Source organism: Aphidius gifuensis, linkage group LG5 (assembly GCF_014905175.1).
Source record: "Aphidius gifuensis isolate YNYX2018 linkage group LG5, ASM1490517v1, whole genome shotgun sequence".
NCBI classification, from domain to species: Eukaryota; Metazoa; Arthropoda; class Insecta; order Hymenoptera; family Braconidae; genus Aphidius; species Aphidius gifuensis.
This window is the reverse complement of record NC_057792.1, coordinates 1,067,015-1,176,536: the sequence shown is the minus strand read 5'-3', so window position 1 is coordinate 1,176,536 and position 109,522 is coordinate 1,067,015. Positions and strand designations below refer to the sequence as shown.

Genomic DNA, 109,522 nt, shown 5'->3' with positions numbered 1-109,522 from the left:
AATTAATACTTTTAATTTATAAATTGAAAATAATTTAAATAACATTTTTTTGCTCTGTTTTTTTTTGTCTTTTGCTTTTTTTTCTATTAGAATATCTCTGTCTGGAATTTAGTTAACAGCATAGTGTTGTCTCATATCGGTCTCGTATTATCCCCACCTTATGCCGAGAGAGACCTTGCTACCAGAGAGAGAACAAGAGTCAGTTGTCGTGTGTTGTTGCAGGCAGCAAGATCTGGGTCATGTATATCTACGATACTGCTGCGCGTTGTATATACAAAAACCGGCGCGTTTTACGTTTAATACAAACCCATATATACACCTACCCCTTGATAAACGTAGTTCGACGCCATTGTTACTGAACTTGACGCCGACTTTATATTTAAAATACAACTGTCAGTGAGATTGTTTACATTTAAAAATTAAAAAATAAACAAAAAAAAAATTCATCCATATTTTAATAATTATTTTTATGACATATAGTAAACGTTTTTTTGTCAATAACAATAGTGAGTTTTTGGAAATAATAATTGATTAAATATTTATCAATTTTTTTAACGTGACATTTAATTTTTTATCATCGTTTTTTTTTGGCTCTTTTTTATAATTTATTTTTCTGTTGGTTTTTTAAGTGGCTTTGCGCTATTTATTGTGAATTAATTTGTGATAAATTTACAAGTAGATTTTTGTGTTTATTTAAAACAAGTGTATATTAAAAAAGAAATATTTTTTTTTTTTTTAAAGCTGGATACTAGAGGTTGAGGTACATTGTCCTTTAGGATTTTCATGCGCACCAGAGATCAAGCAACTCCTCCTGTGGTTATGTCCAGGATAAATGTTGTCGAAAAAATAATAACACAGTGAGATTGACATTATTATATTTTTGAAAAATATTATAATTGTTTATAAAAAAAGCTGGGTTATATTTACTGAGAGAGATAATATACAAGTGGGAAATTTTTTGGAGTAAATATTGGAATTTGCCACGAGTTTTTGACAGAAGATATTCTTGTTGAGATTTTTATTTAAAATCATAAAAATAATAACGACGTCTAGCCTTGATTTATTATTATTTATTTGAGTTATTATTATTTTTTTTCTTTCGTTTATTATTGTTGATTGGAGGTAGTTTTTTAAATTCAAGTTTTTGTTTTTTGAATTAATTTGTTTTTTTTTTTTTTTTGATTATTGAAGTATTAATTGTGGCAAACTTTGTTTGCAAGTGTCAAGTGGTGATTCAGTGCATTATTATGTGATTTGTGATATAGGATTATCATTTCGTTATTATTGATTCAATTAATAATTATTATTTTATTATTAAACCGAGAACCAACTCGGATACTACTTAAAGGTTAGTTGTGATTTTTTTAAAAATTCTTTTATATTTTGTTGGATATTTAATTTATATTCGAAATATTTTTAGACTTTTCTAATGTTCATACCTTTTTTCATTTAACTTTAAGTTATATTTTTTTTCTTTTTAAACATTTTTCAACGAGCTTGGAAATAGGGAGGTTTGATCGATCGTGAGATTGTTTTTTTTTTTTTCTTTTCGTCTCTTTTTTTTTTTTCTGCTACCACCGTCGGACTTCCTGAACGATTTTTGCCCGGAATTTTTGTCGGCACTCTCGTGCATTTACGAAAAAATAAAATACATGTATATATCATCGTCTTATAGGTGAATGAGCCTAAGTGCCATCATAAGAATTTATTCAAAGCAAAAAAAAGAATAATTTTTTCACAAATTTCCATTGGACATAGGCCCTATTAAAAAATAACGAAAATTAAAAATAATCAAATACAAATCTCTTGAATTACATCTATTTAAAATTATCCATATTATTATTTAACTAAAAACCTTCCATTTGTTGTTAAAAAAAAAAAAAACTTGAAAAATAAAAAAGATAAAATTTCAACAGCCAAAAAATTTCATCCACTTTTTTTTAACTTTTTCAACAAGCTTTTTGATTTTTTTTCTTTTGAAAACATTTTTTAATATTAAAAAATTCAAAACAGCATTTAAAATTTATTTTTACATAAAGTATTTTTTAAATGATGATACATTTTTACATTTTTTTAAATAAATAACGTTATTTATTTTTTTAAATCTTTAAATAAATATATTAAATACTATATTATTCGTCTGCGTTGAATAATAAAAAATAAAAATATTTATCTGCATTTTAATACAACATACTGACTGTACATCCATATGCGAGGGTTTTATGCTAAAACGATGTGCAATGTAGCGTGATTAGAATCTCTTGTCGGGTTAATGATCTCTCACACCCGTGCCCAGGTTTACTATGCCAGCAAATACACATACAAAACTACATAGAGGGTTTTTTTTAGGCAAGTCTGATTGCTATCTCGAGAACTGGTGTATGCCATAACCAGCTGCTGTTGCTGTCGAAGATTCCCCAATCCAAAAAAACAGCAACAATATCAATTCTTTTTTAGTCGCTTAAATTAAATATTATTTATAAAAAAAAATAATAGTAACAATATATTGCACGTATATTTCAATATAAACCCGATTCAAAATTATACGTATAGATAAAAAAAATGGAAAAAAAAAAATCATATATATAATGTCGAATGAATCGTGAAGAAAGAGCGAATATAAAACTGGACATTTTATCGTAACGCTAATATTAGTGTGAGCCAACATTGGATAGGTATGCGCATAGCAAGAATGGCACGTTCGTGTTCTCTTTGCAGTTTTCTTATCAGCTCTGTAAATGTACGGCAGGTGTATATATATATTTTTTATATATATATGTATGGGCTAAGCAATTCGTGTCTTGGATTTTTTTTTATTTAATCATTTTTTTTATTTTTGCTGCTTCTTCTTCAATGCTTTAGACTTAAATATATTTCCACAGTTTTGTCCGGTTTTTTTTATGTGTTCAATATGATTATAATAATGATGATGATAATGGTGTGTGAATATATTTTTTTCAAGATTTTAAAAACTTGATATAGTAGAAAAAATAGATCCGGATATTCAAGTTTGTTTTTTAAATAATACCAGTGTGATTTTCTTTGTTCTTCTTAATTTTTTATATTCAAAAAAATATATATATAAATTGTCGGGAGAGATTTTAATCAGTTGAGGTCAATGTCTGCAGACATGTAAAATAAAAAATTTTATCCAAAGTGATTTGAATTATTTATTCAAATATATACTCTACATTTTTTCTATTGTATTTTTATATTTGTTTATTTTATTTTTTTATTTATCAAGATTCACTCGATAAGGTCGACATGTATTTTACTTTGATAGGGTTTATTAAACTCCGTATGTCTATATATAAATTTAAAAAATAAAAAAAGAGTTGTGACAACGGGTGGGTACAAATTTAATACGATTATTCATTGTTAAGTTTAACGAGAAGAATCCTTGAATAAATAACACTGGGCTATATTCGTTAAGAGCATTACGATGAACATTAATTTTTCGTATGTGTATTAATGGTTGTACTGGTGTATCATTCACATATATGTCTTGGGCTTATCTTGTAAACACAGAACCATGTCAAGATAAATATTTTAACTGCCGAGTGTGAGGCAATCGTTTGCAATGACTCGATGATTATATAAAATTATTTATTTACATTTTTAAAATTTTTTTTTCTCATTCTTTTTATATGTTTATTAATTATTTTTATTTAGATTCTTATCAGCTCTTTATTTGTTGATAATATTCTGAGAATTTTGGGTTTTTTTTTTAAGTAAAATTTAATGCTGGGAATTGTTGGACTATTTTTGGATTTGTGCAATTTTAAAATACTGAAATTGTATTGTATTTTGGAGATTTTTATATTTTTTCTATTTGGGTATACCAGTTGCTCCGATTTTTCTACCTGCGTGTGGGGTGTTTTCTATTTTTTCCCCTCAAGATTTACCTTTAAGTCGCTGCTTTTCAAACAACATGTGTTGGCATTTTTTTTTATTTAAAATACACGAAATCGTTTTGTAGAAATTTTGACCACTCAAGAGTATTGAGTAGTTATAAAAAAAAAAAAAAAAAAACATCTGGCTCTTATTTGGTGTATTTATTCAGTGATGTTAACGTTCATTTTACGATTTAAAAACTACCTTTCTTGAAAAAAAAAAAAATCTATATTTTACCTTGACAAATTTTGTGTGTGATTTATTTTTTTTTTGTATGGAATTTTTTATTTAATTGAAATAATATTTGTCAGGGCATTTGATGGATTACAAAAATCATAAAAATAGAAATATATTTTTGATTTATCAATAATTATCCTTCAAAAAAAAAATTACAAAAATATTTGAATACAATTTAATTTAGATTATAAAATAATAATAATTAATTAAATTTGTCATCACACACAAGAGTTTCAATTGATTTGAAAATTTTATAAATTCATTGAATATATTTTGTTGTTGTTGTTGTTGTTGTTACTGAACTAGAAGCAATAGTTTTCGACTGGTCGTTGATTCAAGTGGGCCCCGAGGCAAAATATAATATAGTGGTGTATTGCATGTGTGCATCGACCAGTCGACAATTGAAAGAGGAAAAGAGAGAGAAAGAAAGTGAGAGGGAAAGAGGGAATAGGTAAATACATGTACAGAGGGATGGAATTGAGTCAGGTTAGGGAGGTAAAAGGGGGTGAAAACACTAGTGAACGAAGAACCGAGGCCAATGAAACCGTTGATAGGAATTTCCGTAATTCCGTGGGAACATAATCGAATATTACCGCAACGTTGTGCATTAGCGCGAAATCGCCAGAGCACCGGATTGAAACTGAGTGGGATGTTCAAATTATTAACGTTGCGATGGTAGATAATTACAGCTACTCACCCCTTATATTTATATAAATTATTTTTTTTATTTTATCATTTTTAATCCCCTTCAATTTTTACATCCCTTTAACATATTTTCTACCAAAAAAAAAAAAAAAAAACACAAAGAGAAGAAATATTTTTTAAATTAATTTATCAGATTATAAATTTTTCAAATATTATTGAGGTCAAGTATTCGTTTTTTTTTTTAAGGGGATGTTTTTTTGGGAGAAGTTGAAGTTTTAATTTTAAAATAAATTTATTGCATTTAAAGAGTTCATTTTAATAATTTGATAAAGTTAAATAACAATATAGAAATATATAAATAATATAAAAGGCTTTTTATTATTTTTTTTTCCGGAAGATATAACTGAAAATTGCGGCAATTGTAGAAGCCCAATGTTTTGTCCACGCTGCGCACTTTGCCAAGGAGGGTGAGACACGTGTACTCTGATAAATAATGCACTGGGGTTGCCTACTCATGTTTTTTTATATATATTTTTTTTTTCTTTTTTTTATTTTTCCCTTACATATATAGACTGTAGTTACGCTTACGTGGATGTGGTCTTTGCACTTCTGTCTTTTGCTGACGGCGTTCTTTACATTCTCATACCCTCGTTTTCATTATATATATATATTTTTTTTTTTTTTCATTTTTATTCTAAATTTTTTTGCACCCTTTTTCACCTTCTGTCGTCCCATCATCAAATGCAATGGAATTTCTTATACTAAAAAAAAATATTGTAGTAAAAAAATCTCGGTTAAAAAAAAGAAAAATAAATATTGGTGTAAAATTCAAATAAAAAAAAAATAAACGTTCGTTTTATTATTCTTTAAAAAATAAAATTGTCGAGATGAGGTAGAGATTTTTTTGTGTTAGGGTATGGAAAAATTTAATTTAAAAAAATTTCTTTTATTATTTTTAAAATGACTGGTTTTACCTGAAGGGATGAAAATGAATGTTCATATATATAAATGAGGAAAAGTTCATCGACGTCTATAACATTGGTCACGTGTACTTTTCTTGATGCATATACGTGTCCCGACCCACTTCCAGCACTCGATCAAAGCTTATAATATATTTTATTCTTATATTTCTTTATACAAAGCTTTATAAATTGATTTCACCCAGAATATGTTGCAACATCATATAAAAGTAAAATAATAACCAAAGTGCCAAAAAAAAGGCTCGAAGATATTTTGAAAAAAAAATATATATAATCGTGATATGTTGGAGTATTTTGACATCGACCTGTCATGCTTTTCTATATATATTATCAAATATATATTTATTATAAATTTTTCACGCTGAATTGTCTGAGTGTTATTGGGAAATGTTTATTTTTTTTTTTATTTTTTTTATTTTCAATAACATTGCGTGTCGAAATTAATTTAATTTCAAAATGTTGAATTTTTTTTATAATAATAATAATGAAGGTTAAACTGAGATGCGGGTTTAAAAGATTTTTCATCAAGTTAATTTTCAAATAATATATTAAAATCATTGTGTTGAAGGTAAAAAAGTTCAAGTGCAAAAAAAAAAAAAAAAATCGAAAAAAAGATTGTTTAAAAAAGTAAAAAAAATGTATGTTTAAATTTTATTTTGTCATTAATTAATTTTAGGCATTTAAAAAAATTGCAGATGGGTAAATGCAACATTTGCAAAAAAATATTTATACTTGCATTTTTTGAGCTTTCAAAAAAAAAAATAACCGAATATGGTATTTTTTTGACCTTTTTTTACTTTTAATTTGACAATTTAAATTTTTTTATAATTTCCTTTCTTCAAATTACTACTTGGAGTTAAGCCGAATAGCCCTTCTTTACTTCCATTAAATACAAAGTCTCAAAAAGTTTTTTAAAACCTTTTTTTTTCACCTTTTGGTAAAAAAGTAAATAATTGAATACAAAAAAAATTCCAAAAATAGGACTTTCACTTGTTTGCTTTTAATGCGAGGTTACATAGTAGTCTACAAATAATATGAAAAATAAAAAAAAAAAAAGTAAATGACATGGTTGAAGAATTGAGATGTGTATCCAGCGTATTATTGGCCGGATGATATCATACAGATATCAAGATTGGTTATCTTGGCTAGTCTCCAAAGGCATCCTCAAGGGGTCGGTCGCGGACCTTTCACCGTTTTATTATTTTTATTTTATTAATTTATATATATTTTTTTATATATATACACAAACAGATTGTACATGATCTTCCATCTACCTTCGGCATTTTGACTTTGCAACAAGAAGCAAAACCAGTCCAGCAGGTTTTTCATAAGTCACGCCAAGAGCTCCCTCTTTTTTCTTCATATACAAATCTACCATTCATTATTTTTTTTTTGCTTTTAAATTAATTTCTATACATGATCAGTAATTATCCCACCAACAATTTATGAACTCACTAATAAAAAAATTAACAAAGATAAAATAAAAATAATTATATTTATAGATTATTATCGATTGGAATGTAAATTTTAATTTTATAATTATAAATGAATTTTGCGACACACACTTGAGACTTGGTAAAAGAGTCTACTCAAATTAATTATTGCATTAAGTTCACAAGGTTAATTTAATGATCATTTAATCCTCTTCTACTTCTTCATCATCTTCTTCTTCTTTTTCATCATCAATATCAACGCCTATCTTTTGCCACTCGAGTAAGATATTTTAGATGCCCACTTGAATGTCTCTCAGCTATTTTTTTATTTTATTTTTTCCTCATCCACAATACTGCTTAGGTATCACGTACCTGCAATATATATTATTATTTTTTTTTTATTTTTTTCATTACACGAGTACCTGTGGTTTAATTTTTTTTCTCTATTAAATTAATTTATATTTTTTTTTATTATTTATATTTATTTATCTATTTTATTGTGAAAATAACACGTATATATATTATAGTCAAATGGAATATATATATATTTACAGCCCTCAGGCAGTTTTCTTCTTTATTTTTTTCATTTTCTTTTGGTATAGTCACAATGACAGATATTAAGCTTCCTATTTACGTCCTAAGTCAACGAAACATGGACTTTTCTCGCTTTATTGCGTTTCATAGCCACAAGATTTTACGATTTTTTTTTTTTTTCCAATTTTCACATGTGAATTTTTATTTTTATTTACTTTTATATATACGTTTATTTTATTTATTTTTTTTTTTTTGTCAATTTCACTACATCTTGCCTTTTGGCTTTTGCCCTGGAAAAATAAAAAATATATACATCAATTGCCAAAATATTGCTGCAACCACCACCAAGACGACAACCATGATTTATTTATTTTTTTTCTTTTTGTTGCTGCTGTTGTTGTTGGTGGTGATGGTGTATTTTCACCCTTATTGATGGTAGTATGATGAAACCCTGTGGCACTATACTATACTTTATATATTGGCCCAAGAAAAGAGCACATGAATTGGATGGTAAGTTGGTTTTCATCTCTTTTACTATTCAATAGTAACCCAAGATGAAAAACATGATCAAGTACGTCCAAGCACGTAGATATCGACAACACAAACACCACACATCAAATTACCACCAATGTCCTCGTATAGTACTAGTACTATCCAACTTTGATATATATATATTTTTTTTTATTGAGTCGAGTTGAGCTTATTTTCTCTCTTTCTCTGTGAACGAAACGCTCTTGTTGGGTGGGGCCAACACACTTCATCGATTTTCTCTCTAATGCTCAGACACTCGTATACCCAGTAAATTATCTTCAATAAATAAATATAAATTTCATTATTATTATTATTTTTCTTTTGTCGAACTTGATTGATACTGACTTGAATATAAAATTTGTAGTGTATTATGTATATTTTTATTTATATATTAAATTGATATTTTGTTTTGCTTTGGTAAAGACAATATAATTATTTGTTTTTTATTTTTCATAATTATTGGAATTATATTGTTGGGTTAATTTTAAGCGTATTTATTCGCCTGTAATTTGGATAATGAGATTGGAAAACAATGATTGAATAATAATAATATTCGATATTGAATTAACTTTGACGGATTTATAGATATTTATTGAAAAAATTTAATTTTATATTTCAATTGATAGATATTTTTTTTTCGAGTATTTTCATTCATTTTAATTTCAATTTATACTTGTGTTATTATTTTTTCTATATACAAATTTGTGAAAAATTTGCTTAAATGAATTTTTAAAAATATCTTTGGGTCAATATTTTCTCAATTTAAAAATTATCTATCTGAAAAATAACAAGGAAAATAATTTCGTGTATGCGTGAATGTTCTTCTGCATTCTCGTGACTCACCAGCATATAAGATCCGGGATGTTTCGAGGCCAACAATGAGCCTACATGTGCCTTGAATAAAATATAATAAACAAATAAATAATAATAAAAGGTCAAAAAAAAAAAAATTTCTTATATTCTGTATATATATTTTATTTTTTTCAATTGAATTTTGTTATTTCTTCAGTCTCTTCCTGCCCTGTTGAATTGCCCTCGAAATTGTTAGTAATTACTCGTTTCTTCATGGACGTTGCACCAGCAGCTGGCACATTGGAATTTTTTAATTCATAAATATATCAAAATGAAAATAAACCAACGTTTTTAAATTTATTCGTTTAAATATTCAATCTTGATTCTATCTAACCCCAGTCATAAAAACTCAAATTCCCAAAACAAAAACAAAAACAAATAAAAATTATAATTAATTAATAATCCGGTATTAACAGTAGGTATTAATTATTAAACACTTGTAAAACATTTGTTGAGAATTTACTGTATTAAAATAACACTATAATATTATTCTTGTATGTTTTTCATATTTTTATTTTTAAATGAAAATGTACATTTGAAATCCGATACATGAGGTTTGTCGAGTCATCAAGACGTCCATTGTTTTAAGCAGGTATCATGATATAATTTTATAATATATATACACTAAAACTCAACATGTTTAATGTACATATATATCATAAATTTTTCATATACATATGTAATAAATATATACTAACAATACATGCAACAATGTACTACTATTTACTCGCGGCCTCGTTGCATTCTCAATTGTAATGCGTCTCATGATGGCCTTTAAGCTCATCTTTAATTTTTATTTTTTTTTTATTTTTATTCTCTCTTTTTCTCTCTTTATATTTATCTTTCATTCCAATGGCAATGTCATTTTTATTTCTCTATATATACTCGTTTCCCTACTCACTATATTTCTTGAATTATATTTTTTTTTTTTTACATATTTATTTCATCATTATAAATATATTTTTATTAACTGTTATTATATTATGCACTCATGTTATCACAATGAAATCAAACAGTCACCTTTATACACAATGATAATATGAATTTTATTTATAATTTGCTTTTTTTTTTATTGATAAATTTAATAATTTTTTCAACTTGAAATATTTTTTTGCAATTGAAAAATTGCTAATAATATTAGTTTGATGTTTTTTTTATTTTTTCATTTGCATTTTGTTGTTTATTAATTTTAAAATATGCAACCGACTGAGATAAATAAACTCGGTCGTTTTAAATGTCTCATTGCACAGTGAAAAATAATAGAATAAAAAATTTTCAAGTAAAAACAAACGGAAGGAGAGAATATATTAATAAAATAAAAATAAAAAAAATGTTAATGGATCGACTTTGCCCTGACGGGATGTTTGATGACAGTCGACAAATATACACATGTCTATATCTTTGGTTTTTTATTTATTTTTTATTCGGTGATATCATTAAAATGCGATCAATCGAATAACTAAAATTTTCCAATGATAATATGATGAAAAAAAATAAATATAAATTCTTATTTTTTGTTTTATGAATAAAATAAAATAAAAATTCTTTTGATGTTGCTAAAAATCCTTTGGGTATGTGTCTTTTAAGTTGAAAAAAAATATAATAATAAAAAACTGGTGTATCGTGTCCGAGAGACACGTAATAAAAGTGTAAAAAAAGGATAAAAAAAAATTTTTTTCGAAGGAGGAGAAAACCGTGTATGCGAGTGACCGGGGAAAAAAGCCCAACATCGAGATATGAGATTCGATGGAATTTTAACGCGTTCGTGTCCAGTGCAATGCTTCGTCGATATTACGTCCACGTGCTTTTGATGATCGATTGATGCTTTTTTTATTTATTTTTTTTTTATATTCGTTTTATCGGATAGTCTCTTGAGAATCTTGCCAATCTTTATGCTGAACGAATTTCCGGTTTATACTTTATTTCTTGAAAAATAAAAGAAATATAATATATGAAATTTTGAAGGATAAAAAATAAATTAAAAATAATTATTTATATATTGTTTAAAATGTAAAAGTAGTTTTGATTAAAAAAAGTCAATTTTAATTTAATATTTATCCCGGAGGGTAATTTAAAACTAGGTGATAAGTTCAAATTTATTTTTAGATATTTCTCTCTGACATTTTTCAGACAGTGTAATTTATTCATAAAAAAATTTAAAATTATATTATAACAATTTTAGCGAAATATAATATTAGTTTTTCATTTTTTTTTTAAATTCAAATTACAGTAATGTTTGATTGGTTAACCATGCATACTGATAAATCCATAATATTATATATAGTTTATTCGAATGGCACGTAGACAATCTCAATGCTCTGATCTTCCTGCGGTCGAAACACCTTGAATACCCTCATTCTCTACCAACAGTTGATCCATTCCGTTATGATGTACATGGAATTATCAATAATGTTTGATATCTGACACCCCATCGGCCCATCAACAGTATTATCCAACAAAATATATTTCAACATCATAAAAATAATGTAAACAAATTGCTTTTTAAAAATAAATCAAATAAATAATTTTAAATTGTCAAATTTACAGTAAAAAAAGGTCAAAAAAATACCATATTCGGTTATTTTTTTTTTGAAAGTTCAAAAATCGCAAATATAAATATTTTTTTGCAAATGTTGCATTTACCCATCTGCAATTTTTTTAAATGCCCAAAATTAATTAATGACAAAAAATATTTAAACATACATTTTTTTTACTTTTTTAAACAATCTTTTTTTCGATTTTTTTTTTTTTTTTTGCACTTGAACTTTTTTACCTTCAACACAATGATTTTAATATATTATTTAAAAATTAACTTGATGAAAAATCTTTTAAACCCGCATCTCAGTTTAACCTTCATTATTATTATTATAAAAAAAATTCAACATTTTGAAATTAAATTAATTTCGACACGCAATGTTATTGAAAATAAAAAAAATAAAAAAAAAAATAAACATTTCCCAATAACACTCAGACAATTCAGCGTGAAAAATTTATAATAAATATATATTTGATAATATATATAGAAAAGCATGACAGGTCGATGTCAAAATACTCTAACATATCACGATTATATTTTATTTTTTCAATTTTCATGTATATATACAGCAATTTCAGTGTGAATTATATTTATTATTTTGTGAGCATATTTATTCTCTTTCCCTTGATACAGCTTTCATACAAATATACAGACAAATATATATAGGAACATAGGAACCCCCTCAATAATATGCCCACCATTTTGTACGGTTGTATGAGCTTCCAGTTGAATATTGATATTAATGTATTGTATGTATATATATGTGTTTCAGGATGCAGGAACTGGCGTGTCGAGAAGGAACCCTGGTGCTCCTGTTCTTGGCTATTTTATCCCTCGCAAACGGTGAGTCATTTTTTTTATTTTCATGTATATATATTTTCTTTTTTTCTCTTTTGCCATTTTAAATATAGAAAGAGAATAAAAGTTTTACTTGACATACACAATATTATACCATCAGGGTCATTGTTTCTCCTCTTTGTTTCACATAACTTTTTTATTATTCACATGAATTTTTAGCAATAGTCTAATGGCACTTTACTCTTCTACATATTTGTCAATTTTTATATTTTTTTTATTTTTTATTTTTACATATTATTTAAATAACCAAAAAAACATAATAATCAAGCATTAGTCAAATTTACATAATTTATTTTCAATTCAAATATAAAAAATTATAAAATTTGATTTTATAAAAATTTCCTTCAATTTATATATTTTTTTTCACTCTAAATTTTCTAAAGTATATATATATATTTTTTTTTTTCATCTGTTAAAACGTCGTTTCGATTCAACAACCCCTGCACTCAATTTTTTTTTCCTCAATACGTGACGTAGTTTTTTTTTACCTTCGTTCTTTAATTTTATTTTATACATATATGTGTATTTTTTTTTTTCTTTTCATTCGTTTTACTTTGCGGTGAATCTTGCTAAAGAAAAGTGGAAAATTGAATGATAAAAACATGAACACATTGAAGAAAAGTAAATAAAAAAAAATGAGTACCAGTTAGAAAAGACTAGAAAAGTTGGTGGACATGTACACATCACACAAACATTCTTATCTTCCGTCATGAAGTTTTTCTTAATTTTCGTTATTATTATTATTTAGAGAAAATACATTCACGTGTTTATATATAGTTATATACCTGTGGAAGCAGCATCACTTTTATGTCCAACTGCCCCAAAGATCTCATTCATTTCTCAACCATTCACACGCCCATTCATTTTGGACACTACTCACTGTCTCACGTTTCTATATACTATACTGTTTCTTTTGGCTGGCTACGTTGGTGGCACACTTATTTTTCTTTATTATTATTTTTTTTTTTTTCTACCTGTTTTGTTCAAAAACATGACAGTTCATTCACTCAGTATCATCATCATTATCATCATCATATTTTTTTTATTAAACCTGAATATTATTTTAATATTTTTTCTTTTGAAATAAACAGGTACTTAATATCATTAGTGGTCAAATCTTTTGTCAATAAAATTTTCTCATAAATAATTTTCAAATGAAAAAAACAAACACTAATTTATTTTTCAACTGGAAATTTATCACTAGTAAAATTATAATTATTTAATAATTTTTTAAATTTATTTTTCACTTAGTAGCTATTATTTTTATTGTGGCATTTATTTTTCAACCTTTCAAGATTATTTTTACGCAGATATTTTTATTCTTAATATTGAGTCATGTAATCAATATAACCAAGAGATTTTTTTTCATCTTTTTTTTATCGCCAATATGATTTATTTTTTATTTTTTTTTTATCAGCTATTTTTAAGTGTTAAAAAAAAAAAAAAAAAAAAATAGGCCTCATGTGGTTTACATTACAAGAGCATATATGTAGCCATTACAAAGATTTACGTTATTGGATTTACAGAGTTTTTGTTCTGTCGTTTAAACTTATCTTCTTCTTTCACGTATAAAGATAAGTAGATATTGTGTGCGGTGTGGTGAATTCAAGGTGGATATTTCATTTTGTATGTTTGTATGTTAGGGGTTGTTTTATATTTTTTTCCTAAAGATATATATATAGAATGAAGAAAAGAAAATATAAAAAAGGATGAGTTTACGATACAGTTAAACCCATAGGCACAAAGTTTTTTTCAAAAGCTCTTATATTTTGAGGGGGTGGTTAAGGGGTGGTTAAGGAAAAAAAGAGAGGGTTGAAGAATCGATTTTTGGGGATATATAACCTCAGCATAATCGTCAACTAAATGGCACCTTGAATTTTCTCACAAACATTGGCCACTAGATTTTTTTTATTTTTATTTTTAGGGTACCGCCCTTATTTGCTTAAAAAAAAATTTAGATATATACCGCGCAGTATTAGGGGTTAACTTGCTTAGCTCACTGAAGCCTTTAAAGTATATTTAAAAAATAAAAATGCTAGGGAAGAAAAGGAAAAACGTATACGAATAAAAGTAGAACATTAAAAAAAAAATAAAAATGTGTGTGGTGTGTAGATAGGCGAACATAATCTTACAACCCCAAAAAAAAAAAAAAAACGATTTGCGTCCGACGTCAAGCATAACGTTGTCGATTTGTTTCTAGCTTAAAAAAAAAAAATAATATATTTATAAAAAATAACAAATTCACTAGTCCGATAAAAAACACGAGTTTGCAAATTACCATTCAATATATCTTTTTTGTTCCTCTCAATAAAATTCACGAGTTCAATTTTTTAACCCCCATAAATAATAGAAAAAAAAATTCATTTTTATTTTTTATAACCATTAGCTATTTTTTCTCTTTTCTTTTTATTAATCATTTTTTTTTTTTCGGGCAATACACACCTTTAAATTTTGTAGAGAAAAAAAAAAAATAAAAAAAATATTGATGAGAACTGAGTGCGCGAAAAAAGTCTCACGGGAAATTTCAGATACTCGAATTTCCACTACCGGAAACTGCAGAGAATTGAAATGAAAAAAATTTGAAAAAAAAAAAACAAAATAAATAAATAAAAGACAAATAGCATTGAGATACATATATGAAAACAATATTTTTCAATTTAAATTAAATGATTTGTTGTTTTTATATTTTCTTTAATTTAAAAAATAAAAAATGAATATGGTAAATGGCCAGACAGAATATGTATAGAGAGATGGAAAGATATAGTAAAATGGAAAGGGGATGAAGAACAAGAGACTCGTGTGTATGCATTTATCATCAAGGGAATGGTTTATTATTAATTGCCGTCGGTGCCTGATGGCAATTCATACCAGGACATTGGCTTGAAATATACTGGGGAAAACACGACGTGTATAAACTGAGCTAGTATGACGAGAAATGTTGAAAATGATGATAACGACGACAACGACGACTACGAGAAAGAGGACGATGACGATGACGATCATGATGATGACGATGAGCTTCATCCTATTTATATCATGGGCCTTAATGACACTCGACTAACAATGCCCTGACCATTTTCTTCCTCTAATGATCTTGCACCTTTTTAAACCCTTTTTTTTCCTCTCCATAAATTTTTTTATATATACTCTTATTTTCTTTAAAAATAAATATCTCTTTTCATTTTTATATTCATCCTTTAAATGTCCAAGATATTTTTTTATTCATTTTGTAGTTTCAATGATGATATTTTTCATCTCATCATTCAAATTTTTTATTCAAAAATGTTTTATCTCTTTGTCGTTGTCTATCAATTTCTTTCATTGTATATGACGTGATCAAATGACTTTTACGGGACCTCATAAAAATCCGGAAGATAATAATAATAAAAATAAAAAAAAATACATATAATAATAATGGTCTCCCTCTTGGGAATAAATTAGACATTTGAGTCACGAATAAATCTCTGAAGATGCGTTTCGTACTTTTTGATTCTCTGTATACTTTATGATTCATTTTAATATATTTTTTTTTTTGTCTGAATGTCTCAGAGTGAGTTGAGCTTTAAAAAATACTTTTAAAAAATTCTCTTGGTTTTTCTTTTGGGGTAATAAATTAATTAAAAATATGAAAAAAAAGGCAAATGATTGGTATTTTTAATGATATTTTTGTGATAGCTATAGTTTTATTATAATAAAAAAAAAATAAAAAAAAGTGTAAAGTGTGTTGAGAAATGACGTTGAGAAAAGTAAAGGTATAAAGAGAAAACAGAAAATACAGATGAGAGTTTTTTAGTGAGGGTTGTTGTAATAGTACAAGCAAGGGATAGTATAGAAGGGATGATGATGTTGGTACACTGTTGGAATCGCTAATATCGTCCTGCCATTTCTCAACTCATTTTATCTTTTGGTATTCTCTCTCAATAGTTTGCACGTCTAGTACACTCATGCGGCACACCAAAAACTCATTCTCTCTTTGTCTCTATATATATTTTATCTCTCGTTCCTTTAACACCCTCAACCCACAACTCACTTGTGATAGAGGTACGACTAGAAGAGGAAGATGAAGAGTTGATGGATAAATGTGGAATGAGAATAAAAGGGCGTTGTTATACATGCAACCCAGAACTATATTTAAACCTTGAAATTTCTCTCTGGACAAACCATGTGGAAATTAGACTATCCTAGAGACAAGACAACTATCCTAGATTTCATGATGGACAAGACAACGAAATATGCTAATTTCAATTGTTTGTATCTTCAATACAATGCTATTGAATTTATACATTAATTTATTCACTATAATATATCAAATTATTAATTGAATCATCATTTATACATTCAGCTATATGCGCATGTATTGTTTTTATAAATTATGTTCAAGCCAGTGCTCCAAAATAATTTATATATTTTTTTTTATGTCCAATTTGGATTAGGCAATTTAGTAATAATTATTAGAAATTATTCTTCTGATTTTAGCATTGATATTTGATTGCCATTTGCCAGACTGGTATAGAAAAAGTTGAGTCATTTTTTTATCAAGTCAAGACTATTTTCAACAAATATGAGTCATAAAAAAATGACGCAAATTGGTTGTATTGATTAAAAAGTGCATTGGCTGTAGTCACTTTTGATTCTTAAATAATTTAAAAATTTTTTAAAAGCTCCAAGTATTTAAAAAACAATAGAATTTTTATTTTAATTTTTAATCAACATTAAGCAGTATAAATAGAACCATAAAATTTCAATAGATCAAGTGTATATTTTTTTTTTTTTTTTTATTATTAACAAGGAGGGTTAAAAGTGGCGAAACGAAATGCGATCGACAGTTTTGACGTTCCATTATATTTCCCTTAAATATAAATGTACAGAGAATGAAAAAAAAAAAAGTTTTAAAATTTTTTATGAAGGGTGAATTATCTATCGGCAAATCGACCATATTTCCCTTTGAAAAAAAAAAAAATATTAATAATTAGTTATTCTCGTTATTGAAGCACACAAGTACATGATCTATTTAATTTTTTTTTTTTTTAATTTTATATTAATTTTAGGTTTATAATGTATTTTCAAGTAAATTATATATACCCTCATTTTGCGGTTATAATGACCTCTATATACATCAAACCAAACTACCAATTATTGTTAATAAATTATTTTTTTTATAATTTATAAAACAATAAATTTAAAAAAAAAACTTTAAATAAATTTCTCAAGTTTATTTTATATTTTTATTAGTTTTCATGGAAATATATTGATTTTTATTTTTATTTATATTTTTTAAAAATGATATTGAGAAAAATATTATATAATATGATAGAGAGAATGAGATTAAGTGTCACAATGAGGCCATGGTATTTAAATAGCCTCGATTCTTCAGCTTTAATGTGCCACGCGTCGACCCTGAAGCGCACATGCTCTTTCTCTCTGTGTGTCGTGATATTGTCACAAGCGCAACTGGCGCATCTGTACATATCAAAAAAATTACGTGCTATTTCGTACCAAACACCTCGATACATCAAACATACATACATTCACACCAATAATCCCAATAACCCTCCGAAAAAAAATGACCGTTAATTTTTTTTCTTTCAAAAATTTTATCACCTTTAATTTTCCATAATAAAAATAATCATGACAGTCAAAATTCTACTTGTAAAAGCTGTGCTTTTATTTCCATTTTATCGTTTTAGATAAGAGAAATAAATATATGTATATAAATAATAAATAATATTTATTTTTAAATGTGAAAAATAAATTTAAATAATTCCATCAAGATATGAGAAAGTAAAAATTTTTAAAAAACCAATTTTTTTAAAGGGTAAAAAAAAATTGTTTGAATATAATAAAAAATAATTAATAATAATAATAAATTAAAGTTTAAAAATAATAATAATAACTTTACCAGTTGCTTTATAATTACTATGAAAAAAAGAGGAAAAAAAAAAAAGAAAAAAATCAAATTTCAAGAATTAACAAGAAAAGTAATTATATAATTACGGGTAATTTGTTAAAAGACAAAAGGTGTATATATAGAACAACTCAGGTGGTCTAAAAACACAAAAGGAAAATAGTTTTGTGAAAAGTTTTAAAATCCAAGTTGTCATTTAATTGGTTGTAGTTTGTAATAGTAGATGGTACTTGGTGTATAGTTAACATATAGACCCAGTGAAACATCAAACCAACTTGGTTACACGCCTATCAGACTAATCTACATAATTTATCTTTGTCTTATTATATTTTGAATCATATATTTAACTCTTTTTAATTTTAAATTGTTATATATATTATGTATTTAATCATGAAAGAGAGTACAGCAACAACAACATACTCTATATTTTTTTAATTTATTTTTTACGATTTTTGTTTTGTCTGTGAAACTGAAGCCTGTCAATGTGTGTCAATCGACAAGATTTATGGCAAATGTATTTAAGCTGTGAAATGAGACTCTTTTATTATTATTCTTCTTCTTTGTTTCATTATATTTTTTTTTTTATTTTTTTATTTTCTCTCTCGCTCGCTTCGATGTAATTCATCTACGTGCAAACAAAACCATCCGAGTTTTACGACTCTCAAAAGCCGTGGGAAAATCACTTTTCCTCGCTTGGGTAATGTTCATATATAAATGAAAATAAAAAGGGGGGATATATCATCCAGACTTCATTAAACTCACGTAATCCCGAGTAAACACATTCGCATGATTAATCTTGAATCAGTCGATATAAAAATAAAATTATGAGAAAACTTTTAATAATTGTTTGCTGAATTATTATTACATTTTTTTATTAGTCGATTAAATTTATATATAATATTTTTTTTTTAATAATAATAATATCATTTCTATTGTTTAAATAATAAACAAAAAATAATTAACAATAATTATATTAAATTGAAATTATTAAATAACTTTTTTTATAATTTTTCTTAAAATATATTTTAAAATTTAATATTGCTAAAATTAAATTAATTAATAATTTTTATTTATAATAATACTATCATTTGAGTATTTAATGATAATTTTTATAAAATTAAAATTCACCTAAAATATATTTCTAAATTTTATTTTTAAAAAAATTTTAATATTAATTTTTTTTGAAAAAAAATGAGAGTAATTTAATGGTACAAAAAAAAAAATATTTTTAATAATTCAATTTACAATTTGTTCTTCAGACAATCATCTAATTTGTAAATGTAATTTAAAGAAAAAAAAAAATATACAAAACATCAAATGAATTTTTGCTTTTATCTTGGCAAACAAAGTATATTTTTTTCTAAAAAAAAAAAAAAAAACATGCAATTTTCATTTTACCAGGGATAAAAAGTATCCTGATTTTTTGTATTTTTATTTTTTTTTTATTACAGGGATGAATGTAATATATATGTGAAAAATTTTTACGATTTTTATCATTTACGTCTGGATTTTGCGAACCGATTCAATTACTCGTGGTGCCGTTTTATCGATTAGGTTGTAAAAGTAACCAGGTGCACAAATGACAACGACCCTTTATACTTGCTATTTTTTTTTTTTATTTATTTTATTTTCTATAAAGTACACACTTACATGCTTTTATTATCTAATATATGTATATTGTATATTGGCATGTCAACGTAATACATATATAAAAAATAAAAATACATAAATGTTATGATAAAATACTCGAATTTTATCACCACGTATGTATATAAATTCTTTTTCAGCCAATCGATTGTCTATTTACAAACTTGGATAAATTTTATTATTACTTTTTTTGTTATATATTTTATACTTGATACTGTGAAGATAGTGTGGACATTTTACCACTTGTCTTTCTTGAGAATATACATTTTTTTTCATTTTATTTTTTCGTATTTGGACATGCCCGTGGGCGGAAACTTACTGCGGATATAACAGAATTGAGAGACAAAATAAAAAAAATTTTAAAAATACTTTCAATCGATTATCTCTCAGTGTTTCTTCATACCACGATTTATTTTATCTCATTCTTCAATTCTTAAAAATAACGAAAAAAAAAAACCCACAATCTATCATAATGATGATAAAGAAAAAATGATTTTAATTTAAACAAAAAAAAATAAAAAAGTATTTAAAATTTATTATTTATGTTGAAAAATATATGCTAAATTTATTTAAAAAAATTTTTTTATTATTTTTATCTCGTCTGGTTTGTTGTTTGGTTGATGAGATTTGGCTTGATGCTCGACTTGACCATATTGAGAAATACAAACTGTATATATTTTAGTATTCCTCGGACCAGCGACGTTTAAAACTAATGGGACCCATAAATATTGGATCCAATCTTACTTTTATATATATTTTTTTTGATCTTGAATGATGCCTTGGTTCACTTGATTATATACATAAAAAATAAAATGAGTCTAGAATGGTAAAAAAAGAAACTATATTTGAAATATGTAAGAAATAATAAAAAATATATTTAAAGAGAAATCAAAGAATTAAATTTTTTATACTGTCATGCTTCGTTGAATCATCTGATTCTATATAAGCGAAATATATTATAATTTATAATGAAAAAAAAAAAAGGTTAATAGGGATAAATAGCTGAAGAGTTGAATCGGAAATTGAATGCATACCATTCGGCTTATTGTCTAACCTGATTTTAGATGAAAAAAAAAATTGATTGCTCAGTCAAAAACTCGTTGACTAGAATAGCAAAGAACTTGTCAATTTTTTTTTTTATTTTTTTTTGTCTTTTTCATCAACTTGGTGGATCCAAGATCTGTTTGAAATCTCAGCGGCTTCTGACGAATGAACAAAAATAAATTATCATTTTTTTTATTATTTATTCTTCTTTATATATATTTTTTTTTTCATTTTTTTTTTCCTTCTATTCTCTCATTTATGTCTACTATATAACCTCGAGTTGTTTTCGAGGGGTTTTTTTCGAGTGGTCTCTCTAGCCTATCTTCTCACAATCGGCGATCTCTTTTTTTTTTTTTTTTTCATCTCGTAGTATATAGATAAAAAATAGAAAAGATTTTTGCTTTATTTTGTTTTTTTTTTTAGATATTCACTCACTTGAAAAAGTTGGATGTTAATTTCCGCTCTTCAACCATCATTTCCCGTTTCGATATATTTTATATATTGAAGTTTTAAAATTCTTTAATACATTACATGTGAAGATTTTTTTTATATCAAAAAATTGAAATCTTTTTCTTTGGCGAAATGATATTAAAAATCTTGTTCTCTAGGAAAAATTGAAAATTTTGAAAGAAAATAAATGAAGCTTCTTTTTTTTTTTAATGACGATAAGAGATTATTTGTCGAAAAAAAATATTTCTAAGCGGAAATTTCATGAAATTATGCTTTTAATATTCAGATGGCACCTTAACACTATTATCCTTTAAGTTTTAACATTTAATTTCAACTATTTTTTATATTTTTTGAATTTTATATTTTGGCACTTGCAGAAAAAATTTGAATTTTTTCGTTGCAGTTTTTGTTGATTAAAAAAATATTTCTAAATAAAATTCCCATAAGATTATACTTTTATAATTTAAAAAATACTAAAATATAATTACCCTGTAATTTTTATGAATAAATTTCAATTATTTTTATTTTTTTAAAAATACTTTGTGGATCAACTAAACTCAGTCAGTAAAATCAAGTCAAATGAATATTTTTGTAAACCCTTCTTCACATTTCTGATATACATTTAATTAAAATTCTTTAAAATATTTATTTATCAAATTTTATTATCTTATTATAAAATTTATTTTTAACGAGCTATAATTGCGTGTGTATCCAGGTATAATTTTTGTATATGAAAACGAAGATTGTCCAAGCAACTTGTGTATATATGCGAGCATAAACTATCAGTAGTTTGAATTTTCTCGTTCTTGAATTTCTCCCTTGGGTATGTAATTAATTGCTTGGGGAACATATACAGCCACTGTTGCTGAGACAGATCGCTCTCGGCAATAAATGCTTTTAAGACAACCGGTTTGTCTGTGTGTAAAATCCTCGCGTGATCCAAAAGTCACATCCATATATTTCATGATTTTTTTTTCGCCAAATAAAAATCATTTTTCATTTACCCCCATCTTGTGTAAATTTTTCAAGGACCAAGTGTCAGAAAAAAAAACAAAATAAAACTACTTGTGATAAAATTATATAAAAATATATAATAACATTAAAAAATATCATGTTTCCATTTTACAGTCGTGGCATATCATATCAAAAAAAAAAAAAATGAAAAATAAAATTCTATAATCACACGAAGGTCTCTCTTGGATATTTTTTCTTCTCTCAACTTTATCCATTATTTTTTAACATTTTTTTTTTTCATATTTTTCAAGACCCTTTGCCATTCTTGCTTTCAGAATACAAATGGCTTCCGTAAATCAGAACGTTTCGGTTTATCCGGTGATTTTCGTGCGTTGTTATCCACCAATTTTTTTTTTATTTTTTTTTTATTTTTCTACCCTAGTACCAACTACTACCGCTCTTATTCTTTTATTTATTTTTTTGTTAACTATTTTTTTTTTCTTTGCAAAAGCACCCCAAAGAAATACATCGGCCGTGAACAATGCACACGGGGTCGTAATCGTTAATCCGTCGAGTTACTTGCGGCAACTTGGCTTCGTGTAAACAGGGGATGACCGGAAGTAGCCAAAATAGTTTTACTTTATTTATATACAATATATGTTTATTTGTATATTTGTTTTTTTTTTCCATTGTTATTATTATTATTAAGGTTGAGATTTATTTTTTCAAGCAACATTTTAATTACTAATTTGAAGATAATAATTTTTTAAATTAAAAAAAATATATTTACAATGAAAATTATTTGTTATTTTTATCGCTTGTATAATTTATTTTGTTTTCCTTCATTTTTTTTTCTAAAATTTGGCAATTTTTGAGTTGCAAAAATATTGAATAATTAATTAAAATAATAGCACTTAATTTGATTGAAATTTTTGATATATTTTTGAGTAAAAAATACAAGTGTTATATTTTTTTTTTGTTTTTGACAATAAGTATATAAAAAAAATCCAGTAAATGGTTGGGTTTTAAGATACGTCTATGGGGAGCAAAAAAAAAAAAATAAAAAAAAATGTTCTTTTATTTTCTTTAAGCAGAGCTTTTTTTTAAGTCTTCCCCTTGTCTAATGTTATTTTTTTATTTAACCCCGATGGACCAATTCTATGTAGAACAAAGCTCCAATTTTGTCGCCGTGAGAAAAAGGGGAGTTTTATATTGCCGACCGAAAATTCCATCACCCGTTGCTTCTTAGCACATGCATCGTAATGTTATAGCATATATTACCTTCTTTAGTCTCTCATTATACACATAGTTTTTTTCACTGCAGCCCCTTTGAGACTGATCTCATATCTCGATACCCTTTCGACCCCCTTTTTTTTTTTTTTGTCATTGACTTCTTCATATTTTTTTTCTCGCTTTATTTCATATTCATTCATCTTTTCTTTTATTTTTAACTTGAAATCAACCCCTCGACTTTAAAACACGTTTCCCCCATTATTCCAAACGTATTTAGAGAATCGACAGGAACCCTTGGAGAAAAGTGGAAGTTGACTGATAGATAAACTGTGAAAATTGGAAACAGAATTTTCCTCTTTTTTATCTTACGCTCTTTTGCTGATGTAATGATGCTTACCTACTCAAATCTTTTTTATTTTTAATTCTTTTTTTTTTTTTTAACTCTTTATACCCTCATTTTTTTATCTGATCTCTTACTCATCTCACTTTTTAATACCTCTCTTATCTTCTTATTGCTCTTATACGGTATTTCAATGAAATATAATGATAAAACAAAAAAAAAAAATAAATATCTTTAAACATCTTTGAAATCTATTTAATCATTTTTATTGTATTTTTTTTTTCCTTTATTCCAGAAGGCCTTGATACACGACTTTTAGTTGACCTCTTGCTTGTCTCTCCGGTTTCATTTCCTTTTATAACTTGCCGCACATTTTACCGCCTGACCCTCTTTTTGATTCTTATCTTTAATGTTTACCTCACACTAATCTCTCTTCTGTGTTTCTCAGAAGTTCAAGTTGAGACTAAAAATAAATTTATAAATATAAAAAAAATAAAATAAACAGTTAAATAAATAAATAAGTGATTCAATAAATAAATAAGCATTGAAATTGTTTATAAAAATTAAAATACTCGGAATTATTTTATAAACGAGAGAGAGGGAGAGAAAGGGAGAGGAAGGGAGAGAAAGAGAGAGAGAGAGAGAGAGAGAGAGAGTACAAGTTACAAGGAAAACTAGGATATATATCTGTATATGCAAGGGTGTGGTGTGGTTTGTCTGTAGAGGTTTTGACGTGGTGTAAGGGTAGTTAAGAGGTATTCGGAGAGCATAAGGGCAAGTTGGGTCATTTGGCCTGGTCTTTTCCTCATATTTACTCGTTCTGTCTCTCTCGATACAGTACAACCCTACACTAGAGCAAGAGAGAGAGCAAATGGCGCCACCGGTCGATATGAAAATACAACGCGTATTACAGACTACACGCAGTGGTGGTTAAAAATAAAGGGGTAGTTGTAACTTGTAAGGGAAGTTTTCAAAGAAATATTGCATGGCTTAATAATAAAATTATAAAAATATTATACATTTTTCTATCATTCTTCAACTTTAATAAATAAATAATTTTTATTTTCATTTTTATTTGATAAAATACCATCTTATTTCGTATACAATTATTTTATCTTCAATTTATCATGTCCATTTTTATCATCATCGATTTAAAAAAAAGAAAAAAAACACAAATTTTATATTTATCAGTAAGCTGACAATTTTTTTATATATATTTTTTTTTTTGCTTTATTCTCCTATCAAGTTAAATATAAAAAATGATGTTCGAAAGAAAAAAATAAAATAAAATAACCATATATCTATTTTTTATTTTATTTTATTTGAAAAAAAAAACATGGCAAATTACCACGACATTTGACAAATGCTGACTTTTGAATTTACATTCGGTCCGGCAATTTTTTTCCCGGTGGAGTATCGTTTTTTTTTTTTTTTAATACTGGTATTTGAAAGTTTAATTCCCCCTTTGGTGTTATTTCTCCCAAGTAGTTTTCAACTCGTCGTCAAATATATCGTTTCCGTCAGGCTATCGAAAAGCAACCCCCCTTCTCATGCCACCCCTTGGTCTTTTGGGAATATAGCCGAGATGATGGCAACTCGCGAGGCAAAAGCAAGACAACTTTATATATAGCTATATATAAAATAATACTGCTAGATGGATGATAGAAAGAGAGGGTGAAAAAGGGGTCTTGGGGCATCTTGAGAATGCCAGTGTCGATTGCAAAGAAAAAAGGGGAGAGTAAGAGGATCTCGTTCAACATCATGGCTGACAGATGTCTCCTCATCGTCTCGATTGCAAAATGTACACACACATCACTGAGGCCTTTTTTTTTTTTTTTTTTCTTTTTACTCTTTTTTTTTTTCTTTTCTTTTCTTCCCTCACTGCATACTTTATTCCCTTCTTCAAATATATATGTATTTAAACATCGAAGAAAAATTCACGACCACCAAAAGACGATACTTTTATTTTTATTTTTTTTATTTTTAACATTTAATTTTATTTGTTTTTTCTTCGACCCCCATTATCATCTTCATCATCATTTTTCTTTCATTTTCTTAAATAGTTAAATGGCAACTATATATATTTATTATTTCAACAAGTTTGAACACAGTTATATATGTGAAAAAAGAGAGCTTAAAAAAAATAAATAAATAAAGAAAAAAAAAAATAGTTTGATGGTGTGGAAAGAGGGTGGTCAAACTGACTGAAAACTTTATACTTCAATTTATTTAAGTTAACTGGACTGTCAGATGAATGACGCTTTACGATTCCCCAGCTGTTTGAGCTTTTCTTAATATGTGTGTATATATATAAACAAGTCCGAGTGGGTAATCGTATAGATATGCCCTTGTAAAATATCGTGAATAAACAGTCAACGTATCTCCCGCATTAACAGCCATCACCACAAGGGTTGAATTAAATGATTGAAAGGGATTAAAATATTTTAAAGCTTTTGCAAAACAAGCCATGTATTATTTTCATTTACAAATTTCATTTTATCTTTATCAATTAATTTTATTATAACAAAAATTTCAATAGAAATTTTTCATAATATTTTTAATGAAATAAATTTTTTTCCGGCAAATGATTTTATTTATACCTTCACAATTGTTCCTCGTAAATTAAAATAGCTAATAGTAAAAAATTAAAAAGCCTTTGTCCAATAGATATACAAAATTCTTTTCATTTTTTTTTTTGTCACAAAAGTAGGTACGTTTTTTTACTTCTAAAACAGACTTTTTGCATGTTTTTTTTTTTTTTTTTTTTTGTTCAATGATAGATAGATGGGAAAAAAAATTTTTAAAAATGCGTAAGATGTAGGGTAACATGTGAGGAATGTATAAACGAATAGAGACTATAGTACATGATCGAAATCGAATCGAGTTTGTTTATGCAAATTGATCTTTGCTCGTCTGTGAGTATATATGCAAGTTTAGACTTAACAATATCACTTGGAAAACGTCTGTCTGTTTGAGGTGGTATAAATGAATGAAATATGTATGTGTGTGTGGTGTAGATATGTCGTCATGACGCTTTAAACTTGCGCAAGTTTTCAGTAAAACTAGAAAATGTACTCTACAGTCTCAGGGGCGCCGCGCGTTCATGTTCTCTCACTCGTTCTCTGTGATATCGATTGTGTCCTCGCGAGAGAGCTCTCAAGGATGCGGCTGAAAACGAGCCCCTCTACTACATTCACAACATATACCATTTAACATTTTATACATATATATATTCAAATGACAAAGACAGACGAAAACATTGCTTCGTTGAATTATTTTATATTGCGCAAACTCAAAACACTTTTCACATCCACATTCACCCTCATTTTGCTACTCGGTTTTTCTTTTTGTTTGTTTTTTTTTATACTAGAATCGAAGGCAAAACTATTCTCATCATTCTTTGCTTATTCATCCAACATACATTTACCTATCAACAATAAATTCATTTAGTTATTTGTGAAAATGAAAAATTTATTTTACTATTTTTTTTTTTTTTTGGCAAAGTTATTTTTTATTTAAATAATTTTTAAGTTGACTATTATTTAGAATGTTTAGATAACATTTTGCAAAATTTATTTATTCTTTTTTTTGAAAAAAAAAAATAGAGAAGAATTTTGTTTCGTTTAATTTTTATGAGTTTTTTTTGGTTGATTTTTTTAGTTACGTAAAAAATCGATTGGTAAAATTTATTTTCTGTATTGGTAATACAACTTGGTATTTATTTATAAATATATATTTTTTTTTGAAAATAAAATATCTACGTCAAGTCATATTGGTCACGGTTCACCTCGGTGGTCCAAAGCTATTGCATTTTTTCTACCAACGCGTCCGTTTTGAGTTCGAGTTTCGCATTCGTAATGAGGAGACTCGAGTTGCCTCGGTCTTTTTTAAAATATAAAATAAATATATATATATAAATGAGGGGATGATGGGGTATATATACACACAAGTGTACATGTCCATTGTGTGAAAGTTTTTCAAAATTGTCTCAAGACATTTTTTCATTCTCACTCCATTTAAATATAAATAAATTTCATCTAAAAAAAAAAATATTATCGAATTTTATCAGTATAATAGTTTAAATTTACATGCACGTTTTACTACTCTGCTTGATTTTTTTATTTTCTAGTCCAATCCTCGTTTGGTTTACCGCATATCTACAATTTTATATCTGCACAATTTTTTCCAATCGAAATCCCTATGAAAAAAAAAATAAATATCATACATAAAAATGTAAAACACGTTTAAAATTTTCAACTAAAGAATAGGATAATTCAGTTTCCAAAATATTTGTAAGCATTAATTATTGTCACGAGTCAGTTGTCGGTGGAATCTCAACGCTCTTCTAAAAAATAAATAATAAATAAAATAAAAATTCACAGTGTGATGAGAGACTGACTGTTTTATATATTTTTAATATTTTAAAGATGAAAAAAAATATATTCTCTTGTACTTTTTTTGCAAGATGAAGAAGAGAACTCATGTAAGAAATATACCGTCACACATTTTCACGCTAATACTGTGCCTCGTAAATAATGTTGCTGTCGTCGTTGTCATTGTAGTTGTTGTCGTTGTTGCAAGTACACATCATACCACAATCAAACAAGCAACACATATTCAACCACGGTATACTTGGAATATACGTGTGGATTTTCTAAAACACACCTACAACTACTTATACGACTTTGTAAAATATCACGCTTTGAAATCTCAACGTTACTACCTAACTTCATACTCACATGTTAAATATATGTACATTGCTATTTTTTTACATATATATATAGACATGCTGATACTGTACTTGCTATTTCAATGGTGCATGTTTTTTACTTTTTCATTTAAAGCAAAAACTTATATATCCAAATGGCTCTCTGGCTTTTTACCAAACCTCAAAAATCTTTCTATTTTTTCTTGCAAATAATACTCTATTTTTTTTCTTATTTTTATCAACAAGTTTTCTTTTTATTTTTATTTGTTTTTTATTTATTAAAATTTTGATAAATTTGTACATGAACGGTGGAAGTTGTTGATGAATTATAAAAATATTTATTGATCTGTTTATAATAAAAAAATACTTGAAAATAGCTGGCTTATTTTTTTTTTTGAAAAAAGTAATGCCTGAATCATGATGGGAATATTTTGGAAATAGTTGAAGCCTTCTTCTATTTGCCGGAAAAATTTTAAAAATATCTATCAATGCGTTTTAAGAGAAATTATTTAAAAAAAAAAAATTCTATTTTTCGCTATTAAATTACGATGAAAATGTAATAAATGCATGGTTCTTTGTTTTCTGACTCTTAAAACAGAACTCGCAATTTTAGCAATTTGGTTTCTAAATTAAGACTCATCTGGGGCGTTAATTTGCCATAAAAAAAATAAACAAAAAATACATTAAATTTAAAATAAAATAAATAAAAAATATATTTAGGAAATTAGAAAATTAAATGAAAAAAAAAAAAAAATTTAAATACATGTACAGTGTTTTTTTTAAAAATGAAAAAAATAAAAAAGAAAAGAAAGATGTTTGAAATGGACGGTGAATAATTAGGGTGAACAAGTTTAATTAATGTTTTGAAAATATGAAGACACAGTGATTCATTATTCACATGTGTTTGAATGCATATTACAAATAATTATTTGTAATTAATATTTATTTATTCTAAAGAAAAAAAATAGCTGCTAAGTGGAAAAAAATATTTTAAATATGTGTGACCTTTTATTTCCTGGCATTTAAAATTTTAATTATCAAATTTTGTTTAATTATTCACGTATTTATTAATAAACTAATCGATAAATTAACTTTTTTTCAACTTCACACTTTCATTGATTTAATTATTAATATAATTAAAAAATTACGAAAACGAGTTGATTTTTTTTTTCGCTTCGAAAGATCAATATAAAGAAAAAGACGTTATACTTTGACTCAATTAAATTTTACTTTAATCAATTCAAGTAAATCACTTAAAACAAGAAAAAAGTTTTCACAAGTTTTTCACTTTTAATTTCTCTAATTTTTTATGGTACAAAATGCATTTAATAATTTTTTATTTTAAATTTTTTTTCACAAATAAAATGACTAATAATCTGCCAATTGGAAAAATAAAAATACCAGAGATCTAATTGACAGATTGACCCAACAAGTCAACTCAGTAATTAACGAAAAATAAAAAATAAATTTTAATTTTTAAAAATATAATTTCAACTTTTTATAATTATATTATTTATATTTTTATAAATTTAATTAAAATATCTTATTATTTATTCTCATCACAAAATATAATTCCATAAATTATTTTTTTTTTTTACAGCTAATAACATTTCACATTTTATTAATGTTTCGTATATAAACTTTAAACTGAAACGGCATTAACAATTTTTATTTTTTTGTTTGTATTTATAGTTTAATATGTTTTATGTATTCTTTGGCAGTCGTTGGATCTTTCCACAGTAATAATTAGGTTAAAGAAACTATACTCCACAACAAGTATTACTCTCGGGGTTTTAAACAGGCTAATGCAAAAATATATATATAAAAACAAAAGTAAATTTACTTCAGACTTTTCTCATATCTCGGTTGCAACTTTACTTATCATCATCCAGCCTCAAGAGAATACTTGTATTTTTTATTTCAAAATTTCGCACAATTTAAAAACCAAAAATTTATCATTTAAAAAATATCCAAAGTCATTCAAAAAATTCTCATATAAATGAGCTCTTTAAAAATGCGAAATAAAAAAATCCTAAAAATTTTTACAAAACAAGTGTTTAATAGAATTAAAGTTTTAAAATTATTTCTTCAATATTTAACAATTAGACTTAATTATTTTTCATCCCTTAAATGTATTTTGAATATTTTGAATATTTTTAAGTCTCTCCCCTCAACTGTCAAATGAAACTATTATAATAATGTCATTAAAAACGTGTTGAAATGTCAATTTTTTAAACTTTTTTTATTTATTAAAAAAAAATTTTTAAAAAATGACAATTTATTTGAAATACATCTGTGACAGTTGCCAGAAAATCTACACGAGACAACTTTGAGAATTCGAGGAAGCAAGCCATTTCCGGTCGGGCGTGAATATTTTCAAGTCATTTGGGCGTAGATTGGCTTGTTAACAAGTTTTTCAACGTCTACAGTCAACAGTCGCGCACAAACGAATACATATTTATAAAAAAAAAAATGAAAAAACGATGAGGAATAGGGCAAGAGGATTCAAAAGGGCCAAAAAAAAAGTACAACCGTCTTTCGCGTCGGCGTACATCATTTTTATTTTTCTTATAATTTTTATTTAACTGTTTTTTTGTCTTTTTTATCTAAAGCACAAAACACGTGACGGCTGTCAAGGCGTCACTATGTACCGGCTGTAAAAAACAACGTGATAAATGACGTTGGTTGTCTCAACTTCTAAAATTACCGTTAACCATCCCCTTCTTTGGTTTTTTATATATATTTTTTTTCTTAATAATCTACCACCTGCGCAATATCTTATGAACCTTCAATAATGTCGCCATTTCAATTCGCATTATTTACGCCCCAGTGATCATTTTTTTTCTTATTTTTTTTTCCTCATTTTCGTGATGCTAAAAATGCTAAATAATATCCTGTGGTATAAATTAAAAAAGTTACCAACATTATGACGTTTTTTTTTTTTAAAACAATGTGGTAATAATGAAAAATATTTAAAAACTTTTCTCACTGAGTTTTGTCGATATATTTATTATTTCCAATGTGATTTTATAAACAAGTTTTTTTAAAAAATAAATAAATTAATGAAGCTCTTGATACTTATCCTTTAAATTTATTTTCATCATGAAAAATAAAAAAAAAAAAATAAATTTTATATCAGATAAGTTTCTAAATGAGAAGAAGAAGAAGTTTAAAATGAAAAAAAAAATAAAAATAAATATACATAAGATTACAGCGTTTGATTGCTGTAAAATCAGCACAAATGAAAAATAAAAATCAAGAGTGAGTGTGTATATGTGTGTAGAATAAAAAATAAAATATAAAAAATAATAATTAAAGAGTAGATTAGTACCCCCTGTTGAGGAGGAGGACATTTATATTATTATTATTATTATTTTGTATCGTGGCTTTACATTGCATTTGTGGTCTTGGCACAGTGAAAATGCAAGCCCGCCAGTTTGTGGCCTCATACCGTTAGTCGAGGCGACGTTAGTTAGGCTGATTGTTTATTTACTAATTAGTCGGTTCATCCTGTATACAACTCGTACAATTCAATGACCATACCTCTGTACTTTAGCCTTAACATCGACACGACCATTCGCCAAATGATATCACCACCTGTGTTCATCTCTCACTCTTTCTCACTCTCTCTCTCTCTCTTCTCTTTTTATGCTTTCGCCCAAGAGACACATTATCATCAAACCCAATATAGATATATATATTTTGCACTTTTAATTTAAAAGCCATATAGTAGTCGCAGAGTAACAAAATAGTCCAGTCGCTAAAAAAACCTCGAAATTTAAATGGGGAGGTCTCGAAACTTTATGGGAAAAAAAAATAATATTAATAGGAAAAATAAATAAGAGTGAGAACAGAGTAATTTCATGGATTAATCACTTTTTTTTATTTTATTGTTTTTTTTATTTCTCAATAGTAAAAGAGGCCTTACTTTCATGGATTTTTAAATATTTTAAATATTATTTTTATAATTATTTTTTTTTAAATAATAAAAAATGATATTACCCATGGAGATAAGTCCTTTTTATATTGATTTTAAAAAATAAAAAAAACCCTAACAAAAGACCCTTTTGTCATATAATTTTTTCCCCGCAAAAAAAACTTCAAGAAATTGAAAAAAAAATAAAAAAAAAAAAGAATACTCGAGCTTTTTTATTTCTAACAAAATAAAAATTAGAAAAAATGACAGTTGGGTCTTTTTATCACCAAGGCAACAATATTCTAGAATTGAAAAAAAAAATAAAATAAAATAAAATAGTTGAAACTGTTGTTGAATTTTTAAGTTAACCAAACAATGCAAATTTTAAATAAAAAATTGAATTAAACTAAAGTAAAAAATATAAAAAAAAGTATAATTAAAATGAATGATTGTTTTGAAAAAAAAAAAAAAAAGAGACGACAACATATTGGTCTCAATCACAATGGATACCTACTAATGACACTGTACATACTCGTATTCGATGAAGCTGACACACTCGTGACTACTCGAAAGCACGTTGCAGATAGAAAGCCATTAGTGAGTCCGCAATTAAGTGAACACGAGTCATATATACTTTTTATATTTTTTTTTTATTTATTTCTTTGTATTTACTGTATAAAACTTTTCACTGCTACGATCCAATACATATATATTCTCTCAATAATTCTAAATTTATTTTTATTATTATTTTGCACTTAAAAAAGTAAATTAAAAAAATATATGACCTACATTGTTGAAGAATGAAAAATTTATTTAAATAAATTATTGATATTTTTTAAAAACCATGTAGTGTTAAAAATATATAAAAATACATTGATATATTTTATATTTCACAGATATTTATTGTTTAAAAAGCAGTAAATATATATATTTTTTTTTCACTGATAAATATAGGTCAATAGTTGAAAAATATATATGCTTCGATGATTTTCGCACTCCAGAAAAAATAAAAAATAAAAATAATCCTCAGGGTATTTCTTTTGAGGTTGCACACACCATATCGTTCTACTTAGTGTATCATCTGTGTGTTTGATATAAAAATAAATAAATAGACCAAAAATAGATAAAAAAAAAAAAAGGAAAAAAAAAAATGATTCGATAGTTTTGAAAGGAAAAAATCGATGGAGAAAAAAATATTGAGTATAAAAAAAAAAATCAGAGTAAATTGAGGAACCATTGGAGTTGGCCCTCGGGGGGTGGTCACTGGGATATTTTACCAAAGGGCAATAGGGTCGGTTGTCTCATATAAATGTGTATATATTTATCTTCTTATATTATTTTTCGATACGAGAAATGAAGATCTTTCCCTTGGGTCGTGTAATTTTTGCTCCTTTTTTTTTTTTAGATATACGTGACCTCGACAATAATAAAAATATATTTTCTCATAATTATAATATAATGAAAATAATTATTTACAAATTGATATTATATGTATGATTATTTTATTTATTATACAGCTACTTTTTAATGAGATTTGATATATCTTTATCTTTATTTTATTTTATTTTTTTTCTATTTTCTTTTTGTTGTATACAGCTGAATTATAATCTTAATGGAATCACGATTTTAATCAGTTAAAATTTAATCAATCCACACACATCGTTATCCATGGTTACTATTTTTTTTTTTTTTTTTAAATTTTTCTATTTTCTTTTCTTTTAATTTGAGTCACTGGGAGTAGTATATACACGCCCTCATCGTTGGCACTCGGCTTGTTTTAATGAAGAAAAACCTACGGGATCATTCAGCCAAGAGAACCTAAAATTCATATATGAAAAATCATGATAATTATAATTCTTGAATTTACAGAAAAAAGAGATGTTGAAGGAAATAATAATATTAGCTTCATCATCATTAGAATTTTTTGATTAATGACTTTATCAACTTAAATTTTATTTTTATTTTTTTTACAGACCATTATCGTATTAAATATCTAGAAAAAATTTTTTTTTTTTTATTCTAATGATGTCTCTAGTGTAAAATACATAAGCATATTTTTTTTTCGCTCGTTGATTATAAATTAAAAAAAAATATTTTAACATACATTTGATGAAAAAATTCATTTTGCAAAAAAAAAAAAAATAAAAAACTTTTTCTCTAGTTTATTTAATTTTAACTTCAAAAATATTTACAACTTTTAAAACAAAAGAATAATAAAATATATATAATTTTTTCATTTCGTTGAGGAAAAATAAAAATGAAAAAAAAAAAACCAGTAGTTTGAGTTTAAAGAAATCTGACATTTTCCCATTAAAGTGTGTCATTTAATGCCTTGCAGGTTGGTTTGATACTTGAAGATATATCTCAAGAAAGAAAATAAGAAGAATTTTTATTTATTTTTTCTTAAAAATGGTTGAAAAAAAAAATGGAAAGGGAATATATAGTTTTCGTTAGAGCTGTCTGTTCGTCTCTGACAACTAAATTAACTTCACAGTCTTGTCTTTTTCATTCTCATTATTCAATTTTACTTTTTTTTTTTTTCATTTAAATTTATAATTATAATAATAGTTTATTTTTTTTATAAATTACATAAAAGTATTTTTAATTTATTTATAACTCGTTGACACTTTTAACAACTTGAATATATTTTAATTAATTTTATTAGTATATATATAATTTTAACTATATTTTTACATTATCAATAAATTATTTTAATTAGTGACAGTAATTTGACTTTATGTACTTTTAATTATTGATTAATATGCTAATTTTGATAATGTTATTTTCAATATTATCGAAGACAAGTTGACAATTCAATGTAAATTTGTAATAGGCAGTTAATGTGGCTGTGTGTCTAACTTTAAAATATCTCAAGTGAATAATCGATTAAATGTCTTTGAAAACTCCTCGACCAATTTCATATATACATACAAATTTTGCATTGACTAAGACATATTTCTGATAAAGATTCAAGTATTATTTTCGTTGTGTTACTTTAACATGTTTCCTTCCTTCCTTCCTTCCTCTTTATGTTTCCTTTATTTTGATTTAATATCATTCATATAACACAACTACTGCCATTTAGATATTGTCATCTCATTATTTTATTTTTTATTTTTCTTGATATGTAACATGTCATTTTGAATTTTGAAATAATTTATTACTTGAAGTCGTCCGAGTAACTTGTGTGTCAATTAATTATTCAAATAATTCTAAAAGTTTGTAGTTATTAATATTTAAATCTTGATTGATTTTATATTATTAATTTATTAAAAAAAAATTATATTAGTTTTTGGATCAGGTTGATGAACATCTATTTTAAAATTAAAATAAATTGGGAATTTTTTGGACGATCAAAAAAAGCTCATTTTGCAGATTATTTTTAAAAATAAATTACTCAATTGTTTATCAAGTTGGAAAATTGATATTATGCTTAAAATTTTCTCTAAAAATTTTCCAACATTTCTCATTTAAAAAAAAGTAAAATTTTCATTGTTTTGTAGAAGCTTGATGTTTATTTTTAGCCAACACATTATTTGCCATATGAAAATTTTATCTAATAATTTCTTCAAAAATTGAATTAAGTTATTTTAAAATTCTGTAAATTTATAATTGAACATGAAAAACACTGTGTCTTGAATTATCCCCTTGGCAAATTTTTTTTCCAGCCTCTTCAATTATTTGCTTGATGCTTTTTTTTTGTTCTGTCTAAATATACAGATCCCGATCCCAACTGTTTTATTTTTTTTCCATGAAAAAAAGCGACCACTTGGAAATAGTAGATGCTTGGAGTTCAATCTCGTGGTTTGTTCATTCTTTTCATCTTTTTTTTTGAGTACATAAAGTGTATTGCGTAAAATCTCTTGGGTATCGAGAGGAGGCGCATCTCAATGTCCTCAGGGCGTTACCATCAGAATCTTTTTCGATTCGAGCACAGTCATGGATCGTTTTCCACAATTTTTTTTTCTTCTATTTTTCTGTATAATAAATAAAACAAATTTCTTTGTTTACTAAAGTACTGTTGATTCACTAGACAGGTTATTTATTTATACTATTTTTTCCAGTTATTTTTTTCGGTGCGAGTTCATCATTGTCGAAGAAATAACATGATAGTAAATTTATTATTTGACAACATTTATCTATGTAGCTTTTTGGAGAGTGGATCAGACACATGTTACATATATTTTATGTAGGTGTATTTTGAGAGTTTGGCTTTGCTGATGGTGTGTTACAATGTTACAACTCATTTTGAAGTGCCAGATAACCTGGCTTGTTCATGACCGTGTCTCCAACAGTAACTTCTCAGCATAAACTAAAATTTCAAATCTATTTATCAACAAAATTCACCAGCCAACTTATTCAATATTTAATTTACATTTTATTCAATTTACCATCAAATTTTCCAAGCATATAATTAGCTTTTTTTATCCCTAAAATCTATCAATCTTTTGCTGATTTATCATTTCAAATTTTCACAATTAAATTTATATCTTTATTAATTTTTTTTTTTTTGTTAACTTGAATAACACCCTTGTAATTTTTTTGTACATTTTTCTTTTATAATTTTCAACAAGTTTCCAATAGCCTTTGACGTATTTTCCATTGTCCCAAACTTTATGAATTTTTTTTTTTTTTGTTAAAAACTTGATAACAATGAAAATTGTACATGTATATTTTTCTTGATAGTAATAAAAAATGATTCTAAAAATAGCTCAAGTTAATAAACTCAAAATTATTTTTCAACTTAAATCTAAAAAATAACTGAGATTGGTAAAATTCGTTGTTATATATGCGCACGCGAATTAAATGTGTGTTCTACTTTTATACACCAACAAACACATCTACCATTTGTCTATAAATAAAGTCGTAAAATGTTTTCTCAACATGCATGTATCTGTGTATTTATATGAAAAAAAAAGGAATGAAAACGAGCCATTGCTCTCAAAAAGTTTGATGTGCGGGTATTGTTTAAAACTAGGTAGACCGTCTGGCTTCGATCCTACAGCTTCATGGACTTATTAATGGAACATGATTTTAATCCTTCAATTTTCAAAATACCCTCTTTATTTATACCTCTATATTCTCTCACTCTCTCCCCCTTCATCGATATTGTTCTTTGTACATAATCATCATTCAATAAAATGGATTATTCCTTCACCATCAGACAGAAAAAAAAATAATATTAAATTTAAAAAATAATTATATTATAATAAAAACTGTCTGCATGAAAACATAGAAAAAAAAAAAAAAAAGATTTCTTTTTACTACCATCAAAGAGGAGAAAAAAAATGTTGTATCATCCATTCATAAAATACAACATTTTAATTTTTTTTAATCTTTATGATTTTTGTTTTCTTTGGATACCTTTTTGTCGGTTATTATTATTTTTTTTTTGATCGAAAAATTCCTATATATATGATCTTGGTTCGTCGTTGTGAAATTATTATGAAGGCGTTTTGGGAGGAACTTTAAAGTCCTCCTCGATTCTATATTACACTGAATATATTTTTCAAGTTTATTTTGAATCTGACTTAACAGCAATGGCTGCTGTTGTTTACTGAAAATTCCTGCGGGCACCAAGATTTCTCGGTTAGATTTTACAGATAAATGTCACGTAATTAACCTGCGGCTTTTTGCTATTATTAATTTCACACTGATGATAATGAAAACTGGAATGTATGTTGTTTTTTTTTTTCTTTATTACTCATACCTAATCTTTTATTATCATCAGCTTTTTTTTCTCTTCATTATATCCAGCTGGAAAAAAAAGGAAAAATCTAACTTTATGATAAAGTAGAACCTTTTTTTTTTTCTTTATTTCTTCGATCGATTGATGTCCGGGCGGCACAGCCGTCTCCATATCGTTGAAATGAAAAAAAACAAGCAACATTACAAGAAAGGTAGAAGAAAAAAAAAATTATTATTTATATATAAATGTACTTTTGTAAAAAATAAACGAGAAAAATATACTTTCAAGTACTTAAATATATATATTTTTTTCTTCTATATTATTTTAGTTTTATTACAATTTTTTTATTTATTTATTTTATCTGTGTCGTCGTCGTCGTCGTCGTTAGACATATATAGAAATTTTTATTCTATATTTTTTTTGGTTGATTTTGGTTGGTTTTAGTTGTCGTTTCTTTAGCCTCTTTGGATGTCGTAAATGCGGGGTGGAATTTTGTGACTTGACTCTCGTAAAGTATTATCGTTGAAAAAGTAGTAGATGGTACGAAGGAAGACACGATGAAATCGGGTCGGAAGATAGAAGGTCGTGACTACTCCCTTGAGAAGAGACGAGTAGAGCAAGGAGACTTTTTAAAAATAAAATAAAAAGAGTTGAGCAAAAGGGGCAAAGACGATGTTAAAAAAAAAACGAAAAAGAATAATAAAAGTTCAAGACGAACGAGGGATGAAGAGAGCTAAAAATAAAATAAAAAAAAACGTCTACTGCACTTCGGCAAATCGTGGCATATATATATAAGCTCGAGTTTTTTTTTTAAGTAAAAAAATAAAATTGGCAAATGTGTGTTTGCCTTGTCGATCAATTTTTCAATCATCCTCAAGTCAAAGAAATTATACCATTTTCTTTTAAAAAAAAAAAAACTTTCATTCTTCAACTCGATAAAATAATAATAATCATTTTAGAATAATATTTACATTTTTTAAAATACATTCGCCAAATAAATTTATCTTTCGTTTGATGTAAAATTTTATCGTCTAAAACAATTAGTCGTGTGCAATTAGCATTGTCAAAGTGACCTCAAAATTAAACCACATTTGAATAGAAATGATATTGTTTATATGAAGCGACAAAACAACTGATAAATATTAACGAGGTTTGTAAATTTACGTGATGATTGAGTCTTGTGCACAACCCTCTATTTTACTTTTGTAAATTTGCAGTATAAATATTTAAAGTTTGTCTGTTATTTGCATCACATTTTGCTCGTTTATAAAATTATAATATATATGCTTGATGATGTAGAGCTTTATAATATCTCAGTCAATTTTAGACCTCGATCAATTTGAGATGAGAATTCTCTGTACTTTTTTTTATATTTTTTTTTTTTTTTGGATTATTTTTATCTATCGGCCAAACGAAAGAGTTGAGTAGGTATACCCGTCCACTTTACCTTTAGAGTTGTCGAGGATCGGTTGGTTATCTATGCCCTGTCACTGATTGCCTCGGATTGGCAGTTGGAATTTTCAACGTTGTGGCCTGTCGGTTAACATCCCTTGGTGCTTCGTCGCGTTCTCGACGCGCTCCATTCGATTATCTACTCTCAGTCAGAGAATGTTTGAGAGCACATGCTTCATCAAAATTTAAATTTATATATCATCAATAATAAATATTATATTTAATAAAATATTAATTAAAAATTGCTTTTTCTATCTGTTTCAGGTATGTACTTTTAAATTGCTGTTTTTTCAATATCATTTCATCCCTTGCCTCAACTATGTGAGTAAAAAAAATTAATATATGTTTAAAGAATAAAAAAAAAAATATATCAATAGAATATATTTTGCAATTTTTAATTGATTAAAATTTTAAAACTTCATATATACGATTGAGAAAAATATCATGAATTATTAAAGCTCTATTTACTAAAAATAAAATTTACATTTACTATTTTTTTTTTTTCATCAAGTTTAATTCAACGTTGAATCTCCTTCATCTTTTATTTCATTTAAAATACTTTTTTTTTATTTTTATATTTAATTTTCTCATATTTTATTAAACTACCAGGCATTTGCCGAATGACAAAAACAAAAAATTCCCTTTGTGAATAAATAGAAAAAAATTTAAATCAATGATTTTATTTTTATTCAACATTGATCGACTCAAAGCTAAATGCTAAATAAAAAAATATAAATTTAAAAATTTAATATAATCAAAGTGGATTTATAAATATTAAAATAAATATCTTTTTGACCACACAGAGAGTAGTGACTTTATATTGAATTATTTTGAAAATAATCCAAGTCAAAGTCACATGAATTAGTTGACCAAACTGAAAGTCGGTCAAGCGTGTTGTTCAATTCCCTTTGGAGGCATGGAATAATAATTAGTCATCGTCGTCAATGTTGTTACTATTTCCTCTCTTACTGATAAAATAATTTATACAAATAATATCAATCTATTTACTTGCAAAGTACACTTGCGTGGATAATAAATATACAATATTGTGACAAGTCCCAGTTGCATTAACGGAAGAAGCTTTGCCATTTATACTCGCACAAGAAGCCACCAGTGTCATTTAATGCGTGTGTATTATTATTATCATATAGATTTTAAATCCTTTGAAAGATACAACATACTAATGAACAATTCTATTGCATATTTGTTTCTCAAAATTACCCCTATGTTTTATTATGATTCCTTTGTTTCAATTTATCCAACGGAGAATCCTTAAGCTAGTTCTTCAACTATACTTTTATCATTTGCCTAGTCTTTCTTTACTCTTACCAAAAAATATTCAATTAAACTGCAGTCTAATGAGATCTAGTGTTTGGCAAGAAAATGCTAAAATCATTTGTCAATTTTTTGCAGGAAAATTTACGAAATTACTTTGAATTTTTTCCATATATTTCTTGGAAATTTCATGGCTCATTACTATTATTTTTTTTAAGCAATTGATGAACAATTTATTCAAAAAATAAATGATATTAAATCCTTTAAACATTTTTAATAATCATAATAATACCTAAAATCCTTTTGAATATTACCAAACACATGAAATCAATTTACAAACAAATTTAAAAATTTCTTTTATTCCTTCAATCATCTCTAGTTACAATGAAAATTCCAGTTGAATTGAAAAACCATCCCTTTCATGAAACTGTGACCAATTTTACAGTTTATGCCGGAAACGGGTCACAGGCGTATCCTTTTCCGCAATAAACGTGATGTTCTGACAGTGATACAAGACAACATATATATTATTTGAAAAATATCTCATTCTACATTTGCTTACAGTCAAATTTCCAAATTCCCTTGCTCTCTCTGAGCACACAAACACACATCAATGTGTTGGTATTTTAGCCTGGTATATATAGACAAAACAAAACAAAATACTCATTGCTTTCGCGCAGGCTTGATTATGGTTACTGGTCCGCATCAATTATTTTGGTATACGCTTCTGACTCGCGTACTGAAATGTCTGCCTCATCCAAAATTGTTCGCTATTTCTATCTCTTTGTGTATGTCTCTTTTGGCTGTATAACTGCAGATGAGACACTCACCATGGCATCGATCACTACAACAACTCGGCTTTGTGTCGCAATTCGCATACTCACTGTGTTATCCCTTTATTTTATATATTTTATTTTTTTATTCAACCATTTCATCTATTATTTTTTTTATCTAAATAAAACTTTCAAAATTCCAGTTTAAACAAAACCATTTTGTTTTTTTTTTTTCATCCTGATTTTATTGTTGGTTTTTGTTGATATATATATGAAAAAAAAAAATACACAATTGGTTGTACAAATGGTGATTCACTGATTGTTATTTATTTTTTTATTCACAAGCGTGAAGATAATACAATGATAAATTGTTGGTTTAATTTTTTTCTTTATTTTTTTGAAGGTTTAATAAAGTTTATATTTATTTTTTTTTGTTTCGTTGAAGAGTTAATTTTTGGCATCGTCATTTTGTTTAATACGTGGGAGTGTATGTTTAAGTAAAGTACAACAGTCACCAAGTGTAACATTCTATAACAGACCTTGGTCATTTGTCTTTAACTCAAGCGTGTACCAACAGTAATAACTTGGTCTCATACTCACTCACTTGTACAACAGTGGTATTAAAAAGGTTCTTGGAGATTCTTGAAACACATACTATTTTTCAACAGTATATTGTATTATTAGACATTTTTTTTTTTTTCTTTTTTATTTGTCATATTTGCTACATGAGTAAAGCCCTGAGAATTAGTTTGTGGATCAACGAGGCAAAATGTGTTGGAATTTGTCATGGTCATTGTTACTTTTATTATTTTTTTATACACTTTTTTTTTTGTGTCTTTATTTATTTTTTCGGGGTTCTTGTTTCTTTTTTTATGGTAGAACAATTTGCACAAACACACTGTTGTCATGGATGAAAAAATTTGACGTTAAAAATTGGTTGATAGTGACCATGCGAGTCTTGATGTTATGGTTTATTTTATTATCCCTTATGAGAATAAAAATATTAATAATGAACATTATGATGTATCAAACAATTGGCACCAAAATGCTTTTTTATTTTTTTGTTTTTTAATATTTTTATGGCTTTATTTCACTTGACTCCCTTTCAAAAATTGTCAAGTATATTATTGTGTTAAAATTTAAACAACACGATTAGGGCCTTGATGGTTTTTTTCCCCTGTTCGATTTTAACCATACTCAACACACACAACTTTGACTTCCAGCGCGAATCGAACGGAAACACTCGGGCGTTAAAATAATAAGTTCAGGCTCATTTTATTCACCCTCTTGAGAGTTGCTGATGTACGTCAGTGAATTTTCTTTTTTTTTTTCTTTTCTCATTTTTTTTTAACTGAATATGGAACACAACAATTTAAACCCTCCATCAGAATTATTAAATGCGAATGATTTATTATCCACGTAATTAATTTACTTTTGTGAAAAATTAAAAATTTAATTTCATCAAAATATTATAACTTTTAAGTTGAAAAAAATTATAAAATCATCGCAACATCATAACTGGAATTTGTTAAAATTATCATAAACACATTTATTTTTTTTTATTAAAATTATTATTTAATTTGTGTCTTTTTTTATATTAAAAATTATTATTTTTTTTTTTTTGATACATTGAATTTTATTTTCGTGTAATATATATATTAATAAACTTGAAAATTTTTAGTACATAATATAACGGATTAGTTGAAGACAGTGTTTATTATTATTTTTCTCTTTTTGATTTTATTTTTATATATTTTTTTCTGGAGGATGCAGTCGGTTGCAGCCGCCACAATAAATCGTAAGATTTCTTGTGTCCTGCTGCGACTGACACAATGCCTTTGACGCGAGAAATATTCCATTGCTGGACCCCTGGAGAATCCTTGGGATGTCTCTATGTTCAGATATCCCGTGGCGGCTCTCAAATTAGAAAGATAGATACATATTTTTTTTCTCTTTTTATACTTATTTTTCTTATTTCAGAATTGTACATCATGCAAGTAAATAATAATAATAATAAATCTCTGTATTTCTTCGTCTTCTTTGATATAAAATATTCGTCGCCTCTAGGGATTTTCACACCCACCCCCAAAAATAAATATCAATAATAATAATAAATTTATTCGATGTCTTGTTCTACCTGTATCAGCATCATCGAAGACTATTAATTTTAATTTTTTTCTTTTTATTATTCTACCTTCCCCTTTTTATTTATTCCATTTTTTTTTTTTTTTTTTTGCTTCTAAAATTATATTTGATATTCTAATTGGACAGCAGATGTTTCTGTTTTTAAATTGAAAGGTAGATTATAATTTATTGCAAATGGATGTATTTTTTTTTTTTTTTGTTTGCTAGTAATGCGGTAATATGTTGCTATTATTTTTTAACAAGTTTGGGGAATAACTGACAACTTTTGAGATATTAAAAAAATTAAAAATTGTACTTGGCTTTTTGTTTTTTTTTTCGGCAAAAGGTATCCGGCGTTTCAGGCGAATACCTCTCGGCATCGAACCTCTTCTCTACTTCACTTGTTCGATGCCAAGAAGTATTTGCCCGAAACGCCAGATATTGGATGTACAGTGTACACATCAACATTCGGAAACCATTAGAGGAATGAAAACTCGCTTATTCATCGAATACTCCTTGATAAGAGCACTGAGAATTCAGTTTATTATCTATAGGATTTGAACCCGAAGAGTTGTACTCCGTAGGCCGGGCGTTTACCCACTCAACCGCTAGCTGACTAGCTGAATGCATCTATAAATTATATTCTAATTAATATCATAATTGGTACTAAATTATTATTATATTTTAATAAATAATAATCTAGAACTTTTTATTTTTGACAAAACGAAATAATAGTTGAGATTTTTATAAGTAATGCAACGATATATTTATTTTTTTATTTTTTATTTCCTCTACTTTATTTATTTATTTTGTTATGTTTGTTTTGCTTTTTTTTGGGTTTTGCGATACATGTCCCAGAATTTTGCTTACTCTGCAAAGGGACATAAAGAAATACACGTACAAAGTCACGTTTTGAGAGTTTGCCTCGTATGATAGGATACGCGACAAGCGGATTTCGTGGACACAACATGCCAGTTCTTTGTCTACACATAATACATATATAAACGATATATATATGGATCCAACAATTGTGAACGTGATCCATAAAAATCAAAATCATAAATACACATATACAATTTTTATATTTTATACATTATTTCTTTCTTTTTATTTTTTTTTATTATTTTCATATTTTACATTTTTACGTAAAAATTTCTTCTTTTATACGAACAAAGACTCTTTCATCTCGTCAAAGTAAAGAAAAATTTTAGCAATGAAAATATTTTTTAAATAAAAAAATGTGTGTATACAAATAATAAGAAAAAAAATATTTATTTCTATATTTATATTGAGCATTGATATGGTAAATTTATCAAACGATATTTTCTCGTTACGTTAATACATTTCAAATTAATACACAGTGGCTTATACTGTATCCTCTGGAAATTTTATGTCTACATAATTATAAAATTAATTAGTATAAATATTACTTGATTGTATACAGCTACGTTCTATATTACTTGCTTTTAAAATTAAATTTTTTTCTCATTTTAAAGAGTTTATATTCTCAAATGATTTTTATTTATATTCTTTTTGAAAAAAATTGATGATACAAATATCTATTACAATATCACATTTATTTTGCCATGGATTTTAAGTAAATTTTATTTCTCAATGTATAATAGTGGACTCTGAGGATCGCGTGACAGTGGACGATCAAATTTCTAAACCACATTGAGTCGACGATTCTCTGTCATTTTATATAAACCCCTTTCCAACAACCTGCGGTTCTTCACCCTTCATTTTATACCTTTTTTTTTTTTTTTTTATTCCTTCTTTTTTCTTCTTTCATGTATAAATATTTACTTGGTTTTTTTTTTTTTTTATTTCGTATTTGTTTATGTTAAAAGGAAATGAATTTTATTTTTTTTAAATATCTCAACATGAGTACAAACATTGTATACGTTAATTGTTTTGTCAATATATTATATTATTTTTATTCAGATTGAAATTATTTTAAGTCATGTTTGTAATTAATAATTATTATCACAAAGATGTTAAGTTATAAAAAAATACACATGCAATGAATTTAAATGTCGAGTTAAATATTTATATAACGTACTAATCCGATTAGACTTAACTTGCAATTTTTTATTTTTTTATAAATAACATTACAAGTTGAGGAAAAAAAAGCGTAACTCATGGCCAAGTTGTCTTGATAATTTGTTGATAATATCAATAAAAATTTGACATTTAATTTAACATTTTAAATTATATAATAATTTTTTTTATTTTTCATCTTCTCTGCAATGTCGTAATAATTTTTTTAATTTATTTTTTATCATTTTTTTACCTCGATATTTTCAATTTAATTATTATTCTCGTAATTTTATCATCTTGGTATTAATTTTTTGTAATTTAAATATTATTTTCAACGGTGATTAAGAGAAAAAAAATATTTTATGTTACTTCAAAATGATGGTAAAGGTAGTTAATCCCAGGTAGGATTTTACTTAAACAATTGTATTTTCTATTATTCGCTTGGCAACAATATTTGCGAGTAAAATACCAATTTACTCTTGTGTTGCTTTAAAGAGGTTTTTGTGTGCTCGTAAAGTGAGCAAGTGAGATAAATTAAAAAAAAAAAAATAACCCGAATGAATGCGGAAGATAAAATTTAAGGGGTGAATAATGAGAGGGATGAAGAAGAGAAAGACGTGTCTTTCAATGAAAATAAATAAAGAAAAACCCCACCAGAGATGTGCATCTACAAAAAAAAAAAAATACATATATTTATTAAAAAAGTAAAATAAGTTGAACCTGGAAAAACGAGATGAACGTTGAATTCTTTGATATAAAATGTATAACGTTTTTCTGGAATTTTTCATTTTTCACTTTATTTATTTATATTTAATTTGTATTTTTTTTTTTATTATTTATTTTTTCACTTTAACAATTTATAATACAAGTATCAAAATATACAAAAATTAAAAAAAAAAAAAACAAATACTTTGTGGCTGTGGATAAATTGTAAAAGTTTTTTAAAAATATTTTCATTCTAAAATTTTCAATTTATTTTTTTTTCCAATTTCCATTGGCTCTTGTAATTAAACAACAAAACAGTAGAGCTTAAAAAAAAAAACAATACATCAAACACACTTGTGTGTATTTTAAAAAATATTTAAAAAAAAAAAATTACTTTCCCAAGAGAGATAAAATAGTAGAATTGTTGAAGATCCTTTCTGTTGTTGAGTTAACGTAAAAACAATATACAGAAAAGTGAGTAAAAACAAATACTTAAAAAATAAATAAAAAAATATATTTTGAATTGATTGAATCTGTGTGTGTGTGTGCCCTTCGGCAAAGGTAGCCATTGTGGTTAAAAAATAAAATAAACATTGAAAAAGAGAAAAAGAAAAAAAAAAAAAAAGCCTCGCTGATAATTTTACTGTAGATACATTGATAATTTTTTTTTTTCCTCCTACCTAACCACCGAGTACTCATCGATTTTATCGAAAGAGATGGTTGGCCGGGGTAGAAAAAATAAAAAAATAAAAAAAGGGGTAGATGGGTGGCTGGAAGACAAATGCTTCGTTTTATCATTGATATCACTGGAAATGCTTTTATCGGTGATAGTTCTGTGTCGCGACACAAAGTACACGAAAAATCGTGCAAAATACGCAAAAAGGCAGGTTCAAAGGGTGATAAAATATTTCTATATATATATTTTATATCTGGAGTATGGGTATATGTATAACGATGACCAGGAAAAAAAAAAAAAAAAATATGCTATGTCAGTGATGGTAAATTATGATAGTGCCATTTTTTATTTTATTATTTTTATTTTTACCAAATGATGAAACACAGAGAAAATGATGATGAGGCATATATCGCGTGACACTCGTCCATAAAAAATATATGTATATACTTTTTTCCAAAACAATTATCCTTCAAAATTATACATATTTTTCATTTTTAAAACCACTCTAGATAATTTTTTTTTTCTGGGAAAATTAAAGGTGTTTAGGTTGTTATATAAAAATTTCATTTTTTTATTATTTTACATTGTCTGTATTGTCGTTCCACGTGTGTATTATAATGGTAAAATTTTTATATTATTATTTCACCCTCTTATTGTTGACAACAAAGTGAGAAAAGAGGTTAGCCCTGCACTCGTGTACAGTGGTCTTTATTCTTCAGCTGCTTTTGTGCAAGTTGGGTCAGCTTATATAATACAATACACTACTGCCTTTGGGCAATTTATATATATTTTCAGTATATAGGACACGGGGTTGTTTTTTTATAACAAAAAAAAAAAAATGATGGAGTTTTGGGAAAACAATTAATAATTAAAATACTGAGATTAATATTTAATAATTTTATATTTGAATAATTGAAATTATTTTTTTGCTCTGGAAGAAGAGGAGTTTATTTTTCATTTTTTTTTTTTTTTTATAAAAAATTATAGACGGACAATAGTCAAAAGTATTATATGGTCGGTATAAAGAGAACTATGGATTGCACTGAGTGAGGGAGAAAAGCTCAATCGGGCACGAGTCCTTTACTTTTTCCCTTCATTCGGGGGATTTTCACTTGGAAATCCAATGCTACTGTGAGCCGCATTGAAAACCAAGTGGAAAGCTTTTCTATCCATCTTTATTTTTATTATTTTTTCATTTTTTCTTTCTATTTTTTCAACATTTTCTTTTCTCTAGTATTTTTATTTATTTTTATTTTCATTTTTATTCATCTCTATTGTCAGGGCGTTTTTCAAAAACGATTGAATGTCTGGATGAAGAGATTTTCATGGTATATTATCGTGGATGAGCCCGATTAATATTTTTTTATCATTATAAATTTATAATAATATATTTATACTTTAGTTTATAAAATAATACTGATGTATATAAAATTTTAAAGAATTAATTTACTAGTCTGAATGAAAATTCAATTTAAAATTTATTTATTTTTTTTTCTGAAATTACTAGCTATTATTAAAATTTCAAATTAATAAAAAAAAAAAAATACAAAAATTAAATTACGCCTCTTCTTTTAAATGTCCTAAAGTAAATTATGAAAAAAAAATTCTACAAAAAAATAAAAATCAATAATTTTAAGAATCTTTTTTCATTAGTAATTTTTAAAATTATAAAAAAAATTAATTTATCTATTTAGAATTCAAATACCATTTTAAAAAAATTATATAAAAATAATTTATATTTATATTTCAATCCATTAACAATATGTTTGTACAACTTTGTATTTAAAAAATTCAATTAATGTGCACATTTACCTGTTTCCCCATCAGCAAGTTCGTTAGTTATGCCAACTCCAACTTGTCCATTGTCAATGCGTTGGTATTATTGTTAGAATATGTTTACTGTACCTTTATCACCTTACCTCACTTCCTCATCTCATCTACATCCTTTTACTCACTCACTATAATTTCTTCTTTCTCATCTCCTCCCTGAAAGCTCCTTTGTGAATGTATATGAACACACTCACTCTCGTTCAATCTATACACACTGTTGGGGGTCCATTCGAATCGTTTGGAATTATTGTCCACACGGGATTACTCATGGGATTAATGTCGTAGTGCAATTAACGATCTATCCATTATCACGAATTTATCGACTATTTTTTTTTTTATTTTTCTTTATACTCCATATACAAAATGAAAAAAAAAATCTTGTATAAGATTATAAAAATAAATTAAAAATTCAAATAAATAATAAAAAAATAAAAGCTATTTTTTAGTTAATAAATAAATATAATTACTTAACATTTATTTTATTTTACATAAAAAAATCAGTTAATTTAATGCTTTAATAATTTTATAATAATAATAATTAAAATTACAAAAGCAACAAATGAATATAAAATTAAATTATATTTTGTTGAGTGTTATTATATATATATTAAGTACATTTATTTATAAATTTTCATTCTTCTAATTTTGTTCGTTAAAACTCAAGTATAATTTTAGTTAGTTGAAGGAAAAGATGTCGACAACTTTGCAAGTATGGCGGTTCTTGGATAAAGGAAAGATAAAATATATATATATACAAAAAGGTTGAGTTGCAATGTTGAACTGTCACTGAGAAGAGTCCTTTTTTTCCTCATTTTTTTCTTTATTATTTATACATTGTTATGCTCTGTATATTTATATATATATATTTATTCGTTGAGGTTCGTTGAGGTCCGTCAGATTGACAAAGCCGCCGCACGAAGGAACGTCGAGCTTGAAACACCGTGTACAAACTTGCCTGGTGTAATATCACGGCTCTGGAACGCGATGATGTTCATCCCATTCCTTTTGCAATTTTCTCACTCTTGCTATTATTTATTTGTCTCTCTTGCTCTCTTGGTTTTCTGGCTTTTTGCTCTCTTATCCTCTTTGGCGACATATTCCTGAATTCCACCTGCCTTCCTCCTCATCTCTTCGTTCCAAGTTATCATTCTGACTTACCCCATCATCTTGACTACCTTCAGAGTTTCTGAGATTTTTGTTTTTGCTATTAAATATCATTCCACATTGCAGAAAAATATATATATAAACATCTGAAATATTTATTTTGTCTGGAGTATAATTAGACTCGTTGAAAATTTTTAAATAATTTAAATTTTATCGAATTTTATTTCATCACTTGTGATTTTTTGTTCTAATTTTTTTTTACATTCTCAAGAATTTCGTCAGCTTAAATTACTATTATTTTATACTAATAAATTCGCGACAAATAATTTATACAATTGCTAATTTATAATTTGAAAAATTGCCTTTTAAATTATGGCTGTGAAAAAAAATCTAAGATTTTTTTTTGTCATTCTTCAATTCGATAAGTAAATAACATTATCAAAAAAATATTTCCTTGTATATTTTTATTCATTCGGGAGATCATACGTTTTTATAAAATCTTATCTTACCATACACCCATTTCGATAAGAAACGCTGAATTTCCCAGCATATTTTTATTATATACATCGCAAAAAATATAAAAAAAAAATAAGCAAACAGTGCTCTCTGTGGTCTCGAGTTATTCCAATAACTGAATAACGTAACTGATATTTTTATGTACATATTTGCATTACGATGGATAAAGTCCAGCTGTATTTTACAATTGAGCAAAAAAAAAAAAATATCAATATATAAAATTTCCGAGGATTTTTAGCTTTTATCTTTATCAATTTTTTATCGCTCAAATTTTGTTCCCATGTTTTATTTGAATTGTTTATTCAAAAATACGACAATAATAATAAAAATAATTTCATTCAATTTGATGTATACAAAAGGTACTTTGTATGGGTTTTAGTTGAGAGTAAAATTTATTGAAGTGAATCGACAAAATTGACTAGAGTTTGAGGTACCGAGAATTTGTGAAAAGGGCTACTTGATTTGCAATAGTTTCATTTGAAATTCCTTGAGTTTAAAATGAGAGTGAAAGCTTAAATCTATATATACTAAATTTAGTTTGATTACACTCTCAAAAAGTTTATCATTAAAGTAGAAAATTTGTGTGTTACATTGTTTTTTAAAAAACACCATTATATTTGCAACTAAAATTTATTATTTTTAACTTTACTAATCATATTTTATTATCATCATTATATCAAGCTAAAATTAAATATTTTTTTTGCAAACACAGGCTTTTGTTTATGAAAAAAAATATCAACAAAATGGACTGTTATTTATGATATTATTTATTGTTATATCTGATGGTTAAGCTGAAAAATATAAAGCAAAAATAATCACATCAATCATTTACATCCATTACGAATATTTACAATTTTCATTTTTTTTATTTTTCATTTTCCCTTGGATTTGTTTCTGGATTTTTTTATTTAATAATAACATTATTATATTTATACTATAAAAAAAAATATAAATGACAAATTCATTTATGAATAATGTCAGAATATTAAGGACAAAGTAATAAAGTTGAATATAACAAACAACAATTTTTGAAAAAATAAAATGAATTTGTTTAAGTTTAAATATCGTTCATTTTGCACATCAACTATGGCTTTGAAAGCGTCCATCATTTATGCTTTTTTATCTTCGTGTATATTTCTGAATTTTTATAATATATTTTTATGTTATTTTTTTTTTTATTCATCTTTGTCGCACGCGCATTGCATTTATTTGTCGCGACGATATTTTCGTTGGCTGATCGACCGTGCGCGTCGACGCCTTCCTGTTATCTCGTTCTACTCGTTGACGAAAATCTCTTTGTAGAAGAGGATAGTTTTGTTGTTGAAAAAAGAGACAAAATAATTTTCACTTGGTTGTTTTACTCAATTGGAAAACATACTCGTGAACTTTGACAGATCATCTCAACGCTTGGACAGATATTGAGTTGATCTAGACGAAATATAAATTAATTATTTAATTAAATATTTTACTGATAATATTTAAATTGTTATTATTGTCTAGTTTTTTAGGAAATATTATATATAAAAATGTGGAGTTGTTGTTTTAGTTGAGGTAACTTGACAACAATGTCAAAACTTTTTATCTCTTTTTTGTTTAAAGTTTATTTCTTCATGTTGCGGTTATAAATTCTCTTCCCACCACAGTGTCACTTGGATTTTCTTCCTTTTAAATAGAAAAAAAAAAACTAGTTAAAGTTTAATTAATTAATTTTAAATGTGTATGAAATATAGTAAAGTAAATTTGGAAAAAAATTAATAAATTGTTGAATGCCATATTTATTTATTTATCATAACTTTCTAAAAAATACAAAAACATAAAAAAATAGTTCAAGTTATGAAATATTATTAAAAAATAATTATTTATTATTTTTTTTCAAATAAATAAACACTTTGATGAGTTGAATGATGATGCCCCGCAATATTAGTATACTCAATTTTTTTACTTTAAGTAGCATCATAATATTTAAGACAGTCGCCAATTAAATACTCAAAAGTTTAAAATTATTGAAATTAGAATTACAATCTTCTCTTTTTTTTAACAAAAAAAAAAAAAATGTCCGGTGCTTGAGGGAAATACTTCCTAGCGTAGAATGAATGAGGAGGTAGGTGGATACCTGCTCGTTCGTTCTATGCTAGGAGGTATTTTCTTTAAGCGCCACATATCTTATATTTCAATTATAAATTTGACAAAGGTATTTGATATACATGAATTAAAGTATATAATTCCTTACATCAATTTTATCCGGTATCCAATCGAGTACGAAAGGCTTCTCAAGTTTCACGTTGAGATTCGAACTCCTACCCTCTCAGGTGAAAGGCGGGTTGCTTGCCTACTTAACCACAAGCTCAGTGGACACACTGTAAAACAAATAAATCTATCAAAAAATATTAACTGCATAGTTTTTGACATTAACACAGAATTATTATTCATTATTCTTTTCGTTCGGGATAATCATTTGCCTCGATATTTAATTTCATGATAATTTAATTGCGGAATTGGTTGATATTTTTTTGATCACAATATCAACTTGCAATAGGTACAACTATCAATAAATGCATTCTATTTAAAAGTACATGTATGTTTATTTTAGTCACATACGTTTTCTGTCCTTGAGTCAGGGTTATATTGTTAGGGAAAGTGACTTAAGGGGGTTGAATTGTGGATGATTATGTGTGTATACATATACCCGCGTTAAAAGCGAAAAGCATAAGACATGTATATAACAAGGGGATGAAAAAGCACAAGACATATATACGTTGCTAGGTTACCATTTATGTATATATATAAAACCAGTGATCTTACTTTTGTGTATACATATATTTCTATCGGTTTTCCACGAGACATGAATTTTACCTAAGCAGATTAGCTATTACCACATCACTGAAAACTTGGATGGCAAAAGCATCATAATAATTATTATTATTATATTATTATTTGACAGTAAAGACGGTAACCTGACGAAATGCTTTCATCTTCATCGATCAATAAACCAAACGACATTTTGACAAAATGAATAATAAATATTTTTTAAAAAATATATAATATTTCTAAAAGTTATACACCCTCATTCTTCATCATTTTTATTTCAAGATTGATGGTGAAAAAAATATGCTTGGAGATAATTTTTTTTTTTGTGTTTATATTTCTTGAAAAATAAAAAAATTTATATTGAATTTTCAAGATGATATTTATATTATTATGTTGTTTTATGTATTTTTATTATTTGAAAAATTGAATTTATAAAAAATGTAAATTATTGAATGTGCGTGCAAATAAATTTTAATAAATTCATTATTTTTAAAATGCAATGTGCCAAGTGACTTTTAAATGGGGCTCTTGAAACACCTGCTTAATGTACCTGCAAATAATATTTTTTTTTTTATTAATTTCTCAAGTACGAAAGGGGAGAAAAAAAAAAAAAAGAATTTGTAAATACAGTGACAGTCCATTAAGAAGAGTCTAATCTTTTTGCTGTTTATTATTATTGTAAAATGTTTTAATTCTTTTTCTCATTTTGGCTAAATGCCATCGAACTTGCCACTCAAACCTGCTACTTTAAATTTTTGGTAACAAGGGATTAATAAATGGTTGCCTCGTTTAACAATATGAAAACGTGAGGGTTCAAATTCACATAAAGCCTAAAAGCTTTTTTTTTTATTTTATTTTTTACTCTTTAAATTTTAAATCAATCGTGCTTTTATGTATCACTGATTTTTAACAGTAAAATCATTGATAAATTTAAAAGACATAATAAATTAATTGTTATAAATAAAATGCATACTCAATGTCCTCACAAGAATATTATAAATAAATAAAATAATTTTTATATTGAAATTTAAAAATATAAAAGTTTAAAAATATATATTAATTATTTTGATTTATTTTAAAAATAATTTCCATGCAAATATTTGTCTCAACTAAAATATTTATTCACATAATTGTATTTATAAATTTTATCGACTATAAATAAATTTGAAAAACTAAAAATTGCTGGATGGAAAGATAGACGATGTGAGAGAGAAATTGGGTCGATCTAAAGTTGTGATTTTCCATGAATGCCTCTTAATTCATGTGGCTGCTGTATACTCTAGTGACACTGGTATATATACAGAGCACATGATGCTGAAAGAACTTGGTTTGGTAAAAGGGTGTTTAACCCCCCAGGGAAAATACTGGACCATGTGTATGTGTCTCTATATGAGTGACTATGGGTGTATGTGTTGAGTGGTCGACGATCTGGTTTTGCAAAGAGGGAACGTCAAAAGCGAAATATGAAAAAGGGGTTATTGCTGAAAAAAATATATACGAGATGACCCTTGAAAATATGAAACACATATATAGTCGTCTATCAGCCACAGACTGTCGAGCATTTGGTACTTTATTACACTCGCCATTAGAATAAAATAAAATTAAAAATACAAAACAACATTTTTTTTTTTTTGCAAACCAGTTTTTTTTTTTAGTAAAATATTTACCATATGAATTTTTTTTTTTTTTTTGCATTTTATCATTATTTATTCAGCTATAAATCAATAAAATAAAATGAAGAAATAAAACTCTGCGGGTTATTTTCTTGTGGCTAAGATTAAGACAGGCTTGAGGGTGCACTCTTTTTTTTTTTTTTTTCTTTTTCCTTTACTATTTCTTCCTACTGTTTTTTATTTTTATTTATTTTTTTTTTCAAGTTGAACATTGGTATCTTGTACATCGTGATCGTGTGGTTAAATTGTACGTACGTACATACACCTTAAAAATAAAATAACATGTATATATTCCAGTCTCTATGTCAGGCTCGAGTACACCCAGGTGGTCGGATCATTGAATCCCATAAAATCGTGTCTACCTACGGATCGTTGAAGCTCCTCGATCACGTCCTTGCAACTCTTTATTTTTTTTTATTTTCCTCTGCCAATTTTTTACCTTCTTATTCTTCTTCAATTTTATTTTTTTTATTGAGTCAAATATATTTATACCCTTTGTCCATTTTCTGCAAAGATTAAGTGTTGTAGTTTTTTTTTTTTTTTTCATTCAATTTAAAACCTTGAAAGTTATAATAACAGTTATAATTTTATAAAAAAAATTATCATCATCATAAATAATGTGGTTGAGTTTATTTATAAATTTATTTATTGTATGTAATTTTTTTTTTTGATGAGTCAAGAAGGAGATGAGTCAAGTTGTGATTTATATTTTGAAAAATTTTATCATTAAAATAGTCAATAGAATTATTATAAATAATACTGATGAGTGTTTGAATTTTTTTATGTTGGTTTGATATTTAACATGTATTTTATTAGTGCCACAATACTCGACGAAAGATGAACGTGTGAATGAAGACTAATCGTTTCTTCGCGCGCGATATTCCTTTCACCGCAATCCATATGTATTTTGTACAAAGGATTCTTACCAACACTCATGACAATGGTCTAAGTGTGTGTATATAATGTTCTCGCCACCTTTGACTCCAACTAGACACGAACAAATCCTTTTTTTTTTTTTTTTAATTTTTATTCCTCACCATTGTTTGCACACTGTAAAAAAAAAATAATTAGTTTTACTATAAAAAAAGAATTATTTTTACTATTTTTTCTGGTACTCGGGGACGTTTTCGAAAAAATAATAACATGTACTATGCACATAGTAAAATTTTTTATCCTAGTATAGTTTACAATGTTCCAATTGGAGAAGATACGATGTATCTTGTTAAGAAGTACTATGTTGCATAGTCAAGTCTAGCGTTCGTTGAATCTACTATGTTGCATGGTGAGATTTACGATGTTCAATGGTACATTTCATTATATTCTATTTGTATTTTCGATAAAAAAAAACAGAATTATTTGTTTATTTAAAAAATAACTTTAAATTATTTATAATAATTATTATTATGTTTATACATGTTTTTCAACTTGGCTATTTCTTGACCTAACTCAGGATTCGAACCCGGGTTTCTGGATTTGAACTCCGATCGTTTACCCAAATTGCCATTCAGGTATAAAACAGTAGAAGAATCGAAAATGTCTATATATATTTATTCTCTTTTATTCCCTTCTTCTTTCATGCTAGCATAGTGAAACTAACTACAGACCTAATAATTTTTACCATTTTGTATATAGTAACACCTACGAGTTGCATAGCACATTTTAAAGGTTTCCATAGTACGGTTCATTTTCCAAATGTACCCTCACGGTCATGGTGAATTTAAACACACAACATAGTACAAAGTAACAAGTTTATGGTTGTTCGTATCATTGGTATAGTGAAGACTATCTATTGAACAAGTAAAGTCTACTAAAACCATAATAAAAACCGGTTTTACCTCAGCAGAGTACTTTTTACTATGTTACTATCGTGAAATTTAAAATGCACATCGTAAAAAAAATTATAAAAAATAATATGTTGAACCATATTTCCGAAAACGTCCCTCAGTACTATAGTAACATAGTAAAACTAATTATTTTTTTTTTACAGTGCAAGTTGACTGGACGATTCATTGTTTTCCCTTGAACTTTTTTTATTTTTTTAATCTTATTCTTTTATCCTTGATGCTAATTGGTGAATCACATTATCAACTCTTTCGACTTGAAATATATTTATAATTTAAAATTAACATCAATTATTTAGACTGTTGTTTTTTGTTTATTTTTATTTTTTTTAGCTGAAGTAAAAATAAGGTATTTTATTTTTGAATTTTTTAGTATTTGATGTCAAGTCAGTTGCTTTGATAAGTTGGCTGTTTCCTCAACGAAGATCCATTCATTTTTTATTCCATGACCTCGTATTTCGCGTACATGGCATCCGCAATTTTTCTCCATCCTTCTTTGCAGTTGGCAAAATTGCTTGGCATATAGTGCAAATAAAATAAAAAAAAATTTAAATAAAACAAAAAAATCTATTCTTGTTTTTGTTATTATATTATTTATAAATTGCACAACAATAATACAATTATAAAATATTAATCTACAATAATTTAGATATTTAAAAATTAAATTTTCTTTTTATTTTTCCACAGTTTTTAATTATTTAAATGAAAAAAAAATATAATTAAATTAATTCCAATAAACTTGCCCAACAGCAATCCAAATTATTCCAAAAAAATATTTTTAAATTAATTTTTTCAACCTTTAAAAATATAAATAAAATAAAGAAAAATTTTTTTAAATGACACTCAAGTTTTTTGAGCTGCAATTTGACAATGCAATTGATCTTTTTGAAAATGTTTTTTGTTTTAAAAAAAATATATAATACAAACAGACGATAAAACAATAAGTCAAAGAGAAAAAAAAAAATTTTATAGAATAAATATAGATATAAAAAAAAAATAAATAAACGGGATTGACCGGATTGGCGAATTGTATTCTACATCCTTTCTCGAAACTGACGCCGGTGGTAATGAAACTTTTTAATCGCCCCGGGGTCTACTTTTCCGGATAAAAGTGCACCCGGTGCACAAAGTTGTCTCTGTGGCAAACATTGCAACTTTATGTTTTTAATTTTTTTCTATATATATTTTTTTTTCCAATCAATTTGTTTTTATTTATTTTTTTTTCTCTATCTTGTTTTTATCAATTTGTTTTTTTATTTTTTTAATATTTAATTTTCTCATTGATAAATTATACTTTTAATTTAAAATAAAAATACAAAAAAATTTTTGATTAAACTACCAATTTTTCTATTTAAAAAAGATTTAATATTTATATGAAAAAATTTAGTTGGCAAGTGATATAAATTTATGCATCATTTTAAAATCACGAATTTTTTCAAATTTTTAATTTTAATTTTAAAAAATTTTTATTCATTAAACAGTATCAACATTCTGCTGCTGTTCATTTATCTTCACAATATTTTTATTAATTTTCAACAATTTTTTACTATTAATATTTAATATCATTTTATTATTATTATTTTTTATCTTCAGTACAATCCAAGCGAGTCTTGAATATTATATTTGCCAGGGAAAATAATTAACTACCCCTTGCTTCGCAGTGAAAACTCAAGAACGTTTGTTCAACTTAAAAGTGACGCTTGAAAAATATTTTCTACATTTTTTATCATTATTTTCTGTTAGCTATACAGCTTTTTTTTATATTTAATTATTTTTAATTTTTATTCGCACTCGATTTCTCAATGTTTACACTTCATAAACGATATAATCTGATATCCCATTAGCACTGTATTTATATTAAACTATTAACTTACATTATGTTGATGATAAAATATTTTTTTTTCATTTAAAATTCATAGTAATTATAATACTTAATTAATTCAACTAAATAAACAAAATAAAATTATAATAATTTTTTATTTTTTATCTGTTTCAGGTATGTTAATCATTGGTGAAAATAAATTTGCAATTCGTGAGTAAAAAAACACTTAATAACAAAGAAAAAAAAATAATTAAAAAAATTATTTCAAGTACATGTACATCAAGTATTTATTGATATTATTTTTATATTTTTTTTACCAATAAATACTGTCTCTTTTAGCAATCTCAATCTGTATGAAAAAACAAAAAAAACAATATTCAATCCAGTTAAATCCAAAGGTATCTTATCTCAGTATTTATCTTAATTTTTTTTTCATTTTGTTTGTTGTTATTATTTTTCTCCTCGCCCTCCTGACGGTTGTGTGTAATTGAGGCTTGTGCTCGTCGTTTCGTTTGGCATAGGCCTCTTAATTCTTTCAATAAAATGGCAATTTCAGTCTCCATGTGGAGTCCATTGGATGCCACTATTAAAGCCATACGGCACCTGGGTTACCCCGAGAAAAAATAAGTAAATAATAAATTGTTCCCGCGAGAGAGGGCGGTGAACAAAAGCAGACTATAAAAAAAAGGAGAGAATTATTTTTTTTTTATTTGAGAAAGTACACAGAAGTGAATTGAAGCAATTTGGATGAAAGAAAGGTACATGTTGTTGTTGGTGTGTGTAAAATAAAATGACACTGGTAGATCTACTTGTTGTTTTTTATTTTTTTAATATATTTTATTTTGAAAGAGAGGGTTAAGTAATTTGACTGTTGGTATTGATATTGGTATGTACTTGTCGATTTATTTTACAAGGTATGAATGGTATTGTCTTGGGCATTTTCAACATCTCAAAAGGGGTTTTGTATAACGATGATAACCCTTCGACACTTGAAAGCCACTTGGCTGAGTGCGCCCAATTGTTCCGGATGAAATGAAAATTGTTGAGGCATCTGATTCATTCTGTCAATCATGTTCTACATGTATATGTAGCCTACAAGCTTTAAATTATTATTATTTTTTTATTTTTTTCTATTCACTTTTGATGCTGATCAAAGGCATTGATTTATTATTATTGATTGGTAGATCCTTTTATTTTTTAACGCTCGTCAAACATCATTTTTTTATTATGTTTTTTTTATTTTTAATACAACTATGACAAGCCAATATATGAAATACCATTTATCATGATAATTTATTAAATCATAATATGTAGTTTTATCTATTTATTTGTTAAATTGTCATATTTATTTATTTATCATAATTTTTAAAAGACGTTTGGTAATAAAATACTTGAGAATTTAAAATTATTAAAGTTAGAGTTACATTGTCCTCTTTTTTTTTACCAAAAAAAAATATCCGGCGCTTGAAGAAGATACTTCTTGGCTTAGAAAGAATGAGGAGGTAGGTGTATACCTGCTCATTCGTTCTATGCCAGGAGATATTTTTTTCGAGCGCCGAATACTTTTAAAATTAGTAGCATTACTGGAATTGAACACTACCGATTATATTACGATATTTGAGAAAAATTCCGAATCGCTTGTCCGAGATTTGAACCCGAGTCTCGCATTATTGAAGACGTAAAGCTTGCCCACTGAACCACAAGCTCGGTTGACACGTTTACTGAACCTATTTAAAAGTATCAACTGCATTTCATCATAAACTAAGAAAAACATTCTCAAAAAATATCCAATACTTTTACCCGCATTAACATGTAATTATTATTTATTATTCTTTTCATTTGGAATAATCATTTGCCTTGATATTTGATTTCATGACAATTTACCTGGAAAATTAGTAAGTATTTTTTTGACCACGATATCAACTTGCAATAGGTATAATCATCAGTAAATGCATTCTATTTCAAAGTGCATGTATGTTTTCTATCCTTGAGTCAGGGTTCTGTTGACAAAAAAAAGTGACTTATGGGGGTTGAATTGTGGGTGATTATGTGTGCTATTATACATACGTGTTAAAATTAATAACTTTTTCCATTAAAAAAAAATTTAAAATAAAAATTTCTATTTTTAAATATTAATGATATTTTTATTCATTTTCTTTTTTTTTTTTTTTAATTTTAAAAATACAAGAATGTGTCTTTTATCAAAGAAAAAATAATAAACTCAAAATAATTTATAAAACGAAAATAATATATATTCAAAAAGTAAATATCTCACATGTTCATAGAAAAAAAATAAATTGAACATATATATATTTAACGAAAATTTACATATTAAAATGAAAATGACACTGTAATATGTGTAAATATAAATGAGTACTTAGATATCACATGAAATAGTCAATTACAGCTTGACCATCATGTTTCATCGTAGTAAAAATTTTAAAAATTAACGTAAAACAGAATGAATTTAGGTATTCTTGTGTGTTTGCACTTTAATGCTTTGAGTAAATGTGTATTTTATAAAGGGTAAATTATAAGATGGGTGGTGGTTGAAGGGGTTGGGTGTAATGACGACACAAGGTTTCAAGTTATATGCACAATTTCATCAAAAGGGTTGAATTATTTTAATAACTAAACACACATATAGAGAGAGAGAGAAAGAGAGTGAGGAGGAAAAAAAAAAAAGCAAAAGGGGTGGTTATGTGTTTGACTAAATTTAAAATGAATGTAACGCCTTGAAGTAATGAATATAAAATTTTTATATATGTCTTTTGATATTAAACAGGACATACAAAACATTATTTATTTATTTATTATTTTTATATATTTTTTATTTAAGTGTATATTTATATTTCATTCGACAGCTGGCAAGTGAGATTCGTCTTGTTTTGAGTACTTGTTTTTTTATTTTTTTTCGTTAAATATTAAATGAAGAATAAAATTTTAAATACACATGATGATGACAATGTGTGTGACTATGAAAATAGCCAAAGGGATGTTTTGTAAAATATCATTAAAAAAATATTTTTAAAAACATTATTTTCTTCTTTTGCTGTTTTATAATTACAACTTGTTATTATTATTAAAAATTTGAGTATGAAATATTTTCAAGTTTTAAATATTCTTTTTATAAATTTAGAGCTAAAATAATGCAGTTGATACTTTTTGATAGATGTATTGTTTATCGGCGCTTGGGGAAAATACCTCCTTGCATAGAACGAATGAGCAGGTATACACCCACCTCCTCATTCTTTCTAAGCCAGGAAGTATCTCCTTCAAGCGCCGGATATTTTTTTTTTGGTAAAAAAAAAGAGGACAATGTAACTCTAATTTTAATAAGTTTAAACTCTTGAGAATTTTATTACCGAACGTCTTTTGAAAATTATAATTATTAGAGGTAGATAATAGTAGTATTTTTTAAAAGTTTTTTTCATTATTGAGATGTATGCTAAATTATATTTCCGATTAAAATTTTTGCTGGGGTTACAGGTGGCGCGATGGATTTCCTCGGACATTCGAAATCGTTAGCTCGTATTTGCTCGACGGCTTTATTTATTTTTATTGGTCTTTTTTTTACTCTTTTTTTATTTATTTTATTTTTGTACCCTCAGCTTATCCGTGTGCTCTACCCTCATTTAATTTAATTTTTTTTTATATTTTTTCTTTTTTATATACAGACGTGGCATTTTTTGAGATTAGATCTGCGACAGATGGTGGTAATTATTATTCCTGGCATTTCTCATTTGTCAGAATTTAAATTTTCATTTATTTGTGATTATTTCATTTTGTCTTTTGTTTTATATATATTTTTTTATTTTACTTTAGTTATTGGAAATTACTCTAAAGATAATATTGAATAATTGCTTTTCTATTGTCCAGCAAAGTAGTCAACTTTGACACAACTTATCTTAAAAAATACAGTCAATAAAAATTTGAAATTAATTCACATTATAAAAGATTATTTCCTCTAAAAAATGAGACTAATCTCAATAAAATCGATCAAAAATTCACCAATCTACAATCAATTTAATAAACAAACTAATTTTTGTATAATTTAAAATTCAAATAAATAAAATCTTGAAATTCAAATTGAATTATAAAATAAAAATACAAGTGACAAAGATAAGTAGTACTTTTACTATTATACTAAAAATATTTTATAATATTTTTATATATATTATTATGCATTTTTTTTACAACTTATTTTACCAACAAAACATTTTAACTATCCAAATTTAAGTTGGAGGTTCAAGTGCCTACGCTCGACAGACTAAACTTTTTTTTTTTCTCAAACTGGGTGTTAGAATTGTATTTATATGCTAATATAAGTTGAGCAGAAGAAAGCAGTTGAGTTCTTGAACTAGACACGATACGTTTCTTTACAATTTTTTCTTATTTTATTTAGCATTGGAATGCGTAACGTAGTTTTGTGGTATAAACACTTTTTATTGAAAAAAAAAATATATAAAAAAAATTCAATCAATATTTTTTTTTTATTGAAAATAGGAAATCTATCTTTCAGAATGTTTTTTTTTTTTTTGATAAAATAAGCATATTGTCTATTGAAGAAATTTATATTCCTCAGAATGACAATATATATACGAATTTAAATGTTTTTTTATTTTTTTTTTTTGCAGAGGGTTTGACTCTGACTGAATTAACATTTTGTCAGTGGGGGGAATGTAAAATCAGTCTAAAAACGTTTCAAATAGAGTAGACACAACTTCTCATTCCCCAAAATAATTTTTTTTTTTTTTTTTTATGTTACATATCCCGTCGTGTAATCCCCATTGCGCCCCGGAGAATATACCAGTACAAAATGTAATTTATAAATTTGAGTTACTGCTAAAAATATATTATTTTTTTTGCAAGTCAAGAGTGTAACCCTCGAGTATCTAAATCAAGAGAAAAAAAAAGAAATTAAAAAATGATATATATGTTATTTTTTAAAAATCAATGACAGACAGTGGATCATGGATTTTATTAAAAAATGATGAATATATACACTTGATGGGCTGAGTATATTTAAAAGCGTTGATAAAAACGATTTATCAATTTGAAAAATAAACCATCAAACCTTGACTCTCTTTTATCTACTTGTTTTTTATATTTTTTTGATATTATTTTCATTTTAATCAGTGTCATACTATTTGACAATATTGACAAGCTTTCTTTAGCATTTTAATGCTTCGTAAATTGTTTTGAAAGCTTTTCACATGAACCTTTTTTTTCATCATAATTAAAATACTAAAAAAATATAAAAATATTAAGTATTTATATAAAAATTGGCTTGCTGCCACATAATAAAATTTATTGTCTATCCAAATTTTTATTTATCAATAGAATGATAATAATTTGAATGAAAAAAAAAAATTATATTTTCAATTTTATAAATAATTTACAACATTTTAAATAAAGTTTACTGAACAACCCTTAGAAATTTTCAACAGCGCTTTTTCTTTTTTCCCCGGGAAAACTTTAAACTACCATATATATGGTTTTTTTTTTTTTATTTTTGCGTGTCTCTGTCGCTGCAGGGGATCTGCAAATTTATATTTTTTTACTCTTGGATCGTCTTTCTATTAAAAATATTAAATATTTCAATATGAGGATAGCGAAGAAAAAAAAAACTTTATCATTTTAAATAACAATAATAATAATACTTAGGGGTTGGTTGTTAAAGTACAGAAAAAAATTTTAAATTCCATTGTGATTGAACTATTTATGTTACGAACGGTAAAACTTTATTATAATTTTTATTTTTTTATTTTTCATTCAAGTTTTAACACTTGAAAATAGTTTTTTCCATTTAATTTTAATTTTTTTTTTTTAAATTGTTTAAAAATTTATTTATAAATTTTATTATTTTTTCTTGTAAATCGTTGATATATTTAAAATGTAGGGAAAAAAAATTGAATTGATCGATTAAAGCTCGTGTTTGCCAAGAGAAAAATTAAAAAAAAAAAAATACGAAAATATATATGCATTTTGCAAATTTATGGAGCCTCGAAAAAAATATATATAAATAAAAAATATAAAAAAAAAGAGAGATTATCTGACATGTGTGGGCGCGAGAGGGTTTATCTTAAAATATAGGGGTGAATTGTGCAATCTCTGGCAGAGATCCATCGAGACAGTGGAACCGTTGACGCGCGCGTGGGCACAGTTTTCATTTTATCTCATCCAGTCGACCACGTTTTTTATTTTTTACTTTCCCCTTTGAGAAACCACGCACGCCTTTAGATATCAAGGGTAGCAAAAAAAAAAAAAACAAAAATACATATCGCCCTTAACCTTTCCATCAGCTGTACGTTAACACTGCCGGAAATAATTATTTTTCTCAAGCTTATTTTTTTTTTTTCTACTTCTCTAAAAAATATAAAAACAAAACATCAAAATATTTATACTTTTATTTTCTCATATATAATTAATCGGCTTTTTAATTTTTTCCCATCTCATAATTTAAAATTTAATATAAAAATAGATATCCCAAAAAAAGAGCTGCTCTAAATTAAATTTTTTTTTACAAGATGAGAGTATTAATATTTTCCACATTGTCAACATGTTTACACTGCTCAATATTGTCAACTTAAAAATTGTATAAATAATAAAATACGACCCACACGTGATATTAGTTAAATGAAAGCTATATATATTTTATTTCAGTAAAAAAAAAATTATTAAAAAGCTCTGTGATGAAAATAAAAAAAAATAAAAATCATGATGGTACTAACGAGTATCTGGATTTTATGAGAACATAATATCACGTTTGTGTGTGTGAGTGTATTTTAGAGGGATGAATATACGCAATTTTCCTCTTTACGTTGAAAATAATTTTTTGTATTTTATTTTGTCCCCTTTGCCTTTTCTGTTTGAAACCCTCAAACAAACATTTGATATCTCTGACCATATGCAGTGAAATAGACACGCAGGGATATCGCGAATTTCTCGCGCAAGCTCCATTACACCCGCATGGTCATTGAGAATTTAAATATGCCCGTGTATGTGTTGATGGTTTGTCGGTGGATGTTGGTATGTAGATGGATAGTCTAGGATGGTTATACGCCCACTTTGATGATGAAAGTACGATGGGGATTTTGGATATCGAGGGTGGTAATGGCTCGGGATAAAATCATCCCCTTCGATGGTGTGCAATGTCAACCTTTATTCTTCATATCTGTATATTTTTTTGATGGCACTAAACCTACCAATAACCTGTATCACGATATTACATTTCATTATCAACATGTTAGAGACATTGATGAATCTTTTTTTTATTTATTTACTTAGTTTTTTTTTTTTTCTTTTTGGGAAATTCATATTTATTTTTTTTTATGGATACTGGATATTATTTTTCATGAGCTTTTTTTATTTTCATTATATTTACTTTTAGTGTGGCTTTTTTTACAGTCAACGATCGATATATTAAATTATTTAATAATGGCTTTATGTGTTGATGAATTGAGTCTACTTTTTTTGCAATTTTTTTTTTTCAACATAAATTTAATGAACTTTTTTTTTTAATGTATGTATTGATGATATTTTATTTTTGAATTTTAATTAACAATCAAAATTTTAGTTATGTAAAGTTTTTTTTTTTTTTTTGGTTCAATGGAAAATTTAATTTTTTTTTTTAGAATTGAATAAAAAGTTTTGTAAATTAAAACGGAACTTGGCACTGTTTTTTTATTTTTTTTTAAATTTAATTTGAAATATAAAAAAAATATATACTGAAAGGTTTTTTTATTTTGGAAAATGGAATTTTTTATTTTCAATTTTACGGATTTCCGGTGTACATTTTTGCTAAATTTAATTTATATAAATTTTTTTTTTTTGTGTCTTTTTGTTATATATAGCTTTATTGTATAAAATTGATTTTTTTTTTTTTTCTAACAAATAATTTCCATCAGTTTTCGTGGTTAATAACCGAGGGTGAATTTAATCTCAAACTGGATTTTATACCGGAAGTAAAGCTGTTGATCGCTTATTAAAAAAATTGGATTAGAAAAAAATTAGATTTTCACATTTAAAATAAAAAATAACAATTGAATGAAAAATAAAAAAACAAAATTTTTATATTTATTTTTTAACATATTTTTAGTCATTCATTTAATAATTTATTTTCAGAAAAATTTTCATCTTAAAATCATAATAAAAAGTCATAATAAAACTATCAAATATCAAATGATAAAAATAATAATATCAAAAGTTGACGTTGAACATTGAGCACAATGAAAAAAAAATAATAAATCTATCGTTCATTTTTTTTTTTTTATCTCTTTTTATAACCAGCTAAAAAAAAATATTATCCAACACAAATTCACAAACCCACACACACAATATTATTTAATAATAATAAAAATAAAAAAAAACTGTCGTCACAATTTACCACTCTAAGATTCAATTATTTATTTGATGTATATATCCTGAGTATCTTCATCAACAAGACAACACTTATACACGCACTCCATTGAAATTTACGATGTCGTTAAAATTAAGATACAAAATTTGATGTTATTTATTTAATAATGGGGTCATATGTTTGACAACGAGTATCCACAAAACAACTAACATAAAAAAAATTATTATCCCTTCGTTTTTAATTAAAATATAAAAAAGAAAATAAATAAATAAAAATTTCTTAAACTATGAAGCACTAAGTAAAATATATTTTTCCTTTTTACAAAACAATAAATACATTATTTAGAAACTTTTAAATAATCTAGACAAAATATTTTTTAAAAATAATAATACAGAAAATAGTGTTACTACGAAGCAATACCACAGGATTTATTTCGATAAATAAATATATATAAAAAAGCACCCTTGGTGTAGTATCAAAGTTGCGCTATTTCAGCCACTGTATTTTTATTCGACGTTTTCTTGATATGTCATAAAAAAAAGAGAAAAAATAAATATATAAAAATAATAATAAGAAACGGATTGTGAGTCTTCGACATTGAGCAAGATTGACGTATTACGAAGGGTAAAATTTTTTATAATAATAATAATACAAAATAGTGAAAGTAGCATATTGAAGTAGACGCAAATCGACATATTTTACTTTCCCTTATTTTCCCTTTACTTTTTATTTCAAAAATACTTTTTTTCCATATTTAAACAAAACCACAATAAATATGAAATTTCAAAATGAAAATAAAAATTTTTATTTATTTTTTTTAAATAGTCTTTTAAAATTACAAAAAAAAAAAGACACAGTGGTTACTTACATTTTCTACTAGTATATCATCAAACAAAAATATATAAAAGAAAAAAATAAAAATATACAAGGGAGAGAAAGAGAGCAATACGTATACGTGATTTTGCATTTGCCAGGAAATTTTTTTTATTTTTTTTATCCTTTCATTCTTATTTTTCTGTAGATATCTATTATTTTTTTTTTATTTTTTCACCAAGCAACCCCCTTGACCCACCCCTTTTATTTCGTTTAGTTGTGCGAAGGGCTAAAAAACAAAGACAAAAAAATAGAGTACTCTGGTATACCTGCAATTTTTATTTCTTTTGTCTTTTTTATTATTTGTCCCTTTTTTTTTATTTTTCTGCATTCTCAGTGGGTTTCAACTTTGCCATGCTATTTGTCGAGTGTATATCAGGTCCAGGCGTCACTCTATGCTTTTGTGGCATCCCCTGAGCTTTTTTTTTCTCCATTATTCAACTGGAAGAAAAAAAAAAAAAAAGTATGTTCTTTGTCAAAATCATGTCTGTTGTATATGCCATTTTAGCTGAAAAAAAAAATGGAATATTCCTTACTTTTTAATATGTATTTTTTTTCACAAGAAAATGCTAATAACTGAGCTGTAAATTTTTGACTCAAGTGCAAGTCAATGAATGTCGGTTTATTGACTTGGGGAGAGGTAATATCCTGCGTCTTATGTTCAGGGTGAGAGAATGATATTGATATTCATGCAAATATTGACAATTTTGCTGTCAGGGTTAAAACTACCCTCTTAAAAATGAAAAAATAAAAAAAATAAAATTACCAACGCAGCAGTTTTATTTTTGTCTTTGTCATACATTTTTTTTTTTTTTGTATTACTATTAACATTTTTTTTTTATTTTTACTAGTTTCATATATTAATTTAAGATGTAAAATTAATACAACACTTTTTTAACCATTGTCCAACAAAAAAATTTAAATAAAAAAATTGCATATGATAAAAACACGTGTTACTTTTGAAAAAAAAAAAAAAAAAAATTGAGGGTTTTGTTGAAAAGAGTATAAAAAGTGAGTCAAAATCAGAGTGAGTCCAGTGAACGAATCGAGAACTTTATCCACACATATATATATAAACATTAGAATGAAAAACTTTTAATTTTTTTTTTTTATTTTGTTAAACTCTTTTTCAAACTCTCGTCCAGCAACACTCACCGCACACTTTTCCATTTTTTATATTTTTTATTATTATATTTATTTTCTTTATACATTATGTGTATATATTTTTTCTTTTGAAACTTTTTTTTTCTTTTTTTTTTTTTTACTATTGAACCGAAAGAATGTATTTAATTAAACTTTCCATTATTATTATTATTTATGTAGTGAAATATATATTTTTTTTGTATTTTTCATTTTACCAACTCTTTAAAATTAAATAAAACTTTTTCTTGTATATTGAATATATATTTTTAAATAGTTTGTTCAACTTGATATACACCATTTTATTTTTTATTATTAAAACATGATAAAACTTTGATTTATGTTACGTATTTTAGTGATTATTTTATTTTACAAGAGTGGATTTAATAAATTTACTGTGAAAAATTGAAATAATGCTTATGGCTTACCTTTATACCAAATTGAACGTCTTGAAAACAGCTAAAGTCAAGGATTTAAAAAATTTAAATGCTTAAAAAATATTAACAAAACAAAAGACAAAATCATCCTTGCAATAATTTTAATAATAAAATCCTCCAGATTAAGGTGTTTTATTTTTTTTTCCTTTTTAAATTTTACATTTTCATAAATGAAATTATTTTTATTCTTTTTTTTTCCTTATTGTATTGACAACTTGAGTCAGTAACAGAATCAAACTGCTTTATTTTTTTACACAAGATAAGCAAAATCAATAAGCAAAAATTATATTTCTAATCCATCTAATGTAATTCCATAGATCAATGTAGATAACAAGATCTTTTCTTTCAACAAAAGCTGTAGAAATAATTCCAACAAGTTCATGATTAAAAACTAGTGGACAGCCAGAATCTCCCTTAAAAAAAAAAATAAAATCAATGTAATAAAATTTATATCGTAATTCCTATTAAAAAATAATTAATTACATTAGTTGTATATCCATTTCGAAGTATTCTAGCACATCCTTGTGATACATCTAGTTGATCTAGAGTACACTCATCATTTCGTTTTTTTTTTAAACGAATTTCTTGAAAGTTATCATAATTATCTGCAAAATTATTCCACCCAGCACTTTTTAAAGTACATCTATCAAATCCAGGAATTGCTCGAATGTTTATTGCTCTTGTATGAAGGTTAAACACAAATGGCGATACTGTCTATATGTCGTTGAATTAAATTAAAATGAATCTCAATTAATTACAAAATTATTGTACAAAAATATAAAAGCTGTCATTTTAATTACTGTTAGTATTGCCAGGTCGTTTTTCCATAATTGACTAGGCATATAGTCACTATGATAAGCAATACTTGAAACACTTCTAGCTTGTGCTGATCTGTTGAATCTGTCAGAGGTACCAGCTACTATTCTAAAGTTTGATAAAATACGACTAGCTTCTAATAAAACACAATGTGCAGTTGTTAATGCATGACGTGGTGTTAATAAACTTCCAGTGCAAATATGAACTGTCCTCCACTGTATTGACACCACAAAAGGATATCTTTCAATAGTCGTTGGTATGCCATTCTTAATGAAATTTGGTTTCTTGCCATTGCATACTGTTTAATTTGACAATTAAATTTTTTAAATATAAATTTTTATATAATTTTAAATTAAATATTTATATGTAGTGTTTTATTTAAAGTTAAAATGTAAAAAAAATGTTTTATTTTTTTAAATTTATCTATTTTATTTAATGAAAACTTACCGGTGATGCTGACGACTACAATTATATACCAAAAAATTAATTTTAAAATCATTTTTTAATATTACATTTAATTTGGTGTCTTTAGTTTTGTGGGGACTAAAATATTTTATAAAATCATTGGGTATATATAGGCAAGATACCGAGCCACAAAATTACAATCATTGAATCAATATTTTAACTGATAAAAAAATTATATAGTTGTTTCTTATAAATTTTGTCATGAATAATATTAAGATACCTACTTGTTTAACATCCTCGTGTACAACTAAATTTTTTTTATGCTGTTTATTTACGAGTTAAGAGGCTGATGATCACTTAATTTTTTAAAACAAACACTTGTCTATAATATTAATTTTACTTATTTAAATGTAGTCTATATTCCTCTTGACTCCATTATATATCAAATTAAAAAATAATCATCTCATTGTTACACGTAATTTATCATGCAAAAAGATTTGATTTTTTTATATCAACAAACTTAAGCCTTATCTTAAAAAATATCCAACTAGAGCTCTTATAATATTATACTTAGCATATGATTTTTTTTAAATTAACATTTGTTCTATTTTATCAACTTGAATTCAATAATACAGAGTAAATCTAGATTCTACATGTGGTAAATTATTTATATATAAATTCTTTTTATTTATTTTTAATTTTTTTTATTCACGTTTGTGGTATGCAACTTGATAGTGGATACACGCCAGTCGACATTGTATACAATTTGACTTTATGTGTATATATATCAATAGCAAGCAAACAAGCATACCTTGATGTACATAATACTTTGATATATATACATACATACATACATATATATACAATGCGTGCCACCCGTTTGTGTTTGTAAATGCAATTACGCTGAATGTCCAAAGCAGATGCCTAGCGGTCACTCTGATGCTTTCCACCCCTTGACTGCCCTTTGTTTCTGTTAGCCAATAAATGCACACTAAATCTACTAATGCTTACTATTTTACTCCCTCATCCCCCCTCTTTTCTCACCCCTTTATTCATTACATATACATCATGTACTTAAACTTCAACAACAATATCATTTTCATATAAACAAAATATATATTTTAAATTAATTAACAACAAAAAAAAAAACATAAATTTATTATTATTTTTAATTTTAAAAATTTTCTATTGTTAATTTAAATATTATTAAAAGTTTTTACATGTTGAAATATATTTGTAAATGTAAGCTTGAGTGGATGAAGCATTGAAGCTTTACCAACAATATAGAGTTCTAATTGTAACACACTATAATCGTGTTCCATGCACCCCTTTTTGCATGAGCACACTCCTCACGATATTACGAATGAATGTGAAAGTGGGTGGTATATATATATATATTTAAAAGGGGTTGTTATAACCAAGTGAAGGGATGAAAAGAGGAAAATAGTAGTCATATCACTGTGTTAAATTTATATATACAGTTTGGAATTGCAGTAGCAAAGTGCTGAAGAGGAGAAGTAAAATGAGAAGAGAAATGAGATAGAGTTGTATTACAGGTTGCGTTTGTGGTGTTGAAAACGTGGCTCGACCTGGTAATGCACTCGATGAGCTTAATAATCAGAAATACACGAATTACGTGAATTGCATATAGAATTGTTATATTCACAACGTGATATACATTGAATTTAAAATTATATATATTTTTTTTTTCATTATAACATGAAATATAAATTATATTAATAAATTAAATTTATAAAAAAAATATTTATATTTATTTTATTTAGTGACTTGTTATTATTTATTGGCATTTTTGTGATTTTAATTTGATCGCATGTATCATTGAAAAAAAATAATAAAACAATGGAATTTTAAAAAATATTAAATTTATCCAAGTCGTTTGTTATGTCTCTCAGTGATTGTCATAAATAAATTCTCATTGTCACTGTATACTTGAATTAAAATATAAAAAAATGTAAAAAATTTAAATTAATAATCTATTGTTATTTTGATTATTTTTATTTTAAAAATTGAAAAGATCAAGTGAGGATGATGGTATGTATATAGTGTCCTTCGTAAATATTAAAAGCTATTCGCCAGGTCGACGGGTGTTATGAACGTAAAATATTGTTTAACCGTTGTGCAATCATGTACATGGAAAGGGATGACGTACCAAAGAGAATAAATTGTGGCTTTTCTCTCACAGAGATTTTTTATTTTTTATTAATGCATGTATATTATTGGAGCTTGTAAAATGCACAGTGGTTTTATAAAAAATTTAAAAAGCTCAATACTATTTTTTTTTTTTTATTAAAAAAATATTTATTTATTAATAATAATTTTGAATGGTGATAAAATTTGTTTGAGATGCGTGTGCCATCCATCAAGGCAATCAATTTTTTTTTATTTTCACACGCATTGACTGGCTTGTGTTATTATTTATTATTTTTTATTATGAACAATATTGCAATTGACCACATTGAAAATAATTTTATTGATTTAGTGTATGCAAGTTTTACAATGGAAAATTATATTTATTATATTTATTATTTTTCTCTCAGCCACATTTGGAGAAAATATTTTATTGTTACTGGGTTGATGTTGTGGTTAGTAGATAAAAAAAAATATTGCCACTAACAAACCGACTGATGGGTGCACGTGCGAGTATTGTCATTGTGAAAAAATATAAAAATTAAATTAAAAAAAAAAATATGTACAGAGGACCACTCGAAAATTCGTAACGGAATATTTTACGACGCGTGAACGGAAATAATAAAAAAAAAAATATGAAATTTTGCTCTAGAAGTGTAAAAGGGTGTCTCACACGTGTCAAGAATAGACTGGACAATTTTTTTTTTTTTTGATATGTATGAAAAATATATTAGAGGTTTTTAGAGGCGAAAAAAAAATGTTTCGTTTTATTTTTATTTATTTTTTTTTTGTTCATCATGTATGAAAATTTGTATTTAAAATTAAATAACAAAAAAAAATAATTCATTTTTCTTGGAATATGTTTATAATGATGAAAAAAAAAATATATATTTGATTAAAGTTTTTCATAAATTTAACCCAAGTGCAATGTAAAAATGTGGGGATAAAAAAAAAATAAAAATCCTTGCGACGTATTTTACTCGCTTTTCAATCAAGGAACATTGTTGCGGTCTCATGAACAAATTGGATGATCCTCCCCTTAATTGCATCTAGCGTTGAAACGAATCAAGAGCCAAAGAGAGACCAGAGAGAAAAGAAACATCAAGAGAAAAATAAAATATAAAAAAAAGAGTCATCAGTGTGAAGAAAAGAGTATGAGGAAAATAAAAGAATTTATATATAAAAAAAAAAAATAAATGGAAAGGGGTAGTAGCATGACTGAGAGAGTATATTTTCAACATTTTTTTATTTTTATTTTTTTTTACTCAAGCTATTTTCCACCTTGTATATCCACCAAGTATTTCTAGGCCACAAGGATTATTTCACTGACTAGATTTCGTGTTATACAGTTGTCTCTAATTTCTTATATGTCTCACAAATATAATTTCATCCCTTTCACACAAAATTACTATTTCTAATGTAACAATTCGAAACATTATTATTATCTTGATAAATAAAATACAACTCATTTAATTTTCTAAATATAATTTTAATTTTTTTAATATTAATGCCTATCATAATGCTGTGATTTAATTATTTTTCAACACATTTGAAAAATACTTAAAGGGAACAATTTCTTTAAATATTTAAAAAAAAATATAATAAAAATTATTATAATAGGATTACATATAAATTCAAATTAATATTACGATTCCTTTGGTTGTTTAAAAAAAAAAAAAAAGAGTGTCCTGCATTCAGGGAAAATATTTTCTGGCGTAGAACAAGCGAGGGGGTTTTTGTGTGCCCCGAGCTTGTTCTATGCCAGGAGATATTTGCCTGAAACGCAGGTACCCTGATACGGTTTCGAATCATCAGAAGTTTTCATATCTAAACTTTGTAACAAAACGAAATCTTATTAACCAAATTTGAACTCATGAACTTCGGTACCGTAGACAAGATGCTTGCCCACTCAACCGCTAGCTTACTAGCTGATCATCACAATAAACTAGGACATTCATAATTTTTATTTATAAAAAATACCTAAAGCGTTCTATACTACCGACTGATATTTCTATCTTAACAACATAATTAATACAAATTAATAAAAACAATTACACCAATACTTAAATAATAAAATTAAAAAAATTTTTACAATAATTATTTGAGAATATATTTTTGAAATAAAAATAAATATAATAATAATGATAATAAAAAAGGGTGGTAAATCAATGAACAATGAATTGAATTCAATGAATATGGTTTATATGGAGTGAACATCCGATCGGACATATCCGTGATGGTACTGTATATAGCCATGACAAATCCATATCCAATCGTGTAATCCTGTGTACCGAATTGAGCCCAGTATCATTTGTGTCTAACGGAAATACATAGACATATCAAGAGACAGTAAAAGTATATTGAAGAAAAAAAGAATCATCCAATCCAATATAGTGTGTCTTTTTAGTTTTTTTTTTTTTTATTATTTGGTTGATGTAATACAACAGACGGAAGGGTGCATCTACCCTTTAAATGGCCATTCATCCATGCAACTGCAACTGGTCTCAAAATATTAAAAAATAAAAATCAAGGGGTGAATATATTATAAGGTGCATTTTTTTTTTTTCTTTTAACTCTTTTGCATCATTGGTAAATGAAAATATATATTTTTAAAATCATTATTTTATCATTGTTTTAATTTTATTTTTAAATTATTTTATTATGATTTTATTTAACTGACAACGATATGTGAAATAATATATTCAAACACAGAATACTGGCGCGACTGTTATATCGTGATTGTCGCCAATGTAATACTCAAGATAAAAAAAAAATAGAAATAATAATACTAGTGGGTATAATTAAATATAATAACTGACTCTATATATGCAAGTATCACGCGTTGTATTGTTGTTTTACTGAGACAACAGAGTGACGAGATTTATATTTTTATTTCCAGCTAACTTTTTTCCATAAAGCAATCAAAAAATTTACTTTAATTTTATACCAAATCAACTATATAATTTACAATTCTTATCAAACAAAAAAAAATATTCCAAAAGCTACCCTTCACTGTAATCAAAATTGACATGTTGATTTTCATTCAAAATATCTAAATGATAAATTCTAAAAAAAATAATAAATCTACCCTTTAATTTATTTGACCTAAAATAATTTTAAAAAAATAATTTTAATTTATTTTTCACACGTAAATCAAAAATAAATAAAATAAACACATTAGTCTTCTTATTCATAATAAAAAAAAAATAATAATAAATTTAAATAAATATATCCCACGTGGGTGGGTGTGTGTGTGTGTATATTTTTATAATAAAATTCAATGACTTGTAAATAAATCATAAATTGCATCTTATATGTGGTCATGATAACTGTACCCATGAATACATAATATTAATATTTTTTTTTGTATAAATATTAAATTTATTACAGTATATTTTTTGTTGTTGTTACAAGAGTCAATGGCACGTGACTATAATTTCATGATTTTAGTGTGAATAAAGAGCTGATTGGATGAATGTATATATGTATACTACTGACTTTAGTTAACCACCCCACCTATGCGTGTTTTCAAACGATCCTCTGTACCTAAATAATAATATACATGTATATTTCAAGCTTTCTCTCATCATCGTGATATCCATTCTATCGTGGCCTATCTACTCTTTACCCTTTTACTCACTCAAACTCTCTCTCTCTCTGTCTTTGTAATTCTCTCACGGGAGTTCTACAACAACTACTACCATATACTACTATATATTGGCACGCCCTCGCACCCTGTAATTCGATTGTTTGGTAAATTCGGTTGTTAACGACATGACTGTGCGGTTGATTAGGCCTTTGGTTGACTCTTTAGATCGTGATCTTTTTAGTATATATTTACAAATTTTATTACTAATTATAATTAACTTTTATATTATCCATTCTTGATTTGTTTTTGAAAATAAATAATTAATAATATTTTTGAAAGTTTATTTCAGAGGTTTATTATACACTTGTTATTTTGGATTTTTTTTTTATTGTATAAAAATTCTCATGCCTTCAAGTCGTGATTTTTTTCTTAACCTGACAATTTTATTTTTATTTTAATTATTTTTTTAAAATATGTTATTTAAAATCCAGCCGGTGTAATCAAAAATATCAGTGTAAACAATGTGATTTGGTTGCCTGAGTATTGTTTTAGAAATTATTCCAATAAGTTGGTTATGAAAAACAAGTGGACAGCCAGAATCACCCTTAATAAAAAAAAAAAAAACAAACACAAATAATAAAATGAATTATTTTAAATTAATGATGTAATGAATTACCAGAGTGGCATATGCATTTCCAAGTATTCTAGCACATCCAAGTGCTCCAGTTATTTTATCTTCAAAACCACGACAGTCCGTAGGTTCTGCTGGTATTAATAGAATTTCTTGAAAATTATCAAAAAATTGTCCTGCTCCAGATATCAATGGATCACCCCAACCAGCACTTCTAATAGGACTGTGCATATCTCCAGGATTTGTTCGAATAATAATTGGTATTGTAAAATTATTAACACGAATTGGTGAATCTAACTATAAATAATAATTAACGACATTAAATTTTGATGGTTATCAAATTTATTGTGTAAATTATAATTTGTATTATTACTGTTAAAATTGCCAAGTCATTTTTCCAAAATCTATCAGGGTGATAGTCTCTGTGGTAAACGATAATTGCAACATCTTTTACTTGTTCATCACCGAATTCATTCAGTCTATCATCTGTACCAGCAACTATTTTAAAATTTGATAAAATATGATGAGATTCTAATAAAACACAATGTGCAGTTGTTAACACATGATTAAGTGATATTAAATTTCCAGTGCAAATATGATCATTCCTCCACTGTATTGACACCACAAAAGGATATCTTTCAATAGTCGTTGGTATGCCATTCTTAAGGAAATTTGGTTTCTTGCCATTGCATACTGTTTAATTTGACAATTAAATTTTTTAAATATAAATTTTTATATAATTTAAAATTAAATATATATATGTAGTGTTTTATTTAAAGTTAAAATGTAAAAAAAATGTTTTATTTTTTTAAATTTATCTATTTTATTTAATGGAAACTTACCGGTGATGCTGACGACTACAATTATATACCAAAAAATTAATTTTAAAATCATTTTTTAATATTACATTTAATTTGGTGTCTTTAGTTTTGTGGGGACTAAAATATTTTACAAAATCATTGGGTATATATAGGCAAGATACCGAGCCACAAAATTACAATCATTAAATCAATATTTTAACTGATAAAAAAATTATATAGTTGTTTCTTATAAATTTTGTCATGAACAATATTAAAATATCTACTTGTTTAAGATCCTCGTGTACAACTCAATTTTTTTATGCTGTTTTATATACGAGTTAAGAGGCTGATGATCATTTTGCTTTTTTAAATAATCATTCGTCTAAAATTTATTGTACTTATTCAAATATAAATTATAGTTTTATTTAAAATTAAGGTGCCAACTGTAAATAATTTCCTAAAACAGTTTCGTAACAATTTGCTCATTTATTTAAAAAAATAAAAATTAAAGCCATTTAGAATTTAACTGATATACATAGGCTATAAATAGGCTTTTCAACATGTATTGTTTATTCACCTGAATTTTTAAATATTTAATTTTCGGATGCTGTTAAATACATCAGTCAAAAAAGCTGATTTTTTTCAACAAATATTTGCCCTGGCTATTATCAAAAATACTAATAAAAAAATGACAAAAAAAATCAAATATATATATATTTTTTAATCAAAAAAAAAAAACTTTATAGCACTTGTATGATTGATTTTCAACACGACAATATGATGATGATGATGAGAAAAAATATATAAAAATAATGATAAAATATAATGTAATTTAATTAAATGTATAATTTATCTAAAATATTTTAATCAACATATTAGAAAAGAAAACATAATAAAGTTTGAACATGTTGATAAGTTTGAAAGGGTGATTAAGTTGGCACTTGCTGATTTAACCAAACGACAAGAGTCTTTCGATTTCAATTTAAATCGAATGATTCCGGGGCGTGGTTTAAATTTAAAATTCAGTTGAATTCTTAAACCCCCTCATTCCAACAATTCTCGTGACACAGTGATGTAAAAATTTTATAGTATTGGTAGATGGTGCCCCAAGGGTGGTTCTTTAATATTCAAAGTGCAGAGAAAATTTCGCGCGGGCGTGCGACTTATACTCTAGTCTCGGTTGGTTAATACAAAATGACTTTTATTCAAGTGTGTCCTTGACTTTTGTCCCTCAACACATATATACATGTTTTTTTTTAATTTTTTATTATTTTTTTTATTTTTAACACTTATCCCTTGAGCTGTAAATTTTAGATACACATATAAAAAAATGAGTGATTTTTTTAAATTAAATTTTTACAAATATAAATTAATGCATTAATTAATTTTAAAATAATTGTAATATTTTTAAGAGGACTAAAATTCTAAAAAATTATTAAAATTAGATTAAATGTAGAATGAAACTAGTATTTCTATTTTATTTTTATTATTTTTTAAATTAAAAAAACAAAAAGAATGTCCTGGATTTGGTGCAAATATCTGCTGGCATAGACCAAACGAGAGGTTTTTTGTGCGCCGAGCTCGTTTTATGCCAGGAAGTATTTGCACTAAACTCAAACAGCCAATTAATATCTCAATTTATGTGTTGAGTGGCTTTCAAGTGCAAGAAAACCCCATTTCTTAAATAGCTGATTCCTCTATCCATATTGGAACTGAAGATCGTCAGAACGGTAGGCAAGACACTTGCCCACTCAACCACTGGCCCACTGGCTGATCATGTCAATTAGTATTTCGATTTTAATAATATATTTATATCTCAATTTATATTATTCTAAATAATATTTTTTTATTTTTTTGTATTTTCCATTTTCACTCACTCTATTGGTTGTTGCTTTTTTTTTTTTTTTTTTCTGTTACTCTTTCCTCTCCAAACTTCCGAAAATAAAAATAAAAAAAAATAAAAATACATTGGCAACATAATTCCCGGTCTCATTTCATCGGGCTTGTTTCCTGTAAAATTCGACACAGGGTGGAAATTGAAACAGGAAAAAAGCAATACAAGTGAGAGAGAAAAAATATAAAAAAATATAAAAAAAATATGGGAAAAATTGAACGTCCATCGCACAAGCGAGCTTTCGAGTTGTACGCCTGGGGGTTTTGGTATTTCGAGCAACACATACACACACACACACACACACTTTTATGTTTTCAATTTTCATTTTATATCCGTATCGTTGGTCGCTAATGTATCGCTAGCCGTCGACATATTTTGCGATTTAGTCTTCATCCCCTTTTTGTTCACCATGACGAAAATAATAATATAAAAAAAAAAAATACATATATAAAACAAAAAATAATAATATACATATAACAACAACAATATATTTATTAAAAATAAAAAAAAAAAATAGATAAATAAATAAATTCCAATGTACAAGATACGTTGATCGAAATTTTCAATATAATAATTTTGCCATGGGGTAAACAATTTACTTGGTGAATAATTAGCATCGTTATTTTTAAAAATTTTTTTCATTTATACGCTAACATGGATTATTCAATGTTTATTTTGAATTATTCAATATTTAAATATCCTTTTGAATTAAAATCGAAAAAATTTATTTATCCATTTTTTTCTGCTCTTTTTTTGATATTTTTTATATTTTTTTTTTTTTCAAAATATCAATTACAAATCAAGTCATCTACATGTCAAATAAACAATAAATATTTTCATATAAATTTTTTAAAAAACAACATAAATTAAAATAATAAAAATTAATTAAATTTTTTTTTAAATTTAAATTTATTTACAATATAAATAATTAATGAATTATTATTTATAATATATTTTTTGCATTATTTTTATTTGTAAAATTGTGTGATGGGTTAAAATGAGGGTTGAGAGGGTGGATAAAGACAAGGGGTGGTAAATGTTTTGAGGATATGGGGGATGGCCCAAAGGCAATAGAGAACAGGACGTTTGTTTCCCACGAAAGACAACCAACCCTGAGGCTGTTATATCGAGGGTTAGATGGATGGGGTTTTTCGACAAATTTTTGGAAGGGGATGATGCTGAAACAGATATATATCTCATCAAGTATTATATCTCTGTCTTTTACCCCAACGCACGTACCTTTATTTATTTGTCCAGAGTTTACTACTGTATCACGTTTTCAACCAATTATCTCTATTCAAAATGATCATGTTGTTTCAGTTTATATGTTAAACAAATTTATTTTTAAAATTCATTGTTTTTTATTTATTTTTTTTCCTTTACTATTAATTAAATTCAATATTATATTGTTTACAAATACATGTTAATTGTTTATAAATTAAAAATACAATTATAATTAAAAATAATTATTATACAATGAAATTTATCTTGAAAAAAAAAAATTTTTAAAACTTGAATTTTGAATTTTTATAATTGTTTGTTAATAGTTAACAATTTTAGTATTTTTTCTTTTCAATTTTAAAATTATTATATTTTTTATATGACTAATATTAAAGACCCACTTGATATTTTATATCATACAGTAAAAAAAAAAATATTTCTAAAGAAAAAAATGATGTCAAGCAAGTAGTTTAGTTTTGTATGAAAAATAATAACAATAAAAAAAAAAAAATTTGTTTTGAAGATGGGGTAATGGTAAAGATATTTCATATTTTATTTTCGATCTTTTCTTGGCTGTTAAAGACCGTAACGATGTCGAAGTAAAACCGATCTCAAAGGCTTTAGCACCAAATGGTAACCATCATAGTTCAAAGGCAACTAGAAAAGTAAAGATAGAGAGAGAACCAGTGAGATAACTAAAAACAGCTTCAAAATATAATGAAGTCGAGCCCTCAGGCCACCTCAAAAACAAGGTTTTATATATATACCCATTGATTTCAACCCCCATCTTTTTGGTTTATATATATATTTAGCTCACTCTCTCATTTTTATCTCGTCAAAGAGTATCTTTTTTATTTTACTTGCTTTCTCTCTATGATTTTTCAGGCATAACACATATAAAAAACTTGCGACAAAAGAAAATCAAGTTAAAAAAATAAATACATAAAAATATATGTGGTATTCTTTCAAGACGTAACAAAATATTTTCACATCCTCTTTGACTTACAAGTTACGACAGACGACTCTTATACATCAATATTATTAGCATCAGTACAACAAAAAAAAATAAAAATATATTTTCTTAAAAAATAAAATACATATCTATAAAAAATATCGAAAAATTTATTTGAAAAATTATTTATTAAATTGATTAATTGTAATTTAAAATTATTAAAATATATTTTGATGTAATTTAATTTTTGGTGAATTTTTATCTTGATCAATACGAGTTGATTAATCATTTTAGATAGACATAATAATTTTAATAGTCACGATAATTGTTTTGAACATGAAACCAAGTCACAAGAGAATTGTTGTTGACATGAATTTACGTATTACAATTTCTCATTTTGTATATATATAGTTACAGTGAAATGTGAAACTTGGATATTGGCAAAAGCTCTCTTTTACTCATTGTAAAACGATATATACACATCAACAGTTACATACATAAACAAAGACTGAATATTTAATAGAACAAACAAATTATTTTGCTTATCTGTATATGTCATTTTATTTCCTGTTATTCTATAAAATATTCCTGAAAATAAATTAACAATTATGCTCTATTGATTTAACAATAACTTCATCATAAAATTATTTTTAGTTTAAAAAATATTTAATAATAAGAAATGATAAATTTATTATTTAAAATAATTAGCCAATATAATGATTAATGAATTTTTTAATTAAATAAATTTGGAAAAAATAAAATAATTGTATTTTCACATTTAAAATTATTTAAAAATTATATTAATTTAAGTTTTCATTGAAAAATAATTGTTAATTTAAACTCCAGATTATTAACAATATCAGTAAATTTTTGAAATATTTTTTTTCTTTATTTGATGTATAACTAGGTCACACTCGAGGATACATCTTTTATGTAATTTTTTTTTGATATTTAAAAATTTGCAGTACTTGAAAATATATGACTTTATCTATTGTCAATGTTGTAAATATAGAATAAAGCATGTGATAGGGTGGTAATATATAAAAAGAATGAAAAGAGAGATCTCGACCTCACTCGACACACGTCTTTCATTTTCTTTGTTATTCAATCTTCCACCATGTGATAGGTGGTCTGGCCATTCAAACAACCAAAGCCACTCTATATCGACGAAAACAAAAAAATAAAAAATATATTTAGGAAGGCCTTTTCAAATGTATACTCGGTATACATCGAGTGACATGAAATAAGAAAAAAAAAATAATAGAATATAGAATAAAAAAAAATATATAAAAATTGCTAAAAGGTGGTGTTAAAAGTCTTGAGGTGGGAATGACACTTGACACATGAGACAATTGAATTTTTTTTACAATTTTTTTTTTACTATTTGTGTCTTCTTCGTGGATTTTTAAGAGTCGCGAATCTTTGATGTCAGTGATGATGATGAAATGCCATGACATTTAAAAATTAAATTTAAAAAAAAATCATCAACTTTAAATGAGCTATAAAAATTAAAATTTTACTATTATAAATTTAGTTATTTTTTTATTTAAAAATATAACAAAAAAGTTTTTTTTACATAAAAAATTTACATGTGAAAAAGATTTATTTGTTTTGATATTATTTATTTTTTTACAAGAAAAAAAAAAATAACAATATTCAATAAAGTTTATGAGTGAAAACGTTGTGAAACGACAAAAGTTAAAACTTTTCAACTGAAAATACATAAATTTTTGATAGTTGATAGCTTGAGGATGATGAAAAAATAAAAATTTATAAGAATAGATTTTTTCTTATTTTTTCTATTTTTTATATGCATCAGTCGCCAGCAAACCAACCACCAAGTTGACCCGATTTTCAAAACCATTTTACAAGAAATAATAATAATAAAAAAATAAAAAAAACTTTAGGGATATGCTTTTTTGGAATAAAAAGCACGTATTCTTGATATTCATCCCCAGCTACTTTGAACATGGTTACGACAACGTAGATTTTTCTTGTGATACTTTATCACGTTGTCTTATTTTATTGTTTTTTATTTTTTTATATTATTATTTTGGCAAACTGTTTATGTTGTACATGCACTAATAATCTCAATCTCAATCATTTAAATATAATTAAAAAGTTATATTTATAAACTTCAAGTTGTTATTTAAAATTTAAAATTAATTTTTTTACTGTTAAGATAATTGAAATATGTTAAAAGAATATTTAAATTGCGTTAAAATATAAATTATATTAGAAATAAATTTGAGCTATTATTAAAATATCTTAGAAATATTTCTAAAACATTTTTTATATTTTTTAAATTTTCTTATTGATTTTTAGTATAATTCAAATATATTTTCTCTCCACTTGGAGGGTTGGTAATAAAACAATGAATTTATCTTTTTAAAATGTAATTTATCACATACTATTAAATAAATATTAAATTAAAATAATGATAATAATTATTTGAAATATTTATTAAATGTTACAGGTGTGCCATCTTGTCAATTTCCTGAAAAATGGACAGGCCAATGGTTTCAATCTGGAAAACCACAGCCAATTGCAGTAAATTCATCGAGCATAGGAGAAAAATCATGTATTCAAAAAAATGGTGACAAATATGTTGTCTTCGACAAGTAAGAATTAAAAAAAATAATAATACAATAAACAAAGTAATTAATCAATAAATAAATTAATATTAATTTTTGTTTTTTCTAGCTTATCTGGAGAGCATTGTTTCAAATGTCTCATAATCAATGATCGCCATGAAAATGTCATCCAGTTTCGTGAAGGTATGTCAAAAACAATTTATCAATTATCTTTTATACATATAAATTTTTTATTTATATACAATTTTAGTTTATCCAAGACATCCAAGAATAACACGTAGTGTATTTTTATTTTATTTTTATATTTTTATTATCAATATACAATCAACGATCCCATTTGTTTGTTTTTTTTTTTTTTTTTTCATTCATCTTTTCCCAGTGGAGAAATACGATGCTGTTTTTTGATATCATATTAACCATTCAGTGGGTGGTTGATATCATGATATATTTTATCAACAAAGGTGCGGCTCTTATCATGTTTATATATTTTTTTTATTAACGACATCAGAAATGTTGTTTTATCATAATATAATATCACAATCTTGCTAAAATTATCATTTATAAATTATATTTTTTAAATTGATAAATGAAAAGTAAATTTAAAGAAAATATATTTGATTTTCGACTAAAATTAATAAAATTACAGCTGAGATTTTTAGTGAGGCATTCGCAAGGGCTGATGGATAATAATAAAATAAAATAATAAATAGATTCAAGTAGAGTAGAGTCAATAATACATTTAATAATAATAATAATTGAAAAAGCAAAAAAGAAAAAAAAAAAAATATATTATTGAATGAGCCATGAGGATGATCAGGGAACACAACTAAACAGGGTCTGACTAAATGGAACATTGGCCCATCTAACGCTCAATGATTCCCCGAGGTTGACGAGCATACCGTAACTAAAACTGACAACCATTGTATCATCATCATCATCATAATCATCATAATAATAGTCTAGATATTTTAGGCATTTGCTTATATGGTATATATGTATAGCCATATGGCGAATCGCCGAGTATTTTAGTGGATTATTGAATGAATAAATGAATGAATAAAAATGAAAAATAATAATAATAATAGTAAAATTATAAAGAAAGAAAAAATATAAAATAAAATTATAGCAGAATGATGATGCCTGTCTAGTCTGACAGCTTACTAATGCACAAAGAGAATATATACTTTTTTATAAATTTAAAATAGATTGAAAATTTAAAATATAATAATTTTTTTTTTTTTTTTTCTTTTTATGGATAACATTGGTAGTTTAAAATTTAAAAAAATTAATTAATATAATTATTAATATTTATTTTGTAATTTTTATATTTTATAAATTAAAAATTTAATTAATTAGGGTAGTTGTTGTTTTATTTTTATGGATTTTTAATTTAAAAAATTTATAATTAAAATTTTGTTTTTTTTTTAAATTTTTATTGATGAATTAAAATTTAAAAAAATAGATATTATAATATAATGATTATTATTAATTTCCACGTTTTTATTTAATTTAAAAATTTAATAAATTTAATTTTGATAATCCAATTTAAAAATACAAATTTACTATTATTAATTTCTTTAATTTTAAAAATAAGATTCCGCGTAATTTTGACTTAGAAGAGATAATACATTAGACATGCACATGGATATATATTTGTAGATTATAATCTAGCAATTTCAGATGGTATCATTTGGATATATATATATTTGTGTGTATAATATCTTTTGTAGACTTGCATACCAGGAAAAGAGAGAGAGAGAGAAATAAAGGTAGCGATTTAGTTTTCGTAAACTTGGAGAAATTTAATTTTCCAGTTGAACGAGTTTCTCGTGTTATACTTATATATTTACTTTGTGAATTTTTTTTTCATTTTTGAATATATATATTTTTGTGAAATTTAAAGCTACTTTTCAATGTCTGTCTATCAGAATGTCAAAATTGATAAATATTGAAATGATTTTATCAAATATTTTAATGTTCAATCAATCGTATTTCAAAAATAAATATCAAATTGTACAATTTTTTTTTATTTTCATCATTTATTTTATATATTTTATTTTATTTTTACTTCACATAGCATCTACCTAATTCTTCAATGTTTTTTTGCAATATTTTTTCATGCTATTTCTTTGGATCCTCCATCATTTTTCATAATAAGTTATATATTTCTTTATTTTTTGTTTTATTTTACTGCTATCTGTCAGATGAATCAACTGATTGGCGTTATACACTGTGGGGTTGGTTGGTTGGTGGTTATAGTGTGTGTATATAAACTCACTGCTTGAAATGCTTGGTAACTTTTGGGTGGATGTAATTTCTCAGTTGAGTGAGTTTTCGCGATTAAAGGGTCGACACGCTGCAACGATCTTTTACTCGAAACTTGTATATTTTATTATATCTCTATTTTCTGCGATTGTAGAATTTTTATTTTTCTTTATTTTTCCTTTTCTAGTACATAAATTTATTTTACTTATGTATTTATTAGATCATTTTTACTTTAATAACAAACCGAGTCAACCGTATCAAACTGACAACAAAAAAAATTCATAATTTTATAATTCTTTAATTTATTAACAGGATGCTATTTTTTTTTTATTTTTTTTTTAGAAATATTCAAATTTAATTGTCTCATTTATATATCGAAAATATAGCTAATTAAAATTAATTTAAATTATTTTTTTTCAATTAATTATAACGATTTACAATTAATTTTTTTATCAAGTGATTTTTTTATTTTTTTTCAAATATAATTTATGAAGCTTTACAATTTTTTTTTTTCGTCAATTAAAAATAGATAAATAATAAAGTTTTACAATTATTATTTTTGAAATATATATACAATTTTTTTTAATAAAAAATAATTTATGATTTATAATTATTTCCTTTTTCAATTAAGATTAATTAAAAAAATATTTTTTCTTTTGTTTGAAAAATTATAAAAATAATTGAAAATAATTATATCCAATGATGATATAATTTTTAGCAATTTTTTATCATGATTATGATGATGAATTTTTTAATTATCAAGCTATAAAAATAAATTTTAATTTGACAATTAATTGAATGTGGGGTTGACTTTCATAGAATGACCAAGTTTAATGAAAATAATAAAACCACAATTATTTTTGTACGCACAAAATTACTAAATTACATTTGGTTTATGAGTATGCTACAATAATTTTATATCTTTTTCATAAATTTTGATAAATTTTATACATTTTATACATTTTATAACGAAATAATAGTGAGTGAAAATGAAAAGAGAATAGTTTAAAGGGCCAAGAGAAGTATTAAGTGGAGAAACAGTGTAACAACAAAATTCAACTATTACAAAAGCAATTTAAAATACGAAAATGTTTCACATATAAACAGATTTATGTATTTTATCTCATTTCTAGCTTTTATCAAATACAAAATTCACATCTGTATTTTAAATGACCATTTATAATTCAACTCTATACTTTAACGAGTTTTTCATATATATATTTTTTTATTTTTCATTTTTCATTTGGTAAATTTTTTATTTTCAAACCTGTAATTATACAAATTAAAATTTTAATTTTTCAAATTAAATATTCATCTTTATTTATTTATTTTTTAAATATTTATTTAGTAATAATTTATAAATAATTTTTAATTTTTAAAACAAGTTATTTACTTAAAAATCATACAAGTAATTATCGAAATTTCATTTCAATTTTAAAATCTATTTTATTAAATCAAAAAAAAAATTCAAGGACCATTTTTCTTGGAGTATTTTATATTTTAATTAATAGGACCTTGTGTTTAAAAAGTTTTTTCAATTTTAATTTGTCATCAATTATTATATTTATAAACAAAAAAATATTCAACATAAAATAAATTAATAAATGCAAGTAATGAGATGAAAAATTAATTTTATTTTTAATATTCACATAAAAATGTCATGTGGAGATGACAAATTAATATGATCAGTACAGAAATACATTTATTGATTATCCACAAATACAAGTATAATATATATAAACTTGAAAATCAAGGGTATCAGTAATCGCAAAGCCCGTCAAACAGAATATACAATTTTGATACGAGAGGTTAACAGAATTTAATATCATAATCATTGCTTCAAACTCACAACTATATCGATTGAAATATTTTTTTTTTTTCAAATAAATATGTTTTCAATCGATATTATATTACATAATCATAATTATAATGACGATTGACGAATTTTTTTATCTCAATAAAGACACACACCCATTACAAAATACTTTTTTTTTTTTATTAATTTCAATTTCCTATTTACTATTTTGGTTATAATAAATTGTGAGTTTAATATATATTTATTTTTACTTCATTGAATTTTTGATTGATATTATAAAGGATTGCTAGACACATATTGGTGCATTAGAAATCATATTAATGCTCAGTCATCATTCTTAGAATTTATATATTAATAATACGTCGTTTATACATCTGGCATTTTAAATGCTCATTCAACATATTATTCAAGTCATTTTTTTCATATATATGTTTACACTGACAATGCAGAATTTATCAAAATAATTCAACTTAACACACAGATGTTGTTTTTATTTATTAAAATGTAAAATCATATTTTTGATAAATTTTTATTAGCAGTTTTTCAATTTTTCATTTTAACATTTCAATTTATTAATCATTCACTTGTTAATTTTTATTTAAAAAATATTTAAAGTGTTTTTTTGTTTCTAAAATTGGAATTTACAATCAATAACAAAATTAATAAATTATTTTAGAGTACAAGAGTTTATTGATTAATTAGTTGTCAATTAATTATTACTGTACTGCAGTTGAAGCAATTAATATTTTTTTATTTATTTATTATTGTTTGTAATATTTATTCGTGCAAGTGGTTATTTTTTATTATTGTTTTCAATAATATCGTCCAGCAATCAACAGCAATCATTTCTTGACTCAGATGGAAATAAATATCTTCTTGAAACGCAAAAGGGTCTTTCAATCCAGCCAGTCAAGCGTGACTTTTTCCACTTTTTCGATATTACCTCTAATATAAAAATAATAATAATAACAACAAAAAGACAGTAAAATAAATAATAAAACACAAAAACATCAATTGTATCATGAATATTTTTCTTCATTTTTATACAAAAAATAATATATATTCAAGAGAAATATATATTGTTAGAAATAAGACAGTGATGTTTTCTTTGCCACTGAGATTGCGTATGAATATATAAAATGTATTTATATATATTTTCTCATTTTAAATTTCACGATACAAATATGTTATTTTCTTTTTTTTTTTTTAATAAATTTTAAATGAAATATCAAGCACATTTTGGTTGTTTTATTTTTTTAATTTTTTGTTTTTAATAATTTCTGGATTTAGAGATGACAATGTCGATATCTTCATTGATTTATAGAAATAAATAAAAAAAATAATAATTATAATAAAATTCTACATTGATAAGGCTAAAATTTTATATGATCTTCGGTGTCAGCTTGTGGTCGAGTAGCAAAGCTTTCTTTTTGCCAAATAAACATTCCTTTTCGAAAAATAAATTAATAAAAAAATTGTTATTATTATTAGTTCAATTATCTTTGTATTTTTTTATAAATTAAATTTTATTTTTTTTCTATAAAATTTAGACTTTAAATTGTTGTCTCTTCGTTTTTGTTATCTAAAAACTGATAAAATTCATTCGTTCATTTATTTATTTATTTATTTATTTATTTATTTATTTATTTATTTATTTATTTATTTATTTATTTATTTATTTATTTATTTATTTATTTATTTATTTATATATTTATTACATCATTATATTTATAACAACATTCACATCTAAAGAAAAAAAATAAAAATCCTAGAATTTCTGAAAGAGAGTTTGGTACTTATCTCCCTAATACTGTCGCACGTATATTTATTTTTATATATTTATTTTCATTTTATTTTCACCATGACTCTCTCGTTGCTTTTCTAGTCGCCTTGTTCTGTACTTATCCTCCCCAAGGATCTCCGGCTAAGGGTCCTCCATCGTGCATCCACGCGAACAGAAAAATTCCACCCTCTGCTAATCAACAGTCACCGAGCGTTTCCCCTTAACATTATTTTTTTCTCTACTTTTTTTTTTTTTCATTTTTTTCTACTATATTTTTCTCTTCCAACAATATATATATATTAAAGTTGATCATAACCATCACCTGGTGTCCAAATGACATTCAAATTCATTATTTTTATTTTTTTATCATAAAACTTTTTTTCTACCACTCAATTTTATACAAAAAAAAAATTATTAATATTCATTTGAATATTAAATTAAATTCATCCCAACAATAATAATTATTTTATCTATTCGTATTGTTTATGAAATTAATGATGCTTTTGATGATGATTTGTCAGTCGTACAATATAATTGTCTGTCAAATTTGAATATACAAAGTGGATATCACAAATTTATAAATTATAATATAATTATTTTGATATTCAAAATATTTATTTACATATGCTTGAATTAATTCAACACACACGTGACAATAACTCCATTATTTTATCAACAAAACAACATGAATATTATTAATCATATTAATCACATATAGAAATTATTTTCGAGTAGTTATAATTTTTTATTTGGCTTTTTTTAATTTGATATAATTTCTTTTTTTATTTCGCCAATTGAATTTATACAGACAGTTAATGGGCTTGAGTTGGCTTTGGGTCAATGTATGGTTTACGACCAAAAGCTGAATGACCTTTTGATCGAACGACGTTTCATGTCTTACCGCAAAATCGAGCCACAAAATTGCCTGGCCATGTTCGAATGATAGTAAAAGTAACGCCAAATCCGCTGACCAAGATATCCGATCGACCTTTTTTTTTTTTTCTATATTTTTTATTTCTTTCTTCTTTTACCCATTTTTTATTTTTTTTTTTTTGTCTTTTCTTTTGCTCCTTCATCTTTATTCTTTTTTTTTTTATTCTTCATCTTGACATAAACCAACTTAAATTTTTTTCATTTTCACAAGAGTGTATCTTCGAGATATATATGTATATTTTTTTTTTTTTTCGTTTTTTTTCTATCCCTGATTTTTATGCATCCAGTGACATCATGGAAAATCTTCAATGACAATATTGATGATAACACTGTCGATACGATAAAAGTTAATGACATTTTTATTTGAAAAACAAAAAAAAATGATTTTTTTTCTACAAGTAGTATATAGATATAATAAAATAGGAAAAATTTTTTAAAGTAAAAATAAAAAATTAATGGCATTGCACGTATAAAAAATGGGGGTGTCGTGTATCTTGGGAATTCAGTTGACTATCCCTGGACTAACCTGACACATACTTCCGTCCACATGCTGAAATTGTTGGATCCCCATGATGGGCTTGCAGATCCAATTACTCGAATGGCGACAGAGAGACGCAGCCAAGTTGTGAGTAAGGGAGGTGATAGACGGCATGAGAAATTTAGAGGACCATGTCAACAGAACAGAAAAAAAAGATAAAAACAATTTAAAAAAAAAAAAAAGGGATTCGATACTATTTTTAATTCACTATTTTTTTAATATTTTTTTTCATTTATCTAAACTCACCCTCGTTTGACTTTGCTAGTTACGGAAAAAGGAAATAAAACTTATACGTGTTTAACTCGCCTTCACATTAGATTAACTTGACTAATAAAAACTAAAAATAAATACCATGAAAATAATTTTAAAAAATAATCCACATAAATATTTGATGGAAAAAAAAAATTTATTTATATTTTTAGATTGGATTTTTTATTTTTAATAATTTTTAGATTTAGAAATGACAATGACGATATTTTTATTGATTTATAAAAATAAATAAAGGAAGAACAAATAGGTATAATAATATTTTAGTAACGATAACATTCATAAGGCTAAAATTTTATATGATCTTCGGTGTCAGCTTGTGGCCGAGTAGCAAAGCTGCCGGCCTGCGGTCCGAAATGTCTCGAGTTCAAATACCGGCCATGTCGTTTCCGTAACAACAAGTATAAAAGCCAAAAGAATTGCGTTGATCGCATTCTTTTTGCCAATAAAATATTTATTTTAAATTAAAATAAATAAAACTAAAATTTTTATCTAAATTACTGATTTTTAATTAATTAAAAAATTTTGTTTACCGAAAAAATTTCATAAATAAATAAAGACAGCAATAAAAATAATAATTCAAATTATCAATTTATTCGCCAGCATCATTTGATGGGTGATATTTTTTTTATTTTATAACGTATGTGAAATAAGTAATTTTAGTTATTTAATATATATTTTTGAATTTTTGATTTTTCGTTTTAAATAATTTTTCGATTTAGAAATGACAATATCGATATTTTTACTGATTTATAGAAATAAATAAAGAAAGAAAAAATAGATATAATAATATTCTAATATTGATGACATTGATAAGGCTGAAATTTTCTATGATCTTCGGTGTCAGCTTGTGGTCGAGTAGCAAAGCTGCCGGCCTGCGGTCCGAAATGTCTCGAGTTCAAATACCGGCCATGTCGATTCCGTAACCCCAAGTATAAAAGCCAAAAGAATTGCGTTGATCGCATTCTTTTTGCCAAATAAACATTCCTTTTAGAATAAAACAAATAATACTTCTATTATATTACCAAATTAAATTTTTATATAAATTACCCATATAAATTAATACGAAAATTTTCTCTCTCAAAAAAATAACATAAATAAATAAACACACCAACAAAAATAATAATTCAAATCATCAATTTATTCGCCAACATCAATATAAAATCATTATAAATTTACAAACCCACACAATCCTACATAAAACAATCAAAACTCATAAATTTTGAGTATAACTAAAATTTTTAATCCTGTAATTCATATGCAACAATAAAGCAACAACCATTATTATAATTTAACAATTAGCATTCGATTTACCTGATGTTACGTTAAAAATTTTGAGTGATAGTTAACCAAAAAGAGAAGATTAAAAAGGGATTGAATTAGAAAAGGGGTTAATGTTATAGAGAGTTGGTTTAATTTTGAAATATTAATAATGGAATACATTTGAATATTCAAATGATAATTTTATCTGCAAATACATATATATTATTGAGCTCAGTTGATATTATATTTTAAAAGAAGAAATGATTATTAAGGGTGATGATAGAATATGCATATGACCATTGTTAAAAAGCACTGATGCAATAATTATAATCTACTATGCTTGAATTGACTGTATTGAAAATTTAAAGTTGTGTCCATTCTACCTGTCATAGTGGATTATGTCGTGTTCAATTAGTTTATCGATTTGATCCCTTGGTAACATTGATCATTGACATATATTTATATCAACCCCTTGTACTGGTGGTGTTAAAATGTCCATCATATAAATTCTCATTTCAAATCAATAAGCAATATATTATTTAAAAAAATACACAAATTAAAAATTGTTTTTTAAATTAAAAATATTATCATTTATTTATAAATTTATGCTATGTTTTTTTGTCGTTTAAATAATAGATAATATAACAAATAAATTAAGGGAAAATAAAATTTATTTTTATATTTTATTTAACAATAAAAAATATTGTCTCGTTGAAGTAATTTTATTGTAACATTAAAAATATAAAAATATAAAACTTCATGCAATTTAAATTTGGAGGTTTAAAATTGTTATAATTTATATCATAAAATGATCGTAAACACACAGTTAACGATTGTTTTTTTTTTTTTATTTATTTATTATTTTTTTAGTTCGTGTTTGTGGGGTTGGAAGGTACAGTCAAACATGTAAATTCATGTGAATGATATAGCAGAATGAAAATAATAAAAAATTGCCCAGTTAGACTTATTTTATGGATGTATATATGATTTTTAAGTTTTAAGATATCATAAATTATATTGAGAAAGTAAGAAAAAATATATTAAGTATATAAAACCAAATAAAACTTGGATGAATATTTTTTTTTCTTCAAATAGTTGACAGATATATAAATTTTTGAATTCTCCGTATACCTTCAAGAACCTTGAGCCATTGGGGAAATAAATTTTTTAATATCCATCCATTTTTCAACCCTTAAAATGTGTAAAAGTTATTGAAATTTTTAAAAATATTTTTATGCTTTTTTTTTGCAATTGTATGCTGTTGTATTTTTTATTTAATTTATTTTTTGTTGATAGTTAATATAAATGATAATTTCTTCAATTTCATGATACGGTTATTCTCGTCAAGTATTTCCGGTCGTTTGGATATGTTATCACGATACGCGTTAAAACCATTTAGTGACTTTCGTGACTCGATCCACTTTAACGAACTGCCAAGCTACCTCATATATATAACAACCGGAATTTTCTTATTTTATGGTTTATATCGCACCAAGTTACGTCCGGTCGTGAAACTATCTTTCCTATTCTTTTGGATTTTTATTTTTAATACCTTTTAATTGTTTTTTTTTTTATAAGAAATTCATAATATTGTCATTTTGCTAACAAAAAAAGCTGCCAGTTTCGAAATTGCCCTTTGAAAAAAGCTCATTCTGTAATCTGTATTAGTCTGCAAGTGTTAGGTATGATAAAAAATTAATTAGAAAAAATTTAATTGACAAAAATTAAAGGCCTATTTAATTTTTGAGACACTACATCATCTGTTATGTATTTTAATTTTTGAAAGAATAGTTATAGTATTGATTTCAAATTAAACAAATTAAATATATTTATTATTTTTCAATTGTTCTTTTATTCAACATTTTTATTTGAAAATAATTTTACTCTAATCATTTAGCTTCCAATAATTTGACCCGATAAGTTTAAAATGAAAAAAAATAAATATATAAAAGTCGATTTTACGGATTTAAAAGCTCGATGCATTTACCACGAGAGATGGTGATGGATCTTCTACTTGGTGGAAGTAACGAGCAGGCACTGGGAATTTCGAACGAGAGGTTTAAACGACTTTAAAAAAAATATATAAAATAGTTTAAAATAAAAAATAAAGGTAAAAGAGTAGACGAAAAATAAAAAAACGACAGCCAGAGGGCATGAAGGACAAAAAAAAAAAAAAAAGAGGAAAAAATGAGGCGATTTTTCTCGGGAATAGCGAGGAAAAAAAAGGAGAGATTGTAGAACGAAAGAAAAAAAAAAATTAAAAAAGAAATAAAGAAGAAGGAACTTGGACTTGAGTAAAACGGAAGTTGAATTCTTGCGAGAGGGTTGCACCGATATAGGTCGTCAAGTTTTTACATTTCAATTAGCATTTGCATCTCAAAGAGCTGGGAATGGAGCAACCGTGTTGGTAGTTGCGTGTAATCATAGTCCTCTTGCCTTCAAAAATTGAAACAATAGAATCCAGCCATCACACTCTGTCTTTATTTTTTTATTAACATTATTTTACATTTTTTATATTTTTGTTACTTGTACGTTTCTCACCACCCATCTACGTTTAAAAAAACAAAAAAAAAATCTCCCATTTCTCACCAGAAAATCACGATTCTCCAGAAGAGAACAACAAAAATTTATACTCACACACCGAGACCAAACGTAAAGAGCTGAAAAAAAAGTAATAATAATAAAGATATGAAATTGCTCTGTAAAAAGAAGGGAAAAAAAATCATAAAACGAAAAAATATAGTCATAAAAATATTTACAATTCACGTTCTTTGTATACAAACGTGACGTCGGAAATTCATCAGTATACCATATATTAAATTTAAAAAATAATTAGTGTGTAATTAGTGACCTTCATTATGATACAAAGAAAATATTTTTTTAAATATTCAATTAAATTATTTCATTTTTTATGTATAAATTATATATTTTATCTAATGTCAAAGTAATTTAAATATCAAAAAAGAAATTTTAAAAAATATATCTACTTGAGATTAATTATTAATAATTTTAGTATTTAAAAAATAATAATTTAGATATCGAATTACTTATGAACTAATAAATTGTAGAGTTATTAATGTCGTTATTTTCATTGAATTATAAAATTAAATAAAGAAAGAAAAAATAGATATAATAATATTCTAGTATTGATGACATTGATAAGGCTAAAATTTCCTATGATCTTCGGTGTCAGCTTGTGGTCGAGTAGCAAAGCTGCCGGCCTGCGGTACGAGATGTTCCGAGTTCAAATACCGGCCATGTCGATTCCGTAACAACAAGTATAAAAGCCAAAAGAATTGCGTTGATCGCATTCTTTTTGCCAATAAAACATTCATTTTAAATTAAAATAAATAAAGCTGCAATTATATTACCGATTTACATTTTTATTAATTGTTAAAAATTACGAATTTTTTAGTTTTCAAATATTCCCAATATTCTTCAAAATAAATATAATAAAGTACCATCGCTAATTTATAACGAATTAATATTACCATTGAATAATGTAATATTATTTTACATTACAGGATTTAATAATTTGAAAAAATACTCGAATTAATTATTGCAAAAATTATTAATAAATTCATTAAATATTTTATCATAATTAATTCATTTTACTCGTTAAATTTCATTTATTTATTTACTCAATCATTAAAATATTATAGGCAATTATAATTCACATAATTCAAAATTATTTATAATTAAATAAATTTAAAAATTAACTTCATCATTGTTCTATAAATTATACAGTTAATTATTCCAAAAAAAAAAAAAAAATCGTTAACAAATTACCAAAGTTTAAAAACAATTAAAATTTACAAAAAAAAAAACTAGAAATTTTATATTTCCATTTTTATAAATTCAACTCTCAATGAATATTAAAAAGCTCATTTTTTATTTAAATAATTTTTTAGTGTATATTATCATGCGAGTATTGATAGTTTAAAAATATATAATATTATTTTTAGTATATAATTTATGTATTTGACAAGTACATACATAAATATTATTGGACATGTACCAACTTATATAAACATCAAAAGTAATGAAATATAAGTGAAGACATGTCGGTTTTTGTATGATGACAAAGACGTACATTTCTCGTCACTTAACGTGTCACTTGCAATCGTCAAGTTGAATCGTAAATGTGTCTAACTTTATTCAATAATACATCGTCTTATTCAACACTGTATATATTATATCCAAATAATTTTTAAATAAAACAAAAAATATATTAAACAAAAGAATCTTTGATGTTGCCTCAAAAACTCGTAATTACAATTTTTTTTTCTTTTTTCATCTAGTCAAAAGAACTTAAAATAATTTTAATAAATTCATATTCATCTGTACTTTTATAAACTAAAATTTACATTTAAAAAATTTTAAAATCATTTAATAATTACATTTAATTAACAACAATAACATAAATTTTAAATTTCATTCAAAATTTTTTTTACACAACTTTTTAATAAATAAAAAAAATCAAACGATTAAAATAAATTAAAAATAAACAACAATAGTATTAAATAGTATTTTAAATAATAAAAAAATAATATAATAAATGTCATGTTTAAGATAAAGGCGTATGTCCTTTAATTATTGACTTGAAATTTTTTAAAAATTCATATTTTTAAACAGATAAATTTTATTTTAATAATTATAGAAAAAAATTATAAAATATGATTTATTTATAAGCTTGCAAATTGGTGTCACATCTTGCTGACATTTATGAAATAAATAAATAAAATAAAACAAGTAAAATCAATTTAAAAAATAATATTATATATCAATGAAAATATATATATAAATTTATTTCATTGAGTCTTGAAGTATTCCTGTCTCTTGTGTTCGTTTATAAAGGCAATGAGAAAATGAGGAATCTACTTGACTCGTCGTCGTACAGTCGTTTCATGATCGCGTTTACAAAATGACAGAGACCAATAAAGTATAAACGCACATATATATCATAAAAAAAATATAATAATAATAAAAATGAAATAGTAAAAAAAAGAAAAGAAATTGAAGACGAAGAAAAAGAAGGAAGGAAGTAGCGCAAAGTGGGTTGAAAAAGGGGGTTGATAAAGAAACGCGAGGGGAGAAAAAATAGATGAAAAATAAAAAAAATATATAATTTTTCTTTGTTCCGCTAATGTCTCGTTAGCGTGTGCCCCAATGGAGTAAAGCAAAGGCCATTTTCCCTCAACTTGGTTTTAAACCCGCATGCAATATAACTAACCCACCTTTTTCATCTTTTTTTTTTTTTTTCCCTCAAACCTTCACTCTTTCTTCCTCTCATTTCTTCCCTCTTGCTTTCTCTTACTCTCTTTTTGGTTTCAACTGGCCAAGCCGCTGGCTACCATCTTTCATACACAGAGATTATCCTGGGAAATGCATAAATTATCAAAGCACCAGATAGAACTCTCCAACTACCTTTCTTCATCATCCCCTTTCTCAATTTTTTTTTTTTTTTTTTTCTTTCCTTATTTTTTTGAAAAATATATATTCTATCCTTATTCAACGGACAAATACCTTTTGCAACATCATGAATGCAACCAAAAGCTATGCAAAACTTGTAAAAACTTTATTGTTTTTTTCCTTTTCCTTTTTTTTTCTTTAATTCAATTTAAATGTGGTCTTTATATCTCAACGTATATTCAAAAACCTTAAATTGTATTTAAAATAAAAAAACAAATCAAAAATGTAATTTCCTTTTGTTTTTTTTTTTCATATAAAGAAAATTAAAATTTATTTTTTTTTATTAAAATCATGATAATAACAAGCAGGTGTATTTTTTTATTTTTTTATTAAAGTTATGCACGCATCTTGAATTTTGATGAATGAATAAATTATCAAAAGATGTGTATAATATGAAAAATAGGGAGAAGTGCTTTTACCTATATGTAATGTTGAATAAATAAATTATAAAGTTACTTTGGTTTATGTTTATTGATTATTCTGATGGTGGATAATAAATAATTTTTTGTTTTATAATATTCAAAATAATAAATAATAAATAATATTTTAAAAGCTTTTTGTTATTTGATAATTGATATTTAATTTTTTTAATTTTTTAATTTACAGTTGGTGATTGTCATTCGGAGCTTGGACATATGGATGATATGTGTGATGCAACTAGAACAGATGCTGATTTATTTACTATGTTCAGATTGAATCCAAAACCAATTGCATGTCCATTTCTTGGACCACCATTTACATTTACATATAATCGTGGCACACAAGAATGCAATAATCCAGTTAGTCATGCTGAAGGATGCACTGATAATAGTACACTTTTATTCAAGTATCAAGCTTGTCCTGATGTATCAGCATCTGAAAGTAACAGTATGTATTATTTTTTTCCAATAAGTCCAACACAATTTTTTATTATAAAAAATAGATTTTTTTCTAGCCTAGAATTTATTTATTTATCAATTTAAATGTATTTTTTAGATGCTATTTAAATAGTTGTCTATCAAAATTAAAAATTACTTTAAATCGTTAATAATTTTTACAAAAAAATTCATCAATTTAAAATATACTTTTTTATTTATTTTAAAAATAATAAAATTACAAAAGAAAAATAGGATATACATCTGTAAATTAAGCATTTATTTCTATTTTTTTTTGTCTTTAAATTTTAAATAATTTAAACAAATTGTCTGGACGTTATTTAAATAAATCTGTCTATCAAAAATTTATGAATTTATAACTTTCAAAATGAGACACGTCAATTTATTTTTAAAAAAAGTAGATGACTATATTAAGTATAAATTATTTAAGTTGTATCTCTTTTTCGTCTCAAGATTTCGAAATAATTTAAATACATTGTCTGGATGTTATTTATATAAATGTCTATCAAAAAATGATGATTTTATTATTAAATATATGTCAGACTAGTTAGACTAATGGAAGTCTCATTGTCCCAGTTGATAATATATTTCATAAAATTACGATAACATTGTGGATTAAGAATTCATAAGCCAGACTTATTTCGAATAATTTTATCGTAAATTGAATAATAAGGCTACATAAAAATCAGGTCAAAGTTATTTTAGAAAAATGTGATACTATTTTATTCAGCTTTTAATGTGATAGACATTGATTCACTGAAAGGTTTCATCTGAAAATTATATTTAAAAATAAACAAATTTATCAAAATTACAACTACACAAACAAAATAATAATTTCATTTATTTATTTAAATAAATTATTTTAAATATATGTAGTAATAATTTTTAGATAGAAATATAGTTGTATTTCTTTTTCGAATATCTTTATGTTCATTACGAAAATGTGTGAGCATATTAAAAAATATTTAACTCAATTAAATGAAATTGAATTGCGGACTCAGTTGGTTGAGCTCGTGCCATGGATATTTATTGAAATTTACGGTGGGTTATACTCTGCCCAAGATAAAAAAAAAATAAGCAAAAACAAAGAGGCTTTAGAAAATTAAATGGATATTTATGAATTACATTTCATCAAGTAATTTTTTTCACAGTATCTATTAAAACAATTTACATTTTTTCCTAAATAAAAACAAAGAAAATTATGCAAATAAAGTGTTGAAAATATACATCAAGATTATTAACTTCATTTATAATATTTTCTATATTTTTCAACTCATTAATTTATCATATTTTAATTATACATTTTTTAATTTTATCAAGCAAATATATATTCATGAAAATTAAAATTATTAAATTGATTTTTTTTGCATTTATGTAATCGAAAAAAGATGCTTACTTTTGTCATCAAGATGGATTAAGTTTAAAATAAAGTTGTCATTCTGGGGCTTCTGTAGATTATGCTTTTTTTTTTTTCGTATAGAAATACAATAGACATATTGATGTGCAAATCGAAACCCTTCAAGTTATCATACAAACACATTTAATTCGATTATAATTCCTCAACTATTGATCAATAGTTATCAAATAAAATTGTAAAATTTATTTCCATTCAATTTCATTTAATTAAAAACAAAAACAACAAGTAAATTACTCTGAAAATTAATTATAAAATATTTTAATTAATATGAAAAATTAATTATAAAATAAATATACTTTATTCAAATATTTAAAAATAGAAAATTAATACAATTTTTTTAATTTTAATTTCAGCTGAAGAGCTTCAATGTTTGGCAACATGGAAAGATGGTAGAAATAAATATCTAGTTGGTACTGTCAAGACATTTGGCAGAAGTTCTGTAACCTACGAAGAAACATTTAGGTAATTATAAAATTTAAATAACAATAAAACAGATTAATTAATTTAAAAAAAAAACAAATTAAATATAAAATAACACTTGACAATAATAAATGAATGTTAATTAAAATATAAAAAGAAAAATAAAATATAATTTATTTAATAGATAAAATAACTATTGTCTGAATGAATGATAAAATTTCAAGTTTTTATGATTGGCTGTCATCATTACCCCACACTGTTTTCAATCGTGAATGAAATTTAACAGGCACCCATGTGAGATAGCAAACGATCCAGTCAAATTATATCCAATGATTCTAATTGAGAAGTGGACTGGTTAAAAAAAAAATAAAGAGATAAAAAAAATAGGGATGAGTTCAATTAGTGAAATTGTTATATGGATAAAAAATTCACATAGAAATTTTGTAGAATTACTGTTAAACAAATTAATTACAATTTTTTTTTTATTATAAATATAAAAATAATTTTATTAAAAAGTGCTTATAAGTGTTTATTTATTTTATTAATAATAAATTATTAATTTACAGGTGTTTTTTGTATGAGACTCATCATCAAACTGGCAAGACGACATATGTACTGGCACAATCTGGTGATTCAACATGTAGTGCATTGAACTCTGTTGGCGAAGGTTCTAAACAAATTAGATTAACAAAAGGTAATAGAATTATTATTATAATTTATAAATGATAATTGTTAAATTTATGTATTAATAATTGGATATTTATTATGATTACAGGAGATAAAGAACACAATAGATGTAAATATCCAACATGGGTGACTAAACATCATGATTGGCACACCCTTGATCATTCAAGAAGTTATCATTTTACAACTGGCAATGCAACATTACTTGTTAAAGATAAATCAGATAGTATTAAATATTCTGGTAAAGATAACAGTTATTCACAAGAGGAAAAAATTGTTTGTCACAATTTAGAACCATTAGAAAGTTTACCTGGAAAAGAAAAAGTTAAACTTGTTGCACATATTACAAGGGGCTGGTAATTATTTATTTATTTAATTATTTTTTTATTGTTTTTTTTTATAAAAATATTTTTAATTTAAAACTATTATTTAAAATTTAATTTTAATGTAATTTATTATTATCTTTTTTTAAAAATTAAATTAGAAATTTTCAATTTAAAATTAATAATAATTTATAAAGTAATAAAATTTATTATTATTTATTTTTTTTGTTTTTTATTTTTAATTTAATTATAATAGAAAAAATAATTTTTTTTTCTCACAAATGGTCAGTGTGTCATTTAAAATAATTTTATTTTCTCAAAAAAAAAAAAAGGAAATCAAAAAAATGCCAATTGATATAAGAAATAAATAACAAAAAAAAAAATCCAATTTTTTTTCTTTTGTTGCAGTGATATTGGCTACGTCTGCATGATCTTTCACAAAAGAGATGGCAATGTTATCGAGCTTCAGCAATCAAGTGAGTTGAATCGTTGATTTTTTCATTTCTCACTCTCAAATATTATCATTATTATTATTATTTTCTTCTATTAATATATAATGTTTTTTTTTATTTTTTATTTTCTCATTTCTCGTTGAATTTTCCTCACGCTCGAATTAATATATCTGAAAAATGAACAAGATTTTTTTTTAATGAGAAAAAAAATAATAATTGCAGTTAAAAAAATAAAAAAATATTTGTAATAAATGTCGGATATTATTTATTGTTACAGGTCGAAAAGCAGTCATACCAGACGAGGCATGTAGTCATCATGATCCATCAGATTCGTCTTTTACAACATTGATTAGTGAGTATTAAATTTATAATAAAAATTTTTTAAAAAAACTTTATTCACACGTTCATTTTTACCATCCATAAAAATTTCATAATGAATCCAAAAAAAAAATACATCATAAAACATACATTTTCACAGTACAAATACTCTTTTTTTTTTTTCAAGAAAAAAAAAATAAAAAAGCACAGTAATATTACCAAGGATTAAAGCCAATTTTAAAAACATTCATTTTATTATTATTATTTAACCTTGCATTTTAATAATTCTTGATTTATGAAGAAGTAAAGAAAATAAATTACCGTTCATGTAATAATGGTCTCAGTGGTGGTGATTTAATCTCTGGAAGAAAACATAAATTTATATTTTTACAATATTCATGTATTTTTAAAATAATAATAAAAATAATTAAACAACATAAAAAATATTTTGCCTCATTAATTATAATGATAATTATTATTTAGCATCATCAATGGAAAAAAAGGCATGTCCTCAGCCAGGAAGATATACTGTTAAATCACGTGCATTATCAACATCACCAAGACGTAAACGTGGTATTAAAAATAAAGCTAAAAGAGCTGCTGAAAAACGTACATTTTCAGAGGATAATGAGGACAATGAATGTAATGTATCACATATACAAATTGGATGTGGTTCTGCTGATCACAGTGAGATGGTTATTGCAAGTAGTTGTCCAAGTGAACAGCTAGGTATTTATTTATTTTTAAAATTTACAATATTATTTAAATTAATGAAGGCATTTATATTTATTTGTTTTTCTTTGTTTTTTGCAGTATATACTTGTCATGATCGTTGGGAAGAAAGTGGTACATATTATACAATCGTATCACAAACAAGTAGCAATGAACAAACACAAGGCTCAGGACAAACATTTTGTTTTTCAATGAGATGGAATGATCCAGAACCAAAATTATCTGGTAGAGGTGGTCGAATTGAACAACAAGAACAAGAATTATGGCTGTCAAGACCAACACGAGAATTTCAAACTGGCAGCAATGAACAATGGACATATATACTAACAAGTCAAGGTAAAAATTTAAAAGATAAAATTGATCTATAGATCAATCATCAGTGCTTTTGTTAATATTAAATTTCATTATGTTCTAGGTGTCTGTGAAGATTTGACGAGAGCAAGTGCAGCATCGTCATCATCGTTATCAAGAGTTTCATTAGTATTATCAGCTGGTGCTGCAATATTGTGTAGATTATTGTCAAGATGATTTGTAGCAATCAGTGTTAATGTTTGAATATAAATTTAAACAAACAAACAAACAATAATACATAAATACACATGATCAATGAAATTGCATATATTATTAATGTGAAAATATTGACGAATATGAATGGGTGAGTTTAGTGAGAATGTTACAATTGTTTTATGATTAAATACATAACAATATATTTGAAAAATAAAATATGATTGATAGGCAATGGGGGAGGATAATGTATAAATGTAATTGTAAAATTTTTATTTTATTTATTTTTTTTATATTCGTTTGTCAATTTTTTTTTTTCTTTAATATATATTTTTTCAATGAGGAAAAATAGGTAATATTCATTAAATTGTCAATGTTTGTATTTCGTTGGATATAATCCAGAGATAATGACTCAATTAGTCACCGTAAAACAAACAGCATATATTCATAATTTATTAACAATAATTCGATGTATTTCGACTTTAATTTACAAATAACAAGACTCATATCTAAAATTTTATCTCCAATAAATTTTATGACAAATTAATCAATTAATTTACAAATTAAACTGCCAGATAACTTGAACAATTACTCGAGTTAAATTACAAAATGATTATGACAAGATAAATAATTAAAGAGAATATTCAAAAATTGACGAAATAAAATTAATAAATAAAATTGTAAATATACGATCAGGGTACAGGTGAACGACGATAGTTGAAGATTTATAAAAAATGATTTAATAAAATGTATAACATTTTATTTTATCAAAAAGAGAAAAAAAAATTTCTTTGTCGTAACTGATCGAAAGATACGACGAAAATAAATGAATAAAAATTATTCAAAATACTAATTAAATATAAATTAAGATAAAATAATAAATTAACAATTAAATATTAATAAAAAAAAGAAAAAAAAAGTAATCGAAAAATAAAAAAAAAAAAAAAAACAATTTTTATTCACTTAGCTAGTTGCACATCTGTATATAAATGATTTATATAATGTATAAAGACTGTTTTTAAGGGATTATATATTGAAAGAGGTTTTACGGTTTATTGGGCGCTAGACTGCGACTCAAATTGCCACCTAGATTTATTAATATTATATAATAAAATGATAAAATAATTAAAATTTTTATTTTCATTTACTTTTTCATTTATTTTCAAACAATAATTAATTCTTAACTGGATTTAAGATTTTTTGAAGGGCAGGCCAATGATGAAGAAACAATTCGTAGATAATTTTTAAAAATATTTAAAATATTTAAAAATTGAAAAGAAAAATTTACTGGTACTTATGAATGAATTGTTGAATATCACAGAGGACCATTTAAAAAAATTTATAATTTAATTATTTATAATTTATATTGAAATAAAAAAAAAAAAATATATATGTGATTTAAATAAAAAATAAATAAATATCACAGAGTTTATTTAATTGGTTAAATATATTATTTAAAATATTTCGAATAAATTTTGCTGAATTAAAAAAAATAAACCGGCTAGACTGGTCGACCCAATGACTATATCAAACAAGTTCATCGGGCAGCTATATTAGTTAAGTTATCTCGCACTATTTATTTTTTAAAAAATAATATAAAATTTATAATGAAAAATAAAACTGGAATAATTATTATTCCGATGTCTAAATTGATCAAGGCCCCCAAGACGTTTACCAATCAATAAAGCTCCGGGATACAAAAACCCTGATAATAAAAATATTAAAGGCATCAGAAATATTGTAAAATTATGCGTAAAAAAAAAATTATTTAATAATTAACAAAAGAAAAAGAAATAAATGATTTAAGAAGATTTAATTACTTATTTAATTGTGGGCCTATCTTGATGAATCATCGGTAACTCTGTGGTATACGCCCAAGCACAAAATAAACAATTAATAAATATTTAAAAAAAACACAGCCAAAAGTAATAAAAATTATGTGAAAATATATTTAAAACAAACGATCAACAAATTATTATTTGATTTTATTTTCAACTGTACATACTAGGTATTTAAAATGACTGGTTTGTTGTTTGATATTCGTCAAGTATTTATTGTTTCAAATTTTGCATTATTATTTACGAAAATATTACTTAACAATACTTTGAATAATTTATTTTTCAAATATATATATATATTATTTTTCAAACCGTGAGAAAATATATTTAAAAAAGCCAGCTAACGGAATTTATATATTTCCATATCATTAGTCGCTTTGATTAATATTAAATTTTGTAAATAAATTGTCAACGCGAGTATCGAACAATAAGCCAAACTTACCTGACAAATAAAAAATTAAACAAAACACAATATTTAAAACCAGATAAAAAGTCCTGTTAACGAAAAAGATAAATATAAAATAAACCGAAAAATTTTTTAGCTATCTAGTGGAGGTATAAGTATAAAAATATTAATATGTAAAATAAAATTTTTAATAATGGAACAAGGAAAAATGATAAACACAGTGTGTACAAGTTGTGAAATGTAAAAGAATAATTAAAAAATGTTTAAAAATAAATCAGGCAATGATTAAAATGGAGGATAACATAAAAAAAAAATGAATTGATTGATTGATCATTATAAGGATCGAGTGTACAAGGAGTATATATATAAAAAAAAAAATATATACATATATATATTTTTCGTTTTATCACTGTGATGATTATTAATATAAATATTAGTAGATAAGGCAATTTGAGTGTTGTTTTTTCTTGCCACTTGTATAGTTAAAAATAAATAAAATAAATATAAAATAAATCACGATTAAATAATAAATAAAACGAGAAAAAACATTGATTTAAATTTTAAATTTTCAACTAATTATCCTTAAGGGTTTTGGGGCTTAAAACGAGTAAGTTTAATGAAAAAAAAAAATATTAAATAAAGTGTGGGTTATTTAATTATCTACGTGGAAAAAAAAAAAATTAACAAAAAATATTAATTGAAAATCTAATTATGTAACTGATTATGTATTATAAAATAACAATATGCGTAAGAAGTGGAGGAATGCTGAAGCAAATATCTTGTAATAATGCAGAAGCAAAAAGAAAAAAAAAAAAAAAATGTTATTTTTTATCTCATAAATTGTTTTTTTCTTTCATCAAATTTATTAATAATTTAACTAATTTTTTTTCACTTTAATTCTTCATTTAGCAATGTTGTTTTTTAGTTGATAAATATTTTTTTTTATTATTATTTAACATATATACAATGTTGTTGATTAAAAAATTGTATAATGATCGTACTAATATTTTTTTTCTTTTTAGTTATTTACGTCTGAATAAATTGTACAGCTAAAGTGCGATAAATGTTTTTATTTTTTAATTAAAATAAATGGGAGAAATTTAAAAGAAAAAAAAAATAGGCTACTAATCGAGTCCACGAATATGATGAGCGGATATATCTCTGGTGGACAGAAGGAAAAAAAAAAAAAATAATGATCCAATTTGAAAAGAAATGAGAATTGAAAATAATATTTGAATTTATTATTTTGGGGTTTGTTTGTTTCGAAATTTCGATATGTATATAAATTTCGAAATTGATGTAATTAACGATTTGATGAGGTTTGTTTTGATTGTTTTATGACAGAGGGATTTTTATTGATTTTTAAAATTGGATTTTGTATCTGCCTATTTCAGATGATTTCAACTAATTTTACGACAATTGTAAAGTAACAGTTGAATTACGATATGAGCAGCGAGTGTAATGTTCATTATTATATTTTGAATACGAAATATATATATTGAAAAAACAAATGTCAGCTTTTCTTTTTCTTTTTGAATAACAAGAACGACCCCGTGATTGCATATATATTTGTGAATTTTTTTTGTGAGCATTTTATTCACCAAAATTAGAATAAAAATTCGTCCGGCAGTTTTTGAAAAATATTATTTTTTTCTATTAGGAAAATATAATAAGGAAAGAGGTATTTTTTATTTTACAAAGTTTACCTAAATAAATTTACAATAAGAAAACAAAAAATTTATTTGATTTAATATATTTTTATTATTTTTATCGAGATAATTAAACAGGAGAGTATTTCCCTCACCATCACATCAGTTTATCACGACTTCCAGTGGAACGTCATCACTAATCTAGTACATTTAATAATTTTTTTTTCTTCTCTATATATTTTTAACTAGTTTATTAAAATTGTTTACGTCGATCCAGATCGATGAGTTACTTCTAAGGAAGCCATTCACATATAGGAAGTTATTTTCTATCATTTTTTATTTTTCTTTTACATTTATAGATTATTTTTTTTTTCATCAGACATTCATTATAATATGATATCATCGTTACAATAATTTTTTATTTAACTTGATTATTATTTTGACCAAGTACAGTCAATTTTTTTATACTCAAATTATCACTATCCATGTAGTCTTTCATCAAGACAAAAACAATAATTTTTTTTTTTTTTCTTCTCATCAATAACAATTTATTGATGCTATTATCATGATTTTTTTTTTTTTTTTCTAAAAACAGTATAAATATAAGTACTACAAAATATAAGTATGCCAACATAATTTGTATTTTTTTTTAAATTTTTTCTATCAATTTTTTTCTTTAA

At 25.2% G+C, this 109,522-nt stretch overlaps 1 protein-coding gene across 1 annotated transcript; it reads left to right on the top strand.

The window, feature by feature from the left end:
• The first annotated feature begins 249 nt into the window (after positions 1–249).
• LOC122856679 lies at positions 250–107,797 on the top strand. The gene is made up of 13 exons (XM_044158444.1): positions 250–1,348; positions 12,415–12,485; positions 84,770–84,914; positions 84,997–85,070; positions 99,831–100,091; positions 101,870–101,978; positions 102,503–102,630; positions 102,712–102,976; positions 103,352–103,419; positions 103,673–103,747; positions 104,197–104,442; positions 104,527–104,781; positions 104,861–107,797. Exons 2-13 carry the CDS (start codon positions 12,416–12,418, stop codon positions 104,971–104,973), a joined length of 1,809 nt encoding a protein of 602 aa, XP_044014379.1. The 5' UTR covers positions 250–1,348; position 12,415; the 3' UTR covers positions 104,974–107,797.
• Positions 107,798–109,522: the final 1,725 nt, after the last annotated feature.

Bases quoted from the DNA above. Each gene is read 5' to 3' on its own strand.
- LOC122856679 (XM_044158444.1), top strand. From the start codon at position 12,416: ATGCAGGAACTGGCGTGTCGAGAAGGAACCCTGGTGCTCCTGTTCTTG. The intron at 100,092-101,869 runs GTATGTATTATT...TTTTAATTTCAG, and splicing joins ATCAGCATCTGAAAGTAACA to CTGAAGAGCTTCAATGTTTG. The intron at 101,979-102,502 runs GTAATTATAAAA...ATTAATTTACAG, and splicing joins ACCTACGAAGAAACATTTAG to GTGTTTTTTGTATGAGACTC.